The sequence below is a fragment of the Schistocerca nitens genome, chromosome 8 (assembly GCF_023898315.1).
Source record: "Schistocerca nitens isolate TAMUIC-IGC-003100 chromosome 8, iqSchNite1.1, whole genome shotgun sequence".
Classification (NCBI taxonomy): Eukaryota; Metazoa; Arthropoda; class Insecta; order Orthoptera; family Acrididae; genus Schistocerca; species Schistocerca nitens.
Window position 1 is genome coordinate 495,667,082 of NC_064621.1, and position 144,179 is coordinate 495,811,260.

A 144,179-nucleotide genomic window follows, 5' to 3' on the forward strand; every position below is an offset into this window, starting at 1 on the left:
TCAAACAGTGAAGAAAGCTTATTTACTATCTCTCGGGTTCCGTGTAGAGTACCAATAAAAAGCATGAGCTTCTCATGTTTGTTGTATATTTGACGCGTTTTGCAGTAACGGTGATTTGGTGCTTGATTGCTAAATACGGTTGGTGCCTCCTCTCAACAAAGGATTTAACACGTAAAAGAAAAGCGTTATACAGTATCCTAAGATACCAAATCTGATGGAAAAGTGACTTATGGAGTTGATTTTCCACTTCTGGATTCTTCATTAGCCACAACAGTAAAATTTTATAGTGATATCGAAGATGAAGACCACTCAGCTATATGCCAATCTTCCACATCTAACGATTCCACTTTTACACCATTATCATCTCGTGAAATGCACAAAATCACGTATACTGAACTCAGTGATCTTGTTCACCTCAAGGAAAAGGAAAAAAAAACGGGGCACTACGAAAGAATTACCCGAATGAGACGGAAATCAGTAGATGTGATGTACATGTAAAGAGAAAAAAATTATTTAAAATAATTGGATAACTTATTCAGGAGAAAGAACTCAAATTGAGCAAGTCAATAACGCGTTGGTCCACATCTGAGCCTTAGGCAAGCAGTTATTCGTCTTGGCATTGACTGATAATGTTATTGGTGTCGTTCTGAGGGATATCGTGCCAAATGGTGTTAGATCGTAAAAATCCAGTGATGGCTAGAGGCCCCTACTCCTTTGGGGAGAGATCCGGGGACCTTGCTGACCAAAGTAGGGTTCGGCAAGCATGAATACCGGCAGGTGGGCATTATCTTGTTGAAATCTAAGCCCAGGATGGCTTGCTCTGAAGGGCAATAAAGCGGGTGATAGAATATCGTTGACGTACCAACGCGCTGTAAGAGTTCCGCGCATGACAGCCAAATAGATCCTGCTACAAAAAGAAATGTCACCCCAGATCATCACTCGTGGTTGTGGGGCCGTATAGCGTGACGGTAGTCGGGTTGGTATCCCACTGCTGTCCAGGGCATCTCCAGACACCTCTTCATTGCTCACCAGGTTTCAGTTCGGAGCGGGATCATCACTGGAGGCAATTCTACTCCAGTCAATTAGATTCAAGCCCGGATCTCGTAACAGTCATTCCCAACTTCAGCGCACTCAAATCGATATAAATCAACTATTTTGGCGTTTGTAAAGTGCAGGAAGTTAAATTTTGTTACTAGTGGGTTTCGTCATTCGTAATCTTCTTTTTACTTCTCGATGGCAGCTACCTTAACGTTAACGATTCTACAATTAATCTTAAGGTGAATGTAACAATGTCATTAAAGCACGGGACTGCGCTAGTAGCCATTGTCTTGTTAAAATTCGTAGGTACGTCCTTGATTTTATGCGACCTCTGAACCTCAGTTACAGGCGGAGATGGTGGTGGAGGGGAGGGCAGGATTAGGGATGGCACCGTATTCTGGGGAATCTAACCCACTGTACTACTTTGCCGTTTTTCCATTGGAAAATAATTTCCAGAGGTGAAAGAGATGATAAGCGACAGATATCCTAAACTGATATGCAGGAACTTAAACTGCAGTCAGATTTCCACCGAAACAGGCATTTCAGTTTTCTTCAACACCCATTCGCGCTTACGGACTAGATTCCTCCAGAACGATTCTTTTTATCATCGGCTACACATGTGGTAGCGAGTGAGAAACAATAATTGCAAGCAGACAGGTGCCTTAGGTTCGTCTGTTGTCACGTGGTCCTCGGCTTTTCCCGTCTCCAAAGGCCAAGATCTATTCGTTTTCATCGAATATTCTCTTTTCTTTATGATGATGAATGAGATGTAACTTGAAATCTTATCTATTTGTAGAAGAAAGACAAGTGGTCTATTTTAATTTCTGACATGGTACATTTATTTGCTAGGTTCCTTACTACCTAGCTCTTCACGTATCTGTAACACGTTTGCACTGTTCCTGCAGTGTACAAAAATATGGAAGAACTATTTTCAATCCCAGTAAACTTTTAATTATCGTAGGTGTCCTAGCGCTATGCCCAGGAGTGAATTCAGAGACACTCAACTAGGTATGCTGGAACACTGTGAGGATATGAATAACCGATCCTTCCTAACATACCCACCAACTGTTTGTGCAGGAACAACACTATGTCCCAATTACATCTAAACTTACGTTTAACAAGCCAAGGGTTGGTTTATTATGTAACTGTTACAAGTTTCGTTTATTTCTGAGGCGCTGTGATTTCCAAAATGTCGTACGTAAAACCGTTATAGTGGGTTCTATGCATGACACAAAACCAGAAGAAACCGATACGGTGAACCAGGAAGTCGGAAAACTACGTCTACCCAACGGATAGTTACGCAGCACATGGAAAGTTGTTGGTAAAGATGTTAGCCTTATTACCCCGCGAAAGGTATAAGTTTCTAACTTGCTTGTTCTTCCGTTACTTCTTGCAGAAGAAAATCGATATTTAAGGTTGAATAACAAGTACAGTTGTTGTTCTACTAATATTCGTTTATTTCAAAATAGTTTTCGGCTCATTAGGTTATCTTCAAGAAACAACTGGCTAGCTAGTCAGCTGTTTCCTGATAAGCTGAAAACTAGTTCGAAGTGAGCAAAACTCATTAGAACAAAAACATTGCACCTGTTATTCAACCTTAAGTATAATTTTCTGTAATAATATGCTGTCACGGAGGTGATTAAAAAACCACAGCGAAAATGTGAATTGCTGGTGAACCTTCAGTGTTGTATGGTTGTAGTCCATGTACCTTTTAGTTCCTGATACCGTTGAGTCATGCCAACTAAGGGATTAGTCGGAGAGCGACGTAGATATGATGCAAAGCGCCCATAGTAGATGTTTACACGGGATGGGCAGAGATAATCCGATGCCAATTTGGAAAAAAAAGCCGACGTCCTTGGAGTGTACCAGGCACCACACATGAAAATCTGAGCCATCTAGAGCAGCGCTAGTTGGTATGCAGTGACAGTGTAAACTCTGCTATTGCTGAGGATGTAAGGGATACGGATAGTGGAGGTTCTCTTGCTCTGTAACAGAGATGGGAATAACTAACACGAACTCACTCTAGCTATCAAAACAAGTGATTGACAACAGGTAAAACTACACCATATAAAAACATTTAGTGGAGCAGCGCTTTCAGAAACTAAGCAGAAGTGCATCCTATGATTTCTAAACAACATCCACAACAGAGTAGTTACGTAACACAAATATTACCTAACATCCAGTTAGTAGCAATAGATATATATTAGCAAACAGATTAGTGGCCACTCAATAAGCTACACCCAGTCTACTTTTTAAGCTATAGTGCTGACTTAGTATTAGCTAACCGTAATAATAATAATGTCACTTATAACTATGGGCATAGCCAGTGGCAGCCAGTGATTTTGTTTTCCTCACCAACACACTGTAAATACCACACCAAAACCATGCCATTTCTCTTCGAATACAAGCCAGAAATGGCCCGAAAGTCCACCATTTCTGATCGACTGCATGGTAAGACGCAAATAAAACCGACTAAAAGATGTTTTGTGGCGCTCTCTTTGCAATAATTGGAAACCAGTGTCGAGTGCTGAAATGATGGTCATCCATCCTACGATCAACTCAGACAATGGACTCAACTGTCTGTTTTCGACTGTGAAGGCTCTGATGAGACGACATCCATGCCTACACCGTGGATGATACATTGCTCACAGCACCAGGTCAGTATATTTCCTTGAAAGTGCATATACAGTTTTGTAGATGAAACATGCCGAATTATGCAGATTTAAAGGGAAAGTGAAAGAGTTAGGCAGACCTACCGGAAATTTAAATCAAACTGTGGGGGGGGGGGGGGGGGGGGGCATGGGATATAAATCAGTGATTTGGCTCAAACTACGTGAGTAGAAGCTGGTAGATGCCCCTTTCAACTTCCTTGATTAATCGACTGTGTATGTTCAAGGAAAAGGTAAAACGCTCTCTAAGGATTTCCGAGTGTGAGGGACTTTCTGACGTAACTTCACGTGTCAGTGCTATCGTGCAGTGGTCAAGAACATAGAATGGCAATTTGTTTTCTTGGGTTAGAATTCTCCTGGTACCATTTTTTTTCTTCATTTTACTTCATTTCTTGCAACGTTAAACTATCAATTATAAAATCTGAATAAGTTCCAAAAATTCCCTTGCTATACATAACACAGCAATTTATTTACGATTATTCGCTACAAGTCAGAAGGCCTTAGGTGGTGGGAGAGAAAAGCGTGTTTACAAGGAAATGTAGCATGCAAGTGTACAAAAATAGTTACATCTGTCGATGAGATGTTCACAGTGCACTTTATTGCTTTCCGTGTTTATTATTCAGCAACAGTGATGCATATGGTGGGAGTGAAAGATCAAACAACAATTAATAAAGTAATATGAAATCATAGAACAAATCATGAACATATAAATATCTTTGTGCATCAGGTAAAGCTAATATTCCAACTACGTTAAGTCACACCTATCACGGCGACGTAGTGGTACACATCATGTTCATTTTTTGAATACTGTACCACACTGGCAAAATTTTGCAAAATCCGCCATTAGCTGTAGTAATTTATCATATGACATGCTAATCGGCAACAGCTGTAGTTTAATATACGTTTCCAATTTAGCTTCGATACTTAACTCCTTCATAACTAGACAGGCACTGGCCTAATCAGCAGTAACAATAGACTACCAGCATACAGAGCTAGCTTTACTGTAAATAAGAATTACAACAGCTTTCGCTGCAAGATTTTGCTGTTTGGAGCACAGAAAGCCACTGAACAAGGCAGACAACACTGATAACGAAAACATTTACATTGTTTCTCACAATCGACACAAGGAAACAACTTAAATATGTACGCGTATGTATAATAAACATGACCAATAAGATAAAGAAAGTTTCACATAACACAGACAACGATGACATCAAGCTTTGTAACCGACCAAAACACACAATGGCAAAACCCAAGCTATAACTGATCGAAACATGGCAAAGGCTTGAAATAAATACACAGAACACACTCAACGAGCTCGAAGAAACAAAACATACGACGAAAATATTCAAGACTGCCAGTGATCAACACAATGCCATGACATAACGATACAGTGAAATGTTCAACGCAAAAGTAATATCAATCCGCGACGATAATTCTCAAGGTGCACTGAGCAACAAAGGCAGCAACGTAACCTAACGTGCACCGTGTCACATCAGACGGTATTGCAGTTCAAACAACAGTGGCGCAACTGGTCTTAATTATGATAACTCTTGTGTCACTGCTCGGTAATTATGAATCTACTGACCTACTCAATACGCAAGGGTGACACAATCTTAACTGATATATATATATATATATATATATATATATATATATATATATATATATATATATATATATATATATACACACACTCTGAAAGACATTTAACTCATAACGGGGCGCGCCCAGTGAGTGAGTCCTTACCTCAATACACTCCAGAAGGATGTAGTGTCATGTCACTGATAACTGCTCAGTAATATGTAGAGTCCTTCTGCATGGTACAGATGGACTGTATCCAGTGCATTACAGGTTTTTCACAATTCTGCAACACACTCGGTAAGCTCTGTAGTAATCACACTTATGGCTCTATACAGACTGGTGGCTCAGTTCATAGGCCAGAACACTCTTCGGTAGTGGCAGCACACTGAAGCTTCCTTCAAGGCGTGGCCATAAATAGCGTCATGGTTGATTGCTCCACAAGGCAACGATTTATAATCGCGGTGTAATCTGTGATACATGCACTTCGATATTTCGATGAACACTCCCCCCCTCCGCCCCCACAAACATTCAAACCGTCGTTGTCTATTGCTGGTTTCTCGACCGACAGTGGGGGAAATGTCTCAATGCAGACGTTTCAGATGGGACAGGGTCTACAGTTGGGGCCAGTACGAGACTCCTGTCTGTTCCCTTATGTATGCCTTGAGAGTGACGAGGAACATCGGCCAAGAAACCGACCACAGGATGCACACTCGCACCCAGGGATGCTAATGATAGAGGCTGGGACATCGACCGTAGCCGTAGGATACTTAGGGATGTCCTGTTGAATGCCTGGAGACAATGCCTCAACAGACAATCAGCTCAGCCTGCAGGGCCTATGACAATACTGGAGATGGTCACTCCTCGTTGGTGTTTTAAGAACAGATGGGAAAGCTGTTGGAGATGAAGACTGCTGCTGTGGTTCCCTGTGAAACACTGGGTCTATGAACAGGAACGGTGTAGCTGGTTCTCATGTCAGCCTTGGATAGTATATAATGATCAACCTACAATATCATGACAACTTGCTCCCATCGCTACCCTTACCGAACATTCTGTTAAAGACAGTGGCATGGGCTGAAACATGTAAGGTGTGGCGGACTGTACCGCTTCTGTGGCCATTACAACAGATGCAGAAGAGTATGATGACGTCGCTTGTGTAAGAGTTCTGCCTGCGATTTTCTGTCATAGTTCAAGGAGTGGTAGGAGGAAAACTTCCTTTTGGGACTGATCCCATGTGTGGGATAAATGTAGTTTCTCCATTTGTATTTTTTAACATACATACCAAATTTTGGCTTCACGGTTTGACTGTATACGGAAGAGCACTGTTGTGATATACTGGATGCCATTTGTCATGGCAAAATTGTCGAAAGTCAGCAAAGGTAAATTGCGGTCTGTTGTAGGAAACAATGCTATCTGCTAATGCAACCTGCTGTGCGTAAGTATATTCAGATCTCGTCCTCGTTACCAATGTTGTTGCTGCTCAGATGTAGGAATGGACAGTCCTAAACAGAAAGTAATGGTGATAGAATCGTAAGTAAAATATATGTATTCCGTAAGACTCTAAACTTGCCAGGAAGAGGTTTCCGTGTGTGGTTTATCACATCAGTGTATGTATGTATGTATGTATGTGTGTGTGTGTGTGTGTGTGTGTGTGTGTGTGTGTGTGTGTGTGTGTGTGTGTGTGTGTGCGAGCGATTTCTATTTGTTGAAGGCATGACCTTAGGTCGCATCATGGTTGGTCGCTCCAGCAGCCAATGACTTTCCTCCTAGTGGTGTCGATGGCAGTGCCAACTGTGAGACTTTTGACACCGCAAAAACCACAGTCAATTGTAGTTGCTCAAGATTCCAAATGGAAGGTCGAGAGAGACACAGTGGTCATTTCCTCTCAATTGACGTTCATAATTCATTTGTCCATCAAGGAACTCACTAACTGTATCACACAATCATTGAAATAAGGAATCAACACAAGATATCCTTTGAGTTCCACAAAGTCAGCTATATCAACACCGAATACCTAATACAAAACACCCGACAATCTGTTAGTGACCCTACACTCAGTGTGCATGTAGGTAAAAACAGAACTTAACCTCGTGTATAAACAATCACACGTCATAGCGGGAACTCTCGCAAGCAAGCCGACACTAATTCCCCTAGACATGACACATAATACACCAGGAACACATACGTTCACCAAACTCCCCACATAACGAGTCACAGATCGGCTTGTTGGTGACTGCAGTAGGAAACAAACACTGAAATGCTGCTGACATGACTGGCTCTTTCACAATTCTTTGATGGCTTATCAAGGCGTGTGATAGCTGATAGAGCCAACTCAGACATTTCTACTTCCACTTTTTACTGCATTATTGCCAACCTGGTAACTTTTGTTCCACATCACCAAACTGATTACATGAGTGCGGCGATCACTGATGTACGCAATCAATCCAAGACTTCATTGTATCCCAGCAAATCAAGGCTATCAATTGACAACGGTACACAGCATTAAACTATTGTTTCCTATTCTTCCACACGTTTCGTTGCATGGACAACTGAATCAAGCGTTACTGTGGAGACATTGGCAAGGCGAGACAGACCCATTTTCCCTCTCACTGGTGACTAAGCTCACCAGGAACACTCACATGCACTGGTGCAAAACATCCTTCACAAGCTTCGCATACGAAAAGAAAACATAACCACATGTTATTACGGACGCACTCGAAAGCGGGCCCAAAACCAATTTCAAAATACGTGATAACACACTGACTAGAAATACACACTCACATCAGACCCACAACGAAGCAATGTAGATGTCAGCTTGCCGCTCCACACAACAGGAAACTCTCTAACTACAGATGAATTTGAAAATTGTAGCCAATGCTGCATAGATTCCGAAATGAGTAGCTTCAGTAGGTGTCTCAACGATCTTATAATCTGTTGTTGAGATAAGAGTTTGTTGCAATGTTGCTCTTGGCACGTATTGTATTGACAGGAAGTATATCCACTGACTGGTCTGATCTATAGAATATATTAGGATCCTCCTTCAAAACCTCTCCCTTTGTGAAACTCAGTAGCCGTCCTATTGATCCTTTCTGGTTAAAGTCAGTCATTGCACTCGTCGTCTTTATTTCAGATTTAAGTGTATTGACATTAGCACATAACGCAATCCCTTTTCCAAACCGTTTTAAAACTTCGTTTAAATCAACAGTATAGTATGCACCACGTTCTATTTCCGCGATTTCTGTTCCACAATTAATTTCCAGACAAACTTTATCGTTAGCTTCTGTAATGTTCGGAATGGTGTTGTAAGTCCCAGGCCAATTAGCACAATACTCCACTCCCCGTTGCTTAAATAAATCGGTGAGAAATAATTCGCATGTAATACTGACGATCGTTCTTTTAAAGTCAGAGTATACGACATTGCATATGAATCTCTACTAACGGCTGGATGCTTAAAGTATATATATATATATATATATATATATATATATATATATATATATATATATATATATATATATATATGAGATTCTTCGTAAACGTTAGGAGGAACATGATGGACACCTGCCCAAATAAGGTAGGTATTAAAGACTTGGTAGCGATGAAAATTGCAGAACACCCGTCTTCTGTCGCTAAAATACCGTTGTAAGTCTTTCTGTTGGCTGCAGATCTCCAAAATAATCTAAATAGTAGAGGCTGTTTATATTGTTCTTAACACACGCCACCCAGTGGGTTCCTGGTCCCGCAGCAACAGCCAAATTCACAATTCCACATACTCAGGATTTCCATATAGTCTTTGGTAATGTATCGCGCATAAACACAGCATGTAATCTTGGAATGCTGAATTATTTCCTGACAAAATTAAGCAGATCTGTATTCGTAAGCACTCTGTCTGGTGGGATAGCTACCGATTTTTTTAAATTTTTTTTATGAAGAGACATAGTCCTTTCTTACGCGGTTTCAGGTACAGTCCTTTGCCGATGGCCGCTGCTTCCTCCAACTGCTCCTGTGTGTTCTTCACTGTTCTGACAACAGCCGCAGCACCAACAGCCAGTGAACCAATCTTTGAGAGAACTGCGAGTGCAGGAACGACGAAGGGGATAATTCTACATGATGTCTTGGGCATCGACAGGGCCCTCGCTTCTTTAACGGATCCTTTATACTTCAGGGCTCTTTTAGCTGCATACATTATTGCCAGGATACAGTTTTATAAACACCTCTTGTTTTTGTTTTCCTTCTTCAGTGCACGGCGTGCAGCGTTCATAACTTGCTTGATATTCACACCCAAGCCCAACTTAAGTTGCCCATACATGGTTTTATCAACTACATATGCTGCAAAGCGCTGTCCTATTTCAACCCTTCCTCGCACATATTGCCTTGTCTGCTTCAACTAAAATTTGATCTGCAGCGTGACGACCCAGGAGATCTTTATGCTTTGTGTTTGCAGTGTCGTATTCCGAACACGCCTTGTCAAGCAGGTTAATCCTCTTATCACCAACAGCCAGAAATTTTTGAAGCTTTGTACCAGATCCACAGAATTAAACCCTGGAATGTGCAATTCTACTGGAAGTTTGTCGAGAATGCATCTCCTGTCAGTCATGTTATACTGCTGTGCTGGTTGTCTGTGCACTCCATTATATAGCAGATCATCAACGTGAATCCAGTTTTTTTGTGCTGCAGAAAGACGAAGCTATATAACTAATGCTCCATTCCCTCGACAACTGACGATATGCTCTTTGAGAAACACGTGTGGTTTCGAGCTGTTCTGCTTTTCCTCAGTGTAAAAGCATCCTGAAATTTCAGGATCCTTTAAGATAGCATATAAGTTCCGTGATTTGTTCTCTGTACTTTGGAAACTGTGAATATCTCACTCGACCTGTGTTTTGAGATACGTACGAAATCACCCATTTTAAATTTCTGTTTATATGGAACAAGCATTTTAACTCATAGCGCACCGTATGCATCAGTCCATTATCATGAACATCGGCTGGTCCCATTTTCATTGTGCTATGTTTGGCTCGATTATACTGTACAACTGTTTCTGGGAGTATATCTGTTCATTTGTACAGGCCGCAAAGATTCAAATGCATCCGCATTTGACCTTTAATTTTTCTGTTCAGTCGTTCCACGATACTCGCCTTCACGTCGGTGAATGTTGAGTAGTGTGTTCCATACAACTGCATGACAGTCTTGAAATACCTACTGTAAAACTCTCCACCGTGATCGGGCATAGATTCCCCCATTTTTGTTTTAACAGATAATGCCCACACATACTTCGAGTATGTGTCAATAACCATTTAAATATATTTGAATCCATTACTGTCATGCGAATACTCTCTCATATCTACAAGATCAGCCTGCCATAAGTCATCCAAACCTTTAATCGTAAAATGCTTTTATTGTTGATTTGTGCAATTCTCGTACTACTATTTCATTATTATCCGATTATACCCTTCTCTCCAAGCTCAGAAAATATTGAGACAACCTCGTTCAAATGAGCGGTATTGCCTACAACAGCTGATGCCATGATCAATCGTAGTTGATTTATTGTCTCATTGAAGCCGTTATAGTTAATATACTGAGGAGACTGATCTCTGACTCTTTCATGCCGAATGGCAATAAATCACCACTGCTATATCGAAAGGCTAATAATAATGGTTTTATGTCTCTGCGTTTCGTGCTGTGTTGGTTTCGTGGTTTCCTGTGTACACCAGTCAATTGTAGTATTTCACCATACATCTCCAGATCTTTGGGTGATTATTTTATGGTTTTTTTAGGGTTTTAGGAAAATGAGGTTCAGTAGACCTGGTGTTCTTTGAAATTCCCTATCCCCTGTATATACTTGTTCTTTCTTCATTTAAAGTTCTACGCTGCATTCCCAACGTGTATAGTTTTTCACCACTGACACTGAATGTTTTTTCTATGCTAGTGTCACTGTGACAGTTAATGAAGCCAGCAATAGTGTCATTGTCGTCGCTGTGTAATTTTGCTGCGAGTCCATACAGAGTTTCAGTACCTATTTAAAACTTTTCTCGGAGTATCTGCTCCTGATCCAGATGTCCTAACCTTAGCAACTGTAGCTTCTCTTGAACAGCCTACCTTGCAGCAATGACTTTATGCATAGTTGACATCTAGCTATATATAACATGGGCTGCTTCACAGGCTGCACCTTATAGACATTTCCCTCAACCTTTAAAGTTAAGACATGTACTTTCTTTTCAATTCCATCAACTTTTACAGCCAAGTCGTCTACTTTCTTTCTCAGAATGTTGTGGGTGTAGGTCTCTAGTTCCTTAACCCTAGCATCTAATTCGTTGATCAGTCTCAGAAGAGTCTCGGCATACGTCTCTAGCTCCTGAACTTTACGTTCGAGAAACTCAAATTTTCCATCTATGTGTAGACGCATTCTCTGTCAATGCACACCTATTCAATCGGGCTGAGTGCCTGATGTATGCGCAAACTTGCCCATGATGTGATGTATACCGACGTAATGATAATTTTTTCATAGCTCTAAACAGGGTGACAATTACTGAACATGCGTGAAATAAAATCGTCATAACATCTGAACGGTATGCGTTAGGACGTTCAAACTGCACGCCTGGCTGCGGGGGACTATGGCAATTAGTATTCGAATACACACGCATCTTCTTATTGTTGGTCACTTGCATGTAAAAATGTCACAGTGCAACATACCTGAGCGTATAGCGCTTGTGACAGTCCAGCTGTGGCTCAAAGGAAGTCTGCGACTGAGTCAAGCTGAAGACAACCAGTCCAAGAACTTGATTCGCATCTTTCAGAGGACTGGTAGGGTTCGTGATTACAGTGTTGGCAATGTCAGTCGTCGAAAAAGGGTGAAAACGCCTCAAAACATCGAGAAGTCACGTGCTATGTTTCAAACCAGCCCCAGGAAATCTATCAGACGAGCTGCACAATAGTTGGGAATCATCCGTGAGACACTGTGACAAATTTTTTTTTGATGACCTACATCTTTTCCTGTACAAAATTCAAACCCATCAGCCATTAAGGCTGTGAGTCATGGAACATTGGTTGTGTTTCGCCAACATTATTATCCACAGAAATATCGAACAGAAAATTGATGGCAATATGGTTTGGTTTAGCGATGAAGACCACTTTCACTTGGTTAGGTTCGTCAACAAGCAAAAGAGGTGCATTTTGGGGGACTGAGAAACCGCATTTCAGGATTGACAAGTCCCTTCACCATCAATGGATGACTGTGTGGTGTACAGTGTCCAGCCACAGAATAATCGGTGAGATATTCCTTGATGACGCAGTGACTACAGAATGGTAAAAGAAGGTTTTGGAAGATGATGTAATCCCTATTATCCAAAGTGACCCTGATTTCGACAATATGTGGCTCAAGCAAGATGGAGCTCGACCCCATCAAACCGAGAGAGTTTTTGATGTCCTGGAGGAACACCTTGGGGACCACATTCTGACGCTGGGGTACTCAGAGGCCACTGGCAATGGCCTCGATTGTGCGCCATATGCTCCAGATCTGAAAAAATGTGACTTCTTTTTGTGGGGCTATATTAAAGACAAGGTGTGCAACAACGACCTCGAAACCATTGATGAGCTGAAAACAGCCATTCACAATGTCCCTGGCAGCTTCGATTTTTCGACAATTTAGCGGGTCATGTAGAATTTCGCTATTCGTCTGTGCCACTTCATCGTCAGTGATGGCAGGCATAACGAATGCAATGATACATATGCTACATTACATCAACAAAAAAACTAAATGATTCATGTTTTATAGTATTTCCCAACTAACTCTTTCCTTGTATGCGGTAAATTCCACACATATTTCTCTCAAATTCATCAGTGTTCCTTTAGCTTCACTGCACTGGGTAGCCATGTGATCAGAGGCATCTTGTCATGGTCTGCACAGCTCCCCCCCCCCCCCAATCGGAGGCTCGAGTCCTCCTTCGGGCATGGGTTTGAGTCTTGTCCTTAGCGTAAGTTAGTTTAAGTTAGGTTAAGGGGAGTTGGAATGCCGGAAAATGGAAAAAATTCACATTTTCAGTTTTTAACCTTATAACTTAATTTGAAATTTTCTGCTTAAAATGGTGCAAAATTTGTTAAGAAATTCCAATTGGAAGTATTTTTATTTAATTTTTCAAAATTACATGTGCGCCCAGCAAAGTTACCCATCTTGTGATTTGTACACATTTAAATCTTCGCATTTCCGAAAACATTACATATAGAAGGCTGTGGATTTCACTCTTCAGTTGTAGAATCTTTGATCCTTCCATAGGTACCATTGTTTTTACGACTAGCTGTGTTTATTGTTCAGTTTTTGATCTGTGAGTGTTTGTTTTGAGCCTCGAGTTTAGTTTGTCGCTCATTTGGAGTTTGTTATCTGTCTTGTTTTGACTTTCAGTGGTGAGTGCGTAGTTTCTACGATGCCTAGGAGTGCATCATTATTTAAAAAGCGAAAGTTTCGCGGTAATAGATTTACAAATAACGTTTGTTCAAGTGATTCTGCTTCAGCACCTGTTGATGCTGGTGAAAGTTCTGACGTTTGTACAGCTGAGATGTGTGAAGGAGACACGCCCACCAGTGCATCAAAAAAGAAGTTATCAAACTGTGCAAGTGAAATTACAGATGAAGCTTCTAATGAACAATATGTTTTAGTCGACTTTCCTGTTTTTACTGAGTTTATGAAGAAATGTTTGTGTTGTAATCTTTGTGGAGGTTCTTTTGATATGAACATAACAAAATCTATAGGACTTTCCTGCAAAATTGCTATAGTTTGTGCCAGTTGTGAAAATGAGACCTGTTTTTGGAGCTCTAAAACATGCAGTAGCAATTTGTTTGAGAGTAATATCAGGCTAATGTATGCAATGAGAGCAATTGGTAAAGGACATACTGCTGCTCAAACATTTTGTGCCATAATGAATCTTCCACCTCCACCTGCTAAAATTGACAATTACACTGAAGTGATAGGAGATGCTGTTCAGTCTGTAGCAGATTTATCAATGAAAGCTGCTGCCAGTGAAGCAAAATATATAAATGAAGGAAACCCAGATATCCCTGTTGCTTTTGATGGAACCTGGCAGAAAAGGGGTCACACATCCAAAAATGCTGTTGCTACTGTTACTAGTGTGGACAGCGGTAAAGTTTTGGACTATGAAGTGCTCACTAAACATTGTTACCATTGTGCATCTGGTAAGATAGAAGCAGCTCACATATGTAGCAAGAATTATGAAGGTACGAGTGGAGGCATGGAGGCTGCCGCTGCTGTGAAAATGTTTAGCAGATCAGAAAAAGAACGGGGAGTATTTTACACAAAATTCCTTGGAGATGGGGACTCCAAGGCATACAAAAGTGTTACAGAATCCATGCCATATGTCAATAAGACAATAACTAAACTAGAATGTGTCGGTCATGTTCAGAAACGAATGGGCACTCGTCTAAGGAAACTGAAACAGAATCTGAAGGACAAAATTTTGTCAGATGGTAAAACCATTAGAGGTCGCCTGTCAGATAAAATTATAAATGAATTACAACAATACTATGGTATGGCAATAAGAAATAATGCAAATAATTTGCAGGAAATGAGACAAGCTGTATGGGCCACATATTTACATCGATCATCAACTGATGATAATCCTCAACATTTTGCTTGTCCAGATGGTCCTCAGTCATGGTGCAATTATAGAAAATCTCAAGCTACTGGGGATCCTTATCACCATAAAAATTATATTCCATTGGCTGTTATGGAAGTAATTAAACCAATATATAGAGACTTGGGGCATCCTGATCTTCTGCGAAAATGTCTTCATGGTTGTACCCAGAATCAAAACGAGTCGTTCAACAACCTCATTTGGACTCGTGTACCTAAGAATGTATTTGTTGGGATAAAAACATTGAAATGGGGAGTCAGTGATGCTGTTATTTCATTCAATGATGGTCATATGGGTAGGCTAAAGGTCATGGCAAGGCTCGGCATTGCTCCTGGTATCAACACCATCAGAGGTCTTCAGCTTCTGGACAGCGTGCGAGTAAGGAAGGCTCAGTATGCAGCTGAATTTAATACAAAAAAAGCAAGGGCAGCAAGGAGAAGAAAGCTTCTAGGTGAAGAAGAAGAACTAGAAGATGACCCTGATTACTCTGCTGGACACTTTTGATAATAGAATAAAAGGTATTTGTGAATTTTCATAATAAATTACTTTAATCGCATTTTCTGGCATTTGACATTTTTAGTGTTACATGTACCTTTATCTCATAAACCACTCAACCAACAACATTCAAATTTTCAGAAATGCTGCAAAACAGTTCAAAGAGGCCACTGAACTAGAATCATGACAAGAACTGGCTTATTCTCTGAACTAGGGAAGTTTATGTTATACTTTTTCCAATAAAAAATGGCTTAATGGTAAAAAATTCATAAATACTATACCAACAAAAAGAAAACATTGGTTCTAGTTCAGTGGGCTCACAATATATGCTGAAAACCTCTGCCAGAATTTCAAAGTTCTGAAGATAATAGTTCCAAAGAAAAAGGTACACAAAGTTAGCAAATTTAACATTGGCGAGATAGGGCATTCCAACTCCCCTTAAGTAGTGTGTAAGCTTAGGGACTGATGACCTCAGCACTTTTGTCCTGTAAGACCTTACCACAAATGTCCAATTTCCTTTAGTTTCTTCTTTTTACACTGTTCTAAATCATCTGCATGCACACTATATGTAAATAGATAATCCACAAAGTCTTTTTAGACAGTTCGAGCACATGACACCACTCAGTTAGATGTTTCCAGCATAGGGAATCCATCAGTCGAAGAAGTTTCTGATGGTGAAGTGTTGTAAATAAATGGTTACACATCCAGTTCTCACGATGAGTGTCACACAATCGTACAATGACATTACAGATAGCATCAGACCAGCCCAATAAACATGCAGAGATGGAGAATACTTCGACCTCATCTGTTGGTTGATGTAGTGTTCTACACGATACGGTTCGTAGCATTCCAACTCCTAAACCACAGTTTAACACTTCTCAGTGCTTTTTCACACTCTAACGCAGCACCCCAGTCACTGTTGGCTGACGCCTCTATACCAATATTTGAACACTCCAAACCGCTAGCTGTTAAATTATAAGTTGAAGTAAAAGTCAGTGGGGTACTTAGAGGAACTGGCAGCACCTCATACACCACGTCCACACTCTGTCCTTGCAGTAATACCAGAATATTCTGGGATGGTACGTTTGTCAGAGACCAGTACTGACGCTCACTGTGCAGTGTAGTGCCCCCAGTACAGTTCTTGTGAGTCGAGGACATCCTGGGTGTCCAAATTATTGAATGGGCAGCTCATTGTCCTGTTCCAAGATGCTGGTCAGGTTTGCTACAGGATTCCACAGATCTGCTACAGCTGTTGGTTCTGACAAGACAGAATTCAGTGCTGCTTGGAATGAGCTGATGGTGGCTGCTGCTGGTAGCTGCTGCTGGTCCAGACACACTGGATGTCACTGCCGGTCTGGACACACCAGAGGCCGGTGAACAAAGAAGGAGAAGAAGAAGAAGAAACAATAACCATCTACAGATAATGACATGGAGAGGAACAAAGAAAGGAAACTTGACAAAGAGGGGTAGAAGGAGGAGCAACCGCTACATGCAATAAGAGGTTGGGTTGTTTCAGGGGAAGAGACCAAACAGCGAGGTTACCAATCTCATCGGATTAGGGAAGGACGGGGAAGGAAGTCGGCCATGCCCTTTCAAAGGAGCCATCCTGGCATTTGCCTGGAGCGATTTAGCGAAATCACGGAAAACCTAAATCAGGATGGCCGGACGCGGGATTTTCGCCAGTGCTATTCTGCTTTTTATATCCTCTTTGCTTCGTACGTCATAGGTTATTTTACTGCCTGGGTAGCCTGGGTTGCCTGGAGCGATAGCCGGATGCAGGATTGAACCGTCGTCCTCCCGAATGCGAGTCCAGTGTATGCAATGAGAGTAGCAACAACATGTAATGAGTCCTTCCTTTTACCCTTCTTCTGTGATGGAGGGGCAAATGAGGATCTTGGCTACTGCTAGCGACACTCCATGACTCTTCGTTTTCTTCTTCCAGAGACTGACTGCAACTGAGATCAGTGAGCTACCACATCAGTTAATCAATTTATTGACTTCAGTGGCACGTCTGGATCGATTCCCAGTCAGGCATTTCCCTTGGAAGGATTTCCGTGTGCGCCAGTATCCTGCAGTGGGAGGCTTAGCTCTCCAGGTAAACACTGATTTATTTGCATTTTGTTCCAACTGTGACCAGTGGCACATACAGGCACAGCAGTGGTGTGCAACAGGATGTGTACACTTGAGAAAGGGAGAGCTTGTGTTTCGACAGGCATTTCTCAGGTGTCCAATATCGAAGATTTTCGGCTACCTGAATCTTTTGCTCATGGGATTAGTGTGACTTCCAGTCTCAGCTGCGCAAGTTGGCTGGAGTGTGGTATGGCTAGCAGTGCTCATAGGGCCCAAGCGGATGTAGTGTGAGAATAAACGAAATAGCTGTACTGGCAGATGGCATGTACTTCGTGATAAAAAGATTTTTAACAACATAATTATGTATGATGAGTGTTTCATGGTGTTATTCATTGCTTGATTGGAATTAAAAAAGCAATCAATTTAATTACTTCCTCTTGATGTATTTTACAAGACCTGCATCTTCCTAAACAGCAGAGAATGATAACCAAGTGAGGTCCAACCCATGCAAATTGAATTTTATGAATAAGCAATATACCCTTTGCTGTGTAATTGAATGTCCAGTCATGAGATCCCTCTTCTCCCAGTGGGAGAGGGCATAGGGAGGGTGGAGGGATATCCTAGAGGGGGAGGGGTTAATTAATTCATCGATTTAATTAGTAAGTCAATCAAGTTGATAGAGTGGGAGGGGACTGTTCAAATATCTTAGCATGAAATCGTACTTGTATTTATTGAAGGGAGGGGAGAGTATTGGGGGTTTGCAGAGGACTGGGGGCAAGGAGGAGAGTAGTGTGAGGGTTGCTCAGAATGAGAGATTATCTCCATGGGTCATAAACTAGTAGGGTACAACAATTCGATTACGAGAAAAAGAGGTTAAAAGGAGGGGTAAAAAATCAATCAAGTTTGCCCCTGAATGTGTACAACCTCTATTTACCAAATGCGCTAGAACCAACTTTATCCTACTACTTCCCTGCCACAAAACATTTTACAACCCAGGAGTGTAGAAAGAGTAGGAAAGTTTCAACAGATGGCACTATTGTGCACAAAAGAAGAAAATTCTCACCGTACAGCACTGAATGCCACGGATAAAGATCGCGCAAATGTAATAGGTACTTGCAGTTTTTTGACCTTTGAAGGTATGTGACGCTCCTGGATGTGTTAACTTCACAAGTACCAAACGTTCACATTATTAGTTAACACACATTAATAGTTAACACATTACTAGTTACACATTACCAGTTATACATTACTAGTTAGCACATTACTAGTTATACATTACTAGTTAGCACATTACTACTTAACTGAATAGAAGATAGCCTGAGAAGCGGACTAGTGTGTTCTAAAAGTAATTTTACTGGTCTCCACTCAGAGAATCAGAACCCAGCCAATAGGAATGATGCGATATGCAGCAATGTGAGGTTTCGTTATTGAAAAAATGCGATCAGAAATCATTTCATTCTTAGGATTCTTCATCTAAGTCTTAATATTGAACTTTAGATTCCACCGAACGCCACTGACAGCCTACCGCCGCTAGAGCTGATGTATTGGGGGATTTAGAGAAATTTCGGGCTGATCTGCTTTTTGCCTTTAGCAGGGCTCGTTGCTGCCACCAGTGACTGATTCTGCAGCCACTTCAGATTCACCCATAACACAATTGTGGGATATAGCCACAAACGTAAGATGATACACAATGTAATCAGTCATTTGATAATATATTGATCACTTCAAACTTCACTTTGAAGACTTGCATTTTAATCAATGAAGAGTGTGCTTTCGCCGAGCGGGATTAGCCAAGCAGTCTCAGGCGCTGCAGTCACGGACTGTGCGGCTAGTCCCGGCGGAGGTTCGAGTCCTCCCTATGGCATCGATGTGTGTGTTTGTCCTTAGGATAATTTAGGTTGAGTAGTGTCTAAGCTTAGGGACTGATGACCTTAGCAGTTAAGTTCCCTAAGATTTCACACACATTTGAACATTTTCAACAAGAGTGTGCTTTCAAATCCGATCACAGGTAAGATGTTTCCCCTTCTGCAGTACTATTTACCTTTCACTTCACAGCACAACAATCACTGTGACTTTCACTATTAGTTTATTCACTTGCACGATTATGAACAACCTTCCACCTGAACCCCTTTGTCAGATGTTCCAAGGTTTAATTGTGTTAATACTGCTGTTGTTTGTCAATTAATTCATGAATAACTTCATGAGAATAAACCAAGGTAACATCGGTATTTGTCTCACTTAGCAGTTATAGGACTCCCACTTCATTGTATTGAAGGGTGATTAATTAATGTATGTCAGATAAAGGGCCCACTTTCACATTCTTATATAAATTAACAACCCTCAGCTTACGTCAACTCGCTTTTTTGATACTTCATCTTGTTACGCAAGATTTTTTTCCGAAAAGCGTTACATAACATAGGCATATTCATAATGAAGGACCTGTTTGAGCGGAATATTTCATTAAACACTGAGGACTACGGTAAACAACAGAACTAGCGATTGTTTGCAACTGACTCATTTAAACTTACTCTTTATTTACTCTTGATTCCCATTTGCATGCCTTATATAAGTGAGAGGACGTTGAGAGCTTCCTGGAAGGTTCAGAAGCTGTGAGGAGAGTAAAAGTAGGCCGCCATGCTCAGAGCCACTTTGCAGAAAGACGCCCAAGGGAGGCCCAAGCAAATAGCCCATGGGCTTTTTGTATTGCTGCAACGGGGCATCCAGTGCACTGTAGGCTATCACAGACAAGATCTCTTGTGGTACAAGTCTCTTCGCACAAAACATTTTACAATACAAGAGAAAGGAAAGGAGAAACGCTTGTAACAGGAGGCATTGAACAAGGTATAAACCTGACTTTTCTCCGTGAAGCACCGCACATCTGAGGTAAACATCTCGAAACTGGAATGGGGATCCATAGGTTTTGGGCCCTTGATGGCATGAGACGCCACTGGATGTGTTGACGTCACTGTTGCCAGATGTTTACATGATATAAGGATCACATGGATTATATTCAACAGAGAATCTCTGATGTGTTGACGAGGCCAGCCTCGTTAGTCCGACACAGAGAGAGAGGGAGAGGAAGTGAGAGACAGAGAGAGAGAGAATGAGTGAAATGACTTAATCATGTCTGAAATTGTAATACACATATTACTCGTTAATTTAATAGTGAATAGACCTTCTTTGCGGACTTGCATGTTCTAAGGAGCAATGTCAGTCAGCATTCAAAAGATCCAAAGCCCAACCACTATGAAGACAACACGATAAATGGAATTTTGAAATACAAAAAAACTCAATCAAAAATCACTTCGTATTTATACATCTTCATCTTAGACTTCATTGCGACTTCAGGCTCTGCTAAGACCTACTGATGACCTGCGTCCACCATAGCTGATGCATCGAAGAAGTTAGAAAAATTTCAATGTGATCTGCATTTTACCATTGGTGAGTCTTATTAATGCCATCAAATGGCTCTGAGCACTATGAGACTTAACATCTGTTGTCATCAGCCCCTAGAACTTAGAACTACTTAAACCTAACTAACCTAAGGACATCACACACATCCATGCCCGAGGCAGGATTCGAACCTGCGACCGTAGCAGTCTCACGGTTCCGGACTGCGCGCCTAGAACCGCTAGACCACCGCGGCCGGCTTGATGCCATCAATGACTGATTTCGCAATCACTTCAACTTCCACCTGTAACACTATGGTGAGATCGAGCGGCAAACACGAGACGATATGTACCGGGCCTAAAGACATTTCATAACATTTCTGTTATTTTATGTTTCATTGACTTGTATTTTGATTGCAAGGGCAGACAGCTTCCAACTCCGACCCCAGGTGTGACATATTCCCTTCTGTAGTACTACATTCCTGGAAATTGAAATAAGAACACCGTGAATTCATTGTCCCAGGAAGGGGAAACTTTATTGACACATTCCTGGGGTCAGATACATCACATGATCACACTGACAGAACCACAGGCACATAGACACAGGCAACAGAGCATGCACAATGTCGGCACTAGTACAGTGTATATCCACCTTTCGCAGCAATGCAGGCTGCTATTCTCCCATGGAGACGATCGTAGAGATGCTGGATGTAGTCCTGTGGAACGGCTTGCCATGCCATTTCCACCTGGCGCCTCAGTTGGACCAGCGTTCGTGCTGGACGTGCAGACCGCGTGAGACGACGCTTCATCCAGTCCCAAACATGCTCAATGGGGGACAGATCCGGAGATCTTGCTGGCCAGGGTAGTTGACTTACACCTTCTAGAGCACGTTGGGTGGCACGGGATACATGCGGACGTGCATTGTCCTGTTGGAACAGCAAGTTCCCTTGCCGGTCTAGGAATGGTAGAACGATGGGTTCGATGACGGTTTGGATGTACCGTGCACTATTCAGTGTCCCCTCGACGATCACCAGTGGTGTACGGCCAGTGTAGGAGATCGCTCCCCACACCATGATGCCGGGTGTTGGCCCTGTGTGCCTCGGTCGTATGCAGTCCTGATTGTGGCGCTCACCTGCACGGCGCCAAACACGCATACGACCATCATTGGCACCAAGGCTGAAGCGACTCTCATCGCTGAAGACGACACGTCTCCATTCGTCCCTCCATTCACGCCTGTCGCGACACCACTGGAGGCGGGCTGCACGATGTTGGGGCGTGAGCGGAAGACGGCCTAACGGTGTGCGGGACCGTAGCCCAGCTTCATGGAGACGGTTGCGAATGGTCCTCGCCGATACCCCAGGAGCAACAGTGTCCCTAATTTGCTGGGAAGTGGCGGTGCGGTCCCCTACGGCACTGCGTAGGATCCTACGGTCTTGGCGTGCATCCGTGCGTCGCTGCGGTCCGGTCCCAGGTCGACGGGCACGTGCACCTTCCGCCGACCACTGGCGACAACATCGATGTACTGTGGAGACCTCACGCCCCACGTGTTGAGCAATTCGGCGGTACGTCCACCCGGCCTCCCGCATGCCCACTATACGCCCTCGCTCAAAGTCCGTCAACTGCACATACGGTTCACGTCCACGCTGTCGCGGCATGCTACCAGTGTTAAAGACTGCGATGGAGCTCCGTATGCCACGGCAAACTGGCTGACACTGACGGCGGCGGTGCACAAATGCTGCGCAGCTAGCGCCATTCGACGGCCAACACCGCGGTTCCTGGGGTGTCCGCTGTGCCGTGCGTGTGATCATTGCTTGTACAGCCCTCTCGCAGTGTCCGGAGCAAGTATGGTGGGTCTGACACACCGGTGTCAATGTGTTCTTTTTTCCATTTCCAGGAGTGTATTTCCCTTTCAACTAACGTCAAGATAATGACTTTCACATTTAAATTACAATTAATTCTTTCGTGCAGTTATTAACATTCAACCCTCTGATCCCCTTTGTCAGATGTACCGAGGTCTTATTATATAGATTTTGCAATGTTTGTCAGTTGTTTTATGAGTGACTTTATCACAATAAACCAAATTAAATATGGTTTTTGTCTCATTTAGTAGTCACACGACTCAAATGTAGGAAGACACAGAGTGGAATAAAACCAGCGAATAATTGACGACATAGGTTGCAATTGCTACTCTGAAATGAAATGGTTGGCACAGGAGAGGAATTTGTGACAGAAAACCAGTCAGAAGAATCATGACTAAAAGCAGGACTACTAATACATTATTTCCAAGGCGATCAAATGATATGTGAGTCATAGGACTCACATAGAGGAAGACACAGACTGGAAGATAACCAGCAAATAATTGACAACATAGGTTGCAATTGCTACTCTGAAATTAAATAGTTGACACAGGTGAGGAATTTGTGACATAAAACCAGTCAGAAAACTGATGACTAAAAACAGGTCTCCCAATACGTTATTTTTAGGGTGATCAAATGATATATTTCGGATAAAGGGCCCAGTTTCACATTCTTAAATAAATTAACAGCCACCACCCCGTGTCACCTAGCAATTTTAGAGTAGCTCTTGCTTCCTACGTCTTCAATTATTTCCTGGATGTATTCAAATCTCTGTCATCGACAGCTTTTGCCCTCTCTATATCCTTTGAGGTTACTCCCTGATTTCTTAACACATGGTTTATCATACTGTCCCTTCCTCTTCTCAGTATGTTCTATATGTTCTTTTCTTTGAACATTCTGCATAGAACACCCTAATTCCTTATCTTGCTTCTCCGTATTTTCAACATTTTTCAACAGTACTTCATCCGAAACTCTTCGATTCTCTTCTCTTTCAGTTTTCTCTTCTACTGCCATACAGTTTTGTGCCCCAAACGTGTAGTCTCAAAACTTTCTACTCAAATTAAGGCCTATGGTTGACACCTGCGGAATTTTCTTTACCCCTGTTACCTTACGTTTTATATCCTACTTGCTTCGCCATTTATGCGTTATTTTTCTTCCATTGTTGCAGAATTTGTCAACGTCCACAGCAACATGGCCACCAACCTCGTCGTTAAGTTCAGCTATTCTCATTTCTGCTACGTTTCATTTGCTTTGCCTTTTCCCACCTAATTCTCAATCCATAGTCTGTACTCAATAGATTGTTCATTCCATTTGACAGATCCTGTAACTCTCACTGTCACTGACGATAGCACTCTCGTCAGTGAATCTTATCACTGATATGCTTTCACCCTGAATTTTCGTGCCATTCTTCAATGCTTCTCATATTTCCTTCACTGCTTTTTCGCTTTATAAATTGAACAGCAGGGGTGAAGGATTGCATATCTGTCTTACATCATTTTTAATCCGAGCACTACGTTCTTGACTCTCAGTTTTGTTGTTCACTCTTGACTTTTGTACATATTGTATATTACCCATCATTCAATGTACCTCACTCCTGTTTTTCTCAGAATTTCGGACATTTTTCCGCATTTCACATTATCGACCGCTTTTTCTAGGTCAACGGATCCTATGAACGCGTCTTGACTTTTCTTCAGCCTTGCTTCCATTGTCAGAACTGCATCTCTGGGGCCTTTGTTAAAGACAAACTGCTGATCGTCTAACAAGTCCATAAACTTCTCTTCCATTCTGCTTTATATTATTCTTGTCAGCTGTTTGAAGCCATGAGCAGTTAGACTGATTGTCAGAGGGTTTTTGAATTTATCAGCCCTTACTAACTTTTTCCACGAATCTGGAGAAACGTCACCAGTCTCATAAATTCTGCACACCAACTTTAACAGTCATTCCCTCAATGATTATAGAAATTCTGATGGACTCTTACCTATCCCTACTGCAGTATTTGATCTCATGTCTTAGAGTTCTTTACAAAATTCTAGTTCCCTATGTCTCCCATATCGACTCCAATTTCTTGTTCTGTCACATCGTCAGACAATTCCTCCCACTCACAGTGGTCTTCAGTGTACTCTTGAGCAGCTCTGAGTTGAAAAGGTCCACACAGAAGAGGAATTCGTAGTGGGTCATCTCAATCAATCATAAGACTGATGACTCAAAAGAAAGGTATTAGCTTCTTCCCTGCAGTCTCAATTGTGTTTGCTATTGGCACATGTATTTCACATGGGTCCTCCTCCCACGCCTTCTTGTTCATCTGCTCCTCACCCTGCTTCTATGCATCTCCTCCCCTGTCTGTGCCCTCCTTTTCCTCACCCTGATGTCTGTTTTCATCATCATTCCTCTTCTATTTGTCACTGTTCTCCTGTATCCATCTCAGTCATCCCCCAGCAATGCCCATCAGCTTGTGTAGCAACTGTAAACAAGGTCAGTAAAGCAGGCTCTTTGGGAAGCCTACACATCAGGGGCCTAAATACCTCTTTTGGCCTGATGCATAGACTGCTCTGCAAAGCAAGCCAGTATGGCCGACTAATACTGCTCCAACTCAAAGTCACGGTCTTACAGGGCAACCAACAGATCTGCGGCTAGAGATCTATGTCTTTCCCTAGTGTATAGGCTACCCTGCATGACAGCCATATTGTGTGGGACCGGTATCAGCTTGCAAGATCAACCTACTTTGCTGACCAGCTTAAATGGCAGGGGCTGGAAAGAAACAAAATTTTTCCTCTATCTCCGTTACTATTGGCGCTAGGGGTTTATAATCCCTGTATAATTGAATCTCGTGAGGCCTGTTGCTTCTGTCCCCAATTTTGTTGAAATCGATCCAAGGTTTTCGGAAGAGATTCTGGAGATATGCATTTAATCTACTTACACTCTACTTTACATGTAAAATAAATATTAACTTGAATGAGATTTTCACTCTGCAGTGGAGTGGGCGCTGATATGAAACTTCCTGGCAGATTAAAACGGTGTGCCTGACCGAGACTCGAACTCGGGACCTTTGCCTTTCGCAGGCAAGTGCTCTACCAACTGAGCTACCCAAGCACGACTCACGCCACGTCTTCACAGCTTTACTTCTGCCAGTACCTCGTCTCCTACCTTCCAAGCTTTACAGAAGCTCTGCTGCGAACCTTGCAGGACTAGCACTCCTGAAAGAAAGGAAAGTTTGGAAGGTAGGAGACGAGGTACTGGCAGAAGTAAAGCTGTGAAGACGGGGCGTGAGTCGGACTTGGGTAGCTCAGTTGGTAGAGCACTTGTCCGCGAAAGACAAAGGTCCCGAGTTCGAGTCTCGGTCCGGCACACCGTTTTATTCTGCCAGGAAGTTTCAAATATTAACTTTTCACGCCAAAAGGGCTCCTACACAACGTCAACTAATCGCTGGTGCTGAGGTCAATCGTGAGCATTTTCATACGCTGAGTAGAAATTTTTGTACTTCTGTTTTCTAGGAAACATGCGAAGGTATTCTTTAGTCTCTCTGAGGTATTCAGTGCCTTGCAATTGAGACCTGCATTTCTGATACCCTCAATGAGGTTCCATTTCATCAACATTCACGGTAATTCGCTTTGGGCTTTCGTCGAGCTTACATGTGGAGCTCCCATGTTGGAATGATGATTGGACCACTTACGCGAATATTCACTAGTAGGTGTAGCACACTTAATGGGTACAGGTTCCCATACGCTCTTATTGCGTTAACTGGGAATAGGGAGCAATGCGTGTTAATGGAGCTCGGTCTCCGGCAGCGGCCAAGAGAACTACAGCGTTGTACAATTGAGCGCGAAGCACAGCAGCAGCAGATAGCACAGTTCTCGCATTGTGACATATTTGGCCTCCATAAACACAAACTAAATTAAAGGTACTATCAGTTTCGGGAGTACCACCTATGATGTTATCCCCCAAACTGAACATGAGTGCTGATAAAGGACTAGATGCATTAGATAGCTACTTGCTGTCGATGAAGCTAATTACACAGTGGGTTCAAGAGTTACGACTTTTTTTTCTGACTTTGCGACAGCTTCCGACGTCATGAAGTTACAGCATTAAATAATTAGATCCAAACAACTTCTAGACTTTTTCTCTATAACGCAGTCATAAATTCATGTCTGATATAACGTGTTGGACTCAAGTAAAACTAGATTTGATGTACTTAAACCATTTAACATTAACAATCAGATGCTCCCAACCCATGAAAGATCTATGTAAAGAGAATTTAACGTGTTTATGGTAGCAATGTGTCATTGTATTGAAAACTACGACAGTTGTGATTTATATTATTGCAAAAATCCTACGCTCAGAAATAGTTACAGAAACCAATAGCACAAGACAAAGGGAATATATTTAGTACAGGCACTCCTTTCCCAAAGTTACGTCAGTGAATTTTATAGCACAAACTGACTAAATGAAATGATCGTTTGATACAGTATATTCTGAGACATTAATAAATCGAGAATTTCGAAACAGCGGGAAATGTGTGTTTGTGTTTGTTTAAGTGTGTGCGTTTATTTGTGAGGGAGATCCTTCAGCATTGTTGATAGATTGTGTGGGCTGTTCTTCTGTGTAACTTTGTCATTGACATTGCTTTACACGCTGCGATTTAGCAAACTGTAGTAGCTGTTGCGTAGCGAGGACGGCATTGGTCCCCTAGAAAAACCACACTAATTCAATAGTGCTAAAACGTTGTTGGCAGTTAACTGAAATGTACGTTTAACTCAATTTCCTTGTAATTTCATGAGCTTTTTTCTGATGTTACATACTCGTAAAGTTAACAGATTTGCTATGAATTACTTAGGTATGGATATTTTAGCATCCTTTTTTTTAAAAAAAAACGACATATTAATAATGGACTACGAGAGCGAGTGTTAATGTCATACATGTTTGTCAAAACAAAACACTGCAGAAAGTGCAAGAGCTATATGTGTCTTGTATATACCGAAGTTTTGTGCAATACTGTAGGTGCAAAGTCTGAAATAGTTTTTGACTGTATTAGTAATTAGTTTTCTTTAATTGATTACATAGTCTAGTATATCTTGAGTGTAACTGTTTAAAAGTATTGCTTGAATGTGCAATACTGTAGGTGCAAAGTCTGAAATAGTTTTTGACTGTATTAGTAATTAGTTTTCTTTAATTGATTACATAGTCTAGTATATCTTGAGTGTAACTGTTTAAAAGTATTGCTTGAATGTTCTTAGGCTTTTTGTTAGATGCTAACAGATAATTATTTAACCAAAGTGTTCATAATATTTGTTTAAATTTTACTGCCACATTTACTTGTAAACAGTCCCTCAGAGAAAGGAAAATTATTGTAGAGAAATTCTATTCTTGTTTGTACTTGAAAGAGTAAAAAAAACTAAATTTATTCAATTATTTATTATTCTGATCTGAGTGACTGGCCTTCTGAAACATAGAACATAAAGTCACCACACTATCGAATGGTTAATGGAACAAATTGCTTATTTCAGCGACACAGCACATCTCAGCCAACTGACTAGCAAGCTGTGTGATTAAATAGTAGTAATGACAGCGAAATCTTTTCTAGTATTAAGCAGTCTTTCATCAGCCTTCGCGGCTAGAAACGGAACGTCCGGGAAGAGAAGAAAAGAAAGTAAAAAATGCTTTCTCCACTAAAGGAGAGACCGTCTGCTTGAAAGAAGCTCTCGTCAGGGATGCGCAGAGTGAAGCAGAGCTGTTTCTGAGGACAAAGGGGAGAGCAGGCGCGAGGTGGGTGTCGTGTGGGCGCTGATTTATTGCTGGGCGGGTCACAATCGGCAGGGCCGACGCTCAGTGTTTCGCGGCGCCACCTTCATTCGGAAGTGTAACCGGCAGGAAGAAAAAGTCCCTCGGAAATTCCGGCGAGGTAACATGCCAGCTGGCCAGCCCAAGTCTGATGACGGGACGGAATTAGGCGACTGTGTTACTTCCGAGAGCTGTCAGTGGCAGCAAATACGTCTTCCCGAGCACAGGTGTTCACGCCAATACCACGTAGCGTGTCTAGAAACGTATCATTTATATGCTGTATCTATAATCTGTTAAGCACTTCGTTTCCGAAAGGAAGTGTTTCTTCCACAAAACTTCGCTAAACTGAATTTCCTTAATGATCTCTTTTCATGCCATCACTGTATCTCGACTAGTTACATGACATTTCATTTCGATGCTATTTCTCGCACTTCCACCAATAATTTAAATATACACATTTTTGTTTTATTTCGCAAATACTACTTTTCCTTATTATACACTCATCGTCATGAATTTATGTCACGTTAACCTCTTCATTTCAGAGTAGCATATGTAATCTAAGTCCTCAATTATTTGTTAGATATATTCTACTTCCTGTCTACACCTACAGTTTTTACCCTCTCTAAGTCCCTCTAGTACAACATATGCTATCCCTTGATGTCTTAAGACAAGTTCTGTCATCCTGTCCCCTCTTCTTGTCAGTGTTTAACATTAAGTTCCTCTCTTCACCTGTCCTACGAAGAACTTGCTCATTCTACAACTTAACATTCCACCAAATTTTCAATGGCTACCTCAATGCCTACGTCTCAAACACTTCGATTCTCCTGAGTTTCGGGTTCCTCACTGTCCATCACTCACTACCACAGAATTCTGAGCTCCAAGGGTACATTCTCAGTAATTTATTCCTCAAATTACAGCGTATGTTTGATATCAGGATACTTCTCTTGTCCTTTGCCTAAGTTAGACTGATTTTTATGACCACCTTACTTCGTGCGTCACGAGAAACTTTTCCTCCAAAGTAGCAGAATTCCTTAACATTGTCTACTTCACGATCATTAATTTTGACGTAAGTTTCACGCTATTCTTATTACTGCTCAATCCAGATTCTGTACTCATTAGAATCTTCATCCCATTTAACAGATCCCGTAGTTATTCTTCACATTCACTGAGGATGGCAGTGTCATCAGCGAATCTTATCACTGACAAACCTTCACGTTCAATTTTAATCTGACTCTTCAACCTTCAGTTCATTTCTGTAATTTGCTTCTTCAATGTATAGATCCAACAATAGGGGCGAAGGAATAAATCCCTGTCTTACACCCTTTCAAAGCCAAACTCTTTGTTGTTGGCTTGCCAGTTTTATTGTTCCCTTTAGTTCCTTATACACAATATATATTACTCGTCTTTTCCTATATCTTACTCCTGTTTTTCCTCAGACTTTCTAACATCTTGCACCATCTTACATTCTAGAATGCTTCTTGTAGCTCAAAGAATCCTATGAGTATGTTTTAGAGTTTTTCAGAATTTCTTCCATTGTCAAGTGCAACTCTGGTGCTTTTAGCTTTCCTAAAGCCAAATTGACCATCTTCTGACGGATCCTCTATTTTCTTTTCAATTCTTGTGTATGTTATTATTGTCAGGAGCTTGGATATGTGAGCTGTTACGCGAGCACTTTCCGCACTTGTGTGCATTTCCATTTACTTTAAATTTGCTTTATTTCAGTACATAATGTTTTCTTCTCCTGTTTTTGCTTATATAATTCTCTCTCCCTTTGTTCTTTGAACTGTTATTTTTCATGCCGTCTATCTTTTGACTGCTTTCATGTGGCCCGTCTTGAAGTCCTCTCTTGTGACAACCTCTTAATCCCCTCAGAGTAGCATTTGCACCTTACGACCTCAGGTATCTACTGGATGTACTCTAGCCTCTATTTTCATCTACAGTTTTTATCCTCTACAGCTCCCTCTAGTTGTTATTCCGTAATATCGTAACACATGTCCTACCATCCTGCCCATTCTTCTTGTCAGTACTTTCCATATATATTCCTTCCCTTGCTGATTCTCCAGAGAATCTCTTCATTCTATACCAAATCAGTCCACCTAGTTTTCAACATCATTCTCTAGCACCAAGTGCTTTGATTCCCTTTCTTTTCATAATTTCCCGTAGTCCATGTCTCACTACCATTCAATACTGTTCAACAAACGTACATTCTCAGAAATTTCTTCCTCAAATTAAGGCCTATGTCTGATACTAGCAAACTTCTCTTGACTATGAGTTCCTCTTGTGCCAGTGGTTGTTTGCTTTTTATGCGCTTGCTGCTCCCTCTGTCAGGGTACTCCATAACTTCATCTATTTCGTCATCTTCAATCCTGATTTTAAGTTTATTACTATTCTCATTCCTGCTACTTCTCACTACTGCTGTCTTCTTTCGGCTTACTCTCAATCCATTTTCTGTACTGATTAGACTGTTCATTCCATTCAGGAAATCCTGTATTTCTTCTTCTCTTGCACTGAGGATAGCAATGTCATCAACGAATCTTATCGTTGATATCCCTCCATCATGAACTTTAATTCCAATCTTGAACCTATCTCTTATTTCCATCATTGCTTCTTCGATTCATAGATTGACCAATAGAGCGAAAGAATACATCTTTGCCTTACACCTTTTTTGATCCAAGCATTTCTTTCTTGATCTTCCATTCTTGTTGTTCTCTCTCAGTTCTTGAACATTTTATATATTACCGTCTTTCCCTATAGCTTACCTTTATTTTTCTCAGACTTTCGATCATCTTGCGCCATTTGGCATTGTCGAACGGTTTCCCCGATTCAACAAATCCTATTAATATGTTTTAATTTTTCTTCAGTCATGCTTCCATTACCAACCGCAACTTCAGAACTGCCACACTGGTGTCTTTCCCTTTGCTAAACCCAAATTAATCGACATCAAATAGATCTCAGCTTTCTTCACTATTCTTCTGTTTATTATTCTTGTCAGCAAGTTAGAGGCACGATTTGTAAGCTGATTGTGCGGTAATTCTCGTAACTGTCGGACCTTGCAATATACTGAATTCTGTGGACGACGGTTTTCCCTATTTCAGATGCTGTATCGTCAGACTCAACGTTCTACGCATCATCGTGAATAATCGTTTTGCTGCTACTTCCCGCAATGATTTCAGAAATTCTGATAGAATGCTATCTATACCTACTGCCCTATTCAATCGTAAGTCTTCCAAAGCTGTTTTACATTCTGATTCTAATTCTGGACACTCTATCTCTTCTAAATTGACCTCTCTTTCTTCTTCTAACACGTCAACAGATAAGTCTTCGCCTTCGTAGAGGTGTTCAATGTACTCTTCCCGCCTGCAAATTGTGCTCTGCTTTTAACAGTGGAATTCCCATACGCTCTTACTGTTACCACCCTTGCTTTTAATTTCACCGAAGGTTGCTTCGACATTTCTGTATGCTGAGTTAGTCCTGCCAGTCATTTCTTTTTCGACGTCCACATTTTTCATGCAGCCGTTTCGCCTTAACTTCCCCATACGTCATAATTATTTCATATATAAGTGGGCGGTATTTCTGTTTTCCTGAGTTTACTTGAACACTTTTGTACTTCCTTAGTTCGTGGATAAAATGAAGCATTTCTTCCGTGTCCAATGGTTTTTTGCAGTTACCTTCTTTCTACCTGTGTTTTCTTTCCAACTTCAGTGTATGCCCTTTTTAGAGATATCCAAACCTCTTTAATCGAACTGCGTACTGAGATATTCCTTATCGCAATATCTATAGCCTCAGAGCATTTCAAACGTATCTCTTCTTTCGTTAATACGTCCTTATCCAACTTCGTTGCACGTTGATTCTTTCTGACTAATCTCTTTAACTTCACGCTGCTCTACATCACTACTAAATTGTGATTCTATATCTGCTCCGGGATATGCAATCCCGTATTTGATTTCGGAATCTCTGCCTGACCTTGACGTAATCTAATTGAAATCTTACCGAATCTCCTGGCCTTTTCTAAGTATACGTACTTCTAAAATGTCCTATTGTGTAAGTCCGAACGTTTATTAGAGGACGGCGTAAAATTTTGAAGTAAATCAGTCAAAAATGTATCTCAATTTTTCGCTGATAACCTTTCCTCGATATATATGTATATATTGAGGCTTGGCAAGCGATTTATTTTTCGATTGTGCCACTGGCGATTACGAGATATTTGCTCTTATTCGATAGGTAGATTTTCGGTTCTTGTCGCCAGGCAGCAGGGGAAAGATGGGGAAAATTGAGGCGCGCAAGAGCCGGGAGTGTTCTCTGGCGACAGAGTTCTTTTAGTGGTAAGAAGTGCGACTGGTAGTGCTTTGGTCAGCAAGCGGTAGGCGCGACATTCTCGCCAATAAAGCTCAGCTATAATTCCAGGTGTGGCCTACTGCAGAATAGGCCTACTGCAGCTAGCAGCAAGCAACAGGCCTCAGTTCCTGGACAAGAGGTGGGAATCTTAGAATGGTTCACTAGCCAGTGGCAGAGCAGGCGGACTTACCTCTACAGTGGTTTGCCTTGCGATGAGCCTCTACCTGTACAGCATGGGAGTTGGGCCGTATTTCCAAAGTTGCTCTCGGTCTCAATGTGTTTCCTACTACGATATTTGACCATCTCCCTAGGAGCAGATTGCCTTGGTGCTTTACCACCCTCTTTCAAGAAGTTATCCGATTTGTTCTAGGGAGCCTATCAGTCTGTATCATCCTGATTTCCAATCCGTTGTATTGTAGTTTACTAGGAGCTCACTGACAGTGCAGCGTAGTATATGCTGTATTTAGAATAAAGTGTAATATCAGATATTGTGTTCCACTACCTCAGAATTAAGAAAGCGTTGTCATTCATCAAAAGCTGCTATGTAATTCTGACCTAAGGGAGAGGTGAGTGCTCTTACAACTAAGTTATAGTAACGGGTAATCGTACTCCTTGTATCTGGCTTGTAAATATCCTAAGCCGTTGGAAAATCATTTCAAGCAGAGTACTTTAAGGTTGCTGCCATACTCAGCTGTTGCTGTTACCATTAAATAACAATTTAGAGTGCCTTTTAGTTTTAATTCTTTCGTCTTTCATAGTTAGGAAGGGTTATTTTATTGTATTTGTTTCTTAACTGTATTTGTGCTCATATGTATTTGCTGTGTTACAGGTAGCTTATTTACTGTACTATAAAAAGACTTCAAAATATTAGTGGTTACGAGGAGATCAGGGCGTACGCTATAGTAAACAAAGACGGTTTGTTGTGATTGCAGTGCCCCTGTATCATCACTTTGTATATGAGAGTTTGCACGGCTGCTGGTTCTGGAAATGACGATTGTAAACCTGTATTTTCTTTCTTAATAACATCATTTAAGCCACACGGATCATTGAAGGTTTATTCTTTTAAAATTCATGCACTATCATAAGCTGTAGAATGTATTTCAATAGCTTAAAGCTTTTCTAATAGTGTTTTTAATAATTAGTTTCTGTTGAAGTTGTTTTTAATTAAATTCGTTCTGATCAAGATTACTGTTTCCTATTCCTACAGGGCCGTTCTGATCAAGATTACTGTTTCCTATTCCTACAGGGAATTATAAATGAAAAGGACAAATATGTTTCCAGACCCTGGTTTTTTAATACTTCAAAAACGTTTGTTTAAAGTTTTTCGGTTATCATTTAAGTGTAGCACCTTACCTCTCCACCACCTAGTTCCCTTCTATTTCACGTATATTTAAAAAAGGTGTAGCCCATGTAAATCTGAACGTTTATTGGAGTACCGTGTAAAAATTTGAATTTACCTGATCAAGAACATTTCGAAATTTTTGCTAACAACAGTAAACAATGACTTGTCTTCGTATAATAGTATAGATTACCACTACCGGTTTCGGCCACCAAGATAATTTGCTAGTAGTTACTGAAAAATTCTGAAAAACAAAGCATAGTGGAATAGGTTATAAGGAAAAGAAAGTAATGTCAAACATCGTCAAAAGAAACACCGGAAAATATGTTGTGCAACAGCTAGCTCATAAACCTCATCAAAACAATGTTGTATAGCAACACGGTCACATTTTAAGAAACATAAATTTAGAAGTTAGTCTCATGGGAGTATACTGGAACACTGATGATACATGTTGCAGGGGCACTGTTTAAATAGAGGCTAGATGGGTCACAGGGAGAACCTGTAGACTGCAGAAAACGTGGGCAGGAGTAACCAAAAGAAGACATAAGCATAATTCTTAAAAAAACAAAAGGCAGAAGTAAATGGTATTTAAAAGGTTTACACAGGAATTTAAGAGAAAGATACGTAAAAATTAGTAACAGGGAGGAGAACAGGCAACGTTTAAAGAACTTACGACGAAAAAAGCATCGAGTTTGGATAGCCAACGCTAACAAACAAGTGCAATCAGTCAAAAGTGTACTTCCAGATGTTCTGCCGATTTGTTGTTCCCGTGTTATGCAGAATGTTTCGACGACCGACTCAGCCGCCATCTTCAGGTATTTCCAGTTTTGCACCCATGTGTACTCGCTCCGTGGACGCAACCAGACTGTGGTTTTGTCTCTAACCGCTATTTGTAGTCGAGTTTGTCCAGTACGCACCTCGACGCTCTTTTGTTCTTCAGTGTTTGCACTAACATTTCGTGAAACGCATATTCTCTCAGGGTTTCCCATTTCTGGGGGATGTGATGCCCTGCAAGATTTTAATAATCTGAGAGCCGCACCCTAGCATTTATTTTAACCACCCTCCCTCGTTATTAGGTTTTCTAACATCGTTATTTCGACAGACCTCTTCATTATGCTGTTCCAGAAATCTGGAATTTACACTGCTATTCTGTTCTACTCACTTTTCATTTCGTGATTATCTTGGAGGCAGTGCTCGACGACAGCTGATTTTCTTGGTTGTTTTAGTCGGATGTGTCGCTGTCCTCACATCTCACCTCTACGTTTCCTATAACGTGCCCCAAATGAAGCACGCCACATTCACATGGAACATGATACACACCCAGCATATATTTGAAGATCTAGATTGTCTTTAACTTTACGAAGAATATTTTTAGCTTAGTTGAAAGGACATAAAAACAGTGGATGCCATGTTACCATCGGAGTCTACCGAACTTCAGGATATTGGCTCAGTATATGGCAGATAAGCGAGTTTTGGATTGTCTTACTCAGTCTCATCTTAAACATATTTTCTCATCTTAAACATATTTCTCAGGTGCATTTTTATTTTGCCTTAATTGTACGTTTAATTTGATGATCTCAGCACACATTCCTTCGGAACTGTTTTCTTATGAGCTGTAATTGCTCGGAATGGTTCTCCTTGTCTCCAAGTGTTCGAGCTCTATGGAGCAACGTCTTCAGCAACGAACTGCTTTGTGATCGATGGTGCAGCTACGGCTGCGGCTTACCGGACGCATCGCGAGAGTTGCTGTTTCCATGGCGTCTGCAACCTGGAAGGGTCTACTTCACTTCGCTCTCCTTACAGCTCGACATTCGTTACAGCGACGATATCTGTAACAGTGGCGACCACCACACTTGTCACTGGTTTACTAGTTGGTACCCATGCCAAGCCCTTTGGTGACTATTAAACTTGTTGAGGCCGCTAAACGCCTTGGCTGATGTGTCTGTCCGGCCACTGTGCTGGTTATGTCACGTAAAGAGGGGCCGATTTTTTCTAACACAAAAATTGTTAGTGGGGATTCTTAAAATTACACTGGCGACCAAAATTAAAGCAACAAACCGTTATTTCCCCTTCCTGTGTTAATTCACGATATAGTCATACAAACTGTCAACCAGATATCCGTATGAACTTGTTACGCATGGAAGATGGCGTTCCAGTCAATCGACAACCATGCGAACAATGACTCTCGGCACCTATGAAACGAGGTAGTGTTTTCCAGGTAGTCCTTCATCCACAATCGCTGTGTATACAGTCACAGACTTTGCAGTATGGCACACTGAAGATGCCTGCCAGACTCTATGAGATCATTGAAAGGAAGCAAGCAGGACAGTCGTAAACAGATGTGGCCCGACGCCTTGGTGGTCCGTTGCTTCTCGGATGACAGTGTATACACACTGAAACTGTATCCCGAAGACCAGGGCAGAGGCGACCACGTGTGATTTTAGAAGAGAGAACCGGTATTTGGCTGTTAGGGCATGACATTACCACCTTAGCACTGCACGACAACTGGCATTTGAGCTCACAGCATCCACTGGAAGTGTTGTATCGAGGCTAACGACGTGCAGAAGGCTTCGACAAAGTGGCATTTATTGCCGGAGACCTGCTGTATGTCTACCTCTGACGCGTATTCACCTGGACGGTCGATCATTGGGCAAATGTTGTTTTCGGATATGAGTCCCGATTTAGTCTGGCGAGTGATACGCGATGGATTACCCCATAGAGGGAACTTGGAACAAGTTTTAAGAACCCGAACATTGTGGAAAGAGACCGACATAGAGGAAGATCCCTAACGGTGTGGACAGGAAGCTTGGTAGTAAAGGATGTTGTGTGCAGCATTGGCTCGGTTTCAAGTAGTACAGTTCATGGCATAAGTTCACGGATTATAGAAAATGAACTACCACTAAATCACAGTAAGACTCAGTTTGTAAAGTTTCTAAGACACAATTCAACAAAACTCGACGTTTAAATTTCATAGAATGGGCATGAGATTAGCGAAACTGAACAGTTCAAATTTATAGGTGTTCAGATAGATATTAAACTGTCGTGGAAAGTCCACGTTAAGGATCTTATTCAAAGACTTAATGCTACCAGTTTTACTATTCGAACGGTATCTGAAACAAGTGATCGTTCGACATGAAAATTATCTACTTCGCTTATTTTCATCTGTTTATATTGTATGGTATATTTCGGGGTAACTCTTCCCATTCTAAGAGGATATTTTTGGCTCAGAACGGGCGGTTCGGGCAATAAGTGGTGTAAGTTCATGTACGTCTTGTAGACCCCTGTTCACTAGTCTGAGTATTTTGACATGGGCCTCTCAATATGTATAAATATTCTTTACTGTCGTTCCTTGTTAACAATATCAGCTTATTCCCAAGAATAAGCAGCTTTCACTCAGTTAATACTCGGCAGATATCCAACCTACATTTAGATCGGACTTAATTAACTCCTGTGCAGAAAGGTTTGCAGTATACTGCTGCATCTATTTTCAATAAGCTACCATAAGAATTCAAAAATCTTAGCAGTAGTTCACGCACTTTCAGATCAAAACTGAAGAGTTTGCTAATGGGTCACTCCTTCTATTCTGTTGAGGAGTTCCTTGAAAACTTAAGCTGATTCTTCTGTTATATTGTTGATTGGGTTCACATAAACTTATGTCTTTACTTTTTTCGATTAATAAACATTTAATTTTTAAGTGTTTTTATTTTTATGTTGTAATTTTAATGTACTGACACGTTCCATGACCTAGGAGATTTGGTCCGCAATTTGGTCCTACAAAACTTCACATATAAATAAAATAAAATGAATAAATCTAACTAGTAAATCAACATTATTCCTTACTGTTCTAAAATCAGTATGATTAAATAATTGTTGTATACGTTACATATTATTATTTTTATTATTATTATTATTATTATTCACGTATGGCTCCAATAGAACCACGTGAGGTACAATCAATCAAAGTTGCTTTTGATCACTGGTCCTCATTTGTGTCCAGATTTGTTTCATCCATTCTTTGTTTCATCACACCACAGCGTTCCAGTCCGTTTTCTAATTTCCCTCTGATCAACTTTCTAATCAAATACCTTTTGTCTGAATGTTTTTCTGTCTCTAACGTCTGCCTGAGTTATAGTGGCTACTTTAAGATCGACCTTAATCGCAGCGATCCATTTAATTGGCTCGCTTTTAGCCTTATTTCTATTTTTTAGGATTCTACTATTTGTTTTGTTAACTTAGTGGGGGTCATTCTTTTAATGTGCCCATAAATCTTGAGCCTCCGTTTTCTAATATCACTATGTATGTCTGTGTATCCTTCTATATCCTTACTACTTCACGGCATATAAGTTCCTCCATCAGTAATTTTGGGGCCTAATAATTTCCTAACAACCTTTCTTTCTTTCTTTTGAATTTCTTCAATATCCCTCTATCTACTTAAAATTAAAGTTTCTGCTCCATGAAGACATTCATGTTTGATTACAGAGCTGTAATGCAATTTCTACTGAATTTAGAAAGTGATTTTTGTTATATATATCGTCTGTTAATCTGAATGCATTTGCCATTTTTTTCACAGCGGATTTCCTTTGCAATTTCTTCCAGACCGTTTTCTTGTATGAGTTCCCCCAAGTATTTATGGAGAGGAACCATGTTTATTATTCCATATTTCATGTTCAAAAACTTTGGTGCTTGTCTGTAACATGTAAAATATACCGTTTTTCCAGTGATATAGCAGTGTTACTTCTTCCGCAACTTCTTTAAGAATTTCAGTGCGTTTTTGACTTGTGGTAATATCCCTAGTGAAAACTGCCAGATTATCTGCAAAGACGAGGCAATCTAATGAAGGAAATGCTTCGGACAAAACATATGTAGATTTTTCCGTAGAATCGTAATCTGCATTAAAAAGGGTAGGGGGAGCGGTCCCATTGAAGATTTTAAAGTTACTCCCTGCCGCCCACGGAAGGGGTGGGGTGGCGGGTCGAATGTGGTATCGTTACATTTCCCCCTCCAAGGCAAACAAAGTGGCGTTACAACTATTTAATATCCGATGTACACTTTTCGAAATATTTCAGTGTCTTCAGTTAGAGTGAACACCCTGTATTGTATATGAGTGTTGTAGTAATTGTACTATTATTATTGTACATGAAGTGCGTTTATATTAAGAGGTAATTGATCGATGTCATTCTTAGATCCTCGAATGGAACCCAACAATTTTTTTTACACGAATTGCTTCCAAGATAATTAGTAAATATATTGGCAATAGTGCCAGAAAGCCTACACACCATAGCCACGCTTTCTTTATGATTAACAATGTTACAGTTGGATGAGAATTGGTTATAATGAAGTACTATTGTTAATAGTTCGGTAAGTTCAACTATCGCACCCTGTAAAATATTTTGACGGTAAAGTGACTCCTTTTAATTATCTCGATGGCTTCATACACAGGAATGCTGGTACAAAGATTGGTAATATCAAGGGAAGGACGTCTGGGGTCTTAAGTTAATTCTCAGTTACGTTTCTAATAATATATTGTATATTTGAACAGTACACTAGGCTGCGTTTCTGAACACCTCTTGAGGGGAGGAAGTAGACTACTAAATAAAAAAACAGGGCGCTGCTTTGAAATAAAAGATATACTGCGCATAATATCTTCGAAATGAGCAAAGATACAAGAAAGGCATTCAAGTTGGATCATTTATCTTTGGTAGGTAAATATGGCTTGCTTCATTTCCTGCTGTTTTGCTTCTGCACAAGAAGTTGAGGTGGTTAAGAGAAACAGGTGATCCTGAAAATTAGCGTGGGACACACATTATCACTATTGTTATGTCACTTTTATCTTTATTCTTTCATTAGTGTGATGCCACATTAGATATTCACTGTTGCATTAACATACATTTTACCAATCAAGTCCTTCTTCAGGTAAGAGTCTCATAGATTTCGTTCATCATTTACTACCTTTCTTTGTCTGTGTCTTTCTGCCTCTGGCGACTGGCCACTTCACGTTCAATACTGTAGTAAATGTGAAAACGCATGACTGACGCGCACCTGTGTTACTTGCAAAAGGAAAGGCTTAAGATTGGCATTCGATAGTGATTCGCCTGGACGGGGTGGATATCGAGACAGTTTAATATTTTCCACTGGACATGGTTTAACAAAAGGCTGGTGACCTACAGAAAGTCTACCACCTTCTCAGTACTACTCAAGAGGGAAGCACTGAACACTGGACCTAGGGGCGACTTAAGGTGTAAGGAAAAATCATCCTTTCTGTAAGCCAGCGCCTTCTGCAGCAACATATACTTTTCTGCAGATGATCAGTCACATCTCTACTAATATAAACTTTTCAAGATTGTAAGCTACTTAAAGACAAGTCGTGTTTCGTCATCTTGACGTCAAAGGAGAGTTTTTCAGGGAATGCAGCATCGTGAGAATGTTAGCTGGACGCAGCAACAGACTGCAAGTAGAAACTTTCAGGGCCTATTGATGTGCTCGAGTTGACAATTGGACCATGAAGAGGAGATCTACTCAGGAGGAATAGTCGATTTGTACTGATATATCGCCAGCCAATCATAAGGTGGGATTACCTTGATTCAACGCGCTGGAAGAACAGCAATAAGAATACCTGGAGAAAAACAGCCGAACAGTGCAGTGGAAGGGGGCTTTGTGTCTGTACATCGTACTGAGACTTCATACGGTCAATTCATGTGAGAACTATTGCATCGTACATCATGAGGAAAATTGGGAAGCGGACTTGTTCGCTTGCTCTCCATGTTGACCGGATCCAATGCTGGTTACAGTATGTTTGATGGTGTATTCATTCACAATCCTTCTTAAGCTGGATTTATTACCAGTACGATTACCTTTTTCACCATCATTTCATTTTGTTTCCTTTGCTGGTACTTGTCTTCAACTCTGATCCTGATGTGGCTTTTGCAGTTTGGCTCCGGTATTTTTTCGTATTTTTACTGAGCTGCCAATGAAATATCGTGCGGCGCAGGGAACGTTTGGAGTGTCAAGTGAGTGGAGCCGTGTTGGTGTATATCCTTAACACTCTTCATATACAGGGTGAGTCACTTACTACTGCTACCTAGGATAACTCCGAAAGTATGATAGGAGCTGAAACGTTTGTTGGACAAATGTTGTATGGGACAATGGGAGCCATAATATAACGTTACTTTTTTGTTGCTAGGTGGCGTCGCGTCAGAGATATGAAGATCAAGTTTTTTTTTTTTTTTTTTTTAATGGGATGGTATAGTTTGGTACTTATTTTCTGATAGCGGCTATCGATACGAATCCAATGATATTTAACAGTAAGGCTTTGAAGGTCAACGAAGGTGAAAAAGGTGGCATGAACGTCCATTTACAGAAGGTGTTCGAAGTGATGACCATTGGTATCAGTGCAGTGCTGCAATCTTCTCATCATGGATTGAGTGGTATTCCTTATCACATCGGCACTTATCGAAGCACATGCTCTGACATTTATCTCTATTATAGCTGACATAACTTGTAACCTCCCCGCAAGTAATTTTATATGGAAAGAATTTAATGATAATGTAAATACAGCCAAATGTTAACTTCCCACAGTAATAAAACTCAATGATAATGTTAAGTCCCCACAAAATTAACGTTAACATGAACCTGATAAATTTTATAAGGCCAGCTGCGCTGACCTTCGGCCCTGTGCAATAATTAAACCAGAACACAAAAACCAAAATTCTTACCTCAGTAAACTGCATCTATATCTGCTCTTATTTTTCGGTACAGCTCCGTGCAATGCTGGCCCATGTTTAATTTTGATTCTTGGAGGGAATGCATAGGAAATATTATTTAACTTGAAATGAATCTTTTTGTTTAAAACAGTTACTTTAAAAGAAAATTATTATTGGGGCAATTCTTGAACAAATTAATTACAATTAACATATGTTATTAGCTGAGCGCAATGCTGCTTCATTACCTTCGATAACAATATACCTCGTCCAGAACCGTGACCAGAGACCCATGTCGACGCCCGCCGACTCCTCACACACAACTACTGTTCCTGCCGACTCGCTACACGCAACTGCACTGAGTCCAACTCGCAACTGCAACTGAACTCTCGCGCAGTCAAGCGCAGACTAGCAACGATAAATAACTCTCTGGTCAGAGATTCTGTCATGCCTCGCCATCGCTGTTAATGAATACACTGAATACATACGTGTTTCAAACTGCTTAACATTAATAACAAATAGCAAATATTCGCCGAATACGGCGTATCCATGTAATGCGCCATTGGCATGTAAACACCGTTCAATGTTTTCGCAGTGCAACACCGATACGAACGCTAAGACCAGTATCATCGATTCAAGCGAATATGAATGATGTATTCCTTCGAAGAACAAGTCGATATGCTTCTCATTTACGGAGGATGCCGACGAAATTCAGTGAGAGCTAGAGACTTACACGCTGAAAGGTATCCTCAACGTACTCACCCTACACGTCGTACATTTAAATGTGTGTATGATAAATTGAGAACATCTGAATCTTTAGCGCATCGGAAACATATCCGGCAAAGGAACGTTACTAACGAGCAAACGGATATTGGTACTCTTGCCACTGTGGTTCGAGATTCTTGTGTTAGTTCAAATGGTTCAAATGGCACTGAGCACGACGGGACTTAACATCTGAGGTCACCTGTCCCCTAGAACTTAGAACTGCTTAAACCTAACTAACCTAAGGACATCACACACACCCATGCCCGCAGCAGGATTCGAACCTGCGACTGTAGCAGTCGCACGGTTCCGGACTGAAGCGCCTAGAACCGCTCTGCCACAACGGCCAGTCCTTTTGTTACTCGTAGTTCGCGTCAAATCGCAAAGGAAATTGTGCATGAGCCTGAGTAGTGTTGTTCTTGTTCTGCATCGCCATAAATATCATCCTTACCATATCAGTCTCCACCATGAATAAACTGGTACGGATTGCATGCATCGCACTGAATTCTATAGACGGGCTCAACTGCAGATTCAGAGGGATGACACATTTATTAATTTGATTTTATTTACAGACGAGGCGTGTAAATTGCTTTTTTATTCCAGTCTCTGATCACAATATCAATTTTTTAGACGATGACCGTTTTCAGTCCGTAATGACCATCATCGGATCTTTTTTACACCATGTCCTAAAGTGATACGGCCACAATGGCATCGTCAAAACATATAAATATAATCATCACATGTTTTGACGATGCCATTGTGGCCGTATCACTTTAGGACATGGTGTAAAAACGATCTGATGATGGTCATTACGGACTGAAATCGGTCATCGTCTAAAGAATTGATATTGTGATCAGATACTGGAATAAAAAAGCAATTTACAGTACTGGATCACTATTTGTATACGCGATTATGTCGCAGTTGGTGAAAGAGGCGTGTAAATGTTAATTTGGATAACGTGTATTTTTGGGCAACTGAAAATTAGTGGCTGGCCGAAGTGGCCGTGCGGTTAAAGGCGCTGCAGTCTGGAACCGCAAGACCGCTACGGTCGCAGGTTCGAATCCTGGCTCGGGCATGGATGTTTGTGATGTCCTTAGGTTGGTTAGGTTTAACTAGTTCTAAGTTCTAGGGGACTAATGACCTCAGCAGTTGAGTCCCATAGTGCTCAGAGCCCTTTGAACCACTTTTTTGAAAATTAGTGTTACCTGCGGAAAGCTGCACAACCAAATATTGTGCTCGGAATTCTGGAGGACACAATTATAGGCCCCTATTTTAACGAAGGAAATCTTAGTGGTAGGAAGTACACCACAATCCTGAAAGAAACATTAGGTCTGTTATTGGAAGAAAAATTGGAAATTCGTGGTAAGGTCTTATGGGACCAAACTGCTGAGGTCATCGGTCCCTAAGCTTACACACTACTTAATCTAACCTACTCGAACTTACGATATAGGCAACACACACACCCATGCCCGAAGAAGGACTCGAACCTGCGACGGAGGAGCCGCACGGACCGTCATAAGGCGCTTAGCCCGCGCGGCTGCCTTGCACGGCGTTATTGGAAGAAATACCTTCAGGAAGAAGGAACAGAATGTGGTATCAACACGATGGGTGTCCGGCACATTTTTCCCTGATGGCTAGCAATGAGTTGCAGAGACAATTCCCAAATCGTTGGATTGGACGTTGAGGAGATGTGTCGTGGCTCGTTCGCCAGACATCACGCCCCTGGATTTTTCTTGTGGGGATTCGTAAAAGACATAGTTGATAAATCCAATACAACTACACCTGAAGATATGCGAGAGAGAATTGTGAGAGCATGTGCTTCGATAAATGCCGATGTGATAAGGAATACCACTCAATCCATGATTAAAGTTTGTAGCACTGCATTGATACTTTGAACACCTAATGTAAATGGACGTTCATGCCATCTTTGTGACCTTCGTTGACCTTCAAAGACTTACTGTTACACATCATTGGATTCGTGTTGACAGCCGCTATCAGAAAATAAGTACCAAACTATAGCATCCCATTAAAAAAAAAGTTGACCTTCATATCTCTGAAGCGACCCCACATAGCAACAAAAAACTGCCGTCATATTATGGCCCCGTTGTCCCATGCAGCGTTTATCCGACAAGGTCTTCAGCTCCTGTCGTACCTTCGGAGTTATTCTTCGTGACAGTAGTTAGTGACTCACCCTGTAGATCTTTGATTAATCAATGAGTGTCAACAACTCGGAGCATATATGCAAGTGTACTCAGCGCACAATTTATCAAAATAGAAAACTTTATCTCTAACACAACAAAAAACACGATGAAAAAATCTGAACCCACTGAATCTCATTAACCAGACAGTAACGGGACAAAAAAAAGTAAACCGAGGAGAAGAAAACATTTCATAACCAATCCTAGCCCATAATATCAAAGACTAAAATATTCTCAACTGAAAGCTAACACCAAACAAGCAGTAAACATGAGACTGAAATCAGCAAAGAATACACCAGTCCTGGTACCCTCTGCTGGGCACAACAACTGAGAACAACAATGCAGAGTGTGTCAGTAGCGAGGAAGGTTTGAAATTTGACTGAACACAACAACAATAACATAAAATTTCCCAACCAACAATAATATAAAACTTTCCAACTTTAACACATGGTACCCTACAGTTGCCTCATTGTAGCTGAAATTTGTGATCACTTGTTGCGTAATTTGGCCAACCAAGACACACCCATCTGCACTACAGGATTTCGCTGGTCATAACTAGCATGTTTTCCCTTAACTGTTGTTTAACGTACCACAGCTAACAACCCTAAGCTCCTGGACACACTGCATTTTCTGGATCCACAAACCAAGCACCATCCAACCATGCCCTGTGTTGACAGGGAGCTATTGCCAATCCCGACAGGAAGTGTGCCAGGCTGCTCGCTGCTTTGCTTAGCGACTTTCTGCTTCGTTGTGTACAGCCGGCGGCTCTCCTCGGAAGTTGCTAGCTCTGTTTCCTTCTAGCTGGCCATCTTTCTACTGCCTCACGACAGTGGCTCCATCTCATGACGACAAAAAAGGAAGGAATGAAGATTATAGTGTAACGTCCAGTTGATATTAAGGTCCTCGCGACACAAACTTGAATTCTAGATGGATGTGGAAGAAAATTAGTCGCTCCCTTTTCAAAGCAACCTGTTAGGTTCCTCATGTTTTCGAAGCATCTTATTTTCTAAATTTTACATTTTTCTCGGTCTCTGCAGTAGTTCGGTCTTTAAGCAGTACTGCAGAGTGCAACAATACTGAGATGTTGTTCCCATTCAGCATCGGTATGGGATGGGCTACACTGTGCTGTAGTCAATTATTGAAGAAGGGGTAAGTCCTCATGAACGAGTCTTGCTTGGCGATATATATGTCGGTGAACCACATGCTTTCTGGCGTGAAACGCAGAATTTTCATTATTAGGTAGTAATTATGAAAGACCGCTTTTGGCATATAAAATGCTAGGAGGAGCATACAATAATCATAGTTTTATGACAAAAATACCGTGCAGTAATCAGTAAAATCAATAGATAAACGAATACTGCAACGCTTCCGATGACGTGCAAATGGCTATGAAGTCACACGAAGTATGCAAGAAATTTCAGCTCCAGGCCAGTCTGCCGCTGTGGCCGAGCGTTTCTAGACGCCTCAGTCCGGAACCCCATAGTGCTTAGAGCCATTTGAACCATTTTTCAGCTCCACGCCAACAGCTCCGGTCGGCAGTTGGATACACTCGCAGCCTGTTCTTACATGATAGCTGGTTTTCCCATGCTTTGGAATTATAAGAAATTTTTGAAATGAATAGTTTGAGACTATTTTATTGTAACTTTTTACGGTGTTCGGTAATAAATGCAGCATAATGGCATACCCGGACTTCTTTTAAGTAAGTAGTCTACCCACAAGTTCAAGTGTAACCACAGGATACCTGCTTCAATCTTCCAAGGAATCCAAGGCACTACAAGAACTGCTTCAAGGGACAACATCAACGAGACGTTCACAGAAAATAGGTAGGAGAGAATTCTAAGCGACGATGCTTTAAGATAATTCTAGAGAATGTTAGCTTAACCAGCACAGTCTTGGGTGGAAAGATATGACCCGTTTTACAGCATATCAACTCCATCACTTTCTACAGGCTCGTGGCTAAACTGAGTAACTTCTATGGAAGTTTTGTTCTGTGAGGGGATCTTGCAAACCACCCTGGAATTTGTCTTACGCGATCCAAACAAATCATTGAAAATCAAAATGTAGAAGGTCGGAGGTCGATTTGATCTATCGTCCAGTATACAAATCACTGCACCACCTTGATGGTGTGATGATGAGCGTGGCTCTCCCATCATCCATCTCCATGCGGTCGCTATCAGCAGCTCCCTGGACAGCCACTCTGGTATAGAAAAACGCTCGGATGACAAATCATGCATGGCCCTGTATCTAGCAGGAAGACTTCTTCACCACTACCCACAGCCGCCTGACACTGTTGATGTTGTCAGTTTACTTCCGCACTCCATGTAACTCCTCACTGTGACAACACGCCGCTCCATGCCCCATCGTAGCGCTGAAAGCATTGATATTCCTGTTTCAGGCATGTTCTGTCATGGTGGAAGGCAACACCAGCGCTGGCGCCAAAACCAAGTGAGTCAGAATTGTGACTGTGTCCTGAATCACTAATTCACGGCCATATTCTCACTGGGAACTTCATTCTGTTGAGTTCTGATTCCTTTGGTGCTGCTTTTTCTCGATTCATAAGTCTTCTCCTTTCCTATCTGAGTGGCAAGGAGGAAGAGTAGCGTAAGCTGACGAGGGTCTTAAGGCATTTTAATTGCACAAAAAATTGAAGTGATAAATTGCCCTGTTGTCAGCTATTCATCAAGCGGCAACCGCTTGGCACCAACGTAAGAGATTAAACCACCAAGCATACTCATCAGAGAGCCCATAGCGTCATACAATAACGGTCAACGTGCCATGTCGGCCAGGTCAAAATGCCCTGAGATCCGAGATACTTTATGCGTTTTCCTCATTGTAATATAAAGGGCGATCGAAAAGTTTCCGTTTGGGGATGTTGCTGCAGCGTATATCCAACGTAATGCGATTCCGATTCGGGTTTATCAGCACCGACATGCAACCAAGGATTAGTGTGGCATTCGTGTCATTCCAATGTGCATGCAGTTAACCCACAGAGAAGATCTATGGCAACGTTACAGCGAAATGCGGTCAAACAGGATTCTTTTCTTGGCTGCCGAAGACAAACACCAGTAGACATCTAACGGACAATGAACAATGTGTATAGGGCAACATGTCTGTCGCAAACCACCTTTTGAAATGTTGCAACAAGTTCCTTGCTGGTTGTGGTTCGGTACAAGACGCCAGTCGAACTGGGAGGACAGCCTCATCCATTAAGGACAAGTGCGAGACAGCAGAGCAGTGCCCCTATAGATCTAATCTCTCCCCGAGCGATTATCACGCCTTCAGTCCGTCAATAAAGACCTGAAAAGGTAGACGATTACTGTCGGAAGAGAATGTCTAGTAGTCACCTACGGATCTCTTCACGCAGCAGGACATTGTGTTTTACTAAACGTGTTTCTTCAACCACGTGCGTCCGTGGGATCATTGCCTCAATGCTCACGGCTGTTATGCCTGTTTGACATAACGATTCTGGGCTGTACGGCCTTCAAACGGAAACATTTTAAACGCGTCTTAAAATTGACATTATTCGCATATACTGATCACACCCAAGATTATAGGTTTCAATGATGGGATCACATTCGGGTTGATCATCACAATGAGGCCTGGCATCCAGAATAATTTCGTAGTTCAAAGTACCTTACTGCAATTTTAATTTAGCATACATTTTGAAGCCCATCGCGGTCACGATACACCCACTATAGCATGTAATACATCAGTTCAAGGCAACACCATATACAGCACGACTCCAATTTTAATTCCCTATTCTCCACAGCCCTATCTTACTTTTTACTATACACTTTAAGAAATTCATTTTTAGATTTCCAATCTAGCTTGACTAAATAACTTTTCTCGAACAAGATTTCCTGCAGTTAAGTCACTGCATGTCACTTAATTTTTCTCATCAGGTATCTGCTATGACTCAGAATGAGATTTTCGCTCTGCAGCGGAGTGTGCGCTGATATGAAACTTCCTGGCAGATTAAAACTGTGTGCCCGACCGAGATTCGAACTCGGGACCTTTGCCTTTCGCGGGCAAGTGCTCTACCATCTTGAGCTACCGAAGCACGACTCACGCCCGGTACTCACAGCTTTACTTCTGCCAGTATCTCGTCTCCTACCTTCCAAACTTTACAGAAGCTCTCCTGCGAACCTTGCAGAACTAGCACTCCTGCAAGAAAGGATATAGCGGAGACATGGCTTAGCCACAGCCTGGGGGATGTTTCCAGAATGAGATTTTCGCTCTGCAGCGGAGTGTGCGCTGATATGAAACTTCCTGGCAGATTAAAACTGTGTGCCCGACCGAGACTCGAACTCGGGACCTTTGCCTTTCGCGGGCAAGTGCTCTACCATCTGAGCTACCGAAGCACGACTCACGCCCGGTACTCACAGCTTTACTTCTGCCAGTATCTCGTCTCCTACCTTCCAAACTTTACAGAAGCTCTCCTGCGAACCTTGCAGAACTAGCACTCCTGAAATAAAGGATATAGCGGAGACATGGCTTAGCCACAGCCTGGGGGATGTTTCCAGAATGAGATTGTTTTGCTATGACTCATTTCGTAATTTGGTTTCCTAAGCTGTGAGTATATAAGAAGATTACTTCTTTTCTACTGTTTTTCTTTTGGGTCACCGGTCTTCCGACTAGTCTGATGAGGCCCGCCACAAATTCCTCTCCTGCACCAACATCTTCATCTCAGGGTAGTACCTGCAACCTACGTCCTCAGTTATTTGCTTGATGTACTCCAATCTCTGTCTTCCCCTACAGATTCTGCCCTCTACAGCTCCCTCTAGTACCATGGAACTGATGTCTCAACAGATGTCCTATCATCCTATCCCCTCTCCTTGTCAATGTTTTTCGCAGTTGCCTTTCCTTTCCGATTCTGCGCAGAACCTGCTCATCGGTCCATTCGCCTGTAACACATCTCAAATGCTTTGATTCCCTTCTGTTCCGGTTTTCCCACAGTCCGTGTATCACCACCGTACAATTCTGTGCTCCAGACGTACATTCTCAGAAAATTCTTCATCAAATTAAGGCCTATGTTTCGTACTAGAAAATTTCTCTTGGCCAATAATTCCCTTCTTGCCAGCGCTAGTCTGCTTTTGATGTCCTTCTTGCTCCGCCCGTCATTGGTTACTTTGCTGCTAGGTAGTAGAATTCCTTAACTTCATCTACTTTTTGGCAGTCAGTCCTGAAGTAAAGTTTCTCCCTGTTCTCGTTTCTGCTACTTCTCATTACTTTCGTCTTTCTTCGATTTACTCTCAGTTCAAATAGAACACTCATTAGATTGTTTATACCATTCATCATACCATGTAATTCTTCTTCCCTTTCACTCAGGATAGAAATGTAATCAGAGAATCGTATCATTGATATCCTGTCACCTTGAATTTTAATTCGCTCGTGAACCATTCTTTTATTTCCATCACTGCTTCTTCGATGTACAGATTGAACAGTAGGCCAGAGAGACTACATCACTGTCTTATACCATTTTTAATCTCAGCGCTTCGTTCGTGATCGCCCACTCATACTTTTGGACATATTGTGTATTATCCATCCCTCCCTACAGCTTAACCTATTTTCTCAAAATTTCGAAAATCTTGCATTATTTTGGATTGTCGAACTTGTTTTTGCAGGTCGACAAATCCTCTTAACGTGTCTTGATTTTTGTGTAGTCGTTCTTCCATTATCAACTGCAATGTCAGAATTGCCTCTGTGGTGCCTTTACCTTTCCTAAAGCCAAAGTGATCCTCGTCAAACACGTCCTCAATTTTCATATCCATTCTTCTGTATACATTTCTTGTCAGCAACTTCAATACTGAAATGGTTCAAATGGCTCTGTGCACTACGGGACTTAACTTCTGTGGTCATCACTTGCCTAGAACTTAGAACTACTTGAACCTAACTAACCTAAGGACATCACACACATCCATGCCCGAGACAGGATTCGAACCTGCGACCATAGCGGTCGCACAGTTCCAGACTGTAGAGCCTAGAACCGCTCGGCCACCGCGGCCGGCAACTTGGATGCATGGGCTGTTAAGCTGACTGTGTGATAATTCTTTCACTTGTCAGCTCTTTCAATCTTCGGAATTCTATGAATGATATTTTTCCGAAAGTCAGATGGTATGTCACCAGATTCATAGATTCTACACATCAACGTGAATAGTCATTTTCTTGCCACTTCATCCAATGATTTTAGAAATTCCTATGGAATGTCATCTATTCCTTCTGCCTTATTTGACCTGTACCACACAGGCGGCTAGTAGTCAGATTCCGTAATTACGGAATATCGTCTGAGTTATGTGACTGGATTCGTGATTTCATGTCATAGAGTTCACAGTCAGTAGTAATTGACGGAAAGTCATAGAGTGATTTCTAGCGTTCCCCCAGGTAGTGTTAAAGGTCCTCTGGTGTTCCTTATCCATTTAATCGATTTAGGAGACAATCTGAGCAGCCGTCTTAGGTTGCTTGCAGATGATGCTGTCTTTTATTGTCTAGTAATGTCATCCGAAAATCAAACCAAATCACAAAACGATTTAGAAAAGATAACTGTATGGCGCGAGAATTGGAAATTGACATAAAATACTGAAAAGTGTGAGGTCATTTACATGAGTGGAATCCGTCAAACTTCGGTTACACAATAAATCAGTCAAATCTAAATGCATAAATTCAACTCGATACCAAGGAATTACAATTAGAACAACTTTATCTATAAAGAACACACAGGAAATGTGGCAGGGAAGACAAATCAAAGACTACGTTCTACTGACGTAACACTTACAAAATGTAACACATCTGTTAACGAGACTGACTACACTGCGCTTGTCCGTCCTCTTTTGGAGTGCTGCTGCGCAGTCTGGGATCCTTACCTGATAAGATGAACGGATTACATAGATAAAGTTAAAAGAATAGTAGAACATTTTGTATTATCGCGAAGTAGGGGAGAGAGTGCCTCTGACGTCATACAGGATTTTGGATGGACATCATTAAAACAAGGGCCTTTTTCGTTCTGTTATAGTTCACTAACGTGCTATCTTCAAGTTGCTGTCCCCATCGCAGAAAACAGCACGCAGGCCGTAGGTTCTGTATCTTGAGGCTGAAACTGACTTTTAGCGAGGTTCTTTCTGAAATAATGTATTATTTCTTTGGGTTGCCACTCGCGTATTTTAATATAGCCACACGAGAAGACTACATGATCTTAATACAACACCTTCTGATACAGCAAAGTACATGATCAAACACAGTGTTTACGAAAATGTATCTTTACACTATTTGTGACGAACAGCCCGAAACACTTCGCGCGCCATACCAGAAAAGGCGTGACCCGACCGCTTCCGAAGTGCTTCGTCTGCAATTTCGTCAGTCTTTTGTTTTTGATTTAAATTGTTTCTAATAATTCTAAAGTGACTGATTGATAGTCAGCTGTGGAGAGATATTTCCCTTAAAAAGTGAAGTCATTACAATGAGTAGTTTAACCAATAATAATAACTATACTTCAACGTTTTGGCGCCTTTGCTCAGAACACAGCAGCCAATCACAGAGCAGTAGCATTATGCAGGCGATCTTTCTGACGGGAATGGTACCGAATCTAACATTTGGCACAGGTACCTCGTCATCTATATACTTCTTGCATCTCCACTGCTCTGGGAACAGCTTCTCGCAGCCTAATACGATGGCTGACTAAGCCAGAAATATTACAAATTGTTCGTTTTTCCGCGCTCTGTTCGAGACTGGAATAACAGAAAATTATTGTGAAGGCGTTCAATGAATCCTGTAACAGGCTCTTAATTGTGATGTGTACAGTATCCCTGTAGATGTGGATGTAGATGTAGACGAAGTCTTCCAAAGCTATTTTAAATTCTGACTCTAACACTGCATATCCTGTCTGCTACATAGACAACTGTTTCTTCTTCTGTCACATCACACGAGGTTTCCCCCTCATAGTGTACTCTTGCCACATTTCTGCTCTCTCCTCTGCATTTAGCAGTGAAATTCCCATGACACGTTTAATGTTACAATCCTTTTAATTTCTCCAAAGGTTGTTTCGTTTTTCTATATGCCGGATAGCCCTTCCGATAATCATTTCTTTTTCGATTTCTTCACATTTTTCAAGCATCTACTTTCCCCGCACATCCTATTTATTTGATTTCTAAGTGACTTATATTTCTGCATTCCTGAACTTCCCTGAACGTTTTTATACTTCCCTTTTTCATCGATCAACTGAAATATTCCTACTGTTACCCACGGTTTCTCCGCAGTTATCTTCTTTGAACCGATGGTTTTCTTTTCAGCTTTTATAACTGCCCTTTTGCGAGACGTCCATCTCTCTTCAAATGAAGTGCCTACTGAGCTATTCCTTTCGCAATATCTATAACCTTAGAGAACTTCAAGTGCATCTATTCATTCCTTAGTATTTCTGTACCCCACTTCTTGTACACTGATTCCTGCTGACTAGTGTCTTGAACTATAGCCTACTCTTCATCACTACTAAATTGTGATCTGAGCCTACACATGCTCCTGACTGCTCTTTAGAATCCAATATCTGATTTTGGAATCTCAGTCTGATGTAATCTAACTAGAATTTTTCCTTGTCTCCCATAATACTTTTCCAAGTATACCTCATCCACTTGCGATTCTTGAACAGAGTATTCTTTATTACTAGATGAAAAAAATATTGCAGGACCAATTAATGTCTCTCTTCTTTCTCTCACAGTAACTGTCCTTAATTTTTGTAATTTTAAATTACAAGACTCCAACACATTGATACCTGTTTGGGTTTTGTTCTAGCATAAATCACGTGCATTTTATAATTGAGCTGCTTCGATCTATCTACAGCCCAGCAGAATATAAAACAGATAGGCGAGTAGATAGTTACCCATGAAATTCAGATTTATTGAGCCATACGTAATTTCATTGAAAATTCAGTGTGGAAAAACTCATTTGTGCCCTACTCTCCAATTCCCAATTTAACAGCTAATTCAGTTACGCTAGGGCAGATTATATTAATTTTACATAATATGATCGGGTTTCGTGCAATGTAACGGGTTGTGGATCTCGCAGACAGGCTTCTGAGAGACGTTTTTAAAAGACATGTTATTGTTTGTTTGAGCTAGAGAATAATTGCGAGCCATGAACACTTGTCAACTACCCATAAAAATATGTACACACACACATATGACTGAAAGACGTACGAACTCGCAAAATTGGGAGAAAAGAGAGTTATTCTTATAAATCCTCGTCACTTGCAATGACAGAGACGACGTTATATAATTAAACGTCAGTATTTGTTCATCTGGCATTGCCATTCTACATTGCCGGAAAAAATCTCAGCACCAAAAGTAAGTAACGCAGAATAAATTAAATTCTCGGAATACATTTGTCTAGGTACTATATTTAAGTTATTAACATTGCATGATCACAGGATAATGTAAACGCTGGATAATCCACTGCAGATGTGAAATGCTGGTACACTAACAACCGGTGTGACTGCCAGAATGTTGAATGCAAGCGTGCATATGTGCGTGCGTTGCGTTGCTCAGGTGCCGGATGCCAGTTTGTGGGATGGAGGTCCACGGCGTTGCATTGGATCGGACAATACACGGACGGTTAATGCCATTTGTGGATGTTACTGTAGTTACAGTCTTCAAACACGTCTTCGGCATGGAACCTCCCTGACTGGAGGAGAACTGTTTTCAGCAAAGCCAATGAAAACATGTCTGGAGACACGCCGCGGTGGGATACCATACACGCCGGACAGCAATGGCATACCAACCTCATTGTCGCCCGCCATACGCCCTGACAAGCAAGAGTTTTGGAATGCAGTATCATTTCTAATCATAACAGGACCAATTTTTATCATTCGTGACACCCTTACAGTTCTGTGGCACGTGGACGATATTCTGCACCCCATTTGATTGCCCTTCACAGCAAAACATCCTCGCAGCCAGATAACACCTGCCCTCACCTGGCGAGATTTTCTACTGCTTGCCTTCGTGTTTGCCAGACGCTGCCTTGGTCAACAACATCGCCGGATGTCTGTCGAATTGAGAGCGTCTGGAGCATTTTGGGCAGGGCCCTCCAACCAGACCGGGATTTTGACGATCTAACGCGGCAATTCAACAGAATTTGGCGCAATATCTCTCGTGAGGACATCCAACAACTCTGTCAATACGGTACCGAGTAACTGCATGCATAACGGCCAGAGATTGACCGGCGCGTTGTTGACTTTCTCCAGCTGTGTAACTCTCTCTTTTGGATTAATCATCCAATTTTTCCGTAGTTACAATCGTTTGTGCGTCTGCACATGTGCATCATGTCTATGGACTACCGTCCCATTCGGACAGTTCATTCATGGTGCGTCTTTTCCTCTCTTAGAGTGTACCTTTTTTACCGTTTGTTGTCAATCTGCTTGTCCGGCTGTTAACATCACTTTTTCTCAGGAACGGATAGAGATATCAAGCCGAAACTGATATAAAATACTAAGGTCTGCAGTTCTTTGGTGGTTTAAATACTTAAAGCATCTAAGTCAATGCAAACAAAAGATTCGGTGATTTATGTCACACAGTTTGAAACTCGCAGTCTCACTCATCAAAAATTAGTATATGAATAGCTACAATAATGCCAATCCTGGTGCTCTACCGGTAAAGCGCGTGTTTGGAAAACGAGGGGTCGCCAGATGTGAACACGGTGGGACCACGGATTTTTCAGTCTTGCAATTTTCCGTTTTTTTTTTTATAGTGTCGTGTCAGCTATTATTATCCGACAGTAGCAAATTTAAAGTTATTTACGCGAGGAACGTTCTTATTAGTGATGGGCTAAACTGCGATTTTCCGATATCAGTGATTTCTGTGAATGCTACTTTTTAGTATCTGTTATTCTTAACTGCGATTTGTCGCAGTTAAGAGTCGCAGTTAAAGAACATAGGTCGTCTATCCCTCCGCCACTGCTATTTCTGCGATTTCTGCTACTTCCGCGATTTCTGCTACTTCTGCGATTTCTGCTACTTCTGTGACTTCTGCTACTTCTGCGATTTCTGTGACTTCTGCTACTTCTGCGATTTCTGTGACTCCTGCGATTTCTGCAACTTACTACTGTATGAAAAAGTTACATCTGTCAACACGGAAAATTGCATCGCAACAAACCTGTCATTGGCAAGTATGTTTTACGTTTTTTCTTCCGTTGGCTTTAATTTTGTATTAAAGAAACAACTGTGAAAATATTAATAGTGTAATTAATATGTAAGTAGCCGTACAGTACCGTAATAGTTCGTATTTAGAAAATGAATTCTAACATATTGTTATGTTCACAGGTACCTGAACTACATTTCAGTCACTCAGTAAAGTGATAACTCAAAATATCATTGTCAACAGATCTGAAGAAATTGCCACTGCGTCTTTAGACCGTTTTCGTCAGACGAGAGGTTAGTTTCTAAGCGTTTCGATGGACTTAATTACTTCAGTGAGATCGTTCTTGCAAATGTGATATTCATTATAGCAAATATTAGCAATCTACTCTGTCAATTATATTTCTAGTAATTAATGACAGCAAAAATTGTTTAATAATCCTTGTGTTTTTGCAGACACAGTTCTGACTCTGATTACTGGTTGCTGTACGTATCTATCCACATCAAGGCTGTTGGGAGAGACTCGTGAAGATTCAAGACAGCTCTTAGAGGATTTGCAGTTTAAAAGTGAAACAATTGTGAAATAAGTGTGTGAATGATTAAGCTGTGTTTTATTGAAGTTGTTGTGCGATTTTAAAGGAATAATAAATGTCAAATACAGTGAGTGAATAATAAAAATCTCATTTTCCACATGTTAAGCCGTCCTATACCCATAATTTTCCGCCACTTACTTATTGGTAAACACTTGTTGGAGGGCGACATGCCGCCCCCCCCCCCCCCCCCCCCCGCCCCATTTCTCCACAATCTTGGTGTGACACTGACCTGTAACATATCCCGAAGTCTACAATACGCATTTTGAGGCTGTTGATATGAAAGTGAGAAGTACAGATTTTCCAGTTAAATCAGGAATAGCTTAAGTGCATTACTTGAAAGTAACACAGGAAAAGCTTACTTATGCAGGTGGTAGTAGTGTCGGCAAAAAGTTCTTGTGTGTGAAGTTGCCATGTAGAACACCAGGTGTAAAACTTTTCTCCCGAGTCTTGAACTGTGTCGGAACAAAAGTGAGGCATTCATATGACTGTTTTCATTTCTCTACACTTATACAGATGTCTGAGTTCTGCTGTGTTAACATTGCAAAGTCCTGTAGGCATGTGGAGTATTAACCAAAACTGTCATATTGGAAGCAGAATCAAACACATTTGTTACGTTACTTGATATTTTCAGGAGAAAACGGCAATGTTGCTTCTTATTAATATAATACATTCAGAGTCACAGCAGTATTTGACCAACCATAACTGATGCTGAATGTGCATGTCGTCATATAATATGAAAGGCTTATTTCAATAGTGGTACAAGTCCATTACCTCCACTTTTCTGTCTATAATGCTTCTGAAATTAGTGATCCAAACAAACATAAATAAAGGTTCATCTCTAGCAAGAAGCCATATGCTTGAATATTTCTGGTATCTCAACTGCAGATTTTTCAGCGCTCATTCAACTTCACGACTCTATATCTCAAAATTAACAAAAATGGACTTGTACCACTATTGAAATAAGCCCTTCATATGCACACACAGCACATCGATCTCGTGAGGCACAAGGCTCTCATAACGAAGTACGTACGTCGGTCAACAGATGACACTAGGAAAAGTATGTTAACTGCGCTTTTTAGTTGCTACTTGCGACTCTTAGTTGCGACTTGTCACGGAAATCGCAGTTAGACTCCATAGCGTACTGCAGAGATGGGCGTAGTACGAACTTTGACCCACAGATGGCACTGTTAACCGCGCTTTCTAGTTGCTACTTGCGACTCTTAGTTGCGACTTGTCACGGAAATCGCAGTTAGACTCCATAGCGTACCGCAGAGATGGACGTAGTACGAACTTTGGCCAACAGATGGCACTGTTAACCGCGCTTTTTAGTTGCTACTTGCGACTCTTAGTTGCGACTTGTCACGGAAATCGCAGAAAGCAGTGCTAAATTCGACCAATAGATGGCTCACGTCTTTGAATGTGAAATACTACTTGCGACTGCTAACTGTGACTGAAATCGCAGTTAGATTCTGTAAAGTTGCTACTGTGATATCTGTGACTTCTCAGTTACTGCGATTTCTAACAGATACGCGATTTCCTGCCCACCACTAGTTCTTATCCCATTTTCCTCTAGCTGTTCATTCCTTTCCGAAATAGCAGCCACCCGCCGAGGCCCAAAATTTACGGGAGCAGCTGCTGGACGCAGGCTGGTAATAGGGATGGGAAAAAAACGACCAGTTAAAACTGGTAGCGGGGTTTCAGTTAGGAATAACCGATGTTTTTCAGTATGTGTGTGGTCTAGGTTATAACAGGTGTAATAATCGAGCAACAAACAGAAATATCCATTAGCCTTAGCAGCAGCGCTAAAATTTTTCTTTTCTAAATAAACCATTTTAAAAAAATAGTATTTTTTGTTCATAAAAATTGCATTGGTTTGAAACATTCCGTTATTATAGGAATGGGAAAAGTAATGAGTACTATTTTAATAATAAGGCTGACAGAAACGAACAACAACCGCATGGTATATGAATTGGTACAATAATGCTCCTGTTGCCGTGCGTCGTGGCTGTACGAATGTATGTGCAGTATGCAACTCTTGCCACCCATCTCGTCTATACGCTCGTTTCTCCGTGTCGTCGCTGGACACCCGTTGAACAGCTGAATGTTACCACCCCCCGTCTGTAAATACTTTTACGAAGTGAAGTAACAATGAAGTACAATGATTCATTTGCTTTAAAAGATGAAAGATTTGTCTGTCATTTCTATGAAACAATGAAAGAGGAAGCCAATTAAAACCTATTCGTTCACAGTACACTATAAACGTAGAAAGTTGGTGATCTGCTGCCTCTGTCTATATAATATCCCTTTATCTGCTTGCAGTCCTCGAAAACTCTTAAATTAACACGTAAATCAGAGCTGTTGAACTTCAGTTTTCACCCTTTATCATTCGTATGATCCGCAATTACATCATGATTTTTGAGCGCAGTTTCACAATTGGAAGAAAATGCGATGTAACCGGAAACCGGTTGTTTCAGCGACAACCGGCATCCCTAGGTGGTAATCGTCGCTCTTGTTTCCTTGCAAGCCGCTTGGAGCTTTGAAGCATAGCACAGACCCGTCAGGAGGAAAATATTACAGCCAAAGTTGCCACTTTCCCTGTTTGTCATATTGAAATAGTATCAAAAGTTGCCACCATTGTGTTATCTCGCGATTCTCCAGTGATTTGGGATCATGTTGGTGTTCCTAGTGGCGCCGAGGCTAAGAGCAGCGAGTGGAGTGCTTGCGGAAGGCGGGTCTGATTAGCTTTTATTCTTCCATCGCTCCGTTGTATGTCCAGCTTCTGCTACTTCCCATATATACACTCCTGGAAATGGAAAAAAGAACACATTGACACCGGTGTGTCAGACCCACCATACTTGCTCCGGACACTGCGAGAGGGCTGTACAAGCAATGATCACGCGCACGGCACAGCGGACACACCAGGAACCGCGGTGTTGGCCGTCGAATGGCGCTAACTGCGCAGCATTTGTGCACCGCCGCCGTCAGTGTCAGCCAGTTTGCCGTGGCATACGGAGCTCCATCGCAGTCTTTAACACTGGTAGCATGCCGCGACAGCGTGGACGTGAACCGTATGTGCAGTTGACGGACTTTGAGCGAGGGCGTATAGTGGGCATGTGGGAGGCCGGGTGGACGTACCGCCGAATTGCTCAACACGTGGGGCGTGAGGTCTCCACAGTACATCGATGTTGTCGCCAGTGGTCGGCGGAAGGTGCACGTGCCCGTCGACCTGGGACCGGACCGCAGCGACGCACGGATGCACGCCAAGACCGTAGGATCCTACGCAGTGCCGTAGGGGACCGCACCGCCACTTCCCAGCAAATTAGGGACACTGTTGCTCCTGGGGTATCGGCGAGGACCATTCGCAACCGTCTCCATGAAGCTGGGCTACGGTCCCGCACACCGTTAGGCCGTCTTCCGCTCACGCCCCAACATCGTGCAGCCCGCCTCCAGTGGTGTCGCGACAGGCGTGAATGGAGGGACGAATGGAGACGTGTCGTCTTCAGCGATGAGAGTCGCTTCTGCCTTGGTGCCAATGATGGTCGTATGCGTGTTTGGCGCCGTGCAGGTGAACGCCACAATCAGGACTGCATACGACCGAGGCACACAGGGCCAACACCCGGCATCATGGTGTGGGGAGCGATCTCCTACACTGGCCGTACACCACTGGTGATCGTCGAGGGGACACTGAATAGTGCACGGTACATCCAAACCGTCATCGAACCCATCGTTCTACCATTCCTAGACCGGCAAGGGAACTTGCTGTTCCAACAGGACAATGCACGTCCGCATGTATCCCGTGCCACCCAACGTGCTCTAGAAGGTGTAAGTCAACTACCCTGGCCAGCAAGATCTCCGGATCTGTCCCCCATTGAGCATGTTTGGGACTGGATGAAGCGTCGTCTCACGCGGTCTGCACGTCCAGCACGAACGCTGGTCCAGCTGAGGCGCCAGGTGGAAATGGCATGGCAAGCCGTTCCACAGGACTACATCCAGCATCTCTACGATCGTCTCCATAGGAGAATAGCAGCCTGCATTGCTGAGAAAGGTGGATATACACTGTACTAGTGCCGACATTGTGCATGCTCTGTTGCCTGTGTCTATGTGCCTGTGGTTCTGTCAGTGTGATCATGTGATGTATCTGACCCCAGGAATGTGTCAATAAAGTTTCCCCTTCCTGGGACAATGAATTCACGGTGTTCTTATTTCAATTTCCAGTAGTATATATATATGGGAAGTAGCAGAAGCTGGACATATATATATATATATATATATATATATATATATATATATATATATATATATATATATATATATGGGAAGTAGCAGAAGCTGGACATACAACGCATTCTTTTATTGCATATTGAATTTAATATTTTGATGCTATGTATCTTGAAACTGAGAGAGTGAATATTATTAACTTTATTCCGATTTCTACGTTTGTTACACGAAACAGTAGGAATAAAAAAATGGAAAATTAGTTATTTCATAAACCTGTAATTTCGAACGACGTTAACAGTCAGTTTAAACTGGCTTGGAAGAAAATGCGATGTAACCGAAAACCGGTTGTTTCAGCGAGAACCGGCATCCCTAGCTGTTAATCGTCGCTCTTGTTTCCTTGCAAGCCACTTGGAGCTTTGAAGCATAGCACAGACCCGTCAGGAGGAAAATATTATTTCAATATGACAAACAGCCAAAGTTGCCACTTTCCCTGTTTGTCATACTGAAATAGTATCAAAAGTTGCTGACTCTTCAACATCCCAAGGTAGCTTACATAAATTAAGTACAGCGTTACGATTAGTCCATATGGATAATACTTTGTGCACACTCCACTACGGCAACGTGAGCAGGCCTTAGCTCTGACCGGGTACTGAGCCTGTCCTTTGCAGGAAATTGTCAGTGACTTCCTACCGGCTGCTAGCAACCACACATAGTGGCGAGCTTACGCACCTGCCAACCACCAGCCTCCGTCTATCACAAAGGACGCAGTCTTGGGTGAAAAATCTAAGTTTTAGCATATAGCTACAATCTATTTATTTTGCCTACTGGCTACCAGTAGGCCTACACAGACATCCTCAAGCCATTATATGATCCAAAAATTAAATTACATTGCAAGAGAAATTTCCAAAATAATATTCACTAAGACGGCAAACGCGTGGTGTACAGGGTGTTTGGGAATACCCGTTACAAATTTCTATGACTTGTGGAGGGTGTGAGTATATAATATTTAGAATCTGAGCCGTGCTGCGGCTCGCGTTGGTACTGTCTGTAGGTTTCCGCCCTCTCTTGAAGGACGGACGGTATCGTTTAGTTGGCATGGTTGTGCTTGTTTGTCGTATTCTCGTGTTGACTGGCGCCACTCGGTTTCGCATGCGTGTCCTGTCCGCTAGTGGCAGCAGCGGCGGTTATCGGTATGTAGTAACTGTTGCGCTATCTTTGTGGCGACGTCATTGTTTCTCCGGGTTGTGTGAGTGGGCCAGTTCGGTTGGGGACTAAGGAGGAGCCAGAACACGCCGGTACCTCTGGCGGCGCGCATGGATAGTCGGATATAGGGGCTGTGGTCACGAGGGTGTACGACCTCGTCGTAAGCCGGATCCATCAAGCTTTAAGATGAGTGCATTTCAATCCAGCTAGAGAAACCTCCACCATTGTGTTATCTCGCGATTCTTCAGTGATTTTGGTTCATGTTGGTGTTCCTAGTGTCGCCGAGGCTAAGAGCAGCGAGTGGGGTGCTTGCGGAAGGCGGGTCTGATTAGCTTTTATTGTTCCATCGCTCCATTTGTTTATCGGACGTCAGGTAGCTTCAGCAAGATTATCATTAGTCATTGGTTAGACTGCCACTAGTCTGAGTTACCATCTTGTGAAGTGGATGCTACTCTTCGCTGCCTATCTCATCACTCTCGAAAGTGTTTGTTGCCAGTCGTTCTCAGAGGTCCATTCCTGGAGCACCGTCTCTGGCCCCTTGGTTCTTGTAAGACATGCGTGTTCTAAAAGGAGGTTTGATGGCCAGTAGTACAGTGTAACATGGCTTCTGCTGTGTTTGTGGCTACTTACCTTTGATATTTCAATATCTGTACGTTGTAAAGTGCAGCGAGTTCTAAAACAATTCTTAATCTATTGGCATTCTTGGCGTGTAAGGCCTTCCGCCGTGATTGTGGTCACTTGCCTTAAAATTCTAATTTGCTATTTGTATTTACACAGTAAGCCTTTGAAACCTTATTCACTGCCATTCCTGGCGTCTGATGCCTTCTGCTGTGTTTGTGGCGACTTGCCTTTAATATTTCAATACCTTTAATGTCTAAGTTGCAGTGAGTTTTAAACAATTCTTAATTTATTGCTATTCCTGGCATGTAAGGCCTTCTGTCCAGATCATAGTGGCTTGCTTTTGAAACATTATCTGCTGTATCTGTATTTAATGGTGATTTGCTAGATTTTAACTCAGTGAAAACACTATTATTTACACAGTTGTTTATTCGTTCATTAATAACGTGTGGAATCTTTATTTATTGTTGAGTCTGTAATTACTGGTTTAAAATAAATTGCGTGTAGCTATAAAAGGCCACCAATATTAACTGATTACGGCCTCGTCCACATTCGTAACCGAATCCTGCCTTCCCTTGACTACCGGGTTTCAGAATCCATGTCCGGAAAAGTACCGTTTCCGTTCTACGACGTTTTCAGTTCAGATGTGTAACATGTCCACGTCTGCTGAGGGAAAGAGAAAAGTCTCGCAGTTGTTCGTCCTGGTATGCAATAGTGTAGACAGAATAACTTCTACTACTTCAGATGGTCAGGTGTTATCACTTACCGTCTGCCTGCTGTTTATTTACGAGACTCCTGTAGAGACAGAGGAAGATCTGCTGGCACGAGTTCTGGCCGCCGCACTAGAAACTGAGGAGACACCAGGTGGGGTCGAAAAAGTGTATCAAAACATGCTTTATTGGCGCAATGTCTGTAACAACGTGGCCGACACTTCCAGCCACTGTTGCGATGAATCAGTACTGTTTTGTATTTATAGTACGCTGGGTTCTTCTTTGTTTTGGAATAATGTAAACATGTAATGTTTAAATTTCAACACAAACAAATGTGCTTAAATGATAAATGGATGTTCCGTAATGTTTCGTTTCGTATTATTGCCTAATAATGATACTGTGTTAGGCCTAATTCAATTCCTCAAGCAGTATTGGGTGGGGAAATACTAAAATAGTCGCAGAACGGAAACGGTACATTTCCAGACAAGGGTTCCCGTTCAAAATATTATTTTCTCGCTCCCTTTTACAGCTCATAGCAGTCTGTAGCCGGAATTTCCGAACACCCTGCGTAGTGTAACCTTGGGATGTGTAGGCAGCACGCAGTCGTAACACTCGCTTTCCGAGTAACTGTATCAGATACTAAAAGAAAAGGTCAGTGTTCTTTAAAAAGATGTAAATTGCGGCCAGCAGCAATAATAGTGCCTCCTTATGTACAGAACTTATTATCTCTTTCCTCTTAAGAATCTCACAATGTAAACGTATCTAAAAATAGCATAAACGTTGAAATTAAGAAACTGTAAGTTGCTCTCTATATTTGTTTGTGTCTGTCATTTATTGCATCTTTACAGAAGCTTATATAAACTGAACTGTAACTGATCTGAATGTAGCTTCACTTTGTGTGAAATGCGCATGCTACTTAAAATTTCCACTTACCTCCCGTCATGGCAACATCATTTCAGGTTTCTCGAAAGCCCAACAGCAAACAGCAAGCAGGCAGTGGCTAAGCTAGATTTTTTGTTTTTAAATAAATATTCAAACTGTCGCATGTGGGATAAAATAAAAGTCGTGTGACTAGGGCGTCGTGGGATAGACCGTTCGCCGGGTGCAAGTCTTTCGATTTGTTGCCACTTCGGCGACTTGTGCGTCGATAGGAATGAAATGATGATGATTAGCTCAACACAACAGCCAGTTCCTGAGCGGAGAAAATCTCCGACACAGCCGGGAATCGAACCCGGGCCCTTATGACTGAGTCGCATGTGGTAATGCGTAATGATAAACAGTGGGGTGAAGAGAGTAAGTATTCCTATGAACTGATATGCCAAGTCAACGATTTTAGAATGAAATATATATATTCAAAAAGACTGAGTAATACTTCGCGTGATCTTTATACATTGGTCTGAGCAAAAGTGCACTTAACTAAGTGAACAATGACTTTAAAAAGGTACAAATTATCAAAGAATTTCTATAACAATCAAATAGCTTAATCAATTACTATGCAAATCCACGACTCAGAGAAGTGGGATGGTCTTTCTCTCAGTCCTGAACAAGTTAATTAGGTGACAAAACTCATTTCTAGCTGCGTAGTGCTGCAGTCGTACCTCTGCACTTCAGGAATAATGACATCATTCAAAATTTATATTCCTTTCATTCCTCCGTGTACCCATCATACCCATCCTTGCTGTCCTTTCTTCATCTAACACAAACAAAGTCCACACAGCACTACTAAATACGTCCATCGTCAACCGCACTTGAACTAAGAAAGTAACAGACTGAGCAGAAGGAAAGACTTTACCTCAACAAGACCAAATATTGTTCAACAGTAGCATAACTTGCTCTCTCTGACGTGCGCATCGGTGACATACGAAGATCAAAATAACATGAGCACCTTACGAAATTACTTAACAAAGTAGTCCAAATTATAATAAAGCATTAAATGCAAAATAGCAAATTGTGTCTATGCGTCACTGTGCTATCCCCACCACTAAATTCTTATTACTGGTCCTACACGCTGTATTTTTATGTCAGTACAGGATGACTCAAAAAGAAAGAACAAATTTTAGTTGTTTATTACAGACAACTGTGAAAGACAGAAGAACATTTCGTATGTCACTGGATACAGGAAGGTTAAAAGTTTTATGTTATCACAGACACTGAACACGAGCACAATGCGTTGCTTGAGAAAGATAGGAACGGTACACCATTTCATTCCACCCGCAAATCAACAGGTCCCTGTATATTAAATCGACAACTTCAAGAATTTGATTTCTCAAATCTTGAACAGTACCTACCATAGGTGGGACATAGACCTTGTCTTTTATGTACCACCACAGAAAAAAAAACCCACAAGGTGTGGGGTCTGGTGACGTGGGAGGCCAAAAATAAAGAAAAAGATATTGTTGTTCATCTCTTTCAATCCAACGTTGTAAGATGGTGTTGTTAAGATAACGCTGCACCTCGAAGCGAAAATGAGACAGGGTGCCGCCATCCATAAAAATGAAATGATTGTAATCTTCGTGAAGTTGAGGAAACAGCGAATTTTACAGTGTATGACAATACTGTTACAGTTTCCTCCGGAAAGAAGGTCCATAAACCTTGTGAACAGAAACAGCACAGAACACTCTAACTTTCGGTGAATTTCTTTCGTGTTTGTAAGACGACACCAGGATTTTATGACCCATTCGCTCTATCCGATAGATGAAACGTCAATTCGTCCTAAAAGATGAGTCGTTCCCAAAAAGTGTCCCCTAACGTATCCTGGAGGACTGAAATGCAACCTTCTCGTGTGGTCGCCGGGACACAATTGCCGCAACAACTGCAAGTTTTAAGGCTTCATATGCAGGTGTCGAATCAGAAAACGCCACACCACTGTTTGAGGATGCAGAAGCTCCGTGTTGTGGACTTCCGCTGACTCAGAGTGGACGCATCTCGAGCACACTAGACATTTTCATCAGACGTGCGTGGCCGACCAGAGCTCTTCCCTTTGCATATGTAACCAACTTTTAGGAATTTTGTATGTTAGACATAAATCTGCTTGTGAAGACACGGTTTCTTGCTGAAGTGATGGCGGAATGTCCGTTGCAATTAAAAAACTTCCAACATACGAAATGATTTATTTCGCTGTGTAGTCGTCAAGTTGTTACAAACAAATAGCAGTGAATCTGTATCAAAACTTTGAAGTTTCCCTTATCCAGTGACATCTGCAAAGTGTTCCTATATTTTACAGTTTGTCTGTAACAAACAACTGGAATCTGTTCTTTTTTTTTTTTAATCACCCTTCATTTTACGTCCTTGCGTGCTTCAGAATAACACAAAAATTTAATAGCTTTTATTTTAGATTAAAGATAACAGCTATTAAATATTTGTATTATTCTTAAACTTGTATAAAAATAAAAGTAAGCGCATAAATTTAAATGTCATATATATATATATATATATATATATATATATATATATATATATATATATGCAATATACTTATATATATTATGTATTTATACAATAAACAAACAAATACAGTAATTATAATATTGTGAGAGTTTACATAACATAAAAAAAAATTCTGTCTCAGTTTGCATCTCACGTTTTCTACTAATGACAGGCTTCTGGACTAATCTTAGAATCACTCGGCCCACACCGTCGTGTGCTGCTTAAGACTCTACAGGATTCACTGAGGGAAAGAAAATCAGTCTGAACGTGCTTGTTGATGAAGAGTTAAACTTACGCACAATGCACAAAAGCAAAACGTAACAAAACCCTACAAGCTGATAGAAGCTTTTGTTTTTACTATTCTGCAACAAATGTCAACTTTGATATCATCATTCGGCGGAACCTAGACACAACAAATAAAAGACCGTACTGCAAAAGAGCAAATTGCAAAATAATATGGATTGAATGCACTGAACGTATAGATTGCAGTGGTGCTCACCGTACCCTAACATTTCGAGATAACCTGTTTGGCCTATAAATAGACTGTTTTGTCTCCTAAATAAACTGTGTCCTTAAGCTGATGCTGTCTTGTCATACTCCGGGTACATTGTGACTAAGTGTGAAATGTAGCTGTTATTGACGGTTACCACTATTTTCGTTTGCTTATCATACGTGTATTTACTGCGATAAATGCATGCACAGTGACAAATAATTATAGATTACATGTGTTATTCACCATGAAAATGTTTTATGAATAAGTGCTGAATAACTTAACCGGTTAGTCCACAGCTCGTGGTCTTGCCGTAACTTTCTCGCTTCCCACGCGCGGGTTCCGGGCTCCATTCCCGGCGGGGTCAGGGATTTTCCTTGCCTCGAGATGACTGGGTGTTGTGTCGTCTTCATCGTCATCATTCATCCCCATTACGGGCGGAGAAAGGCAAGGGCAAACCACCTCCGCTAGGACCTTACCTAGTCGGTGGTGCGGGACTCCCGCATCGTCCCCTACGCTCCTCGGAGTATGGGACTTCATAATCATTATCAACTTAAGCGGTTATCACATCGACTTTTCTTAATATTGTGTCCAGGTTCTGCCAGATGGTGACCTCAAGATTTAACAAAGAGGCAGAATAATTAAAATAAAATTGTTTGAGCGCCTGTGCGGTTTTGTCGCGACAAATTGTCTTTTGCGAAAGCTGTGAGGCATGATTTCAGAAATATTTTAGAAACAAGCAAGACTTGAAAGTCGATGACAGCTCGAGGAATGAACTCTAGCACAGGAAGGAACTGAAGCTGGTCGGCGGTAGCGACGTACCAAACGAAGCCCCAGAGATGACGGTTCTGCGAAGTCATTCCGACAGTTTGTTCCATACGCCGGCCCTCGATAGAGCAGATAGTGCGCAAGGAGTATTATAGAGTATTATACGTGTATGAGACTCCAGAAGCGAAAATGTCCTCAATTGCGATCTGCAGATGGAGCAGTAATCTGAATCTCTTCGCGGTAACTGGGAAACGCAAGGCTTCACTAGGTGCAACTGTAACGTAAGGTCGGTTGAGGCGCAAAGAGAGCACACGTGTCAGAAGTCCGTTGGAGGGTAGATAGGAACAACTCACACAACCATTAAGTATGTTGAGGCGTCAGCAGCTGATAGTGAGAATTAAACGTTTACTTACTCCGCAAGCCACTGCTTAGGGCACGACAGCGGGTAATTTGTACCAATATTATCGATGTTCCTTCCTATTCCATTTGAATACTGAGCGAGGGAAAAATAGCTGCCTATACACTGTCTCTTAAAAACTTTCGGACACATGATATTGGACATTAATGTAGGATGTGGCCACACTTCGCTTAATTTATGAGGTCTGAACTGTGATTGGAAGACTTTAGATGAGGTGTCTGAACGTCTGTGGATGAATGGCAGCCTATTCTTCATAAAAAGTCCAAACTGGAGAAGGTTGTGATGTTGCACGCTGTGGTCTGGAGCGAGGGCGACGTTCTATCCCATCCTGAAGTTGCTCTATTTCGTCTGTATAGGGACTCTAGGCAGGCCAGTCATTTTTGGGAATGTTACTGCCCACAAACCACTGTCTAATTGATGATGCCTCACGATCGGGTGCGTTTTTATGCTGATACAATCATCGTCTCCGAAATCATCCTGTATGAAGTACACAAATCTGCCAAATGTGTTCATATTTTTCCGCATTTAACGTTTTCTTAAGCGTAGTAAAGGAGCCATGCACTAACGACGAATAGCACACCCATACGGTAACAGCACCTCTTGTGTACTTCACCGTTGGCACTACGCATGAGCAGGCATGCATGGTCGCATGCTGTGGGCCAAGGTCGCTCTTTGGTGGTTTGTTACTGACTGTGTCGCACATGCATTAATTTACTCATTTTTATCCATTCGCTACATTACTGAGGAAGGTGGTTGGTTGACTTGCGATATGCGTAAGACGTGCTTTCTGTTGTATTTTTTTGCAGATTACGTGCCCTGTTCTTTTGTCTTTTGCGTTGTCTTTCAGGAGTTTGGTATATTGTTAGGCACCTACGGTTTAGATTACCTATAACTGCTTGCCCCAGGTATTAAGTAGCGTCTTGTATTTTATGAAGTATTGTTTATTCAATTTATTATGCTAGGGCTTTCAGTGCCTCTTAAAGTTATTTTAGACATTGGTTTTAAAATAAAATAATGTTTAGTTCTGTCTATATGTGTAGTTAACGCTTCATTATCAGAGACCTCACTGTGCAGTCAGAAAACAGATTGCGTCCTGCAAAAGAGACCTCTTTTGATAAGACGGCTGGCCAGCTGAGTATATTCAACCCATATTACTTCCCATTCGCGGTTTTTTGAACTAGTCCCCTGTGTGTTTATGTTTGTTTTTGTTTATCTTATCACGCTGCCCGCTATGTCTGTGTATCCGAACGGCTATTGCCGTTGTCTGCTGTCCTTGAGGCTCAGCATTGGTCTGGCTAAGAATATTTCAGTTATACAATTTATATTTCAATGTTTCGAAATGCGTCCTTAAACCATTATGCAGATCTAAGGAAAACCACCTAAATACGAAGTTGCCTGTCAATTCAGGCCACCGTTTCGCTTGGCCACTGTGCCGCAGGAAGCTGTTATATAATTACCTATGAACTTACGTATTTTCCCCAAATTTAAGGCGAAATCCTAACGCATCTCCGCCAGTTGCACATTTCGTTTACGTGACCGCTGGTCGTTAATTCAATACTTGTCTTTCTCTTAAAGTACTCTTAAAATTCCTTGTAAGAATTCCCATTGTAATGCTAGTTTTAGTATTTGCGTTCTTAATCTTCAACTGGTCTCGGTATTCTGACTGCTACCACTTACTTCACTATACAAGCCGTTGGTGCCCGTGCTAACAATAATTTTGGACTTGACTTGCACCATTACCTTCTAATCTGTACTGTACTGTACTACAACTACTTGCAACTTAAAGTATTCGGTTTGCCGATGAAACATAAGTTTAATTGGGCCTCGAGTCAATTAAGCAGTTGCTAAGTTTGTCAAATTATTAACAACCATTGCCGAATAGCTGTAGTTTAATTGGGCTTGGCCTATAGCTCAGTAGCGGCTACCGAATTCTGTGCTCACGTATCAGTTAGCAGTTTTGCTAAGATTAGCGATGGTCAGTAAGTAACCTATTATATGTACAATAACGTAAGCTGAACTCACGTGTCCGCCTGTTCGTGTAAGTAGAGCGCGTAATGTGCGATCCCTCCTCCCCACCACACCCAATTTCCATAACGCACGACACTCTTTTGCCTCTTTATGAACTACTCTATGCTATCCCTCAGGGTTAAAGTTATCTCAGTATCAAATTTCATTGAAATCAGTTCTGCAGTTTAGCCGTGAAAAATAACACAAAGAGCTTGTTTCGAATTTATAACATCAATGTGAATTTGTGCTGCGAGTCTGGAAGACATTCGTCATTTGACGTTAAGTCGTTATTTGGTATTTTTCTTGATTTGTTACACTTCGGTATTGTCATGTTGATGTAGATGTCTGATGACGTACACATAAATATTTGATCACTACTTGTGCTACAAGTTTTTTTGAACATTAACAGTTTTCTTTTACTGTCATACCATTATTGGTATAGTTTTTCTAAATGTAAAGATTTGGTTTTTAATAAACTGTTGTTAAAGAATGCTTCATTTTGTGGTCTCAGCACGTTTCCGCTTCTCAACCAGTTCCCTAAAGCTTCACATTGACTGAGGTGACAAGAATCATGGAAGATCTCCTAATATCTTGTCAGAACACCTTTTGTCTGCGCAGTACTGCAATTTGACGTGACATGAACTCAAAAAGTCGTTGGAAGTGCCTTGAAGACATATGAAGCCGTGCTGTCCACAACTGCGAAAGTGTTGCTGGTGCAGGATTTTGTGCACGAACGCACCTCTCGGTTATGTCACTTAAATATTCGATAGGATTCGTGTCAGACAATCTGGGTGGCCAGACTTTTTATCTGAATTGTCGAGAATGTCCTTCAAACCATTCACGAAAAATTGTGGGCCTGTCAATTCTCACATTGTCCTCCACAAAAAATATATTTTTGTTTGGGAACAGTAAGTCCACGAATGGCTGCAGATGGTCGCCAAGCAGTTGAACGTATCAGTTTAGAGACAATAACCGGTTTAGTTGGAAAAGAGGACCCAGTAAATCCCATGTAGACACAGCCCACACAATCATCGAGCCACCACCAGCTTGCACAGTGTCACGTTGACAACTCAAGTCTTTGATTTCTTGGGGCCTGCACCAAACTCGAGGCCTGTCATCAGCTCTTCTTGTCTGTTAGCACTGACAGATCTACGCAAACGCTGCTGCCCTCATTATTGAGTGAAGGCCGTCGGCCATTGCGTTGTCCATCAATATAAGTAATGCCTGAAATTTGATATTCTCGTCACACTCTCGATACTATGGATCTCGGAAAACTGAATTCCCTGACTATTTCCGAAGTGTACTGTCCTGGGCGTGTAGCTCAAACTACCATTCCGCGTTCGAAGTCTGTTACTTCCTGTCGTGCAGCCACAATAACGTCGGACTCCTTTTCACATGAATCACTTGAGTACAAATGACAGCACTGTCCTTTTAGACCTTGTGTATGCGATACCGCCATCTGTGAATGTGCATATCGCTGTCCCATGGTTTTAGTCACCTCGGTGTATAGTACTTGTTTCCAGTCCTGTTGAAGGCAAACGTTGTTTTACCCAGAAACTTAAACTGAAATGAATCACTTTTTAAACACATATTCTACATTTTCTACCACTCAGTAGGGACATTAAGCATTAGGAATCATTATTACAACAAATTAATTTTCCGATAGGATGGTCTATAACTAGTTCTTCCATTCTCGTCTAAGTGCTGTAGAACAGGTGTGTAATTATGATGATCTGTTTATCTGTGATTCCCATTTCGCCTCAGTTAGTAAGCTGAGCGAGAGATGGCAGTAGTGCTTTGTCCTCATCTGGACAATTAGAGCTTCTTCTGTCGTTAATATTTGGCTCCTGATGAAACGTGGAGGTCATCAGGTATATATTAGTTGTAAAAATCGCTACAAGCTTTATATTTCATTCCGTTACTTAAGTTTCGTTCATGTATGGTGCTATGTACTCGTATAGGTATCAGTGCCTTTGCTGAGGTCCGACTGCCAGTCAAAATATCCCCTCTGTTTGCTTTTCATGAATCCGAAATGTGTTGCTTCAACATACATTATGCAACTAGAAAGGAGAGAGGGGTTCCTGATTTCTTTTATCTTCCCGCAGTCTATTATCTCTGTATCACATTCAAGTTCCGCAACGAAAGACGTGTAACTGAACATTCGACATAGGAGAAGTACGTGAATTTCACACTGCACACGTGGCAACACTTTTCGGTGAATCACAGATAAACACTGTCTCTTAATTTGAGTAAATACAAATTGTGCCACGAAAGTGATACCGAGCAGAAATTAGAACCTATAATTTCGCTTTTGTTAGAAATTTTTTTGTACATCGTTATTGCGCGAGATAACTAAACACGAATGTACAGAAACGCTTTACATAACTGTGTTCTCTGCGTTAGATTTTTTCTGTATAAATGATTATGAGTATATTTTACCATCATTTTCTACGTCATATTAGTCACTTCCTACCTTTCAACTTCAATACATTTGTTATGGTGAACAAAGTGTTCTACACCCTTGTCAGCCAGTTTACTTGGTTTCTTGAACTGATTCCCTTCTGATGCGTAACTAGTAGTATCTCGACACTTTTGCTATGTCCCAGATGAAACTTTTTGAAATTTCACCCTTGACTATTATTTCCAATCTGTCTTATGTTTTCACTTGCTTTCGAGGCTATATATAGACTTCCTGACCAAAAACGTGAAGCACTCATGAAATGAAATAACGCGTTGAGATCGTAGGTGCCGTTATTCCAGCGATCACAGAATACAGTCAAATTTACAAGGAACTTGGCAATATGGGCACACTGTTGGTATGAAATAGCGTCTCCTGTGGCCTGCAAACAAGCACTAATTCGGTTGCAAATGGTGTCACAAAGAAGACGAGATCCTGAGTATGAATGGGTTATATAGCTTCATCTATGTGCTGTCCGCCCCCGGTAGCTGAGTGGTCACCGCGACAGACTGTTAATCCAAAGGGCCCGGGTTCGATTCCCGGCCGGGTCGAAGATTTTCTGCGCTCAGGGATTTGGTGTCGTGTTGTCCTAATCATCATCATTTCATCGCCATCGACACATAAGTCGCCGAAGTGGCGTCAAATCGAAAGACTTGCACCAGGCGAACGGTCTACCCGAAGAGAGGCCCTCCTCACACGACATTTCATTTTCATCTATGTGCTTTGGTAATTTAGTTTTTGAATCTTTCAGTCTTACTCTAATTTACTATATTAGGTTCTTGCGTTTTCACTAGTAACTACAGTAGAATTCGGCAGGCATGTCGATAGTCGTTCGTCTGTGCAGTGTAGTTTTCCACCGTCTTTTGTATGGATAGGGGCTGTGATAGCTGTGTGCGGATGCGAGCTGAATTGGTGACACTTCGTTCTCAGCTCCACCCTATTATGGTTTCGGTTACGCAGCTTGAGGCTGCTGTGGATGGGTGTCACTGTTGTGGACTGGCCGTGGGAATCCACCGGACTTCCAGCACGACGCACGACGCCCGCCGTTCGGTTCACACCGGTGGACAGCCCAGTTTCTGCTCGCATGGTCAGGTGGGGAGACTGCCTCGGGGCATGTCAGGCTACGAAATACTTGCCAGGGGACTAAACGTAACGCCTCCATGGTTAGTCTGACAAACAAGTTCCAGGTGCTATCAGTGTATGACAATGTCCCTCAGCCAGTTGCAGTTTCTTGACCTGTATCAGAGGCAAACTCTTAGCCTGCAACATTCGGGTAGTCGCGGAGAGTGAGATTATTGATAGTCGGGTGCTCCAGTGTTACGTACATTATAGGGACTTTTACGGACATGGCTATCAAGGAGGAGATTAAAGCCAATGTGTACTACGTGTGCGAACCGGGTGTAGCCATTCCAGACCTGGAATGACTCCTTCCGGATACTATGGAGAGCAAAAGGTGTAACCAACTGAAATTGGTGGCTCACGTTTGTACCAATAACGTGGGTCGCTTTGTAACAGAAGAGATTCTTTCTGGTTTTGAGCAGCTGCGTGAAGTGGTAAAGACTGCTAGTCGTGCTTGTGAGCTGAAAGCAGAGCTCATCATTTTCAACATAGTCGACGACAGGACCAACTGCGGACCACTGGTACGGAACCGAGTGGCGAGTCTGAATCGGAGGCTCAGATCTACAGTGATCATGTAGGCTGCGAATTTTTCGATTTGTGCCGTATGGTGGTTGGGTTTCAGGTTCCGCTAAAAAGGTCAGGGGTCCATTAAAGTCAGAAGGCAGGTTCACCTGTAGTGGGGACTGTTTGACGTGGTCTGTGCGGTTGTTTAGGTTAGAGGGTGTCAGGAAACACAAAAAGGGCTTTAGTCTCGAATGGTGCAGGTCGAATACGAGAAGAAAGTAGACCTGGGAACCATCGGTTAAACGTTGTAACTTGTCGTAGCTTGGGAAAGTACCAGAGCTCCAAGCGCTAATAGCTCTTAAATAGTAACAGCCACTCAAAGCTGGTTAAAGTCGACACTTTTGCGATTGACCTAACGCTGTGCAGAAATGACAGGCTCAATAGAGTTAGCGGTGGTGTGATGTTTCTGTTAAAAACAGTTTATCGTGAATCAAAATTGAAGTAGATTGTTCCTCTGAGTGAGTATGGGTAGAGGTCATCCCTGGCAACCTAGATGAAGTAATAATTGGATGCTCTCAATTCGGATGATACAATTTCTAAAAGATTCGAAGAAAACTTGAGTCTAACTTCAAACACGTACCAGATTAATACAATTATAGTTAGTGGTGACTTCCATGTACCCTCGATATATTGGCGAAAATACGTGTTTAAATTCAGAGGTACACATAAAACATCCTCCGAAATTACGCTAAGTGCATTCTCTGAAAATTATTTCAAGGAAATAGTTCATGAAACCACTCGAATAGACAACGGTTGTGAAAACACGCTCTACCCCCTAGCAACAAACAATCCTTAACTAATAACGAGCACCAAAACGGATACAGCGAATATTGAACACAGGGTTGTCAAAGCAAGACTGAGTACCTTAATGCCCAAATTTACCAAAAATAAACGAAAAATACGTCTATTCAAAAAAGTAGATAAAAATTAGCCTGACGTCTTCCTGACAGAATTTCTCGGCTCTTACCAAATCTAAGTGTAGACCAGATGTTACTTGAATTCAAAGAAATCGTATCGACAGCAATTGAGAGATTTATACCAAATAACTTAACAAAAGACGGAGCCAAGTCCCCATGGGACACAAAACATGTCAAAAAACTGTTGCAGAAACAACGAGAAAATATAACTAACGCAAAAATATAACTAACGCAATATATATATATATATATATATATATATATATATATATATATATATATATTCGAGAACTTTTACGGAAGCTCGAAATTTAGCGCGGACTTCAATGCGGGAGACTTTTATAGTTTCCACAACGAAACGTTGTCTCTAATCCTGGCAGGAACTCCAAAGAGATTCTGGTTGTATGTAAGGCATGCTAGCGGCAAGACACAGTCAAAGCCTTCTCTGCACGCTAGCGGTGGGAATACTATCGTTGACAGTGCTGCTAAAACAGAAATGTAAACACAATTCCCTCACCAAAGAAGACGAAGTAAATATTCCAGAATTCGAAACAACAACATTTGCTTAGATGCGTAACTTAGTAGTAGATACCCTCGGAGTAGTGAAGCAACTAAAATCACTTAATAAAAGCAAGTCTTCCGGTCTAGATTGTATACCAATTACGTTCATTTCAGATTATGCTGGTGCACTAGCTCCATACTTAACATTCGCATACAATCACTAGCTCAACAAAAGATCCGTTCCCAAGGACAGGAAAGTTGCAAGGTCACACCAATATTCAAGAAAGGCAATAGAAATAATCAACTAAATTACAGGCCCATATTATTAACGTCGATATGCTGGAGAATTTTGAAACATATATTGTTAGAGTATTGTAAATTACCTCGAAGAGAACGGTCTATTGACACATAGTCAATCCGGATTTAGAAAACAGCCTTCTTGTGAAACACAACAAGCTCTTTACTCACACGAAGAGTTGAGAGTATGGGATTTCAATTTGTTTCCGAATTTCAAGATTTCCAGAAGGCTTTTGACATCGTACCTCACAAGAAAGAGGAGTGAGAAATATGCATGACGTGAGGAACCTCAACTGATATTGCGAACAGAATAAAAAATTTCATAGGCAGTAATTCTCACCACGCCCTCGTATATCCGTATGCGAAGGACGGGAAACTACGAGATGTATGTTAATTACTGAATTTCAGTAAGACCTTATTAGGGGCCAATGGAAATGGTTTACTTGAAAAGAAATTTCATGATACTACTACATGAAGTACCAGAAAAACTATTTGCACATTCTGTAAGGTACACTCGGTACCTTGGAGCAAGCAATGCGTGAAGACAGCATCAACACGGAAGAAAATTTAATGGGAATGCCCCTACAATGTTGCTTCACACAATGCTTCCTGTCCGTCGCTTCTTTTTTTGGATCTGATTATTGTAAAATCGGAACCAGCCATTTGCTCAAATGAATCAAAATGTTACCATGGTTGTGGATTCGATAGTTTATTTTAAGATCAAGCTTAGCCGTCTCCTCCAAAGGTCCGAGTGATTATTTTTTCCTTGCAGTCTCTCCTGGTGTGCTGTCATATAGTCCCCTAGGTCCATAACATCGATTCCTGGGTCATTAGTAGTGGATTTACTTTCTGCGTATACCAATACTTTTCTTCATTTTGTTGACGGTGGATAACTCTCTGCTATTACGAGGTCGTTTCGTCATGACTACTGACAACAGAAATGAGTTTATTTTCCATTTTTGTCCTTATTCTTTCTAGTTTCCATCCATTTCTTTGTATCACGACTAAAAACGTTACTACTTAGTGACTAAAGGTGCAGTGCCAGTTTGCCCTCCTGGGAGTTCATAAGAGACTATGACACTGTTATTATGCACTGAAACGTTTCCCCTTTATACCGAATCTGACGCACATGTCAGTAAACGAAATGTGGCTAAGATGTTTAAAAGTTTCTGAGTCGCAATGACTTTTGCGAAGTGCAATGAAATAAAAAAAAGAGGGGTTAACTAGAGTTAACAAAGACAAAGTCAAAATTGAAGTGCTCACTGTAGATCTCAAGCATCTACCAACTGTAAATGTAAATAAATTGTCTTGTAGATACAATTTATGCAGTGTAAAAGCTTTTACAATATGTGTTTACGGTACCAAATTATCTGGAAAGCTCTGAGCTGGAGTGGTGACAGAAGTTACCTCAATCACTCCGTCTACACTCAGTATATTTGTTGACAGTGATTAAGTCAAGCTGCTTCATCCAAACTTTGAATACCATTAAAATAAATGGCGTATCTTTCGAGAAGTTTGATCTTCCGTGAACACATGTAGAGCTACGAAATACATGGAAAGATTGACAGGAATCAGAAAGGAGAACAATGAATTCGTAAGATCCCCACTGCACTGAAAATTTAAAAAAAATGGTTCAAATGGCTCTGAGCACTATGGGACTTAACATTTATGGTCATCAGTCCCCTAGAACTTAGAACTACTTAAACCTAACTAACCTAAGGACAGCACACAACACCCAGCCATCACGAGGCAGAGAAAATCCCTGACCCCGCCGGGAATCGAACCCGGGAACCCGGGCGTGGGAAGCGAGAACGCTACCGCACGACCACGAGATGCGGGCTGAAAATTTAAATAATGATTAAGATTCAGATAGAGGATAACATAATTCAATGTAAATTCAATTCAATGAACTATGTGCCTTTATATCCACAACAGATAAAACAGACAAAAGAAAATTGCGTCAGATTGTTATTAATTCCTACAACACTGTCTTACGAGTGAAATAGTTTTAAGGTCAGTCAGTGTAAGCTTTGGATGACAAAATAAAAGATGGACATTCTTCCCCAAGTGTTCCAAAGAAGTTGAACGTGCAAGTAAAAATTTAGCGTTCCTCACGTGAAATACCAAAACAACATGAATCCAGAACAAATAAATTCTCCATGCCTTACCACCTAACTTGCAATCATGCAAATGATCACATAAATGTAGCACAAATGTGCTAAGCCAGCAAACAGTCTCACAACACTCTCACCGTAGTTCACAACGAAATCTGTTGATTCTATATTCCTACATAATTGTGGTAAGGAGTGTGACCATAATATAACTTAAATCTTTGACATTGCAGTAGTGAACCCATATAGACAGTACACAAAATTTTTCTTTAATAAAGGGGAGTGCATTACCGGTTTCAATGAATTACGTCATTTTCAAATGTAAACCGTTGAATGATGTTTACATGCCAACGGCACGTTAGATGGATACGTCGTATTCGGCGAGTATTTGCTGTTTGCACAATATACCAGTGAGAACTGTCAGAGCATGTGCTTCGATAAGTGCCGAAGTGATAAAAACTACCAATCAATCCATGACAACAAGATTGCAGCACTGCATTGATAACAATGGTAATCACTTGGAACACCTTCTGTAAATGGACGTTCATGCCACCTCTTTGATCTTCGTTGACATTCAAAGACCTTACTGCTATACATCATTGGATCCGTCTCGATAGCAGCCGCTATCAGAAAATTACTACCAAACTGTAGCATCCCATTTAAAAAAACAAAGTTGACCTTCATATCAGATGCGAACCCACCTAAAAAAAGTCATATTATAGCTCCCGTTGTCCCATGCAACATTTTTCCCGAAAACTTTTCAGCTACTATCATACTATCGGAGTTATTCTCCGTGGCAATAGTTAGTGGCCGGCCGGAGTGGCCGAGCGGTTCGCGGTTCTAGGCACTACAGTCTGGAACCGTGCGACCGCCATGATCGCGGGTTCGAATCCTGCCTCTGGCATGGATGTGTGTGATGTCCTTAGGTTAGTTACGTTTAATTAGTTCCAAGTTCTAGGGGACTGATGACCTCAGAAGTTAAGTCCCATAGTGCTCAGAGCCATTTGAACCAATAGTTAGTGACTCACCCTGTATATTCTCCAACTGATGTTTTACATTTGAAAATGACGATGTAGTTCGTTGAAACCGGTAATGTAACCCGCTTTTTAAAGAAAAATGTTATGTACTGTGACTATGGTTTCACTATTGAAATCTGTTGACTGTGAATATTTTGCAATCATAACATACATCAGCACAAAAGCACTTTGTGTGCCGGAAACGAGGCCTTCCTAAATGAGCTCTGACGCTTTGAGTTCTTACTGGCCAGCTAAAGCTCGTTTGACCCGTCAAGAGATACTCTGCATTTTTCACCCAGAGATGTACTGCACTAGCAAACTGATAGGTGACTATAGATATTTGACGCTGACTATCGTATTCTGCCGTAAGCGGCCAAGTCTGAACCCGTCCGGTGAGCTATGTGTGAACCCTATCAGACCCAGTCATCTCCGCCTCAAAACATATTTTTTGTAAGTACTAGCGCCCTTCGCATAAAATCACCAATGCTATAGCAAGTGGTACACTAAGTTACTTCTACGAATGTTGGACAATGCAGCACCTTACAGCGTTAAAAGCAGCTTACAGCGTTAAAAGAAGCAAAGGGCGTGGAGTATTTGTTACGTGACTGTGTCAGATTTGTGTCTCCAATCTTTTGTTACGTAATTTACTTGACGTGTGGTTTTTTCATATTTATCATAGTAAGGAGATCATCAACAGTGAAAGTAGTTAAATCTTAGGTTATAGTAACGTAAATTTGTGTTTGTACTACAGCTTTTAGAAGTGATTCCGACAGGAAACCACTGAACCTTTATGTAATTTTATAATGAATTATTTAATTTCATGTAAATTTGTTATTTAGGACGACAATTTGTTTTAGGTATTATGAACTCAGGGAACTTCCGAGACGTCATGCATTGTCTAAGCGTTCGTCTTTTAAAAAATAAATTTCGTGTGATCTGGATTCAGAGACACCCGAAGGCATGAAGTGACCCTGAGGATGCTTATGCGAATGCTCTTCACCAGGCAAGTACATTAGGAGCTTCAGCTCCTCTGCCAGGTCCTGAACTACTAAAAAAATGCGGTTATGACGGTGTTGATGACTGCAGTGAAGATGAGCCAGCCGTGATTAACTCACAAGTAAGGTGGTTTACACAGTACAAACTGGCAGCTGTGCATGACTTCTCTAAAGAGGTTGGAAAAATGTTAATGAAGCTTGTTTCCACAAAAAATGATGTGAGGTTAATAACTTTATGTCCCAGTGATTCCAGAGTGCAACCATTCCCATAAAACCACCGCTATTTACTTGTTGACAATTCCTTTTTGCATTCGTTGCTTACGCCGAGAATAAAAGTTAGCTCTGTGGAAAATTCTAAAATTTTGTTACTTTTGATGTTGTCGTAGCAATATTGAATATTATAATCCCCTAATCCTCCGAAAATACAGGAAAAATATATCTATTCAAAAAAGCAGATAAAAATTCACTTGGCGCCTTCCTGAGAGACAATCTCCACTCCTTCCAAATTAACAATGTAAGACGTGGCTTGAATTCAAAGAAATAGTATCGACACCAATTGAGAGATTTATACCAAATAAAATAACAAAAGACGGAGCTGATCCCCCTTGGTACACAAAACGGGTCAGAACACTGTGGCAGAAACAAAAAGAAAGAATTCCAAATTTAAACAAACCCAAAATCTCCAAGGCTGGCGATCTTTTACACAAGCTTGAAATTTACCACTGACTTCAATGCGAGATGCTTATAATTGTTTCCACACCGAAACTTTGTCTCGAAATCTGGCAGAATATTCAGAGAGATTCTGCTTGTAAGTGGCAAGACACGATCGATGCCTTCTAGGCACGAAAGCAATGGAAATACCATGGACGAAAGTGCTGCTAAAGCAGCGTTACTAAACACAGCCTTCCGAAATTCCTTCACCAAAGAATTCAAATCAAGAACAGCTGCCAGCATGAGTAAGTGGATAGCCTCGGAGTAGTGATGCATCTTAAATTACTTAACAAAGCAATTCTTCTGGCCCACATTGTTTTCACTTAGGTTAATAGCTCCATATTTAACAATCATATACAACCGTTCACTAAACGAAAGATCCATACCCAAAGTCTGATAAGTTGCTCAGGTCTAACCGAATGTTCAAGAAAGTTAGTAGGACTAACCCGCTAAATTACGTCATTAACGTTATTAACGTCAATATCCAGCAGAATTTTGGAACATATATTGTGTTTGAATATTATGAATTACCTCGAAGATAACGGTCTATTGCCACACAGTCAACACGGATTTAGAAAACATCGTTATTGTCAAACAAAACTAGCTCTTTGCTGACACGAAGTGTTATTGACAAGGCATTTCAAATTGATTCGGTATTCCTAAATTTCCAGAGGGCTTTTGACATTGTACCACACAAGCGACCGGTAGTGAAATTGCTTGCTTATGAAGAGCGTCTCAGTTATGTGGCTGGATTCGTGATTTCCTGTCAAAGAGGCCACAGTTCGTAGTAATTGACGGACAGACATTGAGTAAAACAAAAGTGATTGCCGGCGTTCTAGAAGTTAATGTCATAGCCTCTCATCTGTTACTTATCTATACAAAAGATTTACGAGACAATCTGAGCATCCGTCTTAAATTGTTTGCAGACGGTTTTGTCGTTTATCGTCTAGTAAAGTCATCAGAGGATCAAAACAATTTGCAAAACGATTTAAAAAAGATACCTGTATGGTGCAAGCGACCCTAAATAATGAAAAGTGTGTAGTCATCCACACCAGTGCTAAAATGAATCCGTTAAACTTAGGTTACGCGATAAACCAGTCAAATCCAAAGACCGTAAATTCAACTAAATATCTAAAATTACAATTACGAACAACATAATTGGAAATAACACTTAGAAAGTGTTGTGGGGAAGGTAAACCAAAGACTAAATTTTATTGGCAGAACACTTAGAAAATGTAACAGATATACTAAAGAGACTGCCTACACTACGACTGTCAGTCCTGTTTTGGCGTACGCTAAGTGGTCTGGGATCCTTACCGGATCCTTGTGGTGCATTGGAAAAAAATTTAATGGTTCTATTCGTTGACCGTAGCCACTTTAGTCTCTCGAAGAAAAGTCGGCCTGTAGTATTCAATGGCGACGCAATTTCTGTGTCGCGTCTTCAATGTGAGGGTGCGAGGGTTACAGTTCAAAGAAGAGCAGGTGGTTTCGTATTATCCCGAAATAGAGGAGAGAGTGTCCGAATATCATAGAAGATTGAGGGTGAACATCGTTAAATCATAGGCGTTTTTCGATGCAGCGGAAACGTTCTACGAAATTTCAATCACCAATTTTCTCCTCCGAATGCGAAAATATTTTGTTGACGCCCACCTACATTGGGAGAAACGATCGTCATAATAAAATAAGCGCGCCGGCCGGGGTGGCCGTGCGGTTCTAGCCGCTACAGTCTGGAACCGCGTGACCGCTACGGTCGCAGGTTCGAATCCTGCCTCGGGAATGGATGTGTGTGTTGTCCTTAGGTTAGTTAGGTTTAAGTAGTTCTAAGTCTAGGGGACTGATGGCCTCAGATGCTAAGTCCCATAGTGTTTAGAGCCAATTGAACCATCCATGTCCGCATCATTTACACTGTTTTCAAACGTGTAGGAAACTTTCCCACACTTTCGCTTGAATAACACTACATGCAGCACGCTGATATTTGTGGCTCACCTATTCTGACTCTGGGGAGTGTGGGTTGGGGGAGAGAGTTCGCAGCTCGTGGTCGTGCGGTAGCGTTCTCGCTTTCCACGCCCGGGTTCCCGGGTCCGATTCCCGGCGGGGTCAGGGATTTTCTCTGCCTCGTGATGACTGGATGTTGTGTGATGTCCTTAGGTTAGTTAGGTTTAAGTAGTTCTAAGTTCTAGGGGACTGATGACCATAGATGTTAAGTCCCATAGTGCTCAGATCCATTTTGGGGGAGAGCGAGAGCGGGGGGGGGGGGGGGGATAGGAGTTGTATATAACAGGGTGGGCAGCTGGCCACCATTTAAATTAACGATGCCAAATCCGTAAATAACAATGCCCTCCCTGTGCCGCTTCAGGACAAAGCCAGAAGGAAAGTACAAGAGAGTGTTTTGCATATGATACTGTAGTACACTGAGATTCTGAAACTTGGAACATTCTAGCATAAAGGAAGAAAACCGGCAGAGGGTCTGTGCTTGTTGCAGGTATTCTTAATTGGCCTTGAATACAAACAAATGTGAGATATTGCGTATAAATAGTCGAAAAGAGATGTCGTTCTTTGATTACAAGGTTTCCGAACAATCACAGGAACTGTCACTTCCGTTGAACACACTGTCCAGTCACGTTATTGTGACCAATCGTCGAAAGCGTGATAAACCCTGCAACAACACAGTTAACAGTACAACACTATATAATACCTTTATTAACAGAATTACTGAATTTCAATCAGGCAAATGGTTCATCTTTATACAATATAACTTTGGTACCAGTGAAACAGTGGTCTGATGGCACTGAAAGAGGCGCAGTCTTTGGTTAGCCTTCCTCACAACATTTCTATGTGTTCCTTCCAATTTAAGTTGTTCGTAATTCTAATTCCTAGGTATTTAGTTGAATGTACGGCCTTCAGATTTGGCGCGCCTTACTTAACTGACGTTTAACGATTTCCTCTTCATACTCGTGTGCATGACCCCACACTTTTCGTTATGTAGGGTCAACTGCCAATTTTCACTCCATTCAGATATCTTTTCCAAATCATTTTGCATTTTTTTTAATCTTCTGATGACTTTATTAGTCGATAAACGACAGCGTCATCTGTAAACAGTCTCAGACGGCTGCTCAAATTGTGTCCCAGATCGTTTGTATAGATAAGGAACAGCAAACGGCGTATAACACTACCTTGGAGAACGCCAGACATCACTTCTATTTTATTCGATTACTTTCCGTCAATTACTACGAACTGTGACCTCTCTGACAGAAAATCACAAATCCAGTCACATAGCTGACACGACATTCTGTGTGCACGCAATTTCACTAAAAGCCGCTTGTGTAGTACAGTGTCAAAAGCCTTCTTGAAATCCAGAAATACGGGATCGGTCTGAAAGCCCTTGTCAATAGCACTCAACACTGAATGGTGCGAAAATTGGCAGTTGACCCTAAATAACGAAAAGAGGCAGATCATCCACACGGGGTACGAAGAGGAATTCGTTAATTTGATTGGCAGGAAACTTAGAGAATGTAAGAGATCTATTATGGAGACTGCCTACACTACGCTTGGACGTCCTCCTTACCAGATAGGACTGACGGAGTACATCGAAAAAGTTCAAAGAAAGACAGCACGTTTTATATTATCACGAAATATGGGAGAGAGTGTCACAGAAATGATACAGGATTTGGGCTGGACATCATTAAATGAAAGGCGTTTTTCGTTGCGACGGAATACTGTCATGAAATTCCAATCACTTACTTTCGTCTCCGATTGCGATAATATTTTGTTGACACCGACCTACATGATAAAATAAGGGAAATCAGAGCTCGTACAGAAAGATAAATATATTCGTTCTTTACGGAAGCTACACGAGATTGGAATAACAGAGAATTGTGAAGATTGTTCGATGAACCCTCTGCGGGCACTTAAATGTGATTTGCAGAGTATCCATGTAGGTACAGATTTAGAAGTAGTGTGAGTACAGTGCACGTGTTTGAGTGATGAAAAACCAGAACTTGTACAATTAGCCTCGAATGACTGCTAAATGATGCTATTGTTTTATAAAATGTGCAGATAATCTGTTACGGAATAAGAGGTTTGCTCTGAGTTGCTGTGAAGTAAAAAGCTAGTTGTATTGCAGATCATAGGCTCTGCAAGTCGCAAGAGACATATTGCTGGCTATACATACAACTGAAGATCCTGTAGCGTTCGGAGCCACAAATAGTAAGCTGCCACTTCACACTTAAGTAGCATTTGTTAAAGAGGCTTGGTCATAGCTCGTCATCACATGAAATGCAACAGTTTTATTTTCTCTGTGCTACAACAGGTAATAGTCTTATTTTGTCTGTACTACAAAGTAAAGTGGACTTCCAGTAGGGGAGCCATATTAGCAAAACGCGTAAATGCTATGACATAATAAGAACTGCAAGTTGAGTAATAATATACTGCTTATTTATAAGGCAAATGCTTACCTCATGTGTTTATTAATGTATTTAAAAGTCAACATCTCATAGTTTCAATGTTTTTAAACCAAAGGTATTTACGGTGTGCTGCTGTTATTGGTGAGAAGTAGTGACCACGAGGCAAAGAGAAATTCTACTTCTTCTCTAAAGAAAACTATTTTGGTTTGTGTATTTGGCAAATCGAAACCAGTGGTGTGTGACGAAATCTGAGATTGTGTTAATTAAATTCAGGTATAGGTAGTAACTGAGTCACATTACCTAATTTCTAATTACATATTGCTAAGTAAGTTAAGATTTTTCATACCTTGTTTGAAATATCTGTATAATAGCAACGTTAAATATTTTAACATTATAGTAGATAGGTATCTTTAACGCCTACCAGTCACTCATTAAAACTTTATTATGCTAATTTTGATGAAAAGTGCTATGCTATTTGAAGTAATTACGTTAGTGTGAATATAGGCACATTAATATTAGGCATTCCTGCGAATTTAAGCGCCTCATGTTGAACTAACATGCTACATGACCATCACCTCAAAGGTAGTCACATTAAAATTAATACGTTTTCTCTACGTTGATTTGTTGTTAACATCAGTTGACCATCTTTTCAACTTATTCGTGTGGTAGAGTGCAAACTCTCAGACACAAAAGAGAGTGATCAGGCTTCACATGGCTGAGCATCTACTTCACGCGACTGTCTCCCTTAATGTACCATTCTGATTGTCACACACGCTTAATAAAGCAATTATTACATTCTCATCAGGATAAAAAGCCTTTTGCAGCGCAACACAACTGCGAAACGTGCAGAAAGAGAGATAGTGATGTTCTGGAAATTACCGACAGGGTTGTGGATCCATACAGGCTCCAGCCCCGTGGCCACTTCCGCTGGGTTTCTCGGTTCAGGATCCATGGGGCGAACCCTATTTAGGTGGACCCATAGGTTATCGATTGGGTTTAAATCAGGGGGTTTAGGTGGGCAGCCTAGTACGATAAATTCAACATGGTACTCTTCTAACCATTCCGTATACTGCAAGGCTCTGAGGAAAAACAAACTACATTTAGGTGTCGACATGGTCCCCAAGGACAAAAGCATACTTGTGTTGATCCATTTTGCCTTCGAGAACAACAACACCGCCCAGGGAATGTCATGAAAACGTTCCCCAGACCAAAACGCTCCCTCCTCCGGCCTGGACCCTTCCGACAATTGCTGCCAATTGTTTGCTTTCAGATGTTTCACAACAACTGTCTGGTGGAGCATAAAATGTGGTTCGCTTGAAAAGGATAGCGGTAGCGACTCAAGCGATGGCAAGTTGCGGTATTGAGGTGTACATTCCGGCCTTCGTCACCAATGAACAACAGTCAGCACGTGTCAAGCGCCTCCTGAGGAGGCACATACTCTGTAAATTTCGCTGAAATTGTGGAGACGCTTTTGATAGTACATTAATTCAGTTGCTCAACAGTTGCAAGTCTATTCGCCTGCACTCACCTCCACACCCGTCGTTCACCAATGTTACCACTTTCCCGTGGTGCACCACAGTTGTCTCGACGCCGGCTTAGGATAGCGCTGTATTGCCGTGCACGGTACACTTTAACCACGGCAGCACGTAAACGTATTACAGACTTAGCCGTTCCGGCAATATTTCCACTCTTTGCCCGAAAGCCAACGATCACGCCCTTCTGGACGTCAGATAAATCGTTCTGTTACGGCGTTACAACGACTGCACTGTTTTCCGCGTCCACTCGACGCGCTTTATACAGGGTGCTCCATTGATCGTGATCGGGCCAAGTATCTCACGAAATAACCGTCAAACCAAAAACTACAAGGAACGAAACTTGTCTAGCTTGAAGAGGGAAACCAGATAGCGCTACGGTTGGCCCGCTAGATGGCCCTGCCATAGGTCAACCGGATGAAATAGGGACCCCCATTTTTATTACATATTCGTTTAGTACGTAAAGAAATATGAATGTTTTAGTTGGACCACTTTTTTCACTTTGTGATAGATGGCGCTGTAATAGTCACAAACATATGCTCACAATTTTAGTCCAACAGTTGGTAACAGGTAGGATTCTTAAATAAAATACAGAACATTCGGTTGTTCCAATGTGATACATGCACCTTTCTGAACTTATCATTTCTGAGAACACATGCTGTTAGAGCGTGATTACCTGTAAATACCACATTAATGAAATAAATGCTCAAAATTATGTCCGTCAATCTCAATGCATTTGGCAATACGTGTAGCGACATTCCTCTCAACAGCGAGTAGTTCGCCTTCCGTAAGGTTCGCACGTGCATTGACAATCCGCTGACGCATGTTGTCAGGCGTTCTCGGTGGATCACTATGGCAAATATCAACTTTCCCCACAGAAATAAATGCTGGGACGTCAGATCCGGTGAACGTTCGGGCCATGGTATGGTGCTTCGACAACCAATCCACCTCTCATTAAATATGCTATTCAATACCGCTTCAACCGCACGCGAGCTATGTGCCGGACATCCATCATGTTGAAGTACATCGCCATTCTGTCATGCAGTGAAACATCTTGTAGGAACATCGGTAGAACATTACGTTAGAAATCAGCATACATTGCACCATTTAGATTGTCATCCATAAAATGGGGGCCAATTATCCTTCCTCCCATAATACCGCACCATACATTAACCCCCCCCCCCCCAAGGTCGCTGATGTTCCACTTGCCGCAGCCATCATGGATTTTCCGTTGCCCAATAATGCATATTATGCCGGTTTACGTTACCGCTGTTCGTCGCTAAATAAAACGCGTGCAAAAAATCTGCCATCGTCCAGTAATTTCTCTTAATGTAGCATTCTGAACACCGACGATTTTGAGATTCCCGATTCTCGTGCAATTTGTCTGCTAATGATGTGCGGATTAGCCGCGACAGCAGCTAAAACACCTACTTGGGCATCATCATTTGTTGCAGGTCGTGGTTGACGTTTCACATGTGGCTGAACACTTACTGTTACCTTAAATAACGTAACTATCCGGCGAACGGTCCTGACACTTGGATGATGTCGTCCAGGATACCGAGCAGCATACGTAGCACACGCCAGTTGGGCATTTTGATCACAATAGCCATACATCAACACGATATCGACCTCTTCCTCAATTGGTAAACGGTCCATTTTAACACGGGTAATGTATCAGGAAGCAAATACCGTCCGCACTAGCGGAATGTTACGTGATGCCACGCATTATACGTTTGTAACTATTACAGTGCCATCTATCACAAAGCGAAAAAAGTGGTCCAACTAAAACATTCATATTTCTTTACGTACTACACGAATATATAATAAAAAATGGGAGTACCTATTTTAAAAAACGCAGTTGATATCCGTTTGACCTATGGCAGCGCCATCTAGCGGGCCAACCATAGCGCCATCTGGTTTTCCCCTTCAAGCTGGACAAGTTTCGTTCTTTGTAGTTTTTTCGTTTGACGCTTATTTCGTGAGGTATTTGGTCTGGTCACTATCAATGGACCACTCTGTATACCCACCTCTGGGTTAGTGCTGACACCTGCCGTCTTTGAGTGGTTATTTCACGTTGACGTTGAACATAAGGCGGCGGTCACTGTAATGTAACTGGATACTGTATTTCGAAGTGCGCTTACGGAGCTGTTTAAGGTGGAAATGTCACTAAAATGGATTGTAGTAAAGACATATGCCAACTGGCATTCACTGGAAGATTCCTACGCAAGTGCAGCTCTCGATTAAGAACATAGCTCAGAAATATAAAAGCCTTCTTCGTCGGATAATTTTTTTATTCGGGATGGAACACCTAATAGATAAAATTGGTAGAGGAAATAGAAAAGATCAGTGAAGAGTGGGTCGTTACCCTATGGCTTCGTTTAGTAGTCGCGAAAGCATCACGGAGGTGCTCATCTAAATTCAGTAGCGGATATATAATACAGGCGTTGTGTACCACGGTGTTGTCTGCTGTTAAAATGCCGAAAGTGCACGTCCGCAGATGAGTCACACATCATATTGCTCGCGAAAAGATCATGAAGGTGAAATCAGTGAAATTTGATCTCAAACACAGGCTTATGAGAAACAGTTCTTAAAGCGTTCCATTGGCGAATGTTATCCGAAAGAGTGCAACACGCCGTAAGGTGCCCTGTGAAGTACGGTCTACATGAAGATTACCATTCCTTTGCTCACAATCGTAGCGTCGTGTTGTCGCAACGTTTCGACGGGTTTCCTTCTCGTTATCTTCAGGAGAACCCACTTCGCCATGGGAAACATGTTGATGCAGTGCTCCGTTATATATAGAGGGCATTCGACACATTTTTGGAAATTTGGAAATTTGCGGTAAGGTCTTATGGAACCAAACTGCTTAGGTCATCGATACCTAAGCCTACACACTATTTAATCTAACTTAAACTAACTTACGCTATGGACAACACACGCGCCCATGTCCGATGAGGACTCCAACCTCCAACGGGGGGAAGCCGCACTGACCGTGACAAAGCGCCCCAGACCGCTTGGATACCCCACGCTGCATTCGACATATTTTACACAGTGTTGTTTAGAGGACAAATTATGACCTTAATGATGTCGCATCAAATTTTTGACTGAATTCCGAAAGACACACCAGATACTCAGATTAAAAATCAATTCTGGAACCACGCCACGTAGATAGCTATGGGACCGTTACTGTTTACTATAAACAAAGCAAACCCATAAATGTTTCACAAGTGCTAAATATAAATGGATATTGGATATACGTCCTAATCTCCTCAGTTCCTTTCCTCGCGCCCTCAGCACAGATGCTTTCGATCTCCGCCGCTTCTGCGCGACCCGTCGGGACTTGGGTGTTAAGTAAATGGGGTCGCTGTTCCCCCGGCGGAATATCGTGTTTACCTCTGACACCTGATACTGCAGCCCGCCAGACTCTCCCTAAGGACTGTGAGGAGTGAAGAAAAAAAAGGCACTGGAACAGAGAGGACGGGGAAACATCGGCCTGTTGAAACGTCAGGGGTAAAAGAGGGAAAAAATATATCGTGTTAAACCCCTCAAGTGGATTACGGTTCCTGACGGTGCTCAGAGCAGAGCATCCACTGCTTTGCTGGCCGTCGTAGCAACGACAAAGGCCGTTTGAATGAGTTTTGTTACACAACCTATTCACACAATTTCAGGTGCAGTACACAGCGTATCTAAGTCAAAAAGGAACAAATTTTATATTATTAGCTCAATTTACCAGCAGGGGGCAGGACGAAGGAAGATTACAATTAGTAATACCTGTCTTATAGTTTTCGTAGAGGCTGATAAAATTTTTGTATGAGTTTTAAATTAATTAGACGATTTTACAAAAGATAAAAGTGAAATCAGAGGTGACGAAGTGTATGTCGATAGGATATAATACTGATGTTAAAGGTGCAGGAAAGTGATCATATTGCAAGTGGAGATAAAATGGTAAATACTACAATGGGATCCAGTGGGGCCACTGGTAAATACTACTGTGGGACACAGTGGATCCATCGAATGTAATGAACAGTTTTTTATGTTGATATACCAACAAACTGCTGGTAATATTTCTTAATTTAGGTCTTTGGTCTTAATGGACTGTCGGGGGAAGCAATTCATCAGCGTTCGCCAGATAAACTAATGTGTAAGTGATACTCGTGCGCAGGATGTATGAGACAGGTGAAATACCCGTATACTTCAAGAATAGTGTAACAGTTCCAGTTCCAGAGACAGCAGACAGGGGTGAATAATGCCCAACTATAGGATTAATAAGTCTTGGTTTCCAATACTGCTACGAATCATTTACAGAAAATTGAAAAGCTGGTAAAAACCGACCTCAGGGAAGATTTATATGGGTTCTGGGAAAATACAGGAACACAATTAGCAATACTCGCCGTACAACTTCTCTTAGAAGTTTGGTTAAGGTGAGAAGTACTTACGTTCGTAACATTTTTTGACTTAAAGAAAGTTTTTTCCAATGCGGACTGGAGTACAACTTTTTAAATTCTTAAGGTATCAGACGTAAAATGAAGGAAGTGAAAGGTTGTTTATAACTTGTGCAGAAAGCATACTCCAGTAATAAGACTCGAAGGTCATGAAAGGGAAAAGACGGTTGAGAACGCCGGGATGGTTCCTTTGAAAGGGCACGGCCGATTTCCTTCCCAATCCTTCCCTAACCCGAGCTTGCGCTCCGTCTCTAATGACCTCGTTGTCGACGGGACGTTAAACACTAACCACCACCACCACCACGGTTGAGAACGGAAGAGAGACAGGCTTGTAGTCTATACCTGACGTCAATTAATCTGTACATTGAGCAAGCAGTAAAGTAAATTGCATACCAACCGGAAGAAGAACTGAAGTTTAGGAAGAACAAATAAGAAGCTTAAGGTTTGGATATGGTATTGTAATTCTGTCAGAGACACTCTCGTTAGGATATGAAAGGAACACCAACTAAGGCAAATCAGGGGTAATAGAATTTAGTCGATTTAAATCAGGCGATGCTGAGGGGCTTATATTCGTAAATGAGACAACATAAGTAGCAGATGACTGACTATTTAGACATTAACGGAAGTGGTGATGACTGAGGTAGAAAGGGTATAAAATGTATATGTGGTGTCACCGCCAGACACCACACTTGCTAGGTGGTAGCTTAAATCGGCCGCGGTCCATTAGTACATGTCGGACCCGCGTGTCGCCACTGTCAGGATCGCAGACCGAGCGCCACCACAAGGCAGGTCTAGAGAGACGTACGAGCACTCGCCCAAGTTGTACGACGACTTTGCTAGCGACTACACTGACGAAGCCTTTCTCTCATTTGCCGAGAGACAGTTAGAATAGCCTTCAGCTAAGTCCATGGCTACGACCTAGCAAGGCGCCATTAGTTACTTCACGAATCTAAAGAGTCTCACTTGCATCATCAAGAATGCTGTATACCAAAGGACGATATAAAAGTTAAGTGTTCTAGTAGCTACGTTCTTTTCTTATCACATTCATCACGTATCCTGTTCCAGACTTCGCGCCAGTCGGCGTGTGTGTACGTGTGCCCTTTCGGCTACCCGTCTCTGTGGACTGGCTGCCTTGTCAGTCCACTACAGTATACTGAGAAGCGTTTCTGAAGAAGAGAAATTTATTAACATCAAATGTAGATTTTAAGTGTTAAGAAGTCATTTCTGGATGTGAGTGTTTTGAATGTCACATTGTGTGGAACTGAAATGTAAACGATAAGCAGTCCAGGCAAGAAGAGAACAGAAGAGTCTGAAATGTGGCACTACAGAAGAAAGCCTAAGATTAGACCGGTTGAAGAAGGGGTACAGAACAGAACTCGAACGAAAAGAAATTTCTAGGACTATTTGACTAACTGAAGGGATCAAATAGGAGACATACTAAGCCATCAAGGAGTCATCAGGTTTGTACTGGATGTAAGTGTGGTGAGTTTAACTGTAGATGGAGACCAAGAGATGAATACAGTAAGCTGAATCAATAAATCTAGGTCGCAGTAGTTATTCGGAGGTGAAGAGACTAACGCAGAATGGAACAGCATGGATAACTGGATCCAGATAGCCTTCGGACTGAAGACCACAACATAGAAAACCAAACATTAGTCCCGAAGATACTATCCAGACACACAGATAATCTGGTCATGAAGCAGGTGAGAAATGTCATCACTCATGTTATGTACCAATAATGATACGTTGTGTTACGGCGTAAAGCCAGCGCCAGCACGCCAGTCGGGGACGACAGGGGAAAGATGGCTATGAGAAGAAGCCAGCCAATCGCACACTGACCGACCTCCATCCAAGACGACAACACGACAGCAGCGGCCCCTGCGTGAAGAGGACATGATCGCTGTGCCGGACTGGTGGCCGCCCACTTCGATAGCAGCGTCAATGTAAACCACTTCGTTAGGGATCTCTACGAAGCACAGACTAGTGTTTCTCTATTCTGAAGAAGACATTATTTTGTATGTCGCTCTTTACTTGTGACACATATCAGAGCTAATTATTGTAGTTGCCTTATTATAATAAAACTCATTAATAAGAGTCCTTTGATTGTTTGTCTAGCAAACGGAGTATGCAAGATTCCTAGTCACAGCAACTTTGCCGATGTTCGATGAACAACGTTGGCGACGACGCGATCGAATACCATAGCGACAACCCAGAGCATCCACCAGCAACAGATTTTGTTTTGTCGTAGGCTTTTGTGTTTTGCTGGCTCCTTAATTCTGCCTTTGCTGGGTTGTATTTACATGTGTTAACAGTGTTTCTTACAGTGTTCTATTATATTCAGTGTTTTCAGGTGGGCGTTGCAAAAACTTTCTTTGCTTGTGTGCTTATTTTTATTGCTTGCATTCTCTGTCTCTTGCATTTGCCTATACCAAAGAGAGCAACCCACCTCGCCTACACCCTACTCAGGCGCCTCTGCTTCAAGCGATACATGTAACACCAGCTAACACTGATGTTTCAGCTTCAGACGCAGCAGATTGCAACCCTTCTCAATACGGTACAGCAGCTACTCTAAAATCAAGCAATGAACGCTGCGCAACATGCAGCAACTGTGACAGCGAATGCCATACCGCCTTTTCGCCAGTTTAACGAAAAAGAAGTGGAATGGCTTTGCGCGCAGTGGCCGTGTGGCTTGAGGCGCCATGTCACGGACTGCGTGGCCCTTCCCGCTGGGAGGTTCGAGTCATCCCTCGGGCATGGGTGTGAGTGTTGTTCTTAGTATAAGTTAGTTTAAGTAGTGTGTAAGTCTAGGGACCGATGACCTAAGAAGTTTGGTCCCTTAGGAGTTCACACACATTTGAAATTTGAATGACTCGAGTGGTTGCAACAGTATGACGTCCACACCATTGCTCACAAAGAATCAGATACTGTGAAACTACATTAGTTTTTGTCAAATGTAGGAACTGCAGTTTTTCGCCTCATTCAGAAATTGTTCCCTAACGCCACTCCCAGGGAACTTTCCTATTATCAAGTTGTAGATCATCTAACTACACTACTGCACATTAAAATTGCTACACCACCAATATGACGTGCTACAGACGAGAAATTTAACCGACAGGATGAAGATGCTCTGATATTCAAATGATTATCTTTACAGAGCATTCACACAAGGATGGCGCCGGTGGCGACACGTACAACGTGCTCACATGAGGAAAACTGCCAACCGATTTCTCATACACAAACACAAGCTGACCGGCACCGCCTGGTGAAACGTTATTGTGATGCCTCGTGTAAGGAGGATAAATGCCTACCATCACGTTTCAGACTTTGATAAAGGTCGGATTGTAGCCTATCGCAATTGCGGTTTATCGTATCGCGACATTGCTGCTCGCGTTGGTCGATATCCAATGACTGTTAGCAGAATATGGAATCGGTGGGTTCAGGAGGGTAATACGGAACGCCGTGCTCGATCCCAACGGCCTCGTATCACTAGTAGTCGAGATGACAGGCACCTTATCCGTATGGCTGTAACGGATCGTGCAGCCTCGTCTCGATCCCTGAGTCAACAGATGGGGAAGTTTGCAAGACAACAACCATCCGCACGAACAGTTCGACGACGTTTGCAGCAGCATGAACTATCAGATCGGAGACCATGGCTGCGGTTACCCTTGACGCTGCATCACAGACAGGAGCGCCTGCGGTGGTGTACTCAACGACGAACCTGGGTGCACGAATCGCAAAACGTCATTTTTTCGGATGAATCCAGGTTCTGTTTACAGCATCATGATGGTCGCATCCGTGTTTGGCGACATCGCGGTGAACGTACATTGGAAACGTGTTTTCGTCATCGACATACTGGCGTATGACCCAGCGTGATGGTATGGGGTAGCATTGCTTACACGTCTCGGTCACCTCTTGTTCGCATTGACGGCACTTTGAACAGTGGACGTTACATTTCAGATGTGTTACTACCCGTGGCTCTACCCTTCATTAGATCCCTGCGAAACCCTACATTTCAGCAGGATAATGCACAAACGAATGTTGCAGGTCCTGTACGGGCCTTTCTGGATACAGAAAATGTTCGACTGCTGCCCTGGCCAGCACATTCTTCAGATCTCCCACCAATTGAACGTCTGGTCAATGGTGGCCGAGCAACTGGTACGTCACAATACGCCAGTCACTACTCTTGATGAAGTGTGGTATCGTGTTGAAGCTGCATGGGCTGCTATACCTGTACACGCCATCCAAGCTCTGTTTGGCTCAATGCCCAGTCGTATCAAGGCCGTTATTACGGCCAGAGGTAGCTGTTCTGGGTACTTACTTCTCATGATCTTTGCACCCAAATTGCGTGAAAATGTAATCACATGTTAGTTCTAGTATAATATATTTGTCCAATAAATACTCGTTTATCATCTGCATTTCTTCTTGGTGTAGGAATTTTAATGGCCAGTAGTGTATTATGACCAACAAGTTAATGTGGTGGCAGTTTAGTACCAGTTCTTTCCTTGCAAGAAAGTTCAGAAAAAAATTTATCGTGAGTGGGTAACAGGTTTGCAGGGTATGACGTGGAAATGCAAATTCAAATGTGCTTGTGGTGCTTCAAATTCCAACGTGATGTTGCATGAAGCGATTATGTATAATGTAACTGCTGCCAAACTCACTAAGATTCAGGTGCTGTAGCGGCTGATAAATTTGGGCAGCCACCAGTTTATCAGGTTGATTCGTCCCTTGCTCACGACTGGTCCAATAGGTAGCAACAGCATGCATGCCCCATGCCACATAATCAGTTCTCTAAATAGGCGGCTACATCGGTGAACAGAATTAAGGCATGCCCTCAGTCTATTCACGGCATAAACGCCAAAATTGGCCGTCCAGACAATAACAGTGTTACACTTGTGGGAAGAAATTTCACGAATAATCCGTATGTTAGCAACGGAACAATTATAAGAATTTTGACCATTCACAAAAACCTAGTCTCAAGGCCCATGTAATCAATGCAGTGTATTCAAAGTCTGATGCAGGCATTAGCAAACCTAGAAAGCAAACAGTTTCTTCTGTGCTACACCAGACCAACAAACATTTTGTTCATTTGCATCTTAGTGGAACACATGTGAAATTTCAGTTGGACATGGATGCCTCTGTCACATTGCTGAATCTTAACACATATGAACTGCTAGACTCACCAAGCCTGTCTAAAACTAGCACACACTTGACGGCATACAATGGACAAGACATTAACATTCTTGGAAAACGTACTTTTCCAGTCATGTATCACTCGCATACGCGATCTGTGACATTCACTGTGCTACAATCACATATGATTGTTAGAACATATTTGGTCCTGGCGCGTTTTATATATTTGGCTTTAAATTCAGGACAATGTGTTGTGAGCGTGTGCATTCAATGCCGAAGACAGTGTAGCTAGCTTGCTGAGAGAATTACCTGAAATCTTTTGTGAAGGTTTAGGCAAGGCTAACAATTTTGTTGTACATATTACTATGAAAGTCCATGCTCAGCCTAAATTTTGCCGGGACAGAACTGTTCCCATTGCATTACGGGACAGAGTGGCTGCTGAACTTAAAGAATTGCAAGATAGCGGAGCTATTGCGCCCATACAAGCTAGTCAGTGGGCAACTCCACCGGTTTTCCTCCACAGACCTTCAGGTGGCATTCGACTCTGTGTTGACTTTAAGGCTACAGTCAACCCACAAACTGTGATTGATACTTATCCATTGCCACACCCAGAGGGTCTCATGGACAGATTAGGGGCTGGTGGCAACTCTTCAAAAATTGATTTTCAAAATGGCTCTGAGCACTATGGCACTTAACAGCTGAGGTCATCAGTCCCCTAGAACTTGGAACTACTTAAACCTAACTAACCTAAGGACGTCACACACATCCATGTATGTTGTGAACACTCATTTGGGCTTGTTTAAAGTGTAGACTGGACAAGTGAAAATTTCTTAAACCTGAGTCGCAGTATCTTGGTCATGTCTTAAACAATCAATGTGTACATCCTCTTCGGTCAAACTTGTTAGCCACACATAATCTGGCAGTTCCTCACATTGTCACAGGTCTGCAGTCAGTCTTAGGGAAAATGTACTATTATATTCGGTTCATACCGAATGCTGCACAAATCGCAGCTCCGTTGGATCGCTTGCGTCGTGAGAGTGTCCCCTTTCTTCGGACAGATGATTGCCAAGAAGCTTTTCAAACACTTAAAGTCCAGTGATCGATGCTTGGTTCACTTTGATCCTGGCAAACCAATTGTATTGCTAGTTGACGCTTCCTCTTACGGAATCGGTGCAGTGCTGTCACACAGGATTGGTGATAAAGACAGGCCTATTGCTTTCGCAGCAAAAGTGTTGTCCAAATCTCAGTGTACCTATTCACAAATAGAGGAAGAAGGCCGGCCGTTGTGGCCCAGCAGTTCTAGGCGCTTCAGTCCGGAACCCCGATGCTGCTACGGTTGCAGGTTCGTATCCTGCCTCGGGCATCGATGTGTGTGAAGTCCTCAGGTTGGTTAGGTTTAAGTAGTTCTAAGTCAAGGGGACTGATGACATCAGATGTTAAGTCCGATAATGCTCAGAGCCATTTGAACCGTTTTTAGAGGAGGAGGCGTTAGTTATTGTGTATGGTGTCACAAAATTCCACTATTTGTGTGACATAAACTTGTACTTAGTAACGGATCATAAGCCATTGCAGTCCTTGCTTCATCCAATGAAGCCGGTTTCTGTACGAAGTGCCCAAAAATTGCAAAGATGGGCTTCTTTGTTGTCTCAGTAACAGTACAAGATTGTGTATCTTCCAACAGCTCATCATGGTAATGTGGACGCTCTTTAAGATCTTCTGATTGGTCCTGATACAGATTATGACGCTTCTGCTGCATCTTGTTGTCACATCGATGCCTATGATTCTGAATTGCTACAGTCCTTTCCTCTGAACTATAGGAAAATTGTACGGGCTACGGAAGCTGATTCGGATTCGATCATTTTTCTAAAATGCATTCGCACATCTTGGACTCGCTCACTGCATAGCATTAAGCTCTCTGTTGTGCGCCTATACTTCGCACATCGGCATAGCCTCACTATACGGCAAGGTGGGATTCTTGTTCAAAATGACAGTGGACAGTCATGTGTGTTGATCCCCAAAGCTTTGCAAAAACAAGTGTTGCAGTTACTTCACCAAGGATACTGGGGGTTTGTTCGTACGAAACAGTTAGCTTGCCGACGCTATACTTGGCAGGGTATGGGCACCCAAACAGTACCCGTGACGTCACAGTGTCACGCTCCGCTCCGCCACAAAAATTCTCTACTTGGCCTCAGTCGCAATCACCATGGCAACGTGTGCACATAGACTTTGAGGTACTTTTACGGAACATTCACAGGCTGATTGTGGTAGACTGTTACAGCAAGTTTCCTTTTGCTGTGCCAATGAAGTTGAGAACGTCACGCAGCTCATTTCAGGCGTCGTCCTCTATTTTTTGCCCCGAATTTTTACCTGAAATCACAGTGTCGGACAAAGGCCCTCAGTTCACGTCAAATGCATTTTAAACATTATGTGAACGCAATGGCATACAGCGTCTAACTAGAGCACCGTTCCATCCATATTCACACGGTGAAACGGAAAGTTTTGTCAGCTGATCGCCAAACTTTGCACCGCACACACCACAGATCAAGCATTGCATCTGTTTCTCACATCCTATCGTTCACATCCACGAGATGGACCACGGCCGCCGGCATCGGACACTGCTCCAACTGCTCCACCCTCCATAGCATCCGGCGAAGAAGAATGGCTGCAAGTATCGCTTCGTGCCGCGTGATTTTGTGTTTTTCAGGGTTATTAGCGCCAGTAGACGTCGGGCGCAAGGCCAGATCCTTCGTCGACTTGGCACATGCATGTATCTCATTTCAGGCCCAGACGGATTACACCGGCGACATCACAATCAAATCCTCCACTGTCATGTGGAGGGTGATCCATCTGTACCTCTTCCCCCAGATTCAAGGATCCCGAGAGCAGGGCGGCCACAGTAGCCGCCAGATGGTGTCATCACGACACCGCGGGACGACCCTGTGAAGACGGAGCCTTCGCCCCCTCCACCTCCTCTCGTCCAACCGATGCCTCTGGACCTTCCCACGCCGTAGTGGCCGGCTCCTTTTACTGCTTGATATGGGCCTCAGGAGGTGGACGCATACCCTTCTGGGATGTCGGATGTCGGATGTCGGATGGCGGGGTACAACTGGAAGTCTGACGTCCTCTGCAACCACAGCGTGCAGTCCATCAGAGCTGCGGTAGTATCAGACCTAGGCACCCGCGTTAGCAATTGCGGGCAGGTGAACATTACAACCGAAGTGCCATCTAGTAACCACTAACGTGGGTGCCTCACTCTGATGCTACCGCAGATCGACATGTGTGAGCAGCCCTTAATTCCTTGCCTTCTATGTTTTCTACTTCAAACATTTGTAACTAAAGCTCTATCGCTTGATATTTATTTCATATGTGACATAACTGTTGGCCTTTCTGTTGAAATCAGTCTGTTTTGTAACTATTGAACACTTCATATGTTCATTTATTGGGACTTTTTTTTAACGAATATCTCCACCGTAGAAAACAACAAGTATTAATTAAGAACCTGTGAAACACAGACGGGTCTACAATGGAATCCCAGCTTCCTCGGCGAATTTCATTGATGATAACTCCTCGGGTTATCATTCGAGTCGTGGCGTCGTGTTGTCGCAACGGTTCGACCAATTTGCTACTCGTTGTCTTCAGGCTAACCCACTTCACCATGGGAACAATGCTGAAACAGAGCTCCTTCACGTATAGAGCATTCAAAACGTTTTTCACAGTGTAGGTTAGCGTACAAATTATGAGGTTACTGAGATCGTACAAAATTCTTGTGTGAATACAGACCGTTACTGCAGATACAAAGATGAAAAGTCGATTCAGGAACCAGCCTAAATGGATCGTAGAGGGACGTTACTGTTTATTATATACGTAGCAAACCCGAAAATACTTCGCAATTGCTAAATATGTATGAGCATTGGAAATACGTGCTAAACTCCTTCTGCCCCTGTCTCTGTCCATGTCTTCACTCCTCTCTCTGTCCATCTGCTCTTCCTCCCCCTCTCTTTGTCCATCGTGTCCTTTCCCCTCTCTCTGTCCATCTTCTCATTTCCCCTCTTCATTAACATTTCCATCCCTCTTTCAGATTTTTAGCCTTGTTCACTGTCGTCGCCAACGAATTCTTGAGTGGCAATTCAAGTAGCTTAAAAAGAATTGGGAAATCGGTTGGGATCATTGGTACACGGGATGTGAGAGACGTCTCCTGTTGTTGGATCTGTGAGGATAGAACCACGTGGCTGCTACTGTCGCAGGGTCGAATCCTACCTCGGGCATGGATGTGTGTGATGTCCTTAGGTTAGTTAGGTTTAAGTAGTTCTAAGTTCTATGGGACTCTGACCTCAGATGTTAAGCCCCCATAGTGCTTACAGCCACATGAACCATTTTCTGTGAGGATAGTAGCTTCACTGACAGTTTTTGGCTTAGTTATAATCTGAAGACGGGTGGGATTACAAAGTTTCTGACGATTCAGATCACGTAATAGTATTCTAATCGTGAGCAAATAAGCCTAAATACACCGTTGTGTGGAAACCGACTGCTTTGAAGAAAACTAACAGCACATCGTTGTGTACACAACTTTTGTTTAAAGTTATACATGAGGAGAAATGTCCCGCTGCCTGCTAGAAAAAAAAATAAAAATAGAAAAACGAAGCTGCATATTTTCACAGGACAGAATACCACTGCATTCTGTTTTAACAGAAAACCTGCACATTGTTGTTTAAAAAAATATTTAGCCTATGTTCGTCGAAATATTTATTGAGAGCGTCGTGTAAAAATTTCAAGTGCATAGGTCAAGAACATTTCCAGAAATTTTCTTACAACGTTTCCTCTATATACACACTGTGTTATAGAGGAAATGTAAGAAACACGACGATGCTAGGGGTAGAAGTGCAGATGTTTTGTCAGTGAAAGACTACTATGTACTGAACAACATTACATCAGTATTTACTCCATTTGGTGATTAATAACCATAGTTATTTCCAGTAGTATGTTCTCATCTTGGTTAGAACCTCCGACTACTAGTGGCAGTAGAAAACCATTTATTTTTGTTTTACCCTGAGCAATAAATCAGGTATTGAAGTATGGACGCATGGACACGAAATGGATTGTCAATACCGACACGCTTATTCCACTTCAGGGCACAGCTATGACCATCTAGAAAACATCAGGCAGTAAATTATGTGATGTGTTTGTGGGGAGACTGTCAGATGCAGAGAAAAAAAAAATCAAACACACGGTAGTGGGTCCTTATTAAGCTATAATTACCACAATGGCCGTGTGTGTGTGTGTGTGTGTGTGTGTGTTAGTGTATGTATGTGTGTCAGTGGGTGCCGGGGGGGGGGGGAGGGCGAGCGGGCGGTTGGGTACTTTATTATTGTGAGAAAATTTGAAGAAAATCTGTTGTTATGCTTTACCTGCGCTCCTGTGAATGTGTGTGTGGTAAGGGCGGGGGGGGGGGGGGGGGGGGACGGAGCAAGAGGTTTGTGGAAGCCCAACATGGACGAGGAAACTTGAAAGGGTCCCTTTAAGACCCTCAGTTCGGCAGTGCCTACCATGCACCTTTGCTGAGCGTTTTAAAAATGTGCCTGTACAGAGACTTTGACAAGCATTCAGCCATTCAGCTGAGTACTGCGATGCTGCGCTAGCACCTGTGCTCAGGCAACCTTAGATTCAACATTCCCGCCATGTGTCTGAAATTTTTTCCGTATATGTATATTAAAAACTTGTAGATTATATCTGTGTACAAGTTTATAAGAGTAATTTGATGTAAATGGATCGAGAACTTTTCGGTATTTGTCTTTATGTGTAACGCCCAGCTTTGAAAACTTCCAGTTCTCTTATGAGTGCCCTTGGAAAACATTTCAGACAGATGGCGGTCATGTGGAATGTAAACGGTCCCGAATGGGTTGCATGACCTCAGGCGCTAGCTCAGGGTCGCAGCACAACTCAGCTGAATACGAGTCCAATTCTCTCTACAGGCACATTTTTGAAAAGCTCAGCAAAGGAGCGCGGTTGGCTTTTCCGTTTTCCTCGCCAACATTGCGCCCCCACAATGCACGCCTAGGTTGTCGTTCATTCGTTCCACCAAATCCCGCGAAAAGTGTACTCTCTCTGGGATGGCCCGCACTCAGTTTTTGCTCTGGCCGAATTTTGTAGCCGGCCGGAGTGGCCTAGCGGTTCTAGGCGCTACAGTCCGGGACTGCGCGACCGCTACGTCGCAGATTCGAATCCTGCCTCAGGCATGGATGTGTGAGATGTCCTTAGGTTAGTCAGGTTTAAATAGTTCTAAGTTCTAGGGGACTGATGACCGCAGCAGTTAAGTCCCATAGTGATCAGAGCCATTTGAACCATTTCAACCGAATTTTGTATGGGTTGTATTGGAGTTCCTTGTGGAATATTCGCCGTGCGCTATGATCCGATGTGTCAGGATGCAGTGCATGCGTGCTGCAGAACGCCCCCAACTTCTGCTGAAGGCTTCTCCTATCTTGCAACATTCTCTGGTGTGCACACACGCTTTGCACTTCCACCCCTGTTTCACATTGCATCAGCCGTTCCTCACAGTTTTGTAGCCTTACGCGTGTGGCGACGGGACTGGGGCATGACATACGAGATTTTAATGAGCGCAAAATAGACGCAGGGTAGCAATCCATTTGTTTGTAAAACGTCTTCACGGCAACAGTGCAGTTTTCACCTTTCCGGTACGCCATGTTGACTGAACATCGTTGTTACCACTCCCGTTATCTGATTTCTAACGTAATGCGCTATTTCCAGGGTTGCCAAATCGCCCGTTTTACTGCCACTCCTGTTATTTGTGTCATGCACGCACATGACAGCTTTGTCTGCCATTACATACATCCATATCATACATACTCGCTATTTGGTCAAATGCGATGTGAACCCTGAGGCTTGTGATAAGCGCTTGAAAACAGCACGGTCAATAAATACATAACAGCCTGTCTGGATCAAGTTCTCTTCCTTAAGACTTATTCAGGCCGTTACCCCCACTACAACGAACTCCTACAAATTTCGGGCAATGTCTGGAAATGTATATATGTTTGGTAAATGTGTCATTTTTGTGCCTTCAATATTAAATACTCTCACACCTCTTTAACGAAGGGTTTTTGGACCCATGTTCATCTGAAATTTATGTAATATTTTGATGTGAACAATAAATCCATAGCCGCGCGGGACCAGCCGGGCAGTCTAGGGCGCTGCAGTCATGGACTGTGCCGCTGGTCCCGGCGGAGGTTCGAGTCCTTCCTCGGTCATGGGCGTGTGTGTTTGTCCTTAGGATACTTTAGGTTAAGTAGTGTGTAAGCTTAGGGACTGATGACCTTAGCAGTTAAGATCCATAAAATTTTACACACACAATAAATCCTTAAAGTTTCTGACACAATGTTCCTATACACCCTGTATGATATGGAAAAGAATTACGTCTTCACATGAGTCACAATTTTAAGTTTTGCCTCCACGGAGTAAGTGGTACTCGTCCTCAGGTCCTTATAGAGCATTGGTTCCGAGAAGCACGTGTGTGTAAACGGGGACGACGTTCCGTGTATCAGCTGACAAATGTTGCCTGCCCCTTAGTGATGCCATATGCCGCAACCCGCTGCGGCGGGGCGCCAGAAGGGTGGCGTGCACTTAGGCGCCAGTCGAGAAGACCGTTAAAAGCGCGGAGGCACCGAGTGGCGCCTTGTGTATGCAAATGCGGCGAGCCGGGGCCCCGCATTAGATGACGCCGCGGGTAACCTTGCCCTGGTCCCACCGTGCTGGCAACCGCCTAATTCTATCACGTCCACCGCGCCGACGCTCAGTGTCGCTACAGTTAATGGCGGAAGTAGTTTGAAAGCGTCTCATTGCTAATGTATACAGACGCGTTTATTGCGTGCGCGCTACACAAACTTCAAGCATTCTGCGTGGTTGGGTGGAATTTAAGATGAGTTCCAGACATGCTGGATAGCGTGCTTAGATATTCACCATTACTTTTCTGTAAGTAACAAAGTTCAGCACCATTCGCAATAGAGCTCTCACTTAATCCATTCATAGCAAGCACACACACGTCTACCTTTTGTGAAGCACCCGAAATTGTAGAGATTCTGTTACAGAATCTGTTGAACGACTCCGTCAACTTTTGTTGCCACGTTAAAAATTAATTATAATTTAAGTGTAGCTATTTGCAGAGGTCCCGTGTTGGCTGTAATTATCGTATGGCAGCAAAACTTGATAGGTACTCTGATCCATTAATGCAGAATCTCTGGAAAATTAGTTCCAATTTCAGCTACCGGGTGCAAATCTGCCGCAGTGAATGCAAGAAAGGTTTATATGAATGTTTCCATATCTGATGGATTAGGAACGGAACGTGGGGAGAAAAGATCAAAAATGTGAAGAAGGCATAACCTTGATTTTGTTATTAATCACCACTTACACAATTTGATAATGAACACAGGAGACATCGACGAGGTGCTGCATCCGTAAAAATACATGACGAGCAGTTTCTCGAAGCATTTCCAGTGGCATCTGAGCAACATGTTTCCGTATACTGGCCTTCAGATCAGGTAGAGTTCCGGTGCGTCCCGGGTAAACGCCTTCTTTTGCATCTCCCCAGAGCCAGATAGGGTGATGTTGCAGGTCATGCATCTAGAATACCGTTGGAGTGTTGCATTAAGCAGATCTCTGAGTGGGCGAGCGGCATGGGATGTTGCCCCATTCGGCATGAAAACAGCGGTTTCCACTCAGTTGCACTCTTGCGGGAATCACACGCTGTACAAGATCATCTCGACAACGTGCTTGCATCATGATACACCTGACGAACCCTCTCTGTGTATTCTCTTGAAAGAAGAACGTATCGAGATCAAAGTTACTTGCGAATCCACATCGCAAAATCACATATGGTAAGTGCAATGGCTCATCGTGCGCAGTTCTATGGATTCACTGCACCCTGTAGTGCAAAATGTGTCTCGTCCCGCCATAGAGCATTACCTGCCCCATGTCAACAACTTCGATCCGTCCTATAAATCAGAGACCAAATTCACAATGCTGCTGCGGATCATCAAGTTTCAGTTACTGCACCGTCTGGAGCTTCTACGTTTATCAGTGTAAAAAAGACGGCAGAACGTCCCTTACTATTCACCGTGGGATGAAAAATCCTCGTGGCACTGAACAAGCGCTAGCACTACCCGGGACACGTGCTTCGTGGTCAGTTACAGCAACAGAAACCTCGTCAGTAACTTCTACTGGGACAGGACGACTTCCTCCACAAGGTGCTACATCAAACTCACCTTTAAACCATTTAGTGTCATCGGGCCTGTCCTTAGACAGTTCATTCGGAGATACTCTCTCAATGCCGTCCACATAAAACAGTTACACTAACAGTGCATGGTCTGTCTTCTCGTTAACCCTACTGTTCACTCACGTTCTGGCTTGTCAAATCATAGCGTGGATTTCTTACCCTCATAAAAACAGTGAACAGCATCAGATTTGCGCCTGGTGGTCACAGATAAATGGGTCCTGCATTAACTCATTAGCATATCTACCAAGTTTCGATGGCGTACAATCATTACAACCCACACTGTACCTCCAAGAGTAGCTGCACATTGATTATAAACAATCGGTATGAACACAAAATAACTAAGAGTTGCTAATGCGACGTTATTGCTCTCATTTAGACAGTGCACAAAATGCGCCGAGCCCACCTGCAGTTATGTTTACTAGACGCTCACTATTAAATAGGGACACCTACGCCAATCGATGGATTTAAACGTATCCCTTTGAGGTCAGCTCGATAAATTCGGTGTTATCTACAAATTAGTTCTTAAACGGAACAGATTACAAAAAAATGGTTCAAATGGCTCTGAGCACTATGGGACTCAACTGCTGAGGTCATTAGTCCCCTAGAACTTAGAACTAGTTAAACCTAACTAACCTAAGGACATCACAAACATCCATGCCCGAGGCAGGATTCGAACCTGCGACCGTAACGGTCTTGCGGTTCCAGACTGCAGCGCCTTTAACCGCACGGCCACTTCGGCCGGCTACAGATTACAGGAATGGCAGTTCGCTCATTAGACGATTGCCGCATTTTCTACGGTGGGACCTGGCACATAGTCCTACTAGTTCGATAGATCCATTTTTAGATATTTTTGAGAAATTGGAACTTGGAATCAAAATGTTAATCACTACGACTATCATAAACGAAATCAGAATAATGATTTTCATAGAAATAATAATGAAAACAGCTATCTGAGGGGCAATAATCACGACGGAAATTATCGAAATCGCGAGAGGGATCGACGGTTTGAGGAACCAGCGATACGCGGATAGCAAAACGGGGACAGGAGGTCAGGTACCTGATTTTCACCGCATCCAAGGATTGGAGGCAGCAAAATAAACTGGCATGCAAAAGAACAAGGTACTTAAAAACTTCAAGAGAATCAGCAAAATGTCTCAAGTAATGAGGATGACTGAATGTGGCCATTGTGAAGCAACACAACAGAACCGTGGCAAGGAGCCCTAGACAGCCTACATTACACTTGTCCGCCCTCTGCTGTAATATTGCTGCGCGGTGTGGGATCCTTACCAGGTAGGATTGACGGAGGACATCGAAAAAGTGCAAAGGGCAACCCGTTTCGTGTTATCGTGCAATAGGGGTGAGAGTGTCACTGATACGATACGCTAGTTGGGATGGCAGTCACTGAAACAAAGGCACTTTTCTTTGCGGCGAGATCTATTTACGAAATTTCAATCACTAACTTTCTCTTCCGAACGCGAAAATATTTTTTTGACACCAACCTACGTAGGAAGAAATGATCCTCATAATAAAATAAGAGAAATCAGAGCTCGAACGGCAGATTTAGGTGTTCCTTTTTCCCACGCGCCATTCGAGAGTGGAAGGGTAGAGAAGTAGTATGAAAGTAGTTCGATGAACCCTCTGCCAGGCACTTAAGTGTGAATTGCAGAGTAACCATGTAGATGTAGATGCAGACCGCTCGGCTACCCCGCGCGGCAGGCCAGATTAGAATTTGAGATGTGGAATGTAAGAATTGGCTCGCCATAGGCAATCCGATGTGTGAGATGACTGAAAGGGCTTCCACGGTCATCCATGTGCTCGCCTACATACGGACGGCCAGTGGCAGGTAAATGGCTGTTTTCCCAAGGAAGCTGAAGGCCACGATGTGATTCTGGCCAGCTGAAAGCATGGTACGGTATATGAGACACGTACAAAGGCACCGTTTTGCTACAGTGTGGAAGATGGCAACTTGTCGATCCCCGTTAGTTTTTTAATTGTTCGATGTTTTATCGTAGCGCAAATCCGATCATACCAGCATACTCATGCCACTGTGATCCACCTGTTGAGACACTAATACTATAAATGTCCCAAAAACTATCATACTCAGGTGATCACAGTAAATAAATACTCATACAGTAACCACTGAAAATTAAGAACTACTTAACACTTCACGCGATCTTACTAAGAAAAATATTGAACTATAGCTTAGGACTCTAGCTAGCATCCACGGAGGTCGCACATTTACACATATGTTATTTATAGAGTTATTACATTTTTATACCTTTTTTATTATGTGACAGTGTTACTCCATCGTATACTCAACAACTGCAAACAAATAATACAGCAGTATTTAACAGTATGTACCCTAGTGTCCATCAAGCACATTACTAACCATATAGGGTAATGCGCTTTCGAGGCAAGATGTGCTGTGGTCTTGATAAATAACAGCACAGTGTCCAAACACTACTCATATATGATATTTGCTCGCAAACGTTTGCGAGTATACTGAAATAACACTAATTGGATCTGAGGCAAATGGCTGCAAACTGAGTGGTTTGCTTAGTTTCCATTGCTGTGTTCTCTTGACTTGAAAGTTTTACGATGGAATTTCAGAAAACCCCTGCAGAAACGCGTCACTCTTGAAGTAAGCGTCTAGAGACAACTTTTAGGTCCGACACAGACTTGCGACTGGTACAAACATTTCATAAATGGTTCCACACCCACTGATGATGGCAACTATTCCAGACGGCCATTAACTGGAGTCATACAAGGAAATGTTCAGCAAGAGAAAGGTATAGCTGTGTAATACGTTCACAGATCACCCAAGAGCTCTGCCACACATCCGAACAAGTTATTGAACATGTGAACTTATTGTGCAAGAAGAACTGAACATTAGGTTTGCAGCAAAGATTGTAACACGACTACTTCAAGACGATTAGAAGCAACATCGCTTGGAGTTCTGTTGGGTTCTATTTCAAGACGATCCAAACTTTGAAAGATAGTCACTGGTGGTATTGGGTTTATGGCTATGACCATAATACAAAGCAGCAATCTTCGCAATGGAAGTATCTACTTCATCGTTCATAAGAACCTCAATAACTCAGTAATAACATTAAGTTCTTGTTTATGTATTCATGATATTTCAATTTCTTTGCAACGAATGTCTAGGAGTGATAAATCACGTCATGGTGAACAACTTCCGATTCTTTCTGGCTACGCCAGGCATCCGTTAGTATTCTCCGGCATTGGAACGAAAAAATTTCATCGAATTAGAAGCCCCTGCTAACCATGTGTGCTCCATAGTACCTATCCCAGTAAACTAATAGAGTGATTCTGAATACGAAACAATCAAAATCAATGTCTCTAAGTGGATAAAGCTATTTTAGGAGCTAATACTTTTCCATTCCATCATTGACCGCATGGTAGAACAACCGTGTATGACAATTTTTGAATAAAGCCAGCCTCTGTTGTAAAATTATTTTTTTAATACCTATTATGCGTTTCGCATTTGTGAGGCATCAGCATATTTCTGAAGGTTTTTTTTTTTTTAATTAATGTAGCAAACGGTGACGCAGTGAAACATGATTATAACCTGTGCAACCACGTATACAGAGATAGTACTGTATGTCCAAACTCACATAGAAATGTAGCAGAAGAAACTTCTTTGTTGGGCATGAAATAAGAACAAAAATAATCTGGGTAAGACAGGCGCTCGGCAAAAAGTCTTATCGGAATACAAACAAATCTAAACTGGAATAAAATTGAAATTAAAGTTAAAATTAATGGGAGGCAATAATAACGAAAACGAATAAAATACTTGAACAGGTAGATACTTTACATAAGCGTAGAAATACGCACATAGTATGCATGCAGAAATGGAGACAGTGTTCCTGTGAAATAGTAAATGGTGTGGTAAGCAGTACAGTTGAAGCTACGTGTGAGGTACACGACAAGGTGTTCAGTACTAGTACCATTCGTGTGGCTATATGACACAAGTGACAACCACAATTGAATTCCTTGAATGCTTTACCTAATGACAAGCAAAATCAAAACTAATTAAAATGTATATTATCACATAATCAGTGGAGAGTTGTAACTTAAATTACTGAAAAATATAAGGTTACAAAAATTAGCTAATTACATGTAGGGGCACTAAAAATGAAGTTTGGGATAGAACATTGCCATTTACAAAACAGCTAAGAAGGAAAATTTATAGATACGTGAAAGGTTCTTAAATCGTAGCTGTGGTCATCACAACCCAATCGGGGTACATAATACTGCTGACAGAGCATTATAAGATTACCACAATAAAATACATAAAAGCGTCTGTGGATAACCAAGAGTAGCTACGATAAAACCTTGTAATGAAATAACAACAGCTTGCTCACTTACAAGAAACGAGTCAATTACATTATTAAAATTGTAAATGGCTTTAAAAAATTATTAACTGGTAGTTATTAAAGATAACAGGAAAATAATATACTGGAAAAACTATGTAATTAACAAAAATACTGCACATGAAGTGTTTGAAATTATGTAAAAGGTTCTTAAAACATGAATGGAACACTATTTGCCTGGGCACGAGCACCAGTTCGTCATTGAAACCTTGCTCAATATACTGTGACCTAGCTGCAGTAAGAGAGATATTCGAATCGCTATACAAATGGTTGCTGGTCCGCGTTAAGCCAAACACCTTTAGCGCTGAAACGATTAGCCCTGTATGTCTGGCTGCACGGTTTGTGGGCGTGCTTCATTATGTTATCATTACTTGCTTAATTTTATTTATATTTTACATTCCTTTCCGAACATCTGATGATGACTCACAAGGGCGAAACGCGTAATTGGTGTAAATAAAAAACAGTTTAGCAACGGACTGCCTTCCTCACAAAAAAAAGTATTTTAGGAACGTGGAGGATCCGTGTTAATATATTTCTTATTGACGGGGAGTTATTCCTCGTGGGAGAAGTTGTTAGGGGCCTGCACATCATCGTGACAAGTGTGAAGCATCGTCAAACTGAAGAATGTGGACGTTAACTACCGCCTACAGCATGCCAAAGAATACAATTTGAGCCAAGGATGTAGCAACACTTGTTTCACGGACCAGTGTAAAATAAGACTACTGTAGTGTGTTTTTCCATATATCTTCTGTACAATCTATTACTATCATCAGCACCATAAATGTGTGGACCAAAATAGTAGTACAAGCCACCAACGCCTGTTGTACACCTCACGTTTCAGTTATTCTTAAGAAGTGAATACATATTCTCTTCCATTTGTTTGCTGAATGTCGTCATCGGAAACAGACGGCTAATTCACTGTAGGGCGGGAATGCTGGCATTTTTCTTGCAATAAAATTACAGTCAAGTTGACAATCGCTTTTCATTGCACATAATTGCGGCCACTCAGCACCACTTACTTTGGAAGATATCAGCTTTATATACAGGGTGTTTGGGAAGGAAAGGTCAATATTTTAAACAGTGATAGAATAAGTAATTCAGAACAAAAAATGTTATATGAACATAGGTCCGCAAATCCTTCGTTAGGGAGGTATGGGTATTGAAAGGAACTGTAATTCTTCAAAACTGATGTGACAGCGTAAACGTATACGCAACGCAACTGGACGGTAACGTGATTTTCTTGCAAACAGTGCACGGGCACATGCCATGTTTAAGCTATGCAACCTGCCACGTGTTATCCTCCCTTGATAGCTCAGTGGTCAGCGCAACGGAATGTCAACCTAACGGCCAGGGTTCGATTCCCGGTTGGGTCAGAGATTTTCTCATGCCAGGGCTGGGTGTTGTGTTGTCCTTATCATCATCATTTCATCCCCATCGAGAAGCTAGTCGCCAAAGTGGCGTCAACTCGAAAGAGTTGCACCAGGCGGACTGTCTACCCAACGGGAGGCCCTTGCCACACGGCATTTTCATTTCCATACCACGTATTATGGTCATGTGACGTACGTAGTACAATCACCCGTTGTTTGCGGTAGTGTATGGTGTTAACTGTGTTCGTAAAGCGCTGCTAACAACGTCACACATCTATAGTAATGAGACGAACTGCTTCGTCGCATCATGGACGCTGCTGAATTGATCATGAAACAACCACAGGCAATTGATCAAATGACACAACATGTTATCGCTAGAGCGCAAAGGTGCACTGAGTTCATAATGGGATATTCGAACCTGTTCTGTGAACTGTACAACATCTCTACTATAAGTGTTAAGGCTGTTTGTAAAAGACATGGTATGTCTTTTTCAACTGAATACATGTAACATGCATGCTGTAATGCATTATGAAATAAATGCAAAGTACATAAACATTATGTAAAAATGTGTAACATAACTGTACTTCTCTGTAGCATTGTTTAGAAGAAAATCACGTTACGGTCAAGTATACGTTTTGCTGAATTAAAGTTCCTTTCAATACCCATACCTCCATAACGAATCATTTGCGGACCTAAGTGAATATATCATTTTTTGTTCAGAATTACTTATACTATACAGTGTAAAATATTGACCTTTCCTCCCCAAACACCCTGTATAACCACGTCACGTCAGAATCTATAATTTTAATACTCTATTTTTTACACTATCCACCTGTCCACTATCATCTCTTATACTAATTTGAGTACAGAGCTCCTTTTTAGCTTTAGTTGTCTAATTTCAGTCAGTTACTTATGCATCATATCTCTGTCTTTTGTTTGGGACGGGATACAAGATGCAAACAAGAGTCTTGTTACCCGCAAAAGCTGAAGTTTGGCACTTGATGTATTGTTTAATCAGACTGCTGATACTTGAAATCCATTCCAGTATTTCGTGATTTCAGGGCACACGAGCAACTACTTTAAGCGAGATAGGACAATCACAGAATATCAAGATCTAGATGGCCGGATGGGGATTTGAACCAACTTCCTCACGAAAGCGAATAATTGTGCCAATCGCTTCGCCACAATGCTTGGTACTGCACCTAGAGAAGCAAACAAAGTGAAGCTCAGCATTTTGGCCCAGACGGACCCACCGTGGCCGACCGACCGCCTTTCATCCTCTGGCAATGGCATCATTTAGATGTGTTATGGATGTCATAATATTGTACTGGTTGTTTCACGGATGGTAAGAGAGAGGGGGGTAGGGGAGGAGCGAACGGGTGGTGCAGAGTAAGAGGTGTAGGTCAAAGATAAACAGATAATCCAGAAAAGTATAGTCAAAGACAAAAAGTTGCAGGCCGGGGGGGGGGGGGGGGCGGAAGATTATTAACAACGCCAGTAAGTTATGGATGAAAAGTTTATATAGTAATCGACATGACGAAGTATCCTTACGCCCATTTTATAAAAATAGGAATTGCCTTCCCCTAAGCTGTGTTTAATCGTTAAATAACTTATCCATTCTTCTTTTCACATGACTGTAGATCTTCACTTCTTCCTTGATGTTCGTTAATGGACTTTTAGAGGTAATATATAGAATTGTCTTGTTTGGAATGTTTCTTTTGAATACGGTGATTACCCAAGGTAGAATTTTCTTTACCTGTCCATGCAGTATGCTCTTTAAAGTTCAGCAAAAAATTGGGCACCGGTTGCCCAGCCTAAAAACTGTTATACTCGTTAAAATAAATTTTGTAACTTCCCCCTTATGAGAAACTTTCTATCCAATCTACATTTTGCGAAAACCAAATTTTTAGTTTTGAAGTTTGTCTTAATATCTTTCTGCCGAAACAGCCTTGTAATTTTCTCCGAGAGGCATCCTCTGTAACTTACAGTTATCTGTTTTAATTTATTTTTTCCCCTTATATGCTCATTAATTTTATATTCCATTGTTTTATGTAAGCGCTCTTAAAAGAATATTTTAATTATGTACTATGATTTTTTGTTCGTAAAATGGCTTTTGATAGTATTTGGCACCGAAATTCTTTAGCAATAGACACATGTGCGGCTATAGACCAAAACTACTACATTTATTCTGTTCAAAGTGTACTAATTACATCTCTTCATGGCTACATTATCTGTTGAATATTATGAAAGCCATTCAGTCATAGTAGCCTTGCATACACAAAGTACGTCATGTTAATTAGCATACACTGACAATTTAGGGCAATAAACGTAGCCTCTCTTACAAATATTTTAAGCCTAAACATGCTATGCAGTCCATTGTTTAGTATAGTTACAGAATTTAGTCTGAGAGATCGTATCGTCTCCAAGTGCGGGAGATATCCTCGGATGTAGAACGGCAATTGCATCAAGGGCTATAGGCGCCCCCGGCTTTATGGAGCTGCCCAGAGGGCACCATCATTTGGTACGTGATGCTCATTTTGAAGTTATATCTAGCCAGTGCTATTGTTTTCGATGACAAGCAATCGACCGTCATTCTGTTGGGGTAAAGCCGATATCCATAGTTTATCTAACCCAACATCCTCTTTTGTGTTAAAATTATTGTGGTGTTTGTACATCTCTATGGTACCCTATACATGCGCGCATTATGAAGCGTTGTCTTTGCTAAAATGCTCGTCTCACTGAATTTCCCGGTTTCCATCGCGGAAAATATGCTCTACTAAAGCAAATTAGTCAGTTTGTCGCAGGCGGCAGTTCCTGTTGTGTTTCGTTCGGCGGGTGTTTACATTTATTTTTGCGATTCCAGTATAAACTTGCCTACAAGACATAACATATTGTATACCCGAGGTGTCGCTAGTGCATGCCGTGCATGTTTTGCCGTTCTTAAGCGTTCTTTTATCTTCTTGGTGGGTCTGAAGATCGTACTGGGGCAACATCCGCCCGCTGAGATTCGGAATCTTGTTAATAATTCGGAGAAAAACTTTTACACCTCGCTGACGTTCTTCCTTATTAGTTGTGTGGTGACATATAAAAAAATGTAAACAGGGTAACACAGGAGTGTTTTACGAATAGGCCTACAATTTTCAAAAACTGTATGAAACTCTCTACCTGTTGCCGCATCTACATTTTACTTTTTAAGAGAAAAGACTGAAAAAGAAAAGTGAGTTGTAAAACAAATAGTTTTATGATCAAAAAGGGTGTTTCGTTTCATTAGTTTTTGTACTTTACATACATAATAAACATCTACAATCCATCTTATTGGAACGAGTGCTCGATCCACCTCCTTCTTGGTAACCATTTTTCATGAAAGCGAACCATAAGTGATTCAGCTCATATTGTAAATAACCCAGGTCGTAAATTTCAATAGCCTTGTCCACCAAGTTTTAGTGACGCTTGTTTCATAGTTGGGTTTCAAAGTGTCTATACAGCATAGGTATATCCAAATAATTTTTTAAATTGGATGACTTTTATTATTTGGCTGCATCCCTGTTGTGCTGTTTACATGCTACATGTGTACACCGAATCGTGAATTGTTTTTAGTGGTAGTGTTTCGCACATCTATGTGCCACTTGGAAGTCACTTATACATACAAATCTTAGCAGTATACAAGCACATTTCGTTGTAGTTTCTCCTTATCTTTACTTAACAGTTACAATTATAGGAACTTTAGCTTGAATCTTTACTTCAGAACAGTTTTAGTCAGCAGAAAAATGTTTTTCATGGCAAGAATGGGTGATATTGGCAGAAATAATAATTCGAAACAAAAATTTATATAAAAATAGCTTACAATGTAAGAGTGACTTATATTCGCAAGAATTTTCCTTAAAATAACCAAAATAAAAACGGTGACTGAACGGCAAAAAAGTACTGATCGTCACTGTGTGTGATAGTGACAATACTGGAAATAAACTCTGAGTTTGTTCTTTGGAATAGAGAATGCATTGGCACTCAAGGACATCAGTCTGCAAACCGATCACTGCTACATCCTCTGTCTATGGCATCGCTGTATGACAGTAACAGAGGGCACGTCGTGAGCAGATGGTTTTCCGAACCGACTTCAGTAATGTTTCTTTGGGTAGCTGATCCGTTGTCATAACGACGCTGGATGGACTCAATCGCAATTTTACTGCGTATTACGGCACTCGGTGTTGTCTCATCTGGTAGTCGTCTCTAACGAACATAAAATGTATCCATGAAAGAAGACAGCAAAATCGAAGTGTCATTGAGTTACTGGTCGAAGCATACAGCTGCGTAACGGATATTGAATTAATAGACAAACTGACCAACTAGGAAAGACGCTCGAACATAGAAGACCATTACAGACTAGCAGCTCCATATCTATCACCATATACAGAAGAAAACTCATCAACGTGTAAGACGACTTGTGGTCATACATCCAAGTTGCCAGTAAAGTAAAAATTGACGTGTACGTCAACAACGAAAAGTTTTAAGAAACGTCCGCATAGTATACACCTCTCACCAAACTTTCTGTGGGAATATGAACTCAGTAAGAGTTAAACCACTGCTCCTCTGTTGTTGCATTATCTGGAAAGAAAACTATTGAATTGCTAGAATAGTTTATAAAAAGGAGTAACTCACAGCGACTGGAGAGTATTGATAACAATGATAACTAAAGCCGTTGTAAAGTACTGTTAAAGTTTACCAGGTAACTAAAAATCCTTTTATGTTCTGATAAGCGTTTTCGTGTAAAACACAATGCAATTTATCTTAAATTACTTAACCTTAATAAGTACGAGTAGTGTTGCACTAACAACTTGACTGTATGGTTTTAAGGGTTGTCCGCAATGCTAATATGAAGTACTGACATGTTAAAACTTGAAAGCGGATTATCTATTATTGTTTTAGTATTATATATTAAAATAGGTTATTTAGTAACGTGAATGATAGTGTCTACGAAATACGAAGTTGCTATTCCAGTTAGTAGTGGGATTTAAAGAAATACTTAAGAAGTGATGTCAGTGAATAACTGGCACGTGGCGTTTAATACACTCTTAGTACCAAAAAATAAAACAGTAAGGAAAAGAGAGATCTGGGAGCTGATAGGTAAACCCTGACATACGTACGAGTACTAAAGAAATTTAAATGTAATGTGAATACTGCAATGTTCTCAATGAAGGGAAATGAGTAACTAACTCCTGCACACTGCACGTGTTAAGTTTAAGATAATAGTTGTAAATGAATATAATACACACTTCCTGTGGAAGTCGTTAGTATGCATAAGCGAGGAAGCCTTCAAAGATACGCTCACAAGCGACAGTATTCAAAACAAGTAACAACTTTCGTACTTGCCTGGAAGAAAAATGCATACTCATAATGTTCCACGGCTCGCATCCTCGTGATTTCTCTTTCGTAGCCAACACTCTGCGTGTCATGCAGCATTCTTACCACTTATTCGTTCCAACAGTACAATCAGGAACACATATGGCCTTTTCCCTTATTAAATGACATTACAACGTTCCGTTTAAGATGTTTTTTATAGTAATACTAGCAACATATTCAAAAAGTAAACACATTCTGCGCGTTCTTTAGTCCAAATATGAATTAAGTATTTTTCTCACGTCCTGTTGCGTAAAGGAAGTCCTTATGAGAAATTAAAAATTTAGTAACAATCTGCACTTCTTACCGCATTACGGGACTAACGTCATCCAAAGAAATTACTCATAGACTCACAGTGGCATAATGTGATGCATAGACCTTAAGTGCTGATAGCTAAAAGATTAACACTTAGTTGAAATGTGACTGGTCTTCTGTACATTGTTGAGTGCTAGTTTTTGCGAATAAACTAAGTAAGAAATTCAATAAATCTCTCACTGTACAGGCTTTTTAACAACTCAGTAAGTTCTAAAATCATGATAGTATTATCGAAGATTTTTCAGTATTAATTATATAAATATTTGATGGCTCGACGTAATAATTTATTGATAGTTAATTATTGATAATAAATTCTGTTTTGAATGAACAAAACGACAATAATCGTTCAAAAGCCTCTTTCATCCACTTGCTGAAGCATTTGTTCCATAAATATGTTGCTGTGCATTCTGTCACTGCAGCACACGAGACAAATGTGTAAATTAATAAAGACAGAACAAATGAAATTATTTAAATACTGTTGTGTAAACCATATAACAGCTTCACTGTTAGAAAACTTCCTTGCATGACAGCCATTTGTATGACAAATGCATTGCCTCGAAAGACCTATGGCCAAACATGTCACCTGTGCCTCACTGAAAACAATCCAAGCCAGTTGATTAATAAACTACTTCTAAATTTTTGCGTGGAACTACTGAAAAATACAGCGAAACTACTCATAAACTTCGGAGTTCATAACTGGTCTTAGCACACCGTGAAAAGTAAATTTTCATAGCGTCGCAGGATATACAGTAGCTTGAGCTCCGTGAAACAGTGCCCTCCGTATGAAGAGCGTAATTTCTTGTGTGACAAGATGAACTGCCGCAGCGTTTTCGGCTTCTCGCCTGTATTCGTGCGCAGCGAACTTCGTGAGCGCGGCTGTGAGCTTAGCAACTTCTATGCAGCACCAACTTTCAGATCTCTTCCCAGACGCTGTTCTGCGGCAGAAGCTAAGACCTCGGCGCTAGCGAACTGATGTTCCGGTCGTTGACCGAATTTGCAACTCTTGTCAGACTTTTTGCATTTTCTTGCGAGGGTAAGCGTAACGGCGATTACCACTAACAGCTCTGCGAATTATAGCCGATCATAAAATAATTCGTATTTCCCACTGAACAGTTAAGTTTATGGCTGAGGTAATTTTAAAGCATTACCACAAATACAAGTGGTTTCCATTAAACTCTCCGAAGAAGTAGGTAGCGCCACAGTCCAGAATATACTGGTATAATTACCCCCGAGGGGTAAAATAAAGTTCTCTGTTCGCAGCGTTACCACCGATTATAGTTGTGACATGAACGAGTAAACTACCTAGCATAGTTCTTATAGACTGACGATCATGTAATTTATCCATGTTCTGTATAAATAAAGAACATTGTCCCTTTGTTTCTTTGTTTGTCTGTAATTCTTACAAATTACAGTTTTTCTCCGATCTTAATGAAATTTTGCACTCTCGACTTTCAAAACAAGAGGAAAGTCACTGTCTACATAAGATTTCATAATCTGACTTGAAACATATATGGCCGTGCATAAGCAAGAAGGGTTGTTGCCAAAAATCTACAAAAGTTCTTCGCAGATTTTTTTTTTTTTTTTTTTTTTTTCGTCAGTCTACTGACTGGTTTGATGCGGCCCGCCACGAATTCCTTTCCTGTGCTAACCTCTTCATCTCAGCGTAGCACTTGCAACCTACGTCCTCAATTATTTGCTTGACGTATTCCAATCTCTGTCTTCCTCTACAGTTTTTGCCCTCTACAGCTCCCTCTAGTTCCATGGAAGTCATTCCCTCATGTCTTAGCAGATGTCCTATCATCCTGTCCCTTCTCCTTATCAGTGTTTTCCACATATTCCTTTCCTCTCCGATTCTGCGTAGAATCTCCTCATTCTTTACCTTATCAGTCCGCCTGATTTACTTCCTGTTTCTACACGATCCCCTAATAAACAGCCGGACGGAAGCGGGCAGTTTATAAATACGTATATGAAATATAAAAAGGAGGCCCGCTGTTACCAAACATCTCGTAAAGTACTTCATCGATTTCCATTAAAATTCTTGGACAATTTATTCCAAGTCTGTACATTTAGATGAGGCAATGAAGAAAATTAATGAAAAATTAAATGGCTAACAAACTAAATGTATCGCGGTAAACTGACTGTAATTCCAGTCGCGGGAATTAATTACAGCGGCAGTACCCATTTTGGAGATAGCGCCAACAGGCATTGCTAGATTGCAGAAAGTAAAGAAGTTGTCCGAAATATGGTTACAAACTCTTATTTGTTGATTACTTTCATATTACATATACTCTACAAGATACTTTTGTCCGTGTTTCACAGCTATTTTTACTATTGAAATCCACAGTGCCATGCAAACGCTAAGGTAGGTCGTAGATACAGTACCAACAAAAGTCAGTAGACCGTGGGCCGATCGAAAGATAGAACACAACACGAGATTTCCAGAAATGTGTCGTAAACGGTTCTAACAGTTTCAGTTATCTCACAGCCCTATTTGAACTAGTGAAAACTGACCTGAAACAACAGGAAACGAATTCTCCAGTAACACAATGAGATGCTTATCGCAAAATGCAACAACAGATGGAGTGGGGCGTATTTTTCCCTCTTTTCCTGCTGATGTATATTTTGTAGGGTTTGTGGTGGGTCTTATACCAGCACTAGCGGGAAGTTGCGTCACTGGCCGATATAACAGGGCAATATTTTGCCGACACCAATACACCGCCAGATGAAAGTAGTATTACCTTTATCCTCTCTTCTCAGAGTAGTTGATTCGTGGTCGGGATTCTTCCGTGCCACCTCCCTGCCAATCTAACTGCGGTGAAGATCCCTGGAATTCTAACGCAAGTTCTCTTTGCTGCGACACTAAATAAATAGCCACACTTCTCACAAACAAGGGTATATTTTGCCCAACATTTTCACTATTTCTTTTACAACACAACAAACAATTGCTACGGTAATACCACACTCTTGAGTACATTCAAAAACGTACATGCGTACCTGAGAGAGCAACAAAACACAGATAGAAAACCTACTGCTGTTCAAATGCTCATTACGACCTTGTTGGTGCGTCGTTTACTCCATGGCCCTCGTATTCAAGCACTTGCTGCACCATGGCCCAAATGACTCCCGGACGACCAGTAATTGCAATACCATTTTTACTGGTCCCCTTCTCGCCGGCTCCACCACTACTCCACATTCACTGCATACAAGAAACGAAAACACACTTTCTCTTTCCCACTACATTTATCCTTATTGAACTTACTAGCATCTCTTGTCTACGGCTTCCCAATGGTGTGTTGCCATGTTTACAAATATCCCAAAACAAGAAAATGGTTCAAATGGCTCTGAGCACTATGGGACTCAACTGCTGTGGTCATAAGTCCCCTAGAACTTAGAACTACTTAAACCTAACTAACCTAAGGACAGCACACAACACCCAGCCATCACGAGGCAGAGAAAATCCCTGACCCCGCCGGGAATCGAACCCGGGAACCCGGGCGTGGGAAGCGAGAACGCTACCGCACGACCACGAGATGCGGGCTATCCCAAAACACTACAGGCACAATTACTCATATTGTCATATAGGTGAAGACGTATTCATTAGTCGCATTCCGTTCACACCCAGTAATTCAAATACGCCCTTCGATTTACAGTGAAGCGATTGCAGTTCCTCATGCGACTTGCATTTGCTGAATCAAAAGGGCACATGGCCAGCCACTTTATGCGCCGGATATTAAACACCCCGGGCAACGCCCGGCATTGCAGCTGGTATTATATAATAGTGTCTAATTCATGCTTTTACTTGTACCATCTTCGATAACGATTTTGTATTTTGCCTATCACGAACCACTGAAATGTTTTATAAACCTGATGATGATCAGACGACTGAGACTCGTAGTGTAAACAAAACATTTTACCAGCAGCTCAAGGCGGTAATATGACATTTTTCAAACACATAAGGGTTCACTTGTGTTTCAGTCACGAAACTGAAATATTTTTGAAAGACCTTTACTGTTACCACTACTTCATAACACTGTAATACTGCTACAGGTTCCGTACATTACTAACAATTACATTTTTCAAACACTAGCATTAACGCGCGAAACAGTGTGATGAAGGCTACAGCTTGTGAAACGAATGTGTATAGTGCTATACACATGGTCTTCCACTACTCACTTACATTGTATTTGGTCCTATTGTGAGTAGACGAAACTGCAGACGTCTGACAGAACTGTGACTTTTTTCTGTGCTCTGAAGATGGTTCATTTTTTACTACAACAGATGAAATATTAGTTCACTATCACATTAAACAATAAAAGTTTTAGTTAACTTTGACACTCTTCATTGCTACAGGAGTACTGTATAATTTACACCTATCATGGACTAGCAAAGCATCACTTGGTGTACTAATTAACAAACCGTTCTCTTTAAATACAAAGTTCAACTTTAACAACAGAACAAGTTCATATGAAACTTTAACTATTCATTGGTCCTACACTATGATGCTGACTGCTGTGATTGAGGTCTCAAACTGGCGAGAGCTCTTCCGTGCTCGATCCTGCACTGACAGTGTGAGGGTGGTGGTGCTGCTGAGAGGCAGGTGTGGTCTTCTCGAGTGCCTCCCATATATCATTGCAGAAAGCAGCGAACCCTCGCTAATGTCTGTGGTATCGATTCGCGTTGCCGACTTCGGTGTGGCATCGCGATCTTTGGATGATACCATACGTACCATGCATTTACAACAGTAAAATGAAACGTACGTCAAATATGCTTTAATGTATCGAGAAAATACGTTCCCCTATTAATGATAGTTTCCGCACTAGATCATAAATTGCTTCATTATTCAGTTCTCAACAATAAATGAACTAACTGATAGCACAACACAACAGTAACTACGTAATAGCTACCACACTATTGTATGGACAATACAATGAGAGACGTCCCTTTAGAAAAATTATTGAATTACTGTGCTGATAAATCTCTTACATTAGTTGATTTTCAAACAGCTGAACAAAACTGAACGTACTCAGACATTTCGCTCTTCACCTATTCTGATCAACACTAAACTGGCACACAATATTTTTTAGCGCAACGCAGTCTGACTTTTAATAATCGCTGTAAAAGAATGGCCCTGACTAACATTAACCTGTATCTTTCACAAATCACTAACCTCAAAAAAATCTTCGTTACTCGAACTACTGCAATACAGCGAGCGCCACTACTGCCAGCTAAATAAAAGATTCAAACTACTGAAGGCACTAACTACTGATAGGCATATTTAGCAAATGAAAGATTTTGATAGAGAACAAACAATGTATTTACCTTAATAGTGTTCAAAAGTCATAATATATATAGCAGTTCATGACATCCAGTCTTACAAATATACTGTCTCAGATGGATACACGTCCAGATCATCGGCTCTCAAAATTCCGCCGTCTCTCTCCCTACATCCACCACTGCTGGCGGCTCACCTCCAACTGCGCAACGCTACGCGCTGTTAACAGCCAACTGCCCAATACTACAATGGCGAATATTGCAACAATGCCGACCAGCCTCAGACTGCACACAGCACAGCCAGTGATTTTCGTACAGAGCGCTACGTGTCGTTACCAATAAGAAAACCTAAACAGTCTACTTACAAATGTTATTATTATTATTATGGCCTTTCCGACCATGACGTTCAAATTTTAACACTAAAAGGCTTTTGTACTCGAACAAATGCTATATATAATTACAAACTATCTAGAAAAGCTAATTCAACTGCAATAGAGAGTTTTTTAAAACTCGACAGGGAACAAGGGTGGCGGTATGCTTATAATGCCGATAACATAGATGACAAATATAAGGCTTTCCTTAACACATTTCTCATGCTCTATGAATGTTGCAGTCAATTGGAACGGTCTAAACAGGGTACTAAAGGCAGCCTGGGTGCCTGACTAACGGGATAAGCACACCATGTAGAACAAAGTGGGAATTATATCAAAATATTAGTCTCAATCAAGCTACAGTAGTCCATTACAAACAGTATTGTAAGGTGCTTAAAAACGCTATTAGAAAGGCAAAGAGAATGTGGCACGCAAGTAGAATAACTAAGTAACAAGATAAAATTACAACCGTATCGTCAGTCGTGAAGGAAGTGTCTGATCAGCAGCACAAGGTCGCCGATATGAAGTCAGTTCGTAGTAAAAATATTTCTGTTACCGGTAAGTCAGATATATATACAGCTTTTAACGGTCACTTTCTGAGTATTGTTGTTGAATTCAGTAAAAACTTAGTTTCTAGAGAGAATCATATAACTCTCTCGGAAAATGCCTTTGAGAGATTGATGTCTCAAATACTCCTCTGTGATACCAAAAAGGGGAGATTGAGTCAATAACTAAATCACTGAAGACTAAGGACTCTCATGCGTATGATGGATGCTAGCATAGTGTTATAATATTGCACTCCACATGTTAGCCCTGTTTAGCCCTGTTTGTAATTTGTCGTGTACGAATGGTCAGTTTCCTGGATGATTGAAGTACTCAGTGGCAACGCCGCTTTATAAAAAATGGGGAAAGGGATAATGAAGACGATTATACACCTACTTCTTAGCCATCAATGTTTGCTAAACTTATTGATAACGGTGTGTATATATGGATAATTGATCATTTCATTTCATGTAATTTGCTATCAAATATAGAGCTCGATTTTAGAAGTGGTTTAACAGCTGAAAATGCTGTATTCTTTTTTCTCTCTGGATGGATAAACAAAATATTTCGAACACTAGGCATCTTTTTTTTAATTTAACTAAGGTGTTTGATTGTGTTTATCACAAGATATTGCTCAAGAAGTTATGGAATAAGGGGAGTCGCTCATAGTTGCTTCACCCCCTACTTTAACAACAGCCAAAAAAGGTCACTATCCACAGTGTTGAAAGTGGCTATGATGTAGGATCTGAGTGGGGCACAATCAAATGGCGTGTGCCTCAGGGATCAGTGTTGGGGCCACTCCTGTTCCTTATTTATGTAAATGATATGCCCTCTTATTACAGGTGATTCTAAAATATTTCTGTTTGCAGGTTTCACTACCTTGATAGTAAATGACGTTGTGTGTAACATTGACTCGGTTTTAAACAGTGGAGTTCATGACATAAGTTCATGGCTTGTAGAAAACAAACTAACGCTAAATCACAGTAAGACTTATTGTTTTAGAATTTCTAACACACAGCTCAACAAAAACCGACATATTAACTTCACAGAGTTGGCATATGTTTAGTGAAACTGAACAGTTCAAATTTCTAGGTGTTCAGATAGAGAGTAAATGCTATCGAAAGCCCAAGTTTAATATCTTGTTCAGAGACTTAATGCTGCCATCGCTGAAGTAAGTCATAGTTGGACACAAAAAATAGTCTACTTAGCTTATTTCATTTGCTTATGACGTATGGTATTAAATTTTGGAATAACTGTTCCTATTCTCAAAGGATATTTTTGGCTCAGAAACGGCTGGTTCGGGCAGTAAGTGTGTAAGAGGTCTGAGCAGATGTAATTTCGATGCATTGCTCACGCGCTGCCTGCGATATGCAAGGTATAAGAGAATCTCAGACCAGAGAGCAGTGTTGACTGCAGTAGGAACTGTGTAGCTGTAGCAGTAAGTTGTTGCTAGCGAGTAGACTGGTCTGGCGTATCGTGTTGGCTGTGCCGGTCGTGGTGCAGCGATGCCGGAGCCTGAGCATTATTGTATAAGATAAAAGTAGCCTCTCGCATATGTAGTATTGTTATCTCAAGTCCCATGTAAATGTTTTAAAAATCTCCTAATAATAATCTTTCTCATAAAAAGTAACTTTTAACAAACATTCATTTCAATTTAAAGAATTTACTAATTTCTCCAATCCATGATCATCCCAATTATTGCAAAAGAAAAATCAGTTGTTTCCTTTCATAAATGACAAATTTATCGACCAGCATTGCACAGCGCTGTGCCAGAAAAATTTATTGTAAGAGCAGATATATGTGCGTTATCCGGTGACTTCATTGAGGTAAGAATTTTTCTCTTTTTTATTCAGAATAATCTTTCAGGGCCATGACGCAGCACTACTGACGTCCAAAATTTACCAGGTTAAATTCACAGTAAATTATTGAAAAGTTATAAGTGAGCGACAATTTAATTGAGAGGTTAGTTACATTGTATTATTACCAGGTTACTGAATTTATTTTTTGTTGGGACGTTACACTGAATGTGAACGACATAATTATAATTTTTTACTGTTGAGATGTTTAGGAATTTTTCTGTTTTGAGGTTACACTAAATGACGATATTATTTATATTATTTATTATATTTTGTGGGGAGGTTACACTTGTAGACAACCGGCCAGGATCGTATTTCTTTGTGAATTTCTGAGAAGTAGTCAGTTATATATCTGCTCTTATTTACTTAAATGTAGTTTGCATCTGGCGCAACGCATTTACTAATTTGTCACTCTTTCTTTCACAGATCATCGGCAATGTATGGCTCTTTGTTGTAATTGTGTTTGTTCCATTTTTGCTTCATCTTTGTTTCATTTTGTGCTTAATTTTGATTTGTGAAAAATGCCGCGAAAAACTGTTAACAGTACATCGCGATGTGCAATGAGTGAAATAGCCGACTCGAATAATTTAACCGATAATACTTGCGACACTCAGTGTAATAGCGATAATCCTCTAATTACTGATAATCAGTGCGTACCGACCACTAGTAATGATTTTAATTCTAATGATGAACAAACAAATTCAATTATGTCCACAGTAAATGTAAAAATTGATGACGCGGCACGTTCTGATACAATGAACGCTGTCCAGTTTGACATACCCGGTTTGCAAAATTTGCATTGGGAACAGATAACTTTTTCCCACGAAGATGAACAATGTAGTCAGAATACATCAGATTTATTTGATTCCGATGTAGTGACCAACAGTCCACATACGATTGGCAAACGTTTTTGTGAATCAGAATATGACCAAATAGTTACACAAAACGTGACAATTGCAGGTACGCCATCAAACAGCACAGAGAATAGAGTAGATAATATCGGCATGGATCAAGTTATGGCATTATGACACAACTTAATGAAAGTTTCAAACAGCGGAATGAAAAATTCGACAACCATTTCAAACAACTTAATGAAAAATTCGACAACCATTTCAAACAACTTAATGAAAAACTAGACAACAATTCCAAACAGTTGAATGAAAGTTTCAAACAGTCGAATGAAAAACACAACAACCTTAACGAACAGAACAAACAACTTAGTGAACAGATTACAGCCGTTACTGTGCAACGTCATGATACTAAAGAACAATTACGTGAGGAAATTAAGGCTTGTGCTAGGAACAGTAGTGAAGAAATTAGATCTGTTGCACAAGAATTAAGTAGTACACGTGTAGCCACAACGAAATTACTTAGAGATGAAAGTAGTGCAGTCACTGAACAATGTTCTGAAGAAGCAAAACAGTTATGCGACAAGTTTAAATTAATGTCAGCAGAACTTCCACACACTCTGGATGTGAAAGTCGATAAGAAATTTGAACAACAGATCAGCCAAATAGACGAACTTTTCAAGTGACAGAAATAAAAAATGTTTCCGTCTCTAACACGACACAGCATACGCCACATTCCGAACATTTGTCACACTCACACAGCCAGTGTAACTTAGGTAATTTACAAAGACTATGTGACTTAGAATCCGAAGAGACACAGACAAACAGATTCTCATGCAATCCTGAACCTGCTCAGACATACAGAGACGATAATTTTTATTACAAACACTTTCTATCTGTTAGGAAATTTAAAGTGCTTAATAATGACAGAACACAGATTCACGCTTTGGACTGGATACAACAATTTGTTTTTGAATTTTCGCCGGCATTGCATGTAACGCAGAAACTAAAATTTAGCTGCAGCGTGTAAGAGACATCAGGGGATTCATTACACTTCGATGAATATGTGCCGTAGCGCGCACAGGGGCCCGAGCCGTAGTAGTGCTGTTTCCTCTTCAGTTTTCTGCACTGCTGCCTTCTCTTTTACTATCCTTTATATCTATCAAAACTACTCTTCAACTATCGATCTATCTAGGATTAAGAATGAGTAAAGAAAACCTGGTATGACAAGTTTTACCGAAAGTGACAATTTTCATTAGACACTCCAGAACTACCAGCGTAATTTTAATGAATGACAGAAGTGTAATTATCAGTATCGTCAAAATTTTCAGCAACAGGAAAAACATTTTGGTAACAATAGAGGCTTTTCCCCACAACAACAACAAAACCAGCCGGTTAACATACCTAACCAACAATGTAGTCTGCAAGGCCAACCAAGCTTTAATGTTTCGCAGATTACACGTATAGCGTCGGCTCCACCAAATAGTAACGTACAGCAACAAGGAAATCAGTACATACAGAAAACACATCATTTCAACTCCTATCGCAACGCGCCGTATAGCAATGACTATCATGACAAATGTGAAATTAATGAGCACGATTTTCAGCGTACATTTTATAACAGTAGGTCTTATCAGCAGCAGAATCATCCACAAGTACAGATTATCATGAATGAACCAGAAAGTCGGTATCATCCCGAACCTAATACGTTAGGAAGAAATAACAGAACAGTACAAATAGTCGAGACGCTACAGTATCCTCCCGCAAATAACAGCACGTCAGAAAGAATTTGACTAGATACAGTACTGGTTGAATCTTCCAGCAACGTAAGCAATACTTTTGATACACAGACTCTTGTTCACGAAAATGTTATTACTTTTGACGACATCCGATACACACTTTCGCATGAAAGACAGAATCACAACGTATGTAGAAGACATTCTTATTGCAGAAGCTAACTGGTCTGAACACAATCTGATTCTTGAACAACTGTTACAAACTTTTCGTGCACAGGGGACTCACAGTTCATCTTAGCGAATCGCACTTTGGTAAAACGTCCATAAAATTTCTTGGACATGTAATTTCACCAGAAGGCATTGCACCTGACCCGGAAAAACTTCAAGCTTTACGTGACATTACTGTTCCTACGACGAAGAAACAATTACGCAGCTTTTTGGGTTTAATTAACTTTTTCCGTAAATTTATTCATTACTCTGCTTTAGACACCCCTAGATTGTGCCAGTTGGCGGGTAAAAACACTATTTGGTCATGGGATAGCCAAGCACAGTCAGAATTTGCTAATCTGAAACATGCCTTGTTGAATGCAGCACTTTTATCACACCCAGATCTAACTAGAAATTTTTCCATTGCCACCGACAGTTCCAACACCGCTTTAGGCGTGCATATTTTTCAGGAAATTGAAGAAGACGGTACTACAGTAATTGAAAACATCGCCTTTGCAAGTCGCAGTCTGTCACCTGCTGAACGCAATTATTCTGTCACAGAACTTGAAACATTACGTGTTGTATGGGCATTTACCAGATTTAGGCATTTTCTTTATGGAAGACATACTACCGTTTACACAGACCATAGAGCTATCCAGATTTTACTTTCAGCAAAATTCACACACGACAGATTAAGCAGATGGAAACTTTATTTACAGGAATTTAATTTTACAATTGTTCACATTCCCGGTACACAAAATGTTGTAGCAGACGCACTATCCCGTTCTCTCAGCAACAATCAGCAAGACATCGCAACCAGCTTCTGCCAAGCAAATTCTAGCGTCATGTATATTCAACAAGTCGCATTTGAAAACTTCATTTCATCGTCATTACGAGACATAGCACAAGAGCAGAGCAAAGACAACGTGTGGAAAGAAATTAAACGCCTTTGGCAAGATAAGAATAATGTTACCATTAGAAACCATTATACTGTACGCAATAATATTCTGTTTCGCCGCTCTCACCCTGACAGCAACAGTTGGTTATTATGTATTCCTGACGAGCTTGTTAACAAATTAATTTGGTATACTCATTTAAGTTACGCACATTATGGAGCCAGAAAATGTTTTCTTATACTGAGACAGAACTGTTATTTTGCCAACATGGAGAAACGTATACGACGAGTTTTAGCGTCATGTAAAATCTGCCAGAAAGCTAAGTCAGACAGACTTCACATACTGCTCCGTAACATCCCATTGTACCCTTTAAATTGAGACACATGGCCGCTGTAGACATTTTTGGTCCGATTCCCAGAATTAATAGAGGTTTTTGCTACATCTTTGTCGCTGTTGAACTCACTTCGAAATTTGTTACCTTCACTCTGTTACGCAAAGCTACTGTTAAATCTGTTTCGAATGCATTTGTAAAACATTTTTTATTTCATGTAGGGCATCTATTGAAAGTAATTTCCGACAATGGACCACAGTTTCGATCTGCTATATGGACACGTATGTTAAGAACAAGAAACATTTCTCCGATCTAGTATCACGCTTCTTCGAACCCTTGTGAACGTCTAATGAAAGAAATTGGTAAACTATGTAGAATATACTGCCATAAGAAACATATTGATTGGGACACACACATACTCTCATTCCAGGATGTAATTAACTTCATACCAAATGAATCTACTATGCTATCTCCGACTGTTATATTAAAAAATGTTGAACCACCCAACAAAATTAAAGAACTAGTATCTTTTCCTACATCTCGTCGACTACGCAACCATGAAATAATTGACATTGCGCTCAACAACATTAAACGTGCCGCAGAGTAACGGAGAAGACAGCAAAAACAGGTTTGTACACGCCGTGACTTTCACGTTGTACAGAAGATATTAGTACGCACACATTATTTATCCAACAGAGGAAAGAGTAGATACAATAAATTTGAGCTTCTATACGCAGCTCCATATCGAATTCGCAGCATTCCTCACTCCAATATAGTACACGCCGAAACTTTGAGAACCAGAAAAAGCAAAGGCAATCACCATGTCTCCAATATTAAACCCTTTATTAAATGAATATACTTTATGATTTATCACACTGTAATGCCATTTCCTGAATTTTATATGACCACTTATGCAATTATATTTATATGAACACTTACTGATGATTATCATATTTTTTCCCGGCAAGTGACTTTCTTGTCGTTATATATCAGACCGTGCACATTTTCCATTTTTTGTGGATGTATGATTGTTTTCCTATCGAAAGTAGAATTTTTCTCTGTATGTACTATGAAATCTTTAAGATATAACAAACACCAGTTGACTTTGACATTTTGCCTTATGATATCTCAACATCTTGACTATTTTACATTTTTTTGCTACTACATTATGATACTCTATGTACATTTTTTGCACTTGAAAACTGTCTATGTTTTTGACATAATACGTTTTCTGTCATGCTATAGTCGTCATTTTCAGACAGCAATAACGTGTAAAAGAAATAAATTAAACAAACCACAGTGGATTACTATGAAATGGGATTTTCACATTCGGAATGAACGAAAGAAAATGCAATACATTGTCATGAAGAGTAAATGGATCAGAATTAACAGGAATTAACAAGAATATACTATACACATCGTATGATAGCTGTCTTGACTAATTATTTTCCTTTCAGAATACGAGGCGATTGATGCAGGCTGTCAGACAGAACTACACATCTTAGTTTTCGTGATGAAATATGCTAGAAATAAGAAACTCTATACTATGAATAGTTGTATGAAGTAAATGGTAATATGAATAATGAATAATGAAGTGTCTTTTTTGAAGATGATAATAAATGATAATGAATAGTTATATGAAGAATATGCTAATATGAATAATGAAGTTTTTCTTTGCAGATGATGATAATGATGACGTTTATATATTTACTGTTAGTTAAGAAATGCTATGTAGATATTTAAGTATTTGTTGCAGTTCCTTTTGACAGTATGTCTTATGTCGCATGGTATAATGACTGAATGTTTTGGAAAAGACAGCTAGGGTACATACATATTGAGTACACGTTTCATTACCTGTTAATTCGAAGTTCACTACTTTTAGCATAATATGCATTTCGTTTTTCAGCTCAATAATCCATTTTTAATTTTTTCCAGGAGAAGCTTTTCATGATATTAATATGCTATAAACACTTAGTTATGAAACCTGTTCTAATACTTGCATTTCTTTTTACCAATTTGTGTGTATCATTCATGAATGTGAACACATATACTCTACTTGTTTTGATAACCTTGCTACAGCTGACTCATGATGAATGGCGTTATTAATCCTTATTTCCAGAAATAAGTCAAAAGCAAATATTTCCATGCCCCAGCAATTAATTATCGATCTCAACGCAATGCATTGCTAGCACAAAAAAATCTATTACCAGTCCCAGCTTTTACCGGTATACAACCAAATAATGCTACCAGTTTAAGATATATTTCTTGTCCTAAATGTAACGCAAATTTCTCTGACGTATTGATTCCATTATGTCTATGTATTATTGTAATACAGACTTTGAATAATAGTTCCAATTTCTTACATTTTAAATATGTCTTATGTCACTTACACGATGCTACAGTCATTAGCTCCTGTTTTGAATGATGATTTCTGAATAATATTGAATAATGTTTTGTAAAACTCTATGAATACTTTGTAACTGGCCAATGAGTGCCAATAATTACCGCAATCAGATGAGCTATGAAAAGTGTTTTATAATATTCAATACTTGCTACATGTTTAGTAACTGGCCAATGAATGCCACTGTTTACTGTAATATGATGACTTATGTGTAAATGCTATGCCATTAATTAACTCTTGCTTTGAATGATGACTTCTGAATAATGCATAAAAATGATTTGTAACTGGCCAGTGAGTGCCAATATTTACTGTAATCAGATGACTTATGAATAATGTTCTGTAATACTCCATACACAGTACAGAAATGTTTAGTAACTAGGCAACTGTTTGGTGTACCTAATGTACTACCAATATGATAACATTCAATATTAATACAAAATTTCAGTGTCTTGGCTACACTGATAAATATTTCAGGGCAGAGAACTTCAAATTGTCTCACTTGGTGTTGTGTTTCTGTAGAAAGATATGGACTTTCGGTGCAACTACGTGCAACCTACTGTGCTACATCCATGATGCAATCCTTCCCATTCCTTTCATAGTTCTTGAAATGCTAAAGATTTTTACAGTGTGTGTGCACTTTATTTCATTTGTTAATATGATCAGTCGTCCTAAATATGCTAAAGAGTTCTACAGTGCGAGTGCACTTTATTTCACTCCATGATATGTTGTAAATATGCTAAAGACTTTTACAGTTAACAAGATCACTTGTCCTAAATATGCTAAAGACTTCTACAGTGCGTGTGCACTTTATTTCATTCCATGATATGTTATGTAAATATGCTAAAGACTTCTACAGTGCGTGCACACTTTATTTCACTTCATGATATGTTATGTAAAAATGCTAAAGACATATACAGTGCGTGTGCACTTTGTCATTTGTTAACATCTTTTGTACTCATTGCGTATATATTTTGTCATTACATAATATGTTCTGCACTTATCAATAATGTATATACTCTGTGACTGTAGACTTAGTTAATTAAGTAGATTATAGAAAAATTTGTTGCTCATGGCAAGTCCAATTGACTCACCATCGCTGCCAAATTTTTGCCCCCCCCCCCCCCCCAGTGGAGGGTTATGTAAGAGGTCCGTGCAGAAGTAATTTCGATGTATTGCTCACGTGCTGCCTGCGATATGCAAGGTATAAGAGAATCTCAGACCAGAGAGCAGTGTTGACTGCAGTAGGAACTGTGTCTGTGTAGTTGTAGCAGTAAGTTGTTGCTAGCGAGTAGTCTGATCTGGTGTATCGTGTTGGCTGGGCCGGTCGTGGTGCAGCGATGCTGGAGCCTGAGCATTATTGTATAAGGTAAAAGTATCCTTGCGCATATGTAGTATTGTTATCTCAAGTCCCATGTAAATGTTTTAAAAATCTCCTAATAATAATCTTTCTCACAAAAAGTAACTTTTAACAACCATTCATTTCAATTTAAAGAATTTACTAATATATCCAATCCATGATCATCCCGATTATTGCAAAAGAAAAATCAGTTGTTTCCTTTCATAAATGACAAATCTATCGGCCAGCATTGCACAGAGCTGTGCCAGAAAAATTTATTGTAAGAGCAGATATATATGCGTTATCCGGCGACTTCATTGAGGTAAGAATTTTTCTCTTTTTTATTCAGAATGATCTTTCAGGGCCATGACGCAGCACTACTGAAGTCCAAAATTTACCAGGTTAAATTCACAGTCAATTATTGAAAAGCTATAAGTGAGCGACAATTTAATTGAGAGGTTAGTTACATTGTATTATTACCAGGTTACTGAATTTATTTTTTGTTGGGACGTTACACTGAATGTGAACGACATAATTATAATTTTTTACTGTTGAGAAGTTTACGAATTTTTCTGTTCTGAGGTTACACTAAATGACGATATTATTTATATTACTTATTATATTTTGTGGGAAGGTTACAAGTGCTCTAAGGTCACGAACCTCTTGTCGAACACAGTTAATTAGTATAGGTATTCTGACATTCACCTCTCAGTATATATATTATGTAGTGTCGATTCTTGTTAACAATATCATCTTATTATTAAGAGTTAGTAGCTTTCACTCAGTTAACAGTAGGCAGAAATCCATTCTGTATTTGGATCGCACTTCTTAGACTCTTGTGCAGAAAGGTTTGCAGTATACGGTTGCAACCATTTTCAATAAGCTACCAAAAGAATTCAAAGATCTTAGCAGTAACCCACGCGCTTTCAAATCGAAACTGAATAGTTTCCTCGAGGGTCACTTCTTCTATTCTGTCGAGGAGTTCCTTGGAAAATTAAGCTGATTCCTGTGTTATATTATTGACTGTATTAACATAACCTTATGGCTTGTATTCTTTTGGGATTCATAAATATTTTATTTTATCTGTTATTACATTTACGTTGTAATTTTATGTACCGACACGCTCCATGATCTTGGAGATTTAATCCTCAATTTGGCCTCACGGAACTGGAGGTGTAAAATAAATAAATAAAGTAAATTGGCGGCAATGATCAGACACCAAGCATTGACACCATGAAGTCTTCCAATTTGTGTCACCTCAGACAGAAGCACTCCAGCCATCAAGTGATTCACAAGTATTAAGTATAGTACACACATTTGAACTTGGTTGCTTTTAAATAGGAGTGCATGCTATGGATGTAAGAAGCGTCGCTAGGGGAAGGAGTGGTCCAGAGGAAGTATGTTTTGCAACAAGTGGCTAATCCCAATGTAGATAGTTTTCGTTTCTGAGAAAGAATTGTAGGTAGCATTCGCGATATTCTGAGAATTGCTTTACCGTTCTATACGACAATTTCATCAGAAATAAACGGTACCAATTGTGTCACTGACCCGATAGTTTGTGGTTTCATATATAACCTACAAAAGTGTTCACGAAAAATTATTTTACATTATAAAATTCAGTAAGACGCTAATGTTGATGATGGCGGGGGATGGGGTTGGTGACGGGGGGTGGTGGCGTGGAGGTTGACACACAGTAGCTTATTACAGCTAGAGACAATGGTCTCAGGAAGGTTGGAAACCTCTGGTCGAAACTAAACACAGGCATCCCCAAGACTGCAAACGGGGAGCAAGAGGGCAGAGGGATCGTGGAGGGGTGGGGAGATAGAGGGCTCAGGGAGATAAAGTGGGAGTGCACGGGACAAGATGGGGACTTGCACCCTCCTGGAATTTGACATATACGTTTTAGTCATTACAGATTTCTCTTCTATCCTTACTGAGACTGTGATTCTATTAAAGTGCCATTACCGAAGGTAACTAGAAACACTGTCGTTGTTACTACATCACAAGGGATCGTTTGGTCTTGGGAACGTTCACGGAATATCATACTGTTTTCTTGGGATGACGGCGGTTTGGGCGTAGTGAAGCTTTACATAACTTATTTGAAACAAAGTGAGGGCTAAAACATAGGATCATGCGATGAGTAGCGTATTGGTCCACATATGGAATTCAGAATTTCTGCGTGCAATGTATAAGTCCATGTCACGTTGTCGGATGGATGAGATTCCAGACGTCTATGCACAGGTCACGCAATTTTCGTAAAAATACAGACCGGTGGTTTCTGAGAGCTTTGGTGAGGCCCGTTACCGTCTCAGATGCGCTCCAAAGCATTCACATCAGAGGGATTGATAGCCAAGACATCAACGTGAGTACACTATTATGCTCCTCAAACCATTGCACCACGTTTCTGGCCCTATGAAACTGATCGTTATTCTACAAGAAGATGCCATCGCCGTCGAGGCAGACATCAAGCGTGAAGGGGGCGAGGTGACATGTAAAATGTTCACTTGGCCCACAGCTAAGTGCCTTCAATTACTACCACAGATTCCACTGAAGCTTACGAAAATATGACCATAGCATAACGCTGGCCCAGTGCGGAGTGGCCGCGTTGTTTGAGGTGGCATGTCACGGATTGCGCGGCCCCTCTCGCCGGAGGTTCAAGTCCTCCCTCGGGCGAGGATGTGTGCCTAAGTTAGTTTGTGTGTGAGTCTAGGGACCGATGACTTCAGCAGTTTGGTCCCTTAGGAATTCACACACATCTGAACATTTCATGTTTGGACAAGAAGAGAGTAGAAGGTTTCGAAATGTGGTGCTACAGAAGAATCCTGAAGATTAGATGGGTAGATCACATAACTAATGAGGAAGTATTGAATAGGATTGGGGAGAAGAGAAGTTTGAGGCACAACTTGACTAGAAGAAGGGCTCGGTTGGTAGGACATGTTCTGAGGCATCACCAATTTAGTATTGAAGGGCAGCGTGGAGGATAAAAATCGTAGAGGGAGACCAAGAGATGAATACACCAAGCAGATTCAGAAGGATGTAGGTTGTAGTAGGTACTGGGAGATGAAGAGGCTTGCACAGGATAGAGTAGCATGGATAGCTGCATCAAACCAGTCTCACGACTGGAGACCACAACAACAACTGAACATTTGACCCCAGAGGCGGGAATTTGTGGCCTGATGCATGTTTTCAGCAGATTCTTGGTTAAGTCACCATGAGGCTGTCAAGGCTCGACGCAGAAACATCCCTTACAGAAAAATGTTTTGTGGCTGCTTTCACAACAACTTAGGGACGCATAAAAACATCGGAACAATGTGCGACCAAGTCTGGGAACAGTGCTGACTGTGAGAACGTGAGAAAGACACTAATTCTCTTGTCACACACCAGTCCACTTAGGATAGAAAATTTTCTATCCTAATTGGGAGATGCGGTCATGAAATGGCGATCAGTCACTAGGTGAAATTGCAAATTTAATCCGCTAATGACAACAGCGAAAGGAGGAAAACTTCGAGGAGTCTGAGGAGTCTATGAGCTTAGTAAGGTGATGGGAATGAGCGAAGGTCGGAGAGGCAGAGCGGAAACAAGAGGACGTAAGGGCTCTTCCATCCATCGCCTACATCCACCTCCCGACGTCGTGATATCGCAGCTTCGGTACGAAATCTACGGCGACCTGCCGAAACGGACACCATTCCGGGGCCTCAATGCACAGCTCCGAGACGCCGAGGAGGGCGGCCAATCGCCACCGCCTAGCTTCGAGGAGATACGACGTATGACCCAGCGCATGCCACCAACATCACCACGACAGCTTCAACCTGAGCTCTTTGGAGCACGGGCGCTGTATTTTTGGGACGAACACACTGAGCTGAGGATCGTGAGGTATCTGTTTGTGGATTCATTGTTGATATTTATGGAGAAGATTTTCGTTCTCCAAGAACGTCACAATGCGTGAGCGTAAAACAATAGCCCATACTTCTACAACAGATTCACATCATCGATACAAGACTGTAATACTATGCATGTCTGTCCAACGGCCTTTCTTGAAAACAGGAATTACCAGCATTTATTTCCAATCGCTAGACACCCGCGTCGTACAGTGTCCTACGATAAACTACTACTGCAAGGGAAGCAATTGACTGCGAATACTCTGTACAGAGTGTCACAGGTACCTCATCAGGTCCAGTTGCCTTTCCACTGTTGATCAGTCTTAGTTGATTTTCCATTACGCGATCCATAACTCAATACCAGAAATTCGGACACTCGCGAAATAATTGAAAGGAAGAACCGTATTACTTCTCCCGTATTACTTCTCTCTGTCATCCTATGTTTCGGTGCTAGTATAGTCGTTGACAGATTGATCAGACAATTTATATCCCTTTGCTAACTTAACCTAACACCAAAATTTTTCAGGATTTTGTTTGGAATTCAATGAGTGCTTATTGCTTCCCTTTCATCAAGCTTTTCTTGGCTTCATGGACATTCTCTTTGTTCACCAAACTCTGACTTCGCTTGAGTTAGGGCTGATGTTCCCTATGTGTTAGCGTCTTTGATTCACAGCCTTCGGTCCCGGGTTCGAATCCTGTCGCTGCTTAAATTTTGATTAATAACCAGCATTGGCAGCCGAAGACTTCCGGCTTAAGAAGTCACCCTCGTTCTGCCAACGGCCTTGTCAAAGAGGGCGGACGATCGAGCAGAGGTTCAGGGCACTCTCTTGTTCTAGGGGTGGGAAACTGCTCCTAAAGGAAGAAGAATCAGCAATGATCAACGGCATGAGGCTGCAGAAGGCAATAGAAACCACTGCATTAAAGACTTGTAACGTGCATCCACAGGACATGTGGCCTGTAATAGAAGAAGTGTCATGATGATCTCTCCATTGGCAAAAGATTCCGGAATAGACTCTCATTCGGATCTCCGGGAGGGGACTGCCAAGGGGGAGGTTACTATGACAAAAAGATTGAATAATCAACGAAAGGATAACGTTCTACGAGTCGGGGAGTGGAATGTCAGAAGCTTGAACGTGGTCCGTAAACTAGAAAATCTGATAAGGGAAATGCAAAGGGACAATCTAGATATGGTAGGGGTCAGTGAAGTGAAGTGGAAAGAAGACAAGGATTTCTGTTCAGATCAGTATAGGGGAATATCAACAGCAGCAGAAAATGGTATAACAGAAGTAGGATTCGTTACGAACAGGAAGGTAGGGCAGAGAGTGTGTTACTGCGAACAGTTTAGTGACAGGGTTGTTCTTATCAGAATCTACAGAAAACCAACACCGACAACGATAGTTCAGGTATACATGCCGTCGTCGCCAACTCAAGATGTAGGGATAGAGAAGGTATATGAGTATATTGAAGTGGTAAAGGGGAATGAAAATCTAATAGTCATGGTGAACTGGAATGCAGTTGTAGGGGAAGGAGTAAAAAAAAGGTTACAGGAGAATATGCGCTTGGGACAAGGAATGAGAGAGGAGAAAGACTAATTGAGTTCTGTCACAAGTTTCAGTTAGTAACAGCGAATACTCTGTTCAAGAATCACAGGAGGAGGTGGTACACTTGGAAAAGGCCGGGTGATACGGGAATATTTCAGTAAGAATACATCATGGTCAGTCAAAGATTCCGAAATCAGATACTGGATCGTTAGTCGTACCCAGGAGCAGATACAAATTCAGATCACAATGTAGTAGTGATGAAGAGTAGGCTGGAGTTTAAGAGATTAGTCACGAAGAATCAGTACACAAAGAAGTGGGACACGGAAGGACTAAGGAAAGATGAGATACGGTTGAAGTTCTCCAAGGCTATAGATACAGCAATAAGGAATAGCTCAGTAGGAAGTACAACTGAAGAGGAATGGACATTTCTAAAAAGGGCCAACGCAGAAGTTTGGAAGGAAAACATAGGTACAAAGAAGGTTATTGGGAAAGAAACCATCGGTAGCAGAAGAAATACTTCAACTGATCGATGAAAGGAAGAAGTACAAAACTGTTCCAGGAAACTCCGGAATACAGAAATACAAGTCGCTGAGGAATCAAATAAATAGGAAGTGCAGGGAAGCTAAGACGAAATGGCAGCAGGAAAAATGTGAAGAAATCGAAAAAGAAATGATGGTCGGAAGGACTGACTCAGCACACAGGGAAGTCTAAACAACCTTCGGTGACATTAAAAGCAAGGGTGATAACATCAAGAGTGCAACGGGAATTCCACTGTTAAATGCAGAGGAGAGGGCGGATAGGTGGAAAGAATACACTGAAAGCCTCTATGAGGGGGAAGATTTGTCTGATTGAAGAAGAAACAGGAGTCGATTTAGAAGAGATAGAGGATCCACTGTTAGAATCATAATTTAAAAGCGCTTTGGAGGACTTATGTTCAAATAAGGCTGAGGGGACAGATAACATTCCATCCGATTTTCTAAAAACATTGCTGGAAGTGGCAACAAAACGACTGTTCACGTTGGTGTGTGGAATGTATGAGTCTAGCGACATACCGACTGACTTTCGGCAAAACATCATGCACACAGTTCCGAAGACGGCAAGAGCTGACAAGTGCGAGAATTATCGCATAATCGGCTTAACAGCTCATGCATCTAAGTTGCTTAGAAAAATTATATACAGAAGTATGGAAAAGAAAATTGAAGATGCGCTAGATGACGATCAGTTTGGCTTTAGGAAAGGTAAAGGCACGAGAGAGGCAATTCTGACGCTGTAGTTAATAATGGAAGCAAAAGTAAAGAAAAGTCAAGACACGATCATAGGTTTTGTCTACCCGGAAAAAGCGTTCGACGATGTAAAATGGCGCAAGATGTTTGATATTATGAAAAAAGTAGGGGTAAGCCGTAGGGAGAGACGGGTCATATACAATATGTGCAACAGTCAAGAGGGAATGATAAGAGTGGACGACCAAGAACGAAGTGCTCGTATTAAAAAGGGTATAAGACAAGGATGTAACCTTTCGCTCTACTGTTCAATCTGTACATAGAGCAAGCAATGATAGAAACAACAGAAAGGTTCAGGAGTGGAATTAAAATTCTAGGTGAAAGGACATCAATGATACGATTCGCTGATAAAATTACTATCTTGAGTGAAAGTGAAGAAGAATTACATGATCTGCTGAACGGAATGAACAGTCTAATGAGTACAAAGTATGGATTGAGAGTAAATCGAAGAAAGACTAAGGTAATGAGAGTGGTAGAAATGAGAACAGTGAGAAACTAAACATCGGGATTGATGGCCACGAAGTAGATGAAGTTAAGGAACTCTGCTACCTCGGCAGGAATATAACCAGCTACGGACGGAGCAAGGAGGACATCAAAAGCAGACTAGCAATGGCAAAAATGGAATTCCTGGCCTTAATCTGAGGAAGAAACTTCTGAGAAGGTACGTCTGGATTACAGCACCGTATGGTAGTAAAACATGGACTGTGGGGAAACCGGAAAAGAAGAAAATCGAAGTTTCTGAGATGTCGTGCTACAGACGAGTGTTGAAAATTAGGTGGACCAGGCAAGGAATGAAAGGCGTCTGCGCAGAATAGGAGATGAACCTAAAATGTGGAAATCACCGATAAGGAGAAGGGACATGATGATAGGACACCTCTTAAGACATGAAGGAAGGACTTCCATGGTACTACAGGGAGCTGCAGAGGGCAAAAGCTGTAGAGGAAGATAGAGAATGGAATACACCCAGCAAATAATTGAGGACGTAGATTGCAAGTGCTACTCTGAGATGAAGAGGTTAACAAAGGAGAGGAATTCGTGGCGGGCTGCATCAGATCAATCAGAAGACTAATGACCAAAAAAATGTGTTGGCAGCAAATTTATAGCACGACTGTGGAATTACGGCGGATCTTTTGTGTCCATCATATTTTTGGTCGGTACGTACTTTCCAGGGCATAGCATAAACGGTTTTGAGTTTTACCCACATGTGCTCCACATTTTAGTCTTCAGAGTTGAGGGTTTGCGGTTGACTTCTTGGATAACCTGCAATTTGTCTCCTGTCACATTAGCTAACAAAAATATTTTGTTACCTTTTCTACCATAGCTCGGAATAGATGCATATTCATTGATACTGTCACAGTCTCATGACCAATGATCACATGCTTTCTGCATCTGCAGTGCAGGTACTTATTATAGCTTCTTTATATAATTAGTTTAATTGCATTGTTAGGCTTCACTCTTCACCATTTTATCGGAAACCACACCTTCCTCTTCCCTTTTCAAACACAGTTTTTCAAGTCAGTTCCTGAATTGTTGCTATGACTCAATAAATCTCTTAAATTTCATCTCATTTTCAACTTGTTATCGCTCAAGGTTCATCAAAATCCATTCTTGGATGCCAATCTGTCAGCCAGTCGCGCAGAATAAACCGAACGTACAGTCTGTAGACGAACAGTTTGTTGTAATTAGTGATGCTACTCTAAAAATCAAATGAATCTTGAGTGCAGAACTTGTATTACACTGCTATCTATATGAAAACTATTAAGTGGACGAAGCAGTTTGTTTGCCGTCACTGTCACTCATTCTGATGCTACGTACATTTGTTTTTATAATTCACTCCAAATATTTCCTTAGGACCACTTCATTCTCCGGAAAAAAATTCATTTTTTCCATCGTTCTCAATTAACAACCCATCCGTGTCATCAGTTATCAAAGGAGTCTTGTCAGAATCTGTGTTTACTTTGCCCGTTCCCTTGTTTCCATCTCGCCTGTCTCAATTCTCAGTGACGATTTACTGGGAAAACTACTACGTAATCCCCGGAATACTCTCGGCCATTGCTTTGCTAATTACCTCGTCGTCCTCTTCTATCTTCATTACCGCATGATGCTCTTCATTAAAGTATCGTAACGGTTGTTGATTAATGTTGAACGGGAGGATGATAATTTCCCAGTTGTCTGCCTCGGTTCGAATTCCAGAACTCTACACCCTTCTCCCCTGTTAGCTTGTCATTTACGCTCTTCTAGAATAGGTTCATTTCGATCAAGTGCCGACTCATCGTAGCAGTTCGGAAGCCAGTTCCATCTATACCTCTGCTCATGGGCACAACTGTTCAAGTGGTTGAGATACAATTCGATAACACAAAACAGAGAGAAGATTACACTGTAAAATACTAACAAGATAGAACTTATTAATACAAGCGAAGAAGGACGAAAACAATCCTGGCACTAAGTCAGTCAGATGAAAACAGAGTAATTACTTAAACAGACGAGTGATTTCATTTTAATATATATTTGTCACGTTGATATCGAGGTCATTACAGACGGAGCACAAACCTCGATTCTGTCAAGGATTGGGAAGGGAATCGGTCGTGGTCTTTCAATGGAACTCTCCCGGCAATTGTCTGGAGAGATCTAGGTAAATCACGGAAAACGTAAATCTGGATGGCCGGTCGTTGTTTTGAACCGTCGTCCTCCCAAATGTGAGTGCGGTGTGCTAACCACTGCGCCACCTCGCTCGACAAGCACGCTACAGAGCGACTGGTTTGGAGCTATGCTTGAAGTGACCGATATCTAACAGTTCATTGCTCTTTACGGTTTTCTTTTAGGTGGCGAGTAACGCAGCGGGCACACTCTTTGAGTCCCCAAACTGTTGGACGAATGTGTCAGCTCTACCAACGGAGACGTCCAGCTGAGCAGCGAGGTGTTTGATTGCGATCCGTAGATCACCTCGAATGAGAGTCTCCGCTCATTGCAGAAGTCACAGCTGTGTGGGGCCGATCTCCAAGCGGGAGATCGGACAAGTTTGCGCGGCCGTGTTGGGATAATGACACACGTGTCGCCAAACGACTCAGATGGTTTCGTCACTGCCAGCTCACTGTAGACATTCTGTAAGAGTCTTTGAATATTTGCAAGGCTTTGGTTTTCTGCTAAAAGAAGCTGATGACAGCTCCCTGCATCACGCCAGTTTGAAAGTTGCGTATAATAGCCCCACCCATCAGAACATCATGAATCTATAGAGTCTAAAGCGGGAGTATTTCACGACGCCCCAAAACAAATTCTGCGTGTCTGCAACAGAAACTGACCGAGAAAAATCATGTATTTCATTACACATTGAACGTCATTGTAGGTCGCTTTTAAGCGCCACACGTGTGATGAAGACGAAGCCATCACCCACTGCCAGCTACCGGCAAGTGCCGTATCGACTGGTGGCGGGAGCACAGTAGCGGAAGACACGTGTGGAGCATGACCGCGGCAGCGGCGGCCGCCTTTAATGGCCTGCCTAGCAAGTGCTGTTCTGGTCACGCGAACAGCGTTCCCGCACAGGGAGCCCAGTGCACGGTACAGTCTCATGCGCGGTGGCTATAACAGTGATCAGGGGGACTGTCCAGTGTAGCAGGTGGATATCACCGTGACTTTATTTTTTTACTTACTTACTTGCCTGATCGACTGCAGTGACAAGGCTCCATTGGATTCTACATTACTGGCCATTAAAATTGCAACATCAAGATTAAATGCAGATTATAAACGGATAATCATTGGACAAATATATTATACAAGAACTGACATGTGATTACATTTTCACGCCATTTGGGAGCATAGATCCTGAGAAATCAGTACCCAGAACAACTACCTCTGGCCGTAATAACGGACTTGATACGACTGGGCATTGAGTCAAACAGAGCTTGGATGGCGTCTACAGGTACAGCTGCCCATGCAGCTTCAACACGATACCACAGTTCATCAAGAGTAGTGACTGGCGTATTGTGACGAGCCAGTTGCTCGGCCATCATTGACCAGACGTTTTCAATTGGTGAGAGATCTGGAGAATGTGCTGGCCAGGGCAGCAGTCGAACATTTTCTGTATCCAGAAAGGCCCGTACAGGACCAACAACATGTGGTCTTGCATTATCCTGCTGAAATGTAGGGTTTCGCAGGGATCGAATGAAGGGTAGAGACACGGATCGTAACACATCTGAAATGTAATGTCCACTGATGAAAGTGCCGTCAATGCGAACAAGAGGTGACCGAGACGTGTAACCAATGGCACACCATACCATCACGCCGGTTGATACGCCAGTATGGCGATGACGAATACACGCTTCCGATGTGCGTTCA